General features: G+C 34.0%; 1 protein-coding gene across 2 annotated transcripts; it reads right to left on the reverse strand.

The window, feature by feature from the left end:
* Positions 1–43,976: 43,976 nt before the first annotated feature.
* TMEM182 (transmembrane protein 182) lies at positions 43,977–113,811 on the reverse strand. 2 transcript variants are annotated; one of them, XM_051984321.1, is made up of 5 exons: positions 113,472–113,811; positions 113,131–113,230; positions 109,841–109,939; positions 82,385–82,522; positions 43,977–45,254 (listed from the first exon to the last, which is right to left on the reverse strand). In XM_051984321.1, exons 1-5 carry the CDS (start codon positions 113,601–113,603, stop codon positions 45,034–45,036), a joined length of 690 nt encoding a protein of 229 aa, XP_051840281.1. In that variant the 5' UTR covers positions 113,604–113,811; the 3' UTR covers positions 43,977–45,033. The 2 variants fall into 2 exon arrangements, with proteins under 2 accessions (XP_051840281.1, XP_051840282.1); XM_051984322.1 differs by having other exon boundaries at positions 113,131–113,226; positions 113,468–113,811.
* Between the last annotated feature and the right edge of the window lie 19,995 nt (positions 113,812–133,806).

Genomic DNA, 133,806 nt, shown 5'->3' on the forward strand with positions numbered 1-133,806 from the left:
GTACCTCTACTCAGCACTGTAAACAAATTTAAGAATAAGAACTGTCATATTTGTTTACTTGTCTCCCCTCAAAAATTCTCTGACCAGTGCTAAGTTCATAATCACCCTAATTAATATTTGTTGAATATAATTGTATACCTGCTATAGGTATAACACCATTAATTGTAGCTTCTATGAACATATTCAACAAAACATAAGACATGAACCCTAGTTGTTAAAGATTTTAGGATTATTTGGAGAGTCTTATAAGGATATAGTGAGATAAGAAATAATTTAACAAAACATATGTGCCTAATTATTAATATAGGCAGTAAGGGCAAGGAATTCACAAGAAAATGAAATCACTGTGGCTTACCATGATTAAGAAAGTGGGATATGAGTTGAACTATGATAGATTTAAGTAATCAGAGTGGGAAGGGAAGGATTGAGGGCATGACATTTAAAATAGAAATAGGAATTTTTAAAAAATAGATAGAAGAGATTAATATAATAATAATAATAATACCTAGCATTTACAATATATATATTTTTTTCTCATCTGATCTTTATAACATCCTTGAAAGACATTGTTATCCCCTTTTTAGAGATAAAAATGGAAACTAACAGAGGTTAAATAACCAGCCCAGGGCTACACAATCTGCAAGTTTTTGAGATACATTTGATGTCAAAGCTAATGATTTATCCACCTTTCCACTCAGATGTCCCTGATAGAAAAGGAACAAAATCTTGGAAAATCAAACTCTGGAGAGCCCTGAATGCCAACCTTAATCGATACATTGTAAGGGAGTCCCTGCTTGTTCTTCTGTGTCAAAGGAAGTATGACATAATGAAAGCAATGTTTTGAGATTGATCTTAGGTAAATCTTTATCAAAATTTCTTAAACTATGATGACCCCCCATGGGGTCATGTAACTAAATGTGAGGGTCATGAAAAATTTAGTAATAGTAAAAAGTATCAAATATTCTGCCAAGATCTAATTCTTTATTCAAAAATAATTACACCATCTTGTTAGCATGCAAATTTGCTTTTTTCTTTAATAAATGATAAAATTATACGTATAGCAAAGAAGTGTTTTAAAATAAATTTCTTTATGATTTATTATCAGTAAATGTTTGATATATATACCTATATACTCAGAATAGCACAAATTCTCAGGTGAAAAGGGTCATGTGTGAGAAAAGTTTAACAAACCCTGATCTTGGATTCGAAAGGAAAGTTAGTGGTAAGCAGAGAATATAAGCAGGAGATAATTTAATGATCCAGGTGGTAAGTTATAAGGATCTGATTTATGAGAGTGGCCATGGATATGGATAGAAAAGTATGGTAGAAACACACACAGAGAGAGAAAGAGGGAGATTTTGTGAGAATATTAATAGTATCTGGTACTTAGTTGTATGCAAGGATTGAGATAGAAGGATAAGCTAACAGCATGCTTTACTCAGCTGCCAAAGTTATTTTCCTAAAATGCACCTCTGACCAAGTTAATCCTCTACTCAATAAACTCCAGTGGCTCCTATTACTTCCAGAATCAAAAACAAAAACCGAGTGTGGTATTTAAAGTCCTTCATGACCTTGCCCCTTCCTACTTTATTCCTTTCCATGAACTCTACAATTCTGCTTCACTTGTCTATTTGCTGTTCCTTAGAAAGAACACACTATCTTTCATCTCAGTGTCTGCAATGGCAGTCTCCCAGAACCACAATGTACTCCCTCCTTACTTGCTTATTTCATAATTCAAATAAAATCCCACCTTATTTCAAGAGGCTTTTCCCAAATTCCCATATGTTAATGTCTCTCCCTCTGAGATCACCTTTTATACTCTCTGTATACATTTTGTATGTACTTTGTTATTTACATATTGTCTCAGTTATTAGAATCCGAGCTCCCTGAGGATAGAGATTGTTTTTTTGTTTTAATTTTCTTTGTATCCCTTGTATATAATAAGCATATAATTTTGTTTATTGACATGAGTAAGTAATTCCAAGATTTCAAATATCAGTGATAGGCAGAATAATGGAACCTATCTGAATAAAGATGAGTGCTGCTTTGATCATAGTAACAGAAGTTTTTCCAAATAAAATCAAAATGGTTAAATAAAGATATGATAGAGTCTAGACTATATTTGAGTAATAATTCTAAAATATTTAATCAGCCTTGTGAATCTTTTAAATAGGAAAATATCACTACTGTATTTATTTAATAATCATTCTGTTACTTTGCAATCTAGTGATTTATTATTTGAATTACAATTACTGTCTCTATCTCTAGTTCCTTGCCCAAATCATCAAAAGACAAAGTTAACCTTTAACATTGTTTCTGCCAATACAATATGCATTATACATTCTTGCAATCAGTCTGAGGGAAGGAAGTTCTTAAAATTCATTTATGTCATTGGCTCACATTCTGTCCACAGTTTTGAATCAAAGTCTTTTTATTTGGGGCTCAGCTCACTCATATTCATTGCCCTTTTTTTTTTTCCATTCCATAGTGACACCTGCTGGGAAGAACTGAGATGATCACTGTATATGGTCCCCTGCTGACTAGCTCCATAAGGGGCTAGGGAGAACAAAATGAAGAGTCTAGGGCAATCATGCAGATTGATTCTTCTTCTTTCCTTCCAGACTTAGCAGCTCTCTTGTCATGGGGAAAACGGATCTCTGCCAGCATGATTAATATCCAGAATCTTGTTAAACAAATCTAGTGGCTCAGGAGCCATGCTAATCTTTCAGTCAGAGTCCCCTAGGAAAACTGGCAACTGAAAAGGACAACCCAACATTATGACTTTGAAGTGTTTCTATTCCATTCACAGGTTTGGGGGGGATTGGTTTTTATTGTGTTCGGGGGGTTGGGAGTTGGGAAAGAGGGTCTCTGCCTTCAGCTAGTATTTCATCCCTGAGACCCCAGATCAAATATCACTCTCTTTTTGCCTGGAGTGCCACACTGTTAAGTGCCATAACAAAGTTGAATTGAAAAAAATGCCCTGATATAACTAAGGAAAGGAAGAATTCGAAGGGAAGTGACAAAATGTTTTAGAAATAAACGACAGACAACAGAGTCGCAGTCTATTTCACTAGGCAGGATAGTAATTTATGTAATGTATGTTTAACAGTGAGGAATGATGGGGGAGAACCACTTAAACATAATGTGAATTGAAGATTTGTCAATTATGCAGTTCATATGGTGTCAAAATGAGGAAATGCAGAAACCGAGAAGGGATTGCTAGCAATGAATTTCTAAAATTGGAGCTTTCTCATTTGAGCTATACCTCGTGCACACACCCCCTCCTCAACTTGTAAGAAAATATCCTGCTCTCTAGAGAGACAGAAATCCTTCCAGATTGCTGAGAAAAGGGCTTCAGACATATACTGTTCTCCTATTTCTTTCTGTTTTCTTTCCCCTAGTTTATCCCAGGAGGTACTTTCCCAGGAACCCAGTAAGGACAAAAACCTTCACTTTCTTTGCTCTTTCCTCATTTTATAGAGGGGCAATAGCAGCCTTTCCAATTGTTTATATATCCCTGGCCTGACCTAGATGCTATCTAATGTTTATGTTGATACCCAACCCTTTCCTAGAGGTATTCCCAAATTGATAGACCTCTTGAAACACAATAGTCACATTCACTAGACTTTTAAACTTAATCCTCCATGAATTACATGGGGACTGATTATCTTTAATTCTTTAATATCTCCCTGACCTACATACTAATTGTGTCAGAAGTGAGAAAGTATCAGTCAGGACTTAAGATCACCAGACAAAAATAACAAAAATAAAGATAAAATGCCCTATTTTTTATTAGAGGCTATGAATTTTTATGTATTTTGATTTTTTTTTTTATTTTAGTGACTGCTTTAGACTTTTCTAGAGACTTGGTTAAAGGCCCATTAGATGCCACTCCTGGGGTTTTTCAATGGAAAGGTTTCTTTATAGATAAATGAAGCCCTCTAGTGGCAGCCTGGAAATTTACAAGCTCACTTTTACGACTGAGTAAAATTCTGATTTTTGCTGCTTACCTGATTTACTCCTGATACTGCTTTCCCCCTCTTCAATGAATCCAGGACTTAGCTTCCTCACAAATTATCCATATTTATATGGATATGCATATCTTCTTTGCTTTAAATATTATATCCATACAGCTTATTCTCCGCAGAACTAACAAGAAAAGAATCAGTCTCAAATATTCTAGCCTCATTTACCCCTTTGCACCAGAACTTCTTCCCCTTCTAATTTATATGTCACACAGCAAAAGTAAATAACTAGTATTTCTTCCTAAAGATCTAACATACTGTATTTAGTTTCAATATACATTTGTTTTTTTATCATTTTTTATAAGTCACATTCTGGGTTTTCTAGTAATAAATGAAGTCTAAAAATAGAACAGAGAGAAAAATTCAAAATATAAGCATCATTTTTTTAAGTCTTGACACTGTTATAACTAAACTGGGCTGCTTGACATCCTCATCCATACTCTACTATTTGTTCATGCCCTCACCTATGCATAGAATAACCTTTCTCCCATATTCCAGTAATAATTCTACCCATTCCTCAAAAATTATGTATCATACTTTATAAGAACCTTCCTTGATTCTTGAACCAGAAATTATTTCTTCTTCCTCAGATCTTATAGAGCACTTTGTGTAAAATAAGGGCTAGGTCCTTGGAGGGGCTCAATGTCATCCAGAGTCAGGATAAATCAAAGTCCTTGGTCTTTAGGGGAAGAAGTGAAGAAGGCAGGCAAGCTGTCACACTGCTTGCCAAAGATGTATCCTGGATTCTGGAATCGGGAGTCTCTAGACTATCTCCTCCTCATCCTGCCACCAAATGCCTCTCACTTCTCTCCCTCGGCCCTCCACTTCTTGCCTATGATTATCTTATTACCAAACATTCAGTAAACATCAATGAAAACCATCATCCAAAAATATCCTAATAGAGCCATTGTCTCACATAAAATAGGTAGCCTTAAGTATTTTTTTGTCTGATTCAGAGTTTCAGCCCTCTACATCTCCCACTTTCTCTTGTTTTAGACCACAAATGGTCACACCCTCCCTGACTTCTCAGGAAAGGGGGTGAAAACACTGAAAAGGAGGTGATCATGCCCGCTCTGACTTCTCAGGAAGAGAGATGAACACCAAAGGGAAGTGAAGAGTCAAGCTACATATTGTTAGCAGGTTTCTGGGCTGAAGGGTCTTACTAGAAACAGGAATGCACAAACTCATCAGCATGGTAGATATTACACAAGCACATAGCAATAAAGCACAGGCTAGCAGTGATGACTCTCCCCACAGCCAGTACAGGCTCAATGCGATGTAACAAACATGAATTATACATGCAAGTAGTGATATAACAAACAATATGAATCAACATGGTGTTGTAAAAGATTTCCAGAAGTCCTAGAAGGAGGACAATAACAATAACAATCATACATATACCTCCTTCAGCAGCGAAGAGATAGTCCAAAACCAATCTATTGTCCATTACTTTATGTGTCAGGGAATCCAATGATCCCTGCAAGTTTTTGAAGTCCTGCAACAATCTTATCATGTCTCAGGAAATCCAATAATTCCTGAGGGTTCAAGTCCTACAACAATCTTATGATGTCTTGGGGATTCCAATGATTCCCGAGGGTTTTCAAGTCCTGGAATCAATCTCATTAACAATTTTTGATGTCTATGAGTCAGTCGCCATAACTGCCAGGCTCTTTCAGCAGTGGTCAGCAACGGAACCACCTGATGTTTCTTGGGTCTTCTCCTTCGTTTCAAGAGTCTGCTCCTTGTCTAATGAACAAGGCGAATATGCCTCATTGGCACCAATGTGATTTTTTTCCATCTGTAGAGATACAAGCAAACCCTCTTCCCAAGCAGTTAATCTATCTGGTCCCTTCCATTCACCATTTTCTGGATCTCTTAACATCATCACCTGGAGATTATCTAAAGATAGTGGAGCTGCTTGCACTGGACACTGTCTTTTTGATGGGTCATAAAACCCTGTCTACTGGAGCCAGTGCATCTTTCTCAAAAATCAAGAAGTTATATACTTTAACATATTTAACATGTATTGGTAAACCTGCCATGTGAGGGAAGGGGTGAGGAAAAGGGGAGGAAAAGGAGGGAAAAAGTTGGAACAAAAGGATTTGCAATTGTCAATGCTGAAAAATTACCTATGCATATATTTGTAAATAAAAAACTATAAAAAATTAAAAAATCAAAATCAAAAAGTTAATTGCATAAAGAGCTAGATTTAGAAATTCTCTAGGTTTACCTGTGGCTCCCCCTTTCTTTTGTTTTTGGAGAAGTGTTTTGATGTCTCTGTTTCTCCTCTCTACTATTGTCTGTTCTTAAAGATTAAAGAATGTGCCGGTGGTGTATAAAATCTGATGCTATGCACAAAAGTGTACAAAATGTTTAGAAATGCACGCAGATCCATTATCTGTTTTTATTGCTTGTGGAACATCCATAATTGCAAAAGCTTGTATAAGGAATTCAGTGACCACTCAGGCTGTCTCTTTTGCTGCTGGTACTGCAAAAGTGAATCCTGAAAAGGTGTCTACCACAACATGGATAAAAGACAGATGACCAAAAGATTTACAATGGGTCACATCCATTTGCCAAATTTCATTGGGTCTCAAACCATGAGGGTTCTTCTCTGGAGGGAGTGTAGGAGTGTGGAAAGGAAGGCAAACTATATAGGCTTTTACTATGCTCCAAGCTTCCTCTCTTGTTATCCCAAATTGCAAATGTAAAGCTCAAGCAGCCTGATGATATTTAGAATGAGCTTCTTAGGCTGCCTGAAATAAAGGACTATTGGCCAACATAGTTAGAAGGCTATCTGCCTTTGAATTACCATCAAAAATAGGACCTGGAAGTCTACTATGTAAGTGGACATGCTAGATGTAAATCTTATCTGAATGCTTCTTCACTTGCTCTTGAAGTTCCTTAAAGAGCTGATATATATTGGAAGATACAAATTTTATTTGGGCTGTGGCAATTTTTTATACCACACCTTTGGAATAGGCCAAATCAGATATTATATTTATATCTCCTGGATCGTATGAGCTAGAATATACAATTCATTCTGCTGAGTGGACTGAAAAGGAGTTCTGAATACTCTCTTTATAGTTAAGTCATGAGAGTATATGGCACAAATGTTATGTTTGGATGCATGTGTAAAGATAGTTGGTCCTTTAAGAGGAACTTTAGAAACCTTTTTCTTCAAGACTCCATTGCCAATTATGTAATAGTCTGGTTATTTTTAATGGAGATCCATGTGTAAGATTTGGAGCTGTGGCCAATAAAATTTGCCACTCTGGGATGGTTTCACAGCATACGTTAATTTGTGCATTAGTATAAAAAGTATATATCTTGTCAGGTCTTATCCCAGATAATTGTACTGCTTGCTTAATGTCATTTAATAAAATTTTAGCCACAAGCACTGGGTAAGGAGTAAGGCTTTGTCCTAGTTGTGCTGGGAGGTTCACCCACTCTATAACACTGTCTCCTTGATGAATGACTGCTGTGGATGCCTCTTTTGTAGCAAAAACTGATATTCCCAAGGGTTTTTGAGTGACTTTTTCAACCACATTGGATAAAGCCAGTTCAACTTCTCTCAAAGCCTTTTGTGCTTCTTTTGTAAGCTGGCATGGAGAGTTTAAAGCACTGTCTCCCCTTAAAATGTCATATAATGGTTGCAATTGATAGGTAGTCAAGCCTAACACTGGACATATCCATTGGATAGCTCCTATCAATTTCTGAAAGTCATTTAAGGTATTTAGCGTCTCTGTTCTTAAGGATAGTTTTTGTACTATAAGCACCTTAGGGTATACTTTATATCCTAAATATTGAAAAGGAGCATGTCTTTGAACTTTTTCTGGAGCTATGTGCAATTTGTAGTTTCTTAGTGTTTCTATGGTCTTTTGATTCTAACATTTGTTCCTCAGATGCACATTCCAATATATCATCCATGTAATGTAATAACATTGCTTTTAGAAATGCTTTTTCTTAATGGAGTAAAAACAGCAGCAACATACATTTGGCACATAGTAGGGCTGTTTTTCATTCCCTGTGGCAAAACTTTCCATTCATATCTTCTATAAGACTCAGCTAAGTTAATACTGGGCACTGAAAAGACAAATCTTTTCATATCCTCCTTTTCTAGAAGGATAGAATAGAAACAATCCTTAATGTCTATAACCCAAAGAGGCCATTCTCTAGGCAATTAAGTAGGAGATGGAAGTCCAGGCTGAAGAGTTCCTATAGTTTCAATCTGTTTGTTTACTTTTCTTAAATCAGTCAACATCTTCCATTTTCCAGATTTGTTTCTTACAACAGGGGAATTCCAAAGACTTAGAGAAAGTTGTAAGTGTCCTTGGTCAAGTTGCTGCTGTACTATATCTAATAAGGCCTGAATTTTGTTGCTACCCTTAGGTAGCACTGTTCTATCCACACTAGTGTATCAGGTTTCCATTGAATAGCAACAGGTGAATGTGTTGGCAGGCCTTCAACAGCAGCCCTGCCTTAAAAAACCCGAAGTACTCACTTTTAATCCTAATTGTTGTAAAATGTCTCGCAATCCTTTCGAATAGTATGTATTTATATAGCTAGTGAGCATAGGACAATCAGCTGTTACAATTGCTGTTCAGAATATTCCTGGATTTTGTTGCTTGGAGTCAGAATCTGGGCAACTATCACCAGATTGCCTATTAGGAGTCTGTATCAATAAACCTGATGCTACTACTTCCCCTGGTTGATAAGTCATACATTGTCTACCTGTATTAGTAACTGGGATATTATCTACACATTCCCCAGTTTCCCACATCAGTGTATAGATGAACACTGTTTTGTAAATACTCTCAGGAGGTGACATGATCAAACCTACTGTGCCTGAGGAAAGGGATCCATAGGCTGGAGAGGAACAGATTTCACCTCTCCATGGGGTATCTCAGTAGTCCCAGCTGCAAACAACTCTATTCTCCCCAATTGTAATCCCTTTCTCCCATCAGGTTGTTTCCTGGCTGATTGATTATGTAATCCCTTTCTCCCATCAGATTATTTCTTGGCTCATTGGTCATGTCTGAGTACTGAACTTCTAAAGACTCTCTGGATATAGCATTTGCTGCCATCATGCCCCAAGTATTTTTTGCTTTGGGCCCTGGAGCTGGGCCCCCCATCCTGTTTCCCTGAATCAATCTACATTCTGATGCCCAATGGAAGCCTCTGTTGCATTTTTGACATAGGGTTTTGGGTCTTGTTCTCCCACTCTGTTTTCTCACTCTGTCTCTATGCCAACATTGATCTTTCAAATGTCCTGCTTTACCACACTGAAAGCACTGACAAATCTCTCTGGAAGTCCCTTGCCAAAAGGGACTCTGTCTTCCCATGTTTGGATCTTGGGAAGTCTGCTTCATAGCCTGGGCATAAAAGGTATTTGTGCCCACTGTGGCACAGTGTCTTATGATCTCCTCTAAAGGAGCATCCTTCTAGAAGCTGGAAAACGAATGGATGCCCATCAATTGGAGAATGGTTGAGTAAATTGTGGTATATGAACATTATGGAATATTATTGTTCTGTAAGGAATGACCAGCAGGATGAAAGAGAGGACTGGTGAGACTTACATGAACTGATGCTAAGTGAAATGAGCAGAACCAGGAGGTCATTATATACCTCAACAATGATATTGTTTGAGGATGTATTCTAATGGAAGTGGAGCTCTTCGAAAAAGAGAGTTAATTCAGTTTCAATTGATCAAGGATGGACAGAAGCAGCTACACCCAAAGAAAGAACACTGGGAAATGAATATAAACTGCTTGCATTTTTGTTTTTCTTCCCAGATTATTTACACCTTCTGAATCCAATTCTCCCTGTACAACAAGAAAACTGTTCGGTTCTGCACACATATATTGTATCTAGGATATACTGTAACCTATTCAACATGTAAAGGACTGCTTGCCATCTGGGAGAGGGAGTGGAAGGAGGGAGGGGAAAAATTGGAACAAAAGTGAGTGCTATAAAAAATTACCCTCAATAAAAAGTTATTTAAATAAAAAAATAAATAAATAAATAAAAGAGCATTCTTGTGTAGTCCTAGTATAATTCTTCTACAAACCTCATTAACATTTTCTTTAGCAAGTTGTCTTATCATAATTTCTGTTGCTGCATTTTCACCAATAGTTCATATGACAGCTGTCTGAAGACATCCTACAAAATCAGCAAAAGGTTCATTTGGACCTTGCTCTATTTTCATGAAGCCTTCTCCTCTGCCTTGTTTACCTGGGGAAAAGCCCCATGCTTTGATAGCAGCAGAAGCAATTTGCTCAAATGCTGCTATGGGGTAATTAATCTGTGCTGAAGTGTCTTCATAAGAACCTACACCTGTTAGTTGGTCACAGGTGATTGGTGTATTAACTCAAGTTTGCCTATTTTGTTGGACTTGTATCCTACAGAGTTCACTATATTCAGAAAGCCATAACAAGTTTTGTCCAGGTTCTAAGCATGTCCTTGCTATACATTTCCAGTCACAAGGGGTTAAAATTTCATAAGCCAAATTCTGTAATAACATCTTAACATAAGATGATGTAGCCCCATAAAGAGTGCAAGCCTTTTTCAGGTCTTTGATAATTTCTAGATTGAAAGGAGTGTACCTTCTCTTTTCTTGACCTGAAGAGTTAAACTTTTCAATCACAGGATACATTTCTATCCTCAAATCAACTATATTCTGCCCTTCCTCTTTGTCTTTAAGTAGTGCCTTTTTCAAACAAGTCATGGGGTGGGGGGTGATTGCTAGGGAGGAGTTGCTAGGGGACAGGTGATATAACTGCCCCTCCCACTCCTCCTCCTCCCTCCACCCAGGAAAGTGAAGTTGATGGAGGAGGGTCAAGAATCTGCTCTGGTGTAGGCAGAGTTGAAGCTGGGCTGTGAGAGTGAGCATCATTACATCCTTTAAGTTCACTTAACTCTTTGTGCCTTTTGGCGATATTTTCATTACTCTCTCCCTTCTCTTCCTCTTTCTCCACAAGCTTCCTTGTTTGACTGTTCTCCTTAGGACTTTTCTTTTTCCTAGAACTTGTGGGATTCTTTAAGGCCAATTGTATTAAATTGTAGATATAGAATGTTTCCTTAGAAATTGAATCAAGATCTTTATCATTGTAATATTCACATAGTTGATCTCCAACTAGTTTCTAATTATCTGCCTCCATTTCTTCTTCCTTGAAGTACCAAAGGGACGTGCATTCTAATGTTTCCAAGAATCCATCATTCTGGTCAGAAGTCATAAGCAAACCTTGCATCTTTATTAATCTAAGTATGTTTTCTATAGCGCTCCCTCAGGGTGGGGGTGGGGGGTGAAAGAAATTATTTCCCTAATATCTGTCCAATTTCATCTAAAAAAGGAAAGTTACTAGTTTAGTCCTTAGCAAAATAAGTTCCCTATTTGTCTATTTTAATACTCACCCTATTTCCTGGTTACAGGGACTTCTCCACTGAAATTAGGGTCCTTGGTCCACGTTGGGCACCAAATGTAAAATATGGAGAGTCTCCAACCTCTCTCCTTCTTGCCCTGCTGCCAAGTGCCTCTCACTTCTCTCCTCTGCCCTCCACTCCTTGCCTATGATTATCTTACTACCAAACATTCAGCAAGTAACAATGGTGAGGAGAGCCATCATCCAAATATATGCTAATAGAGCCCTTATCTCACATTGAATAGGTAGTCTTAAGTGCTCTTTTGTCTGATTCAGAGTTTCAGTCCTCTACAAGTTTGTACAATATCTTTCTTATAATATGTTATTTTGTAGTATTATTATCTGCCTATATCAAGGAAATGATGAGTTTCACAAAGACAAATATTAAATTTAATATTAAAGGCAAATATTAAATTGGTGGATATTAAACTAGGCTTTGATGATACAAATATAAAGACAGACAGACAGACAGACAGAAATAGAGGCAGAGAGATAGAGAGAATTTTGTATACATCTCTCTGTATACCTCTCTGTAGGTATACAGAGATTATGAATATATGCATATACAGAAAAATAAAAAGAGAATTAGATAGTTTAGGAGGAAGGGAACTAATAGTTGAGAGGGAAAAGAGAGTCAGAAAAAACTTCATGAATTAGTTGAGATTGGAACTGAGTCTCAAAAAAAAAACAGAGGTTCTAAGAGACAGAAGTAAGAAGAAAATATAGTCCAGACATGGAGGTGACTACAAAAGCACAAAAAAGAAGATGGAAATATCATGAAAAAGGAACAAAGAGAAGGACAGTTTGGCTGGAAAGGTAAAGTAGGCCCAAAATGTGAAGGGCTTGAACACCTCATATTTATATATGCATATACAGAAAAATAAAAAGAGGATTAGATAGTTTAGGAGGAAGGGAACTAATAGTTGAGAGGGAAAAGAGAGTCAGAAAAAGCTTCATGAATTAGTTGAGATTGGAACTGAGTCTCAAAAAAAACCAGAGGTTCTAAGAGACAGAAGTAAGAAGAAAATATAGTCCAGACATGGAGGTGACTACAAAAGCACAAAAAAGAAGATGGAAATATCATGAAAAAGGAACAAAGAGAAGGACAGTTTGGCTGGAAAGGTAAAGTAGGCCCAAAATGTGAAGGGCTTGAACACCTCATATTTATAGGAGTTAGATCTTAGAGGCAGTAGGGAATCATTGGAGTTTAATAAGTAGGTGAATGCCATAGGAAATGACATGACATTCAAGGAAAATTACTTTGGCAACTTGTGAAAGATAGATTGAAGTGGAAAAAGACTTAAAACGGGTAGACTAATTTTAGGAAGCTGTTGCAATAATCATAGTTTGATGTCATAAAAACCTAAAGAGAAGTGATTGAAGATAGATGGTATTTCATAAATAAATACAGCAAAACTTAGCAACTGATCAATTACATAGAATATAGGAGAGTGAAGAGTCAAAAATGTCTAAGATAAACCCATAAATATGAATTACGATTATGAGGATGATTTCTTTTGGCAAATAGCATAGTAGTCTATACACAGTAAGTAATGCATAAGAGCTGTTTGAAATTGTATCTTTTTTAAAAAGTAAAATCTCTAAACAATAATGTAGTGAGAGAATTATTATTAGACATAGATTTGCAAAGAAATGTTTGTAAACTGTTTCTGTTCTTCAACTTCTTTTTCCATACTGGAGAGAGGTTAACAAATTTGTTTGTAAAGTACTTGAATATAATTTGATAATATCTAAGAAGATTGTAATAATAACCATGTAGTGAATCAATAACTGTTTCCTTGATTTTGCACCAATTGTTATTATAGCACATGTTGATTACGTTAGGTTAGGAAAGTTACAATGCAAATAGAACACAGCACTAATCTTCAGATTGCTCCCAGTTGATTACAAGTGTGGGTAGAACAAATGTAAATTTAAAATACATAAGAATACCATTCACAGAAACAAAACATAAGCATGGTTACTTATAGCTATGCAAAGCAATGTTATATTGTATAAATACTTTTTTCATCATCATTCCTATTGCCAAGTTGAATCAACTCAACAATAATGTCCCTACTATTCCACCAAAATAATAATAGAATCTTGGAGTTAAACAACTCTTTCATATTTATTCTCCTAGACAAGGAAGATATTCTACAACACATTAATTTTATAATGCAGAAAAGTGAGAGTCAGAGACTTTTTCAAAGTTCCATAACTAGCAATCACAAAGACTGGAATCTAGGCCTCTTGGTATCTAATTCAACTGTTTGTTTTGTTTTGTTTTGTTTTTTCACTTCTACAAGATAATCTTTTTGAAATACAGAACTTATTCAGTTCTGTAAGCATTTTTACAAAAGCATATAAGCATGTATCTTTGCTTACAAGGTACAAAGTTTATACTCTGTAGATGAATAATAAAAAATGAAAATAATACCTGCCCTCAAAAGTTTACTAGTAAATATAGCATGTACACATATAAGTAAAAACAAGATACTATGAGAAGAAAGAGCACTAAGACTGAGATTGGATCAAGAAAAGTTATAACAATTATTAGATTCAGAGCTAGAGCTAGAAAGAACCTCTTTTATCTGAACCTATGGGCAGGGAAAGTGATTTGTCCAAAACCATGTAAAAACAGAAAGCAGGAAGAGCCAGTATTAAGTTTTACAATTCTAGAAATCGAAATCCAGCATTTATTCTCAGAAAGACAATCATGATTGTCAAATAAACACTTTCCATGCAATAGTGATGCCTTGTCTTTTTTTTTCTTTTTTTTTTTTTTACAAATAGTATATTTCTTATTACACCTACACTATTTTTTTGTTTTTATTAAATAGACTAGAATCAATTCTGCTTGTAAAATTTTACTCTGCTTTGAAAAAAAATTGGAGAATGCAAGAAGAGATAAAAAATCTAGATGGATAAAGCATTCTAAATAAACTATCAGCATCATAAAGCTCTAATAATAACAAAAAATACTCTTCTTCCACTGACTTTTAGACTGTTTTATTTAGCACAAGGCTCCTTAATTTAGGGTCCATATATTAGAATTCTTACAAGGTGCTAAGTCAATGGAATTGATAGAGACAATGATTGTTTAACAGGGTGCTTAACAGTTCTCTAGATGTACTTTGTACTTATTAGAGTTCCACAAGATTCACACCTTTAAAAGAGTATATATATAAGGAGGAGCTCTCAAGCCCACTAGAGAGGAAGCCCACTAAGACACAAGCCCACTTTTGGAGGTGGAGTCAGATTCATTCCAACTTCCACCTTTGTGTTGGCTGGAGACATTCAGGGGAAGAGATGCTGAAGCTGGCAGAGGCAAAGGACTAGTAGCAAAAGCTCTTGGAAACAAGGAAAGAGATAGGCCTCTAAGAAAGCTAACTGGGCCCAAGGAAGGAAAAAATACTTGGAAAGAGAAAATAAGGATTTAGACTTTAACTCCTGGCTACATTTGGGGTAATTATATTGAACTGAAACTAAGGCTGCCTCCAGAAGCCCCCCAAGAAACCTGTCCTCAGAGAACAATATGATTTAGAGAAGAACATTACATCCATGAATGACAGATAGACAGATAGGTAGATAGTTGATAGATAGATAGAAAAACTTTCAACATGATTGATTTCCTTTGTAATTCTATGTATTTTGTTTTAGGCATTAAAAACATTATGAGGAGTCCATATGCTTCCACAAACTGACAAAGAGGATTGTGACACCAAAAGAATAGACTAGAAATACAGTCTCAATCTACTATAAAACCAGTTGGATTACCTGTTCGTACATTTAGAATATTCGTTTTGCCTCCATTCTCAGCATATTGATGAAAATGAGAGGCACTATAATAGAATGCAAGATCGGTCTGGGGCTTAGAAACAGAAGATTTAGGTATTATTCTTAACACTTACTAGCTGTATGTCCTACAGAAAATTCTTATCTTTCTGAGGTTCAGTTCCAGAAAATAGATTTTGAAAATCTTAAAATCATTTGAAAATGTGAGATATTAATGCTAATAAATATATCTTCAATAAAATAGCATATCTAATAATCTGCCTTAAGAAAAAGCTAGTACCTTAGTAGATGGAGTTCTGGGTTTAGAGTCAGGAAGATCTGAGCTCAAATCTGACCTAAAACACAACTACCTGGACAAGTCACTTAATCTCTGTTTGCCTTAATTCACTGAAGAAGGAAATGGCATACTCCAGTATCCAGGAGACTGGAGTTCAAACACAGCCTCAGATACTTAACACTTACTAGCTGTGTGATCTTGGGCAAGTCAATTAAGCCCAATTTCCTCATACACACAAACAAAAAAGAAAACTCTAGGTCATAGGTTCACAAAGAGTTGACACAATTTAACAATAATTTAAAAAAGAGAAAAAACTAATGATTTTATCAATTATCCAATATTCATATATCTAAGAAGCTAACTAAATTTCAAATTTGAGGAGCAAATCCATTAATACTATGCTTCTGCTAATAGTCAATATGGTAGGTGAACTAGAACGTGAACAGTCAAAAATTCTGAATTATAGTCATAGTTCTACAACTAATTAGCTATGTGATCTTGAATAAGAACCTCTATTTCTCCTCTGTCTCAGTTTCTTTGAGTACAGAAAGTTGGCCTAGATGATTTCTTAAGTTTTCTTTAGCTTATTTTTTATGATATGCATGTATATATATAACATTTCCTAACAAAAATCAGCTTTGCACAAGTATTTGTGTTATTGTAGCCTCTAGTGACAGATCTACACAAATGTCATAATTATTACAACTACTTTAAGCATATTTATAGAACTTGGTTCTCCCAAAAGCTTTGCAGCCTTTCATCTTTTTTTTTTTTTTTTTTTTTTGGCACAATAGCCTAGCATGCCACCAATTGATATTATTATACTTAATTTTAAAAGGAGGAAACAAACACAATGGGTTCCTATTTTGCAGTTATAATTTATACACCATTCACTCCTCTGGTGAAATACTGGAAACACAATTTACATCTCAGTGTTAAATTAATAGTGAGCCCCAGGAGTGGTTTGCATGTGAAATAGCAGCCATTACAGATACCAGAGTAATTGAGTTCCAGAGATTTTAGAACAAATTCATAGTAAAGTCACAGTTACATTGTGCTCCATGCTCACAGTGTTTTGTCTTTTGAGCCATCCTATTTATTTGTCTTTGGGATTAAATGTTTTCCTTCTTGAGCATATAAAAGCCACTAAGAACAGCAAAGGGCATTTGTGGGCACAGCTTTTAGGATCTATTGCACCTTTCATTTTCTTTCCTCATTTCTTCTCACTTTAGAAAATCATAAATTATTTGACAAGGAAGATGGGTGATTATAAAGGTAGGCTAATTGAATCTTACAGCTCAGGGACCATACATTTTGTTGTTGGTGGTTGTTGAGTCATATCAAATGTGTCCAACTCTTTGTGACTCCATTTGGAGTTTTCTTGGAAAAGATACTGGAGGAGTTTGCCACTTTCTTCTCTAACTATTCTTTCAGATGAGGAACTGAGGCACACAGTATTGAATGATTACTCAAGGTCAAATACTTATAAGGTAAGGTCTAAGGCTAGATTTGAACTTGGATCTTCCTGACTACAGGGCCAGCCTTCAATCTACTGTATCACCTAGCTGGTTCTTTGTCTATACGAAACTCTGCCAAAATCCCAAATTGCTTTTACCATCTTACAAATGAACATCCAAACTCTGCTTGAATACTTAAAAGGCAAATCTTTTCCAAAAGTAATATTATTACATTACAAATACCCCGTAGTACTTGATGAAGTACTATCTACTGAGGTAGTCCTTTTCATTTTGGAATGATTCTTATTGCTAGGAAAGTTCTTATTTTTGCTGTTGTATGTGTTATTGTTCATTTGCTTGTTTTCAATACTAAGAGAAAATGGTCTTCCTTGTCAGTCAGCCAATCGAAAGCATACAACAGTACCTGCTATGTGCTAAGTGTTCCACTGAGCTAAATTCTGGGGATACAAAGAAAAGGGGGGGGGAAATAATTCCTGCTTTCAAAGATCCCATAGCCTAAGGGAGGTGATATTTAAACAGTTAAAAGCAAACAAGCCACATACAGAATAAATTGGAGATAATTCATCTATTTTTTTTTAATAATTATAACTTTTTATTGACAGAACTCATGCCTGGGTAATTTTTTACAACATTATCTCTTGCACTCACTTCTGTTCTGACTTTTCCCCTTCCTCCCTCCACCCCCTCCTCCAGATGGCAAGCAGTCCTATATATGTTAAATATGTTGCAGTATATCCTAGATAAAATATATGTGTGCAGAACCGAGCAGTTCTCTTGTTGCACAGGGAGAATTGGATTCAGAAGGTAAAAATAACCCAGGAAGAAGAACCGAAATGCAAGCAGTTTACATTCATTTCCCAGTCTTCTTTCTTTGGCTGTAGCTGCTTCTGTACCTTGTTGATCAATTGAAACTGAGTTAGATCTTCTCTTTGTCAAAGAAATCCACTTCCATCAGAATACATCCTCATACAGTATCGTTGTTGAAGTATATAATGATCTCCTGCTTCTGCTCATTTCACTTAGCATCAGTTCATGTAAGTCTCTCCAAGCCTCTCTGTATTCATCCTGCTGGTCATTTCTTACATAACAATAATATTCCATAGCATTCATATACCACAATTTACCCAACCATTCTCCAATTGATGGGCATCCCTTCGTTTTCCAGTTTCTAGCCACTACAAAAAGGGCTGCCACAAACATTTTAGCACATACAGGTCCCTTTCCCTTCTTTAGTAGGAGATAATCATCAATAGGAAGATAGCAGTATTAAGGGGGATAAGGAAAGGCTTCTTGTAGAAGGTGAGATTGTAGCTGAGACTTGAAGGAAGCCAGATATGCTAGAAGCTGGAGATGAAAAGGGAGAGAATTCCAGGAATGGCCCAGATTGTGGCATCCTTTTGTGGGAGGCACTGCATGATATATTCCCTAACATAAGAAGAAACTATTGCAGGACTTCAAAACTTTCAGGAATCATTGGATTTCAGATATATAAAATAATGGACTGGTTTTGGACTATTTCTAGGACTTATGGATGTGTTGACTCATGTTATTTGTTACATCACTACTAGCCTATGTTATATTGCTATGTGCTTATGTAATACCTCCCATCTTGATGGATTTCTGTATACCTGTTTCGAGTGAGACCCTTCAGAAACCTGCTAATCTGGTTTGATTCCCCATTTTCCTTTAGTTTTCATCGCCCTTCCTGAGACATCAGGGAGGGCGTGATCACCTCCTTTTTTTTTTTGGTATTTTCATCCCTTTTTTGAGGAGTCATAGAAGGTGTGATCATCACCTTTTTAGGGTTCTCACCTCCTTGAGAAGTCAGAAAGGGCATGACCACCTATGTTCTAAAACAAAAGAAAATGGGAGATGTTATGGGCCCGAACTCTGAACTTGAAACAAGGATTCTTATAAGATACTAAGTGGAATTGATGGGACAATGGTTATCTAGTTTAGCATGGTGCTTAATAGTTCTCTGTTTAGTATGATTGATTTAATCTTACAACAAATTATAGTTTCCTAGTGATATAATGATTGGTTTATACTCAGTGTAGATCATATAAGCTGGGAGCTTCAGCCAGATTCAGAGCTAGGGAAGACAAGGGGACAGGAGGCTGAAGCACAAGCCCTTGGACTCAGATTCATTCATCCCATCTCATACCCTGTGGTGGCAAGCCTGTCTTCCTGTATTTTCTCCATTGAAACCAAGACTCCAGAAGGCCTTTAAGAAAGCTAATCTGGCCCCAGGAAAGGAGACAAAACTTTGAAAGAAATAATAAAGGATTTGGACTTTAACCCCTAGCTACTCTTGTGGTGATTACTCTGCTGAAAAGAAGGCTCTCCCAAGACCTCCAGAAAAACAAACTAAGAATTTACAGGATTTAACATATATTTTAACATATTTAACATGTATGGGACTACCTGCCATCTAGGGGAGGGGGCAGGGGGAAGGAGGGGATAATTTGGAACAGAAGGCTTTGCAAGGGTCAATGCTGAAAGATTACTCATATATATGTTTTATAAATAAAATAGCTTTAATAAAAATAAATAAATAAAGTGTAGAAGAATTTTTTAAAAAGAAAGAAAGAAAGAATAGTGAGCCACAAGAGTTTATTAAATGGAGGAGTTGAGGGAATATCATGGTCAGACTTGTATTTTAAAATCATTTTAAAGGTGAGTGAAAGACAGTCTGGAATGGAAAGATAGATTAATAAACTGGCTATTGCAATAGTCACAGAATAAAGTCATAAAGATAGCGATGGTGTTGTAGTAGAGAAGGGAATATTTATTAGAAATATTAAGTGGGTAGATAATCAACAGGATTTGTCAACAGAATAAACATGTGAGAGTGAGAGGGAGTAAGGATGATTTTTAGATTATGAACCAAGAGTGACTCGGAACATACTCATACTTTTTGCTATGCTATAATAAAAACACTTAAAAAGAGAAGAGAGAAAAGTACAAAGAAATTTATATGATGACTTTATTATATATTTAAAAAGAATAGGGCTAGCTAGTTGGTGTAGTGGATAGAGCACCAACCCTAAAGTCAGGAGGACCTGAGTTCAAATCTGGCCTCAGATACTTAACACTTCATAACTGTGTGATCCTGGGCAAGTCACTTAACCCCAATTGCCTCAGCAAGAAAAATAATAATAGTAAAATTGTACATAAAGGATTTCCAGTTTCATTTGCAATCATATTTATTACATTATTATGGAAATGTTTGTTTTATTCATAAATTTAAAATACATTTAAAGAAGCTAAAAGGGGAAAAGGACAATGCTATATTATTTTATGAGTCTTTATGGTGATGATCTTCAAATCTACTTATTCAGCAATAAGCTCTCCTTCTAACCTTCAGACTTTCTTGTGCTACCCACTAAATATCTCAAACTGGAAATCCCATAGATATCTTAAACTCAACATCTCTAAAATGGAATTTATTGTCTTTTGCTTTAATATAAAAATTAAATGTGGGAGCTGATGAGATCAACAAATGAAACAAAATAGTGGAAGAAAAGAGCCCAAGACTGCATTCTAGATGAAACCTTACCATTAGCAAGTATGAACTGGATCAAAATCCAACAAGGATCCAAGAAGGAGCAGTCAGACAAGGAGGAGGAAAACCAGGATAGAGTCATATCATATAAAACTAGAAAGAAGAGAGTATCAAGAAGAAGGTGATTCAAAGTGTCAAAACTGCAAAGTGTCAAGAATGATGAAGATTGAGGGGGATAGAAACATTATTTTTGGAATTTAAGTGTCCATTGATAACTTTGAAGAGAGCAGTTTCAATTGAATGATGAGATCAGAGTCTGATTGTAGAGCGTCAAGAGAAAGGATATAGAGGCATCAATTGTAGGAGTTCTTAAAGAGTTTAACTTAAGGAAGTTAGCATGAGAGATATTAGACCACAGATGCTGGGGAAGGAATTATAAAGTTTTTTGATGTTAAAAGAGACATGGCCATGTTTGTAGGCAATAGAAAGATAGCCAGAATATAGAGAGAAATTAAAGATAAATGAGAAAGTAAAGATAGTAGAGAGGGCAAGCTGCTAGATTATTTGAGAAAGTAGAGTTTTTCTGGGCAAAGATCAAACCCTTTATATGAAATAGGGGTGAAGGGCATAGTGGTGGAAGACATCTTAATCATGACATGGCTTTGAATGCACTTACCCGACTAGTTTTCTTTTTACACATCTACTCTGGAAGATGAATGTCCTTCCCTAAAAGTGACATCCAGAAGTGAGCACAATATTCTTTATATGGTCTTATCAAAACAGAATGCAATGGAACTACAACTATCATATTGTAGAGAATATTCTGTTTCAATTTAGGATAAACTAAAACAAGATTATCTTTTTTTTTAGCTAACTCCTTAGTTATGGAATAATAGAACCATAGATACTAATCTCTAAGAGACTTCAGAGGTCAATTAGTCAAACCCTCTTATTTTATAGATGTGAATTAGAGATCTAATGAAGTCAGTAGAATCCTATAATGTGATACAGTGAATAGAGTGTGAAACCTAGGGTCAGTAATACAAATCTTGCCTCAAACTTCTCACTTAATAGTATGTGACCTGGCAAATAATTTGAATTTCTCCCAGCCTCGATTTCCTCATCTCAAAAATGGAGATGATAATACACAGGGTTTTTATGAGAATCAAATGAGGTAACACACTTAAAGCTCTTGCAAATCTTACAATATTATTTAAATTCTAGTTATCATTGATATTAATAAAAATTTACATGTGAAGTTCTTTCTAGACAGATTTACTACTATATAACCACCCATATTTGCACAGTAAATTGAACTCAAGTGTAAGACTTTTCATTTTCTTTGTTAGATTTCATCTTGTTAGCTTAGGTTCACTATTACAACTTATTAAGATTTTTGAATATCCACTTTCTTTTATATTAAACTGAACCCTGCTTCCTTATAATTTCCAGCCATTCCTCCTTCTAATTTCTGAAACCCAAGCAGAATGATTCTAATCCCTTTTCCACATGACAATTCTCCAAATATCTGAAGGTTGCTATCATGTCCCATCTCCACCAAAGTCTTCTTTTCCCCTGGCTAAATCTATGTACACAGTATACAAAATATTTTCAGGACAAAGGCAATTTCTGACCTATGTCTGGACTAGGTGTTTAGTCTTTTACATGGGATTCCAGCACATTTCAAATAATCTGGTAATATGTGTGGTAATGATAAGACATGTAAAAGTGAAGCCCAATTAATCCTAATGAAGTTTTCTTTAGATCGACAACCCATAAGGTTGTTACTTGATGTAAAAAAATTTATTTATTATTAAAGCACTAGCATATTGTTAAAAAATTAAATGAATGCTAACATGATTATTAAGATATTTAGTAAACACCATGTTTCTTTATGTCCTGTTTAAAGTAATACAATGAGTTAAATCTGGTAAGTCTTGATCTAACTCATTTTCATACTATTTTAAATAGATTTTTTCAGTCTTTACAAGAATCATAAGAGCATAAAAAGTTAATCTGACTGGCCTAGCCTAGACATTTCCTCCTTATAAGTATAGTTGTCGGGCAAGTAGCTTGTCATTATGGTCTTGAAGTCTAGGTCCTTGTGACATTGTATATGCATGATTCAGCTGCTATCTGCCTGGATGCAGCCACAAATTTGTTACACTAGTTTGCTGACTAATTCAATTTGTATTGCAATTATAAAACTACTTTTGTTCTCTTGTGGGAATGGAAAATGGCAATATTTTCTTTCTCTATGAACAGGTCCAGAAATATGATTTCTTTTTTTCTAATAAACAGCACATTTCCTTATCCAAAGAGCAAGCATTGCAAAATTCCCTAACTTATATACACTGGAGTTGTTCCTCTTCTTCTGGTAAGCACTGTCTTTGGAAAAGATGTAGAAGGGGAAAGGAGCTGTTTCATTTCTCAAGAGGATGTTATATTTCCCCATTAATGGTCCCCATGATGACTTTGTAAGAAAATAGAAGTGGCTAAATGTGAGGGCATACTGTTCATCCTGTGATAAGTGAAAGAGTTCTTCCATGAAGCCCAAGCAAGGCAAGTTCTCTAAAGAAGCCGATATATGTGTAAAATAATCATTTTATATTGTTCTTCTGACAGATGCCTTTAGGAGTCCAGAATTTCTTTTAAATAGAGTCTACAATCCATAATTAAGCTATGAGATGTGTTTCAGAGAATCATAGACATTAGAGATTTAAAAGACCTAGCAGGTTATCCAGAACATCTACCTGCCAACACAGAATTGCTCTGTACAATTTGGCAGATATGTTATCAGGCTATAAATATTCTAAAATATTCAAAAAACTACCACAATGTATAAATTATGATTAAAAAAAAAGTTTGCTTGATTTCTTGGCACTTCTTGAGAGTCAAAGGGAGAAAAAAATAACTGAATAGCTTTCTAAAAACAATTATAATATATATCCTATTGAGGGGATATATATATATATATATATATATACACATGCATCTCCTAACTGATATGCCGTTTTTGTCTCTCTGAATTTGATCATTTAAAATTTTGCATTGATTCTCACCTTTCCCTTATTTTGGGTTATATATGTATATTTGCAATAGGCCAAATTTTCCCTGCAGAAGATATTATTTTTAAAACTTAATATTTTTATACTTTCCTCTTCTGTTTCCATTATATCTATCTAAGCAACATAATGAACAATCGTAATAGCACTTTAAGGTTTAAAAATGCTTTAAAATATCTTATTTTTTTATTTTCTTTTCTTAATAACTTTTTATTTATGAGTTATATGTATAGGTAATTTTACAGCATTGACAATTGCCAAACCTTTTGTTCCAATGTTTCCTCTCCTTCCCTCCACCCCCTTCCCTAGATGGCAGGGTGACCAGTAGATGTTAAATATATTAAAGTACAAATTAGATACACAATAAGTATACATGACCAAACCGTTATTTTGCAGTACAAAAAGAATAGGACTCTGAAATATTGTACAATTAGCCTGTGAAGGAAATAAAAAATGCAGGCAGGCAAAAATATAGGGATTGGGAATTCAATGTAATGGTTCTTAGTCATCTCCCAGAGTTCTTTCGCTGGGTGTAGCTGGTTCAGTTCATTATTGCTCCATTGGAACTGATTTGGTTCATCTCATTGCTGAAGATGTCCAGGTCCATCAGAATTGGTCATCATATAGTATTGTTGTTGAAGTATATAATGATCTCCTGGCCCTGCTTGTTTCACTCAGCATCAGTTCGTGTAAGTCTCTCCAGGCCTTTCTGAAATTATCCTGTTGGTCATTTCTTACCAAACAATAATATTCCATAATATTCATATACCACAATTTATTCAACCATTCTCAAATTGATGGGCATCTGCTCAGTTTCCAGTTTCTGGCCACTACAAAGAGGGCTGCCACAAACATTTTGGCACATACAGGTTCCTTTCCCTTCTTTATCTCTTTAGGGTATAAGCCCAGTAGAAACACTGCTGGATCAAAGGGTGGCACAGTTTGATAACTTTTTGAGCATAGTTCCAAATTGCTCTCCAGAATGACTGGATGTATTCACAATTCCACCAACAATGTATTAGTGTCCCTGTTTTCCCATAAAACCTCTCCGCATTATCTTTCCCTGTCATTCTAGCTAGTCTGACAGGTGTGTAGTGGTATCTCAGAGTTGTCTTAATTTCCATAAAATATCTTATTTGATCCTCATAATTCTGAGAGGTAGGTGCCATTATATTCCCTGGAAAAGACTTCAGATATAATAGAGTCCCTCATTCTATAGACAAGGAAATTGTGATGAAAGGATTTTAAGTAACTTGCCCCTAAAATGGGATATATCAACGGCATATGTCAAAAACAGAACAAAATAGACTGATAGTTTTACAACTCTCTTAGTACTCTCAACTTATTAAAAGAATTAGAAGAAAGTTATCAGAATTTAAGTGAATAAATTCTTTATTTTTTGTAGAGACACAGAAAACAACTGTACTGTAGGCTGATGGAGCTAAATACTGAAAGAACTAAGATGGGGAGTAAAAAGAAGTAGAACCAAACTTCCCACCTCCAACACTTCCACAAATATCTAAAAAATACATAAGACTGAGTTCTAAACTAAAAATCCAAGGAGAAAAACAAATCAAAGTATATCATTTTTTTCCAGTGCAGGTCAGCCTAACAAAACAAATAGAGAATAAGATGTCAGCAAGGAATAACTTGACCTGACCATATTAACACAAGGACTGGGCATGCACCAAGGCAAGAAGAGTAAACAATCCAATAAATAAAAGTCTAAATTTATACATGAAGCAAGAAGAACATCTGTTATCCATTATCTAATTCCATGTCACTTATCCACTATGCGCTGAGGAGGGGACTGGTGGCATTTAAGAGAGGTGTGATCAAGTCCCCTCAATGAGTATTGAACAAGGACCATCATGAGAACCAATCAGTAGCTGTGGCTCTGACATCAGGAATGAAGCAGGTCAGGGCTCTCTATTACAACTTTCAGCTCAATCTGAAGAAAAGAATCCTCAACCAAAGGAAAACCTGTAGTTCTGTCACTCTGAATCACAAATTTTCACCTGGCTGATAGGCTTTGCATATAGCAACAGTCTACTAGAATTCCAGCAAGGAATAATTCTATTGCTCCTTCCCAAACCCAAGTTGGAAACTTGTAGGATTCAGACAAATAGAGCTACAGTCAAATTTTACTCTAATTCAGATCACTGAGGAGGGAAATAGGAGAGAAAGAAAAAAAAAAAAAAGGAAGAGAGGGCAATTAAGAGGGTGATTTAAGGAAAATATTAGTTCTAAGCAAAATGAACTTTAATTAGGGATGTGCAAAAAATATTTATAGTAATCCTTTTAGCAAATAATTTGAAATTGATGAAATGCCTATAAATGGAAGAATGTCTGAACAGAGTATTGTATATAAATGTGATCAAATAATATTGTGCTGTAAAAAATTGTAAAAGGAATGGTTTCAGAGAAACTTCAGAAGATTTATATGAATTGATGCAAAGCGAAGTGAGTAGAACTACTACAATAGCAATAACAATGATAATAATCATAATAATATTGTAATAATTCTATTGTCTTGCTTACTCTTAATCCCAAACATAGCAGGTAGATATTACAGGTGCAAAGTTAAGCATATATACCAAAAATGATGATATATTTACTGTCTAATGCTGTGACCTCCCTGTAGCTTTTCTCTCAAATCATATCCAAATATAGAAATCCTGGTAAGACTTATCCTGGCCATAGTTTGGGATGGAAATTTAGTAGGGGTAAGGAAATAAAAGAAAGAATTAGAACTGAAGCAAGGATGATGGTCAGAAAGTTGTTTATAGAAAGAGTTTAATTCAGTGCCTAATAATCATCTTCTTACCCAAAAGCAGATGAATCTTCAAAATTATGCCCAGCTCTTCGTGACTCCAAAAAGAGCTGGTCAGTTTTTAATCAGTAAACCGTTGCCTATGGTTTTCTATTTGTTTGTTTTCAAGTTGCCTAGATGATCATGTTTAATATAACAAATCCTATTGAATATAACAGATAAGTGACAGGAACAGGGAAGTGTCTTTACCAAGATTTCCAGAATTGTTTAAATGGAGACTTTAAGAGTAAAAATCAAAATCCCTAGCTCTCTTTAATTTGTTCCTCTCTTTATCGTACACTATCATACATTTCCATAAATATTCATGTTTCCAAATAAGTGTGTCCTATTTAAAGTATTTATGCTTATTTAATGTTTATAATGCTCATGACTCTTCCATACAACCCAAGGGAAAATCTTCCTGAAGATTTCCTGGAATAATGTAAGTATTGGAGGGAAAAAGTGAAGCAAAGGGAGTTCTAAAAGAAGATGGGGTTGAACATGAGGAGAGAATTGGAAAAAATATGAATCAAGCTTATAAGAGTCCATGCACCAGGTGCTTCAGTTTTGCCCTTCAACAGCCAGATCTCGACATGCTTCAGCACAACCGGAACAAACAGGTAGCCACCTACTCTATGGTTGTCTAAGCAAATAGGCAGAACAGGTACTGGTCCCAAACATGCTTCATCATAACTACAGACAAACAGGCAGCCCCCAGAGGCTGAAATGCAATGTGCTTCAGTGTAGTACGGGGGAGAAACAGAAACACCTCCCAAGTCTCAGCAGGTACCAGAAATTAGCAGTAGGACAACAGATGAGCATCTAAAGCTGTCAGACCCCTAAGACTTCCAGAAGTTCCAGCTACCTCCTACCCTAGTCTATGCCCTCTGTGTACTATCAGACTCAAAGGTTTTTCATGTATCTCAGGACAGCATCAATGCAGCATCAGGTAAACATGCAAGACCTGAAGTCACTGGTACAAAAAGCTTGAAATCATGCCCTGGGAAGAGAGCTCAAATTTATAGAAAGTAAAAAGACCAAAGAAGATGAGCAAAAATAACAACAAAAAAAGTCTACCATTTAAAGTTATTATGGTGACAGGGAAGACCAAGATGCAAACTCAGAAAAGGAGAACAATGTTAAAACACCAAATGACAGAATCTCAGAGAAAAATGAAAAGAGGAAGAACTCAAAAAGGAACTTAAAAATTAGATAAGAAATCAAAGAAAATTTGGGGAAAGAGAAGAGAGTCAAGCAAGAGAATTATAAAAAAAAAAAAGAGTCACATCTTGGAAACCTGCTTAAAAAGTAGAAATGGTCAAATGAAAAAGTAGATATAAAAATCCACTGAAGAAAACAACTCCTTAAAAAGAATAGTTCATAAAATGGAAAAGGAAGTACAAAAGCTAACTGTAGAAAACATATCCTTAAAAGTTAGAACTGGGTAAGTGAAAGCTCATGAATCCATAAAACATCAAGAATCAAACAAACAAATTCAAAAAGAATGAAAAAATAGAGGAAATTTTGAAATGCCTCATTGAAAAAATAATTGACCTAGAAAACAGATCTGAAAGACGTCAGAATCATCAGTTAACTTGAAAACAATAATTAAAAAAAGAACTTGGATTGTATTTTTCAGGAAATTTTCAAGGAAAACTATGCTGGTATCTTGGAACCAAAGGGCAAAATAGGTATTGAAAGAATTCACCAATAAACTGTTACATCCCTACAGAGGAAGATAATATCTGTAAGTTGAGAACTGTATCATTGTTAAGGCAGTTAGAAGGGATATAAATAGATAGAGGGTATAGATAGAAGTTGACTTTGATGTGATGATATGAAAAAGTAATCAAGAAGTGGAAAAATGTTTGTATTGGAAGAAGAGGAAAGGAGAGGTAAATGAAGTAAATTACATCAAATGAAGAAGTACAATAGACCTATTTCAGTAGATGGAAAGATGGGAGGAGGATGCATAATCTCATTAGATTTGACTCAAAGAGGGAATAACATATATATACCTTATTAGATATAAAAATGTATCTTACCATATAGTAAGGTAGAAAGGGACAAGGGAAGAAAAAAGAGGAAAAGCTGATAGAAGGAAGGTCAGATTGTGGGGAGGAAAATAATCATTAGTAAAACACTGGTGAGGAGAGAAAGGGTAAAAGGATAGAGAGAAAAGTATAAAAGGGGAAAAATAGAATGGAAGGAAATATTTAGTCATCATAGCTGTGACTGTGAATGGGATGAACTCTTCCCCCATAAAACAGAAGTATATCCTAAAGTGGATTAAAAAATCAGAATTCTACAATATGTTGTTTACCAAAAACATATCTGAAGCAAAGAAATACACATAGAATAAAGGTAAAAGTCTGGAGCAGAACATATGCTTCAAGCTGTAGTAAAAAAGCAGGAGTAGCAAGTCTGATCTCAGACAAAACTAAAACACAAAAAGAGATAAGGAAGGAAACTAAAATCTTGCTAAATGTTATCATAAATAATGAAATAATATCAATATTAAACATATATGTACCAAATGATAGATTATCCAAATTCTTAGAGGAGAAATTTAAATGAGTTATAGAAAAAAATAGACAGCAAAACTACACTAGTGGTGGAATATCAACCTTCCTCTCTTGGAACTGGACAAATTTAACCATTAAAAAAAAAGAAGGAACTAAAGGAGGTGAGTAGAGTTTTAGAAAAGTTAGATGGGTAGACCTCTGGAGAAAACTGAATGGTAATAATAGGAATTATACTTTTTTCCAATAGGAAATGGCAGCTAGAAAAAAATGACCATATATAAGGGCAAATAGACCATACCCAAAAGTAAAAAGGCAGAAATATTAAATGTATCTTTTTCAGATAATGATATAATAAAAATTGCATATAATAAAGGGCCAACCACAGTTAGACCAAAAATTGATTGAAAACTAAAAAATTTAATCCTATAGGATGGGTAGATAAAACAACTAATCAAGGAAACAATCAATAATTTCATCCAAGAAAATTATAATAATGAGATAATACCAAAACTTGTGGGATTTGGTCAAAGAAGTTCTCTGGTGAAATTTTATATCATTAGATGCTTAGATGAATAAAATAGAAAATAAAAGGATATCAAGTCAACTAAAAAAGTTAGAAAAAAACAAATTAAAAACCTCAAATTAAATACCAAATTAGAAATTCTGAAAATCAAAGAAGAGATTAATACAATTGAAAGTAAGAAAATTATTGAAATAATAAATAAAATTAAGAGCTGGTTTTATGAGGGAAAAAAACAATAAAATAGATTAACCTTTGATTAGAAAAAAAGGAAAGAAGGAAATCAAATGACTAGCACCAAAAATGAAAAGGAAATCAAATCAATAATTATTGATTTTGCCCAAACTGTAGATCTGACAATATAATTGAAATGGATTAATATTTACAAATATACAAATTGCCCAGATTAACAGAAGAGGAAATAAAATACTTAATCCTATTTTAGAAGGAAAAAATTAAACAAGCCCACCAATGAACTTCTTAAGAAAAATTCTCCAGAACCAGATGGATTTGCAAGCAAATTCTGCCAAACATGTAATGAATAATAGTATAAAAACTATTTGGAAAAATAGGGAAAGAAGAAGTCCTATCAAATTTCATTCATGACACCAGTATGTCGCACAGTGATACCTACCCAGGAAAGCCAAAACAGAGAACGAAAATTATAGACTAATTTTCATTATAAATATTGATGCAAAAATCTTAAATAAAATATTATCAAAGAGATTATAGCAATTTATCACCATAGTACCTATGACCAAATGGAGTTTATACTAGAAATACAGGGCTCATTCAAGATCAGGAAAACTATCAGCATAATTGATTGTATCAATAACAAAACTAAGAGAAAACATATGACTTATCTCTTTTTTTCTTGTTATTGCATATTTTTAATAGTTTAAAATGTTGTTTTAGTAGTGTTCATTTGCTTCAATTTTACATGCATTTTAAATAATCATGGAAAACATGATAATATATATCCTCAGCTGGAGCAGTATGTCTTTTCCAAAGATTTTGTGATGAAGAGAGCCATCTACACCCAGGGAGAGGACTGTGGGAACTGAGTGTAGGTCACAATAGCATTTTCACTCTTTTTGTTGTTGTTTGCTTGCATTTTGTTTTCTTTCTCATTTTTTTCCAGTTTGATTTGATTTTTCTTGCATAGCATGATAATTGTATAAATATGTATGCATATATTGGATTTAATATATATTTCTACCATGTTTAACATATTGTACTACTGACCATCTAGGGAGGAAGGAGGGGAAGGGAGGAAAATTCGAACACAAGCTTTTGCAAGGGTTAATGTTAAAAAATTATCCATACATATGTTTTGAAAATAAAAAGCTTTACTGTGCATACCCTTTGATCCAGCAGTGTTTCTACTGGGCTTATACCCCAAAGAGATAGTAAAGAAAGGAAAGGGACCTGTGTGTGCCAAAATGTTTGTGGCAGCCCTGTTTGTAGTGGCTAGAAGCTGGAAAATGAAAGGATGTCCATCAATTGGAGAATGGTTGAGTAAATTGTGGTATATGAATGTTATGGAATATTATTGTTCTGTAAGGAACAACCAGCAGGATGAATACAGAGAGGACTGGCGAGACTTACATGAACTGATGCTGAGTGAAATGAGCAGAACCAGGAGATCATTATATACCTCAACAATGATACTGTTTGAGGATGTATTCTGATGGAAGTGGACCTCTTCGATAAAGAAAGCCTTAATTGATCAAAGATGGGCAGAAGCAGCTACATCCAGAGGAAGAACACTGGAAATGAATATAAACTGCTTGCATTTATGTTTTTCCTCCCGGGTTATTTATACCTTCTGAATTCAATTCTCCCTGTGCAACAAGAAAACTGTTCAGTTCTGCACACATATATTGTATCTAGATTATACTGCATTCAACATGTAAAGGACTCTTGCCATCTGAGGGAAGGAGTGGAGGGAGGGAGGGGAAAAATTGGAACAGAAATGAATGCAAGGGATAATGCTGTAAAAAAATTACCCTGGCATGCGTTCTATCAATAAAAAATTATTTAAAAAAAAAAAAGAAAAGAAAAGAAAAAGCTTTAAAAGGAAAAAAAAAAGTATAAAACTGCCACATGTTTCACAACTGATATTTAATGGCTTTTGACCAATCATAACTCAACAATTTGATGTTTTTTATAATTTACAATTAGGCTGAAAAAAAAAAAAAAAACAATAATAACAACAACTAGGCTACGGTTACCATGTAGCATCCAAAAATGTTTATTCTGTACTGCTGGGACCACAAATTTGCTATGATTTAAAATACATGTGCTAATTCTTAGAAATTTCTCATTTTTGCTTTATTTAAAATTCTCTAAAATTAGAACTAAATGACTTGTCCATGCAGTGTCTCTACTGGGCCTATATCCCAAAGAGATCATAAAAGAAGGAAAAAATCCACGTGTAAAAAAATGTTTGTAGCAGCCCTTTTTGTAGTGGCAAAGAACTAGAAATTGAGTGGATGTCCCTGGGGCCATCTGGGGATGGAGAGTGGCTCTATAAGTTATGGTATATGAATATAATGGAATATTATTGTTCTATATAAAATGATGAGAAGGCTGATTTCTCAAAAACCTGGGAAGACTTACATGAATTGATGCTAAGTGAAGTAAACAGAACCAAGAGAACATTGTACACAGTAGCCACAAGATTATGTGATGATCAACTGTGATAACGTACTCCTTTTCAACAATGAGATGATTCAAGGCGATTTTACTAGACTTGTGATGATGTCATCCACATCCAGAGAGAGAATTATGAAGACTAAATGTGGATCAAAACATAGTATTTTGTTGTTGTTGTTTGTTTGCTTATTTTTCCCCTTTCTCATGCTCCTTTTAATCTGATATTTTGTTTAGCATGACAAACATGGAAATATTTTTAGAAGAATTGCACATGTTTAATCTCTATCAGGCTATTTGCTGTCTTGAGGAGGGGGGGAGAGGAAGGAAATGAAGAAAAATTTGGAGAACAAGATTTTACAAAGGTAAATGTTAAAAACCATTTTTGCATGTATTTAAAAAAATAAAATGCTATTAAAAAATTACCTGTTCATGGTCACATAATAATATCTACTGCTTATATAGTGCTTACTCTGTGCCAGGCAGTTGTGCTAAGAATTTTACATTTCACTGGGAAAGACAAAACAGTTTCAAGGAACAAGTTTCAGAAACCTTTACCACTCAAAGTACTTTAGTTAGTGGGAATAAGTAGTAAGGTCAAAAAGGAAAAGGAAAAGAGGCTAGCCTTCAAGATATAGCACTTTTTATTCTCTGGTTTACAAACTCACAAGCAAATGTAAAAGGGAGGAAAAGCTTGTGTTGATGATAATGAAGAATACTAGACTGACAACCTAACACAGTTTCCCCAGTGGTGTTAGCAAAGTACTGTTCCAAAAAAGTTATGATGCAAAAAAGAAAGAGGAGGAGGAGGAATCACAGGGATCATGCCATCAAATTTAATTTTAGAGAATAAAACATGAAGCTGATTTCTGTTTGGATCTGTTATGTACCAGTTGGAATGTGGATGCCTAACAGTGAGACAGAGAAATATGATCTGTGCTTTAAATAGCTGCCAAATAACCATGCTGAGGTTATTTGCATCATAACATGTTGCAATGAAAGTGATCTCTTTCAAAGTAAAGCCACATTCAGAGAGCTGATGAAGAGGGAAAACTGGTTTTCATTGTCTCTGTTTTCCCTTTTTTATATATGTCATTTCTTTATCATAAAAGAATGCTAATTTGATTTGAATACTTTTCTTGGAATGTCTATGTTTTAGAACTCACCCAAGGTATTTCTGAAAGGACTTGTGTTCCTAAGTGGTCTGTTCTTGCTAAAGTGGGCATAAAGAGTATGGTCCTCTGACACTGCCTTTTCTTCAAGGTCTTGAACCATGTAGCAGAAAATGTTTTAACCCTAATCTTTCTAATTGTTCCAGGCCTTCCAATCTGACGGAAATGCTTGAGTAATAATAGTAACTCAAACGTATCTGGTGCCTTATGGTTATATGTTTTCACGTGCCCTATCTCATATAAAGTAAGTCTAATTTTTCAGATAAGGAAATTGAAGCTTACAGGGGTTACTCAACAGAAAAAAGTGACAAAACCAGTAACTAGAATATGAACTCTGTTCTTCAAATTCCAAAAGCAGTTCTTCTAATACACCAAAATTTTACTCTTAATATTCATTTAATTGGTAGAAGGAAAAGCAATATCTTCTGTATTGGCATAGGAGAGGAAATTTTTTTAAAAAATGCTACTAGCAACTCTATCCTCTTGCTTTTAAAAGAAATAAAAGCTAAAAAATCCAAAACAAATTTTTGAAAGATGAAAGAATCATGGTGCTTTTAAGTTATAATCATTTAATTAGATAAGTAGATAGATAGATAGATAGATAGAGATAGAGATATAATGGTTATCACTGAGATGTACATATTATCACCATACACACTGTGGTTTCCAAAAACAAAGAATTAATTTTTAAATTCAAAGTTTCTTGTCTCTAATAAAGAAATAAATCCATTTTCCTCAATTTAGATTATAAAATAAGACAGATAAAGTTGGGAGGTGCTATGTAATCTAAAACCCTATTTTTTTAATTTATTTTTTTTTAACCAATGAAGAAAACAAGTCTCAAGGAGATTCAGTGACTTGACTAGTCATGCAGGTATTGTAAGAGGCAAGTTTTGAACCTAGAAATGCTGACTTGACTTAATTTCTTTTTAACTTGTTCTACAATCTCATGGATGATGATGAAATGAAAGATGAAGAGCCCCTGTTTTATTTGGGATTTACCTTATGAATGCAGAGCTAACCCACATATCAAAGGATGGCTCTCTGCTCCAGTCAAGTTTTTAAGATAATTTTTTTTCTTTCACATGACATTTGGGATTTTTCCACTATGCTTTAAAGGCATCAAAAATATTTTGTTCTCATATCACAGTATAGGTCACTATGGGAATTTAAAAAAAAAAAAAAAACCTCCTTTTCTATAAGCATCAGCTAATGTATCACCATGAAGTCTTTTCTGACTCAAGATGCTAATGTCTCCCCAATAAAAGTTAACTCTTATTCATTTAGAATATGAATTTTATAAAACTGGGGTTGGAAATGCTCCCTCCGCCAAATGAATACAAGTCTTTTTCTCAGTATACTTTGAACATAGCCAGGCACATAGTAGGGATTTTATAAATATTCTAACTGACAGACACTGAAAAATAGGTCATTATTGTCCCTCCCTTTAAAAACTTTCAACAATGACAAAAATAGTCACCTAATTAGTGAAAAATCTGGGAACAGAGTTCATAGTCTTTTGATGGTACACTATATGTTACCACACTGAGCCATGCTATGACGAGAATGAAACACTTGGGAAGAAATGCAGAATATAAAGGCTAGGAAGTTCCTTATAAACTATCCAGTTTAATATTTGTTGATGTCACAAATTTCTTAACCATGAAGCTGATACATTTACAGGTTAATGGATTTGCCAGATGTCATCCTTTCTTTTTAGTTCTGTCACTTCTGGGGATAAAAAGAGACCTTAAAGAATAAAAGCTAAGGTTCTTCATCTGTATATTAAGGCAATCAGAACATATGGTTCACTATGAGCTCTAGGACTTCTCATTCAAAGATCCTATCATTCAAATTGAATATCAAGAAGGTTTGGTAGGCAATTTCATATAATAATAATTATAATAATGGCTTGTATTTGTCCGAAATAATTTATATTTTATAAAGAATTCTCATAATAATCCTGTGAGGTAGTTATTATCATACCTATTTCACAAATGAGTTTACTGTGGTCAAGGAAAGCATATGATAGAATCATGCTATTTAGACTTTAGAAGGAACAAGCAACAAGCTTAAATTGTTGAACTCAGCACAAAAATTTTTAGCAGAACTTTATCCTTATGTCCATAAGAATGAAAACTTTTCAACACAGAAAAAATTACCATAAATTTATCCTCCAGTTACACAAAGGTAAATATTTCCATGCTCTTTAAGGGAAAAAAAATTAACAATAGACAAGATTAATAGATAAATACAATCACTGAATTTCAGGAGTTAGAGAGGAAGGTCAGGTAAGTTGAAATGTTCTGAAAAAGAGATAAAGCATCAATGATAACAGATTATAGCAAGTACTAAGTAATTCTACTGTTCTTAAGAAACTAAAGCTTGCTATAGAAAATCCTGTTCACTTGGCCCTTCAGAATAGAAATATGTAATCTACTCACACTCCCTGAAGCAACGTGAACCTTTTAGAAGTACAATCACAAAAGAGTATACCTGGGATCTAATACTCCTAGAATTCCAATTACATATTCTAAAAGAATTTCTTTGTTTTACAGATGGGAAAGTTGAATATTAGAGAGATGAAATGATTCACACATGTATAGACAATACATTATCATCTTTATTTCAATTCTATTTGATTTGGATTTGAGAAGTAACATCCTGGAAGAAGCATTTGGCAGATAGGTTAATTCTAGACTATGATTTTTATTATCTTTAAATACATTTTATCATATTAAAACATTAAATTAAGTTAATTGGATAGGAAATAAATGCTTCCCTTAAAAGTTTGAAAAGGTTAGATCTACTTAGAGGAGGAAAGATAACTATCTATGAAAAATTATTTACCAGTTTACTTACTACTACTATTACTACTATGTACCCAGTGCTATAGAAATACTAGTAGCCTAGGTAGGTAACTGATGTTTTGCCATGGATTGCCAAATTCAAAGTGGTTGATAGTAAGCATTTGCCTCACAGTGAATCTTAAGTTCCTTCAAGAAACTGGGTTTTTGGGTGTTCTACCTCATCTGAGCTTCCACATTGTAAGGTTTAATATCACCCCTCAAGTTGAATTTGCCTAAAATAGATGATTTAACTTCATCTTTCATGTTTCTTGGCTAGGGTTTTCTGGTATGTACCCCAAGTGCAAAAGTGTTAGTTATAGTTCTTGTTATAGGAATTGATTCCTATTTGATTTGATTTGATCAATTGATCAATAAAAATAGTGTGTCTACTATGTGCAAGTACTGTGCTAAACACTGAGAATAAAAAATGAGGCAAAAGATAGTCCCGTTCAAGGAGCTTATATCTAATGAGGAGTTAGAATTTAACAGAATTATAAGAAAATATCAGATCTAGCTCCTGACTTTTATGAGCTTATATTCTACTAGATATTTTGAATTTTACAACATTTATGCTATGATTTGGCTAATATGATATAATCATTCATGTTCTAAATGTGAGTTCATTTTGTTTTGTCCTTCTAAAAAAGTAGTTTTTCTGATGTGATATAATAATTTGTATTTAACTTAATATAATTTAAATAATTTATTATTAAATAAAATACATTAATTAAAATAATGTAATATAATTATTTCTGATAATAAAAACCCAAAGAATTTGAAAGAGGCTCAGGTTCCAGAATAATCAAAGTTTCATTTTTTAAAAAATTTTCTATAAATTACATTTTATCTTTAATTTATAAGGTTCCTTCTAGCATCAAATCTGGCTTATTAAAAAGATGATTATAAGTTAGGAAATGGAGATTAAATACCCTTCTCGAGAAATCAATAATTACCCATAGTAGAGATGTCAAACATGCTATAGTGACTGGCAACATTTCTAAGTACCCCAAACCAAAATGTGATTGGATAATACTTAACAAAATAAATAAAAATAAAATTGAACATAGATTATACTTTTAAAAAATTTTAAATCTATAAAAATGTATATCTATAAACTAAGAATAATATTGGTATTCAGAATGATACCTATAGTAACAGGTGAGGCACCTCTTTCTTTTTTTGTGGGGGAATAACTAACTTTTAGAAAATTTTTTCTTGCATTCAGCTGAAATCTTCTTCCTGTAGTTTCTATCTTGATGCTGTTCAGTCATTCTTCAGTCATTTATGGATTCTTCATTTGAGAAAACCTCCCATTTGAGGTTTTCTGGCAAAGATATTGAAGTGGTTTGCCATTTCCTTTTCAAGTTTATTTTACAGATGAGGAAACTGAAGCAGAGTTAAGTGACTTGTCTAGGATCATACATCTAATCGTAAGGGTCTCAGGACAGATTTTATCTCAGGAAGATGAGTCTTCCTGCCTCCAGATATGGAACTCTATCCACTGTACCACCTACTTGCCCAGTTTCCATCTACTGGTCTTAATTATTATGAATAATGAAATGTGAATACTCTGAATTATTAAATAACAATAAGATGCTGATACATCTCACCTTACAAAGATATTGATATATGTTATCTCTGGGGATGAACAGAAAAAATTTAATCCTTCTTACATCTGATTGGTAATCTTCCAGATATTTGAAGAAAGTAGTATGGTTTATTTTTAGTATATTCTTCTCCAAAATAAGCATCTGGATGTTTTTTTTTTTTTCAACCTGGTCTCATTTGACATTTCTTTGAATCCCAATAGCACCTGGTCACCTCTTTCTGAATGCATTTTAGCTAATCAATATTCTGCCTAAAATTTGACACCAATAATTAAAAACTCTCCTTTTGTGGTCTGAAACACAACAAAAAGTGGAGCTGTCACTTTCACTGCTCTGTTCAATATATACTTTATTGACTATCCCAACTGCTCATGCCCTTTTCCTCAAACTATATTACATCTGGCAGCTTTGTATATCGTTGCATTTATTAAATTTTATTTTTCATTTATATATATGCATACATAGCACTACAATTAGTTAAATCTGTGTTGTGTGTATGCTCATTGCAAAGCAGGGATTTGTTCATTTTTTGTACTTAGATTTCCAGTACTTAGCACCATTCATAAAATATATTTTTGATTGCTTGATTAATTTATTACTTATTATAAGCCAAGTACCACATTAAGCCTTGAGGATATAAAAGGGTCTTTTCACTCAAGAAATGAGTCTTCTAATGAAGGGAATGACATGTACATATGTAAGTGCAACAGTCTTCCTTAGCCTCCACTGTAGTCAATTACAGCATATTTCATCTTTCTTTAGAGTTCTCTAATACCCTTAAGGGGATTGGGAGATGTCCAGGCACTCTTTCTTTGATTCTAGCTTATCATCTAACTACTTAACAGTGGGATTGTCTTTTATAAAGAAATATTTACCCCAAAGTTATAGCAAGATTATGCAAAGATTCCCCACTTCCCACACTTGGATGCACATTGTTTCCTGTGGAGGATTAGGTTCATACCTTATTTCATTTCTATACAACAAGTCTCAAATTCCAAAATCCAAAGTCCAGCTCTTTGGGCATAAATTCTAAGAATCCTGATAAGTAAATAGGGCATTTCAGGAGAGAGAACAATAATAAATGGAGAGAATCATAAAGGCGTCATTTAGGAGCTGGTACCTGAGCTGAGCCTTAAAGAAAGCTGAGAATTCTAAATGGAAGTAAAGAGTGAGTTGAATCCAACCATGGGAGATACCTGACTGTGGCAAATGTGCAAAGATAGGCAATGTTATGCTGAATCTGAATGCATGGATCTTTGGCTACATAAAAAAGTAGACTGAAAAAAAATTTTCCTTAGATAACCTCCATTGGTAAAGGTTTCTTCAAATAATGAATGTTCTGCATTAGCAGAAACCCATTTTTAGCATTAATGGAAGAAAAGCTAAGAAAAAATGGAATAGGAAGAGTTAAGATGTTAATATATCTTCGGTAAAGGATATCAAAATAAGTATTAGTGAGGATATGTAGAGTATTTTGTGAATTATAAATATATAAACTATATTTAGATGCAAAATATAGTGTTTTTTGCTATAATATCCTTATATTATTCACCATTTTTACAAATATCAATTATTTCAACTGTTCTAATATCAAACAGTAAATTTAGATAATTATTGTTACCTATATAATATATTCAAGTCATCACTTGGAGAATTCATAATCCATATGAGTAATAGGAAAATGTGGACAATTACATACATGAAAATGTGTAAAGTTAGATAAGATAAACTACTGTGTGGTGATTAAAGATAAAATGCAATCTTTTCCAATGAAGAGTCCTTCAAAAATATGTCTTCTGTTTGATTTGTTGTTCAGTTGTTTTCAATCATATTTGACTCTTTGTGACTGAGGTAAATGGGGTTAAATGACTTGTCTAAGGTCACACAGTTTGTAAATCTCTGAGGCTGGATTTTAACTTGGAAGATGAGTTCCACTCATGCTATTTGTTGAGCCACCAGCTGCCTCTCTTTCATGACAGACTCATTGTATTCAAACCAAAATAGAATATGATCTGTTCAAAGACACAGCAGTCCATCTCAATAGTCGCTCAGATTTGTGTCCTCACGTAGTTCCCTTCCCAATGATGCTGAGTCCAAGCTAATTTTAGATGTCCCAAGCAATGGAGCTTCTATTGCCTGTACTACAAGTTCCCTATTTCAGAAACCATAAACTCTTACCAGGATGTTTTTCTTTGTTATTCAAACTAAATGTTCCTCTCCTAGTTTCATCTTGTTATCTTCTGTACTATATACTGTAAATATTTCCTTTCCCTCTTTAGTGCTCAGCATTTTTCACATACTATATTAGTAAGTTTTATCAAGTCTCCTCTCCTCCCTCTCAGAATGATTATCATTCAGACATGCTACTAATATGGTTAGCATCTTTACTCATCCATCTGAAATTAAGTCCTTCATTTCTTCTTCTCTGACCTTTTGATCCCTATGTAGGTTCCCTATATTGTATACAACATTTAAAGTGTCTCATCAAGATCAAGTAACTAGGGTCTCTCTTGTTTCTTCTTTGAAATAAGATTTGGTGGGGTAGGCAGAAGGAACATGTCTATAATCCAATGACTTTAGCTCATTTCATTCCTGGATCACACTCCAAATTTCATATCTAGATTTGGTTTATGACCATTTATTAGTTCTTCTGTCTTCAGTGTTAAACTCAAAAATAGTCTCAAAATCAAGCTTAAGCATCTGGCAAATTTAGTAAATTCAGCAAAAAAAAAAAATAAGAAGAATAAAATAAATCTTGAACCTAATTGCCATTCATTCAGTTAAGCAATTGAATTGGTACCTTATTAAAAAAAAAAAAAAAAAAAAAAGAATTGGTACCTTATGAAGCATCTAGGTGAAGCAGTGGACTATAGCAGTGGTACTAAAGTCAGAAAGACCTGAGTTTATCACCAGTCTCTAATAATTGCTAATTATTAGAGTTTCTAATAATTCTAGAACCCTGCACAAGTCACCTAATCTCTGTCTACCTCATTTTCCTCAACTGTAAAATGAGAATGTCATTGTGAGGCTCAAATAAGACAATATTTGTAAAGCCCTTCCTTACCACAGAACCTGACACACAGGAAGTCTTAAGAAATGCTTTTTTCCCCCCTTGGCTGAGAAGAAAGTCAAAATTTATTTTCTTATAAAATATAGTTTTTTTTTAAATGAATTATGAAGTATTTTTTGAAAATGCTTTCTCCTTAATAAATTAGCATGCATTTTATCTAACATATCACAGAGATAGGCATGTATCAAGAAGTCTATTAATTAATGCACTATAATTATGTCATGTATTATCTTGGCAATATTTCACAATAAACAACTTCAAAAACTGTATCAATTCCAATGTTCCAGGCTGATTTATATATCATAGAATCACAGGATCTGAGAGTTGGAAGGAGCCTCAACAGATACATTGTTCAACTCATTGAACTAAAGGAATCTCCACTCTGGCATATCCAACAAAGAGTTGCCATCCTGGACTTGAAAACTCCAAAGAAGTCTTCAATCCAACACTGCTAGGAGAAGGGCTTTCTAATTTCCATCTAGTTAAAATTTTACTTTTTTGCAACTTCCACCCATTTCTCCTGAATAGGAATAAGTAGATGGGGAACAAACATTTCTTAAACATCTGTTATATTCCAGGCATTGTGCTAAGCACTTTATAAATATTATGTCATAATCATCATAACAACCTGCAAGGGCGCTTAAAGTTTCCATTTTATAGTTGAGTAAATTAAGGCTGAAAGAAGTTAAATGACTTGTCCAGGGTCATATAGTCAGTAAGTATCTGAGATCAGATTTGAACTGAAGTTTGTTTTTTTGTTTTGATGCCAGAACTAGTCCTCTATCCACTGTACTACCTAGCTGACTTCTAAGGTTCAAATAAAAACTCGAATACAGTTTAGTCTTTCTTCTCCAAAATTTTAAAATTTTAATATGTTGGATCTACAAGTTCTGTTACCACTCTGCTTTGATAGGCAGGTTAGGTAGTATAGTGGATAGATTAACCAGGAGTCATGATGGCCAGAGTTTAAATCCAGTCTCAGATATTTAGTAGCTGTTTGAGCCTTGCAAGTCACTTAAATTCTTTTGCCTCAGTTTCCTCAACTGTAAAATGGGGATAACAACAGTATTTACCTCATAGGATTGTTGTGAGGATTAAATGAGATAATACTTGTAAGGTGCTTTGCAAACTTAAAAGTACTATATAAATGCTAGTTAGTAGTAGTAGTAGTAGTAGTAGTAGTAGTAGTAGTAATCCATTGTAACTTTACATTTAATGTCAAGAATTTATTTTTATAGATCACTGATTTTTTTTAATGCCCATTAAGAGCAAAGCCAAAGTTTTAACATATTTTTTCTAACATAATTCTTCCCAATAAGGAAGGCATACTAAATAGAGAGCCAGCCTTGGTGAAAAGAAGACCTGCATTCAAGTCAAAACTCTAACCATAACTGATTTTGTGGCCTTGGACAAGTCACTTGCTGCCTAATACTTTAAGGAAACTCTCTAAGACTATAACTTGTAGAGATCCCAAGCAGCATTGGTAGAGGAGTTTACTCTCCTATAAATTTTTTATCCCAATGAATCACAGGTACTTCCCTCACCTTTCCTACTCCCTTCAATAACTATATACATCAAGCTTTTATTGATGTAGTTGTTTTCCCAATATCTTGCAATCTGCAATTATATAATCTCATGGCCAAATATAACTAAACCAGATTTCATGCAAATATCAGGAGAGACTGAACAAAAGCTTCACCAAAAACTATGAATGGATTTGTTGTACTTTCTTTTATTTTAGTATTGGAAAAAAGATTCTAATTTATTCAACTAAATGTTTCTAGTATAAAAATAACCTACTTTTAAAATTAGGAATTTAAGACACTGGTAACTTTAGTATTCTTCTTAGAGACTGAACTTAGATAATTTCATTGAGTTAGATGAAGGCTATAGTGAAACAGTGCTCCAGCAACAAACTGCAAGGTGAAACCAATTGAAGTTGATAGAACTAGGGGAATATATGGCAGCATTTATTCATTTTTTTTAAACAAAGGTTATTTATCATTGCCCTTTCTGGGCATTGCCATTAGATTAGGAAATGTGTTTGAAATTAATGTGATTGATGCATTACAACTGTAAAATATTTCCAAAGTGTAGGCCTGTGGGAAAGTATCATACATATCAAACGTTCAGCCAATTGCTTTGAAATGAATGTATGGTACCAGTATAACTGTTCTAGAAAGTGAGGATAACCATCTGAAAGTTATAAATATTCAAACCTTTACTAAAAGCAGATTGTAGATGAGATTTAAATGACATACATTACATCAGAGAAAGGCTAGATTCCAAAGTTCTAAAAAAAAAAAAAAAAAAAAAAACTATTTACAGATGACATATCCTAATCAAATGTATCTAGCATCATCTGGAAGACCTAATAGCATACTGTAACTTAATATTACAGTCAATATGTATAGCAGAATCTACAACTAAGTTTCTAATAACCAAATAAAAAGTCAAAAAGGAAATAAAGGAATAAGAAAGTCAAAAGAAAAACCCAGAACTCTTAAAAAAAAAAAATTATCAACATAATTGAAATGACTTGAGAGACCTTTTAAGTTATTTAGATATCTTTGATTGTGGGCATGCCCCTTGCTGTCACTAAAATATTTTCTCGATCCCTTTGCTATCTCCAACTCTTATTATTCTTCCATACCCTTTTCACACTGACCTATAGAAAAAAAAATGGTGCCTTAATGAAAAAGTAAATGAATAGCAGAGAAAACCCTGGTAGTCTTTCAATCACAAAAGTAGTTAGATTAGAAGTAATGGTCAATCTATCATACTGCTTCTAGGTGGTCACTCTTTCCTTGTCTCTTAGAGATGCCTTTAGTAATTATAATAGCTGTGGAATGAAGTTGAACAAAGCCAAAAATAGTCTTTCTCTGTTTTTCCCTCTCTAAAACCAAACTACTTGGTAGCTTTCCATATGCAAATGATACCTATGCATCTCAGATGGATTTGATTTTCATCCAAATTAAGGCCAAATGAAACTAATCTCTTAGATATTAGAAATGCCCAAACTGGGGAAATCACAAAGTGGCTTTCCCTAAGGGGATTTTCCCCTCAGGGTGTCAAAGGTGATTAAAAACATGAAAATGTTAAAAAAAAAAAAAAAAAAAAAAATTTCCCCAACCAAGAAACTGAAGAACCATAATTAAAGAAGCTATATACTCAAAAAGAGTTCAAGGGCAAATAAAGAGAGTAGGAAAAATTTATTTATTACTTTATTTAACAAAACAACTCTAGTCTCACTCACATAGAGTTATTTTGAATGTTTATGGCTTTTGAATATTAAAAACATATTCCCATAAATAAATCTTTCACACTGAAATCATCATAGCAATATACTTTCAAAATGGGAATTTTAAAATATTAAATAGAATTATACCCTAAGTGAAAGTCTTTCATTTCTGTGTAATTTTATAAATCTTTACACATAATATTTTATTGATTTAACTCCATATTTGTTTCTTTTTTATCCATTCAACACTAGGTACATTAATTTTGTCATTTATCTTTACCATCTCTTAATATACATTAAGGTTTATATCAACATGCAAAATTTTAATGAAGATAATGAAATTTACAAAAATTAATAAATATTCTATTCTAAGTAGTATATGTACATATTAGTCTGTCCCCGCTTTCTGTTATATTTTGTTGATGGATTTTTATGGTCTGTACACTAGGAACAACTGGTGTCTATTTTTAAACAGTAAAGAATTTGTTCATCAGTTTCAATTAATGTGTATGCAGATATGAATGTGTCTGGTGGGGGGAAGATGGATTGAGTTACTCTATCAACATTTGTTTGTCATTCTCAAGCTTTCTACAAAGATCTTTTTCTTTTCCAAAGCAAAGGAACTTAATGCTAAGAGGCAGCTTAAAAAAAAAAAAAAAAAAAAAAACTTATTTGACCCATGTGATTTTTGGTTGTTATCAGTTTTCCAGAACTAAGAAATCTAACACTTTATGTGCTATTAAAAAAAAGAGAGAGACTCATGAGAAGAGAGAGTTCCTAAAAGAAATGAAAATTCATAATTACATTTGGATAAAACTAAAAGGTTTTACTTTCTAGAAGGAGCTGAGTGCCTTCTTGTCAGAAGGAAATTAAAAATAAAATGATTCATTTAAAACACCTATAGAGTTACACCAAACAACTCTACAATGGAATAATTGAAACACCATGTAAAGATTACATTCCAGTTAAACATTTCAACAAAATTATGATATCCAATGGTGGCAGAAAGATGATTAAGAGTATCTGTGAATATGCCTCCCCACTAGGAGGAATAGTAATCCAGACAAGAGAGAGAAAAATATCCCAGCAGGGGCCAGCAAAAATGACCAGCCATACATGATGTAGGGTGTGAATTCTAAGCAGTCTTGCCTCTTCATGTTCGTATAGCTTTCCATATCTACCACAGCCTGGACCCAGATGACATATAAAACCACCACCAGAGAGAACAGGATACCTAAAAAAAAAAAAAAAAAAAAAAAAAAAAAGACACTTTAGAGGGCTTTTACACATTTTGGAAGCATAGTAGCACTATACATTTATGGTATGTATACACTATAGCCAGATACTAATACTCCAAAGGTACAAATAAGAGGTTTTTAGAGAAACTATTCCAGAGTTCAAATCTGGATGCAGACACTTCCTAGCTGTGTGACCCTGAGTAAGTCATTTAACCTTATTTGCCTCAATTTTCTCATCTGTAAAATGAGCTGAAGAGAGAAATGTCAAACCATTAAAAACACTAAAGACACAGGTCTTTACTAAGGAAAGATCAAACCAGATAACAAAAAGTCAGGCACAACAAAAACAACTGAACAACATGAGCTAAATACTATAGTAAGTACTAAAGAAACAAAGAAATAGAAAAACATAGACCTTGCACTAAAAGGGTTTGATGAGGGGAGCCCTGAAACGCTCTCATTCTCTTGCGGAGTTTGGGGGAAAAGCTTGGGAAACTCCCTTAGAGTAGTTCTCCCCTGAGAGACCCACCCCAGGGAATCAAGATAAAGTGGTTTCATTCTGATATCTGGGTGGGATTAGCATAGTCCAGGACCACCCCCTACTTAGTCCAAGCTGGAGAACCCACCTCTATTGAGTTGGAGATTAGTCCAGGGACACTCATTCAATTCAAAGATTCTCTATTCTGATTCTGCTCCCAACCTCCTACCAGGAGTTACCCATGTAACAAGCTTCCTTTGTTGTGCCACAATTAGTTCTCTTTTATTGTCCTGATTCAGTTTCCCTATTTGTCCTGACTCAGTTTCCCTAAATTGTTCTGCCTTGGTTTCCCTGAATTGTTCTGCCTCAGTTTCTATTTCTAATTGTTCTGCTCAACCACCCCTCCCTCCTAATTATCAAAATATTTGATAAAGATAAAAGATCTTATATTTTAGAATATCAGAATGCCTCTCCCCATCCCAATCTATCAGAATATCAGTTATTATTTTATCAAGATGCCTCTCCCCATCTCCGGTGCCTCCCCCCATTATGTCATCCCCATTTCCGGTGGCTCATCCCACCCTGTCAGAGTCTTGTTTCCGCTCTCAGCACCCTGACTCTGCTCCCTGAGTCTGAGCCATGGGTATATGTGTCACTGAGAACTCTAATTGTTTGCTGGATTCTTGGAGACAATAGTCTCATTCAGCCCTGGGACCAAACCATGGATCCATTTGGTCCCAATAAATCTCTCCATTTCAGATAAAAATATTAAACACTCTCTAATCTCTATCTTGCCTCAGTTTCTCCAGCATCATACCTTCAGCTCAATTCCTTGCAGAAGACCCAAAAGCAGGAATCATGCCAAGGAACCTCTCTCTCTCTCTCTCTCTCTCTCTCTCCTTGGCGTAGCTGCAACCCTCTGCCCACTGAAAAGGTATTCTCTTTTCAGCTACTCCCTCTTTATCTCTCTCACTTATTCCCCTAACAGGACCCTATCCCTCTTTACCTCTCTTAGGGATTTCTCTGCTAGAAACTTTCAACCTGCTGACTTCTCAATACTAATAATATACTTCTTTTGCCAGTTTAACTTTTCAGGTTTGTAAATTCAGTTACAAAGGACCTGTGCCAACCAGAAGGGGCACAATTCCCTGCTCTGCACTCATCATTTTTGGCTCCCTGACAGGGAATTGAGGGGAGCCGAACCTCATCAAGCTCACATTGTAATGAGGGATGCTACATCCAAATAACCATGTTCATAAAAATATATATATATAGTATAAATGGGAAATAATCCCAGAGATAAAGGGCTCAAAGTGAGAAACTTGGAAAATCCTTTTGTAGAAGGAGATAGAATTAATGCTGATTTTGATGGGAACCAGGAAAGCCAAGAATCAGAGGTGAGAAGAGAGGGAAAAACTATAGTCAAGAGATGGAGTATCCTTTTCTAGGAACAGCAATGCAGCTAGGTCATTGAATACATGGAGGGGAACAAAGTCTAAGAAGATTGAAAAGCTAGGAAGAGACCATGTTGTGAAGGGCTTCAAATGCCAAACAGAATCTTATGTTTGATTCTAGAGCTAATAGGAAGCCACTGGAATTTATTATAGAATTAGACCTGCTTTGGGGGGAAATTGCTTTGGCAGCTGCATAAAAGATGGACTGCACTAGAGAAAGTTGTAAGGTTAGAGCAACATGATCCATGACTCCAAATTGACTAGTACATACACATATGCCAAAGATAAAAGGAGAAAAAAAATATTAAAACATGTGTGCCAATTTTTCAATTAAAACTGCTTCTTTATTTCAAACACCAATGAGTTTATCCCCTATATAGATTAATTCCAATCACTCTTACTACATGATCTTTCCCACCACCATGTATAGGTTAACAACAACAACAACAACAAAAGGTTCCTCATTATCTAGCTTTCCTAAAAGCCTAGTGTCAATGTAAACAGACACCTATACTATAGTCTATACTATTTGTGGCAACCCAGCTATAAAGGAGCATAATAGGGGAACCCCAGGCTAACGATGCAAGTATAATCTGGACCCTCTCCCATGACCCTGCCAAAAATCATACTATCACAGAATAATTGTCCCACTTACATCCCCACTCCTTCTCTGGAAGTTTCCTTTAGTGCTTCACCATTTGACTCTCTCTTTAATCTTCTTTCTAAGGCCTTTTTCTTCCTTGTCCTTTTCTTGGAAAGCTGAGAAACTAGATCACAATCTGATTTTTCTTTTGCCTTTTTCCTACCCTCAGAGGGTATATAAATTATTCTTGCACCTTTGCTCTCCACTTTTCCTTAATTTCACCAACTGAAATATAAACCTAAAATTAAAGGCCTTATCTACCCAAATTACCCAAACATTTTCCTTACCACCATCACCCATAAAAAGGCTTCATATTCAATAAGTTAATTGGTCAACAAATATTAATAAAGTATTCACTCTATGCCAAACACTATAATGGTGGGAAGACAGAGCTAAAAGTGACAAGTCTTCTCTGAAGGAGCTTACAATCTAACTTTATTTATTTATTTATTTATTTTTTTGGTAATGAGGAGCTATTGGTCAGTTTTTCCTCCTACTTGGGAACTTTATCTTGGTCCCTTATACCAACAGTTACAACTTTTCTCTGGTAACTATGAAATTGAACTTTTGTTGCTCTGCTATAGTGGGATTATGGAAAAGATCTCAGACACACATCTTCTGTGTGTAGTGTGTGTGTGTGTGTGTGTGTGTGTGTGTGTGTGTGTGTGTCTTTTCTTTCTTTCTTTCTTTCTTCTCTCCTACCTCTCAGGAAGGAGGGAAGGAAGAAAGGAAGGAAGGAAGAAAGGAAGGAAGGAAGGAAGGAAGGAAGGAAGGAAGGAAGGAAGGAAGGAAGGAAGGAAGGAAGGAAGGAAGGAAGGAAGAAAGAAGGAAGGAAGGAAGGAAGGAAGAAAGAAGGAAGGAAGGAAGGAAGGAAGGAAGGAAGGAAGGAGGGAAGGAAGGAGGGAAGGAAGGAAGGAAGGAAGGAAGGAAGGAAGGAAGGAAGACTTTCCAAAGGTTTACTCCTGGATCTCTCTTAATCTTTCCCTCTAAAAATATCAGCCTTAGTTTTTACTTTTCCACAGTCAGTATTCAATTTTGGTTATTCTCAGAGTTCTCATTTCACATATCCAGTTTTACCTAAATTATCGCGTATCCCTGAATTATCTGCTTCAGTTTCCCCTGGTGGCCACCCCTTTCTTGCCTCCTTGGGACTGAGAGAATTGAGGTCTCGATGCTCTGGTCACTCTAACATTCTAGCCATCTAGTCATAAAACTCCAAGTGGCTTATCTCAAATGCCTGGTTATCTCCTGCCTCAGATTTCTGTCTCCAGCCCAATCTCCTTATCTGTCAGGACTAAATTAATGTCCTTTCCTGGAATTTCCATTCACCCAGTGCTCTGCACCCCCTGGATTGCTGTAGCCCTATAAAAGTCTCTGGAATTACTTGTTGGTTTGAGACAATAGTCCCATTCAGCCAGCTGGCTTTGCTAGCTCAAATTCTCCACTATTACCTAATCTCTATCTTGCCTCAATTTCTCTGGCATTACAGAACTTAGATTTAGAGATGGAAGGGATATCAGAAATGATCAAATTCAGCCCATTTATATTACAGATTTGAAAACTGAGTTGAATGACTTGTTTAAGATGACACAGGTAATAAGAATCAGAGGTAGAAAACACACACACGTGTGTGTGTGTTTATGTTGTGCATGTATATGTATATATGTGCATATGTGCATATATACATATATATTTCAAGCTCAGTCTAAAATCATTTTTTTATTTTAGCTCAAAATATACTACTTTTACTTTCATTGCTACTGTTAGCTATTAGTGTCCCATACTTAAAACTATTATGTCATCTTTGACACTTTTCTCTTCCTGTACCTCATATACCCAGTCTAGTAGTCAAAGTTTGCTGATTTCATCGAACCAATATTTTTTGCACTCTCTATTCCAATCGCTATTACTCATGTAGAAATCTTGACTAGCACTCAATTGAATTCTTGCAATAGCCTCCTAACATTTTCCCCTTCTCTCTTCCCTTTTCCCTCAAAAGAATCTTTCACATTAAAATAAACTAATCTTTCTCATTCATGGAAGTAATCACATTATCCTTCCAGCAGTTTCCTCCTGATATCAAATTGCTACTTATTATCACCACTATAATCACTGAACTTTCCCAGTACCTTGCACACAGTAGGTACTTTAAGAATTTTTGTTAATTGAATTGCCTTTTCAAAAATTACTACTTTGTTTAATGCCATATTCTATTTTAAGCTTTGTCCTTTCTTTCCTTTTGTCTTTTGAATCTCTTCCAACCTTTTACAGCCTCTATAGCTTTCCTTGATCTCTCTGATGTAAACTGAGATTTTTTGGGGGGGAAATGATGTAATCTTGGGGGGGAAGGGGGACAGATGTAAACTGTGTCCTTTTTGGGGAGACTCCCAAACTCTGGGAAAAGGGCTTTCCAGACAAGCCCTTCACAAGTTAAGTGGTTTCATTCAATTGGAGATCTTGGTTAAATCACTCTCCATTGAAACTGAGATCTTTTTTTTTTTGGGGGGGGGGGGGCCTAGATCCCCTTCAGGGAGTTCCCAGACCCTGGGAAAAGCCTTCAAACTCCTGGTTATTCAATTGGAAATCTCTGTCTGATGATCCTCAATTGATTAGACCAGACAACTCCAAGCTCCAGGCCAATACTTATCCCATATAATCATGATTTGTCAATCAATCTCTGCCAAATTCCTAATGAGGAGTTTTGCCCACTAAGAAAGCTTCCTTCTCAGTGAACAACAACATTCCCTTTTTGCCACAGAATTTTGGGTTTATGAATTCTTTCACATTGGACCTACCTCTCCAAGCAGAGAGGATCTCTCCTCCTATTCCCATACCTCATCACCTCCATATGGATATCCCTAGAGCTTAGAGCTCATTTGGCATTTTATTTCTACAATTTATCACAAATTATCATATATGTGTTTATATTATAGTTATACCCTTTATATATCATGTGGTTTAAGGGTGCAGAGCCCTCACAATTTGGGAAATCTTTAAAAATTTTGACCCTCCTTTTGTACCACAGAAAAAGTCTGAATTTTTTTTTTTCTTTTTTATGGGATGTTTACAGTATCTTGCTGTAAAATTCAGATTAAGTATTTGGTCATAGTCTCGGTGTTGTATGCTGGCCTTCACATTTCATCTGCAGTTTTTGCAAAACTTTTCAAAAACTCCCATTCAGTTTCTTATATCAACCCATAATATTTCAAAACTGCAATGGGGAAAGTCATGATGTGGAAATGATAACTGTATAATTATTTATGTATAACAGTATCCTATTGTATTTTGAAATCTATATGGGCATATAGGGATAAATCTTTGAATTTCCCCTAACACCCAGTAAAATATAGATGGATATTGAAACTAGCAAATAAACATATCAGAAAGAAAAAAAACACCATTAATTATACACCACTGATAAAACATTTCTTTGTGGAGGACTCTGAATTCTTCCCAATTTGAAGAAGAGATACCATGCTCTCTCACTTATTGCATGAATTTCCTGATAAACAGAAAAGAGAAATAGAAAATAAACATGGGCATGAGTAACATTCTGCCCTTCCTAAGCTGATCAAACTCTACTAGTACTTATAACCAAGACTAAGAGGCAAGATAGAATAAATGCAGCAGTTTCACTAATAACTGTGGCCCCCTTACTCCTCCATTTCATGTAAATGCAAATTGTCATTTCAGCAGCCTATAACTAGTACTCAAAAGAGAACAATGCAAATCAGTGATCTACAGCTCTACCACAAGAAATAGAAAAGTCATAGCTGGGGAATAAACCTTTCACAAAGTCTCATACTTCAGAGGATAACAATAACACAGCAATGTCAGGTATTGTACAGCAGAACTATGCATTTAAATGTATGTGGCAAATATATGTGGCAGTGTTGCTCTGATAATATAAAGGCCATAATTAACAATTTGCATATTACCATTTACCTTATGAAAATACTTTTCAAAGTCTTTGCTATCCTTTGTTGATAATGGTTTTTATCTTATTTGCTTTAAAAAAAAAAAAAAGAGTTCTTTCAGATTGAAAATTGTCTTTGTAAATAATCAAGACATATATAACTTTCAGATTATTTATGACAAAAGAAAATTGTCTTTGTAAATAATCAAGGCTTATGTATCACTTTTTTTTCAAAATTTACAAAAAAAAATTACTCTGTTTATAATGTGTTCAAAATAAGGATTAGAGTTTATCATGTTGGTACAGGCAGGCCTATAAATTATCTTCCCAACTGATTTCTTAATACCATGGTAACATGTAACATAATCTGTAATAAAATAATCTCTGATGTAAATATTAACAATGTAAAGAGGAATCATTTCCTGAGAGTACTCCGTTGGGAATATGCTTTCCATCCCTATGACTATACTAAACTTGTTTATGAATTGGGAATTTAATTGCTCAGCAGTATTGGGTTTAGAGTACTAGAACAGGAGTCAAAAGGTCTGGGTATGTATTCTAAGTCTACCACTTACTAGTGAGTGATATAACCATCAAGTCATTGTTTTGTGCTTCAGAAATTTCTCAGGTATAAAATGAAGATGTTAATATAAGTGATTTCTATTTCAATCTACTTTTCATCTCTAAATCTCGTGATACTATGATCACTGGGATCCCTTCCCGCTCTAACATTCAAAGATTCATCACTGGAAGATACCAAGATGATATTACCTTGTCTACACTTACCTGAAGCTTATATGACATTCCTAATAAGTGATCCATCTTCTGCTTGAAAATTTTTTGGTATAATGTTTTCCAAATGGGGTGTGTAGCCTGCCCCTAAGGATATTGATAACCCATTTGAAGGATTAGAAGATGAGTTAAATACTCCCAACGATATTTGGTTTTAACATAGCCACACAGCCTTATTCTACAAAATTCCTCCCTTGCTCTACAAATTTATAATCTCCTAAACTAAGCCACAGGCCCATTAAGGCAATTATAATCTAAACATTACCAGGGAATCCATAGCAACAATTGGACAGGTAACAATGGGAAAACTTTGTCCCTTTAGCAATGAGCATTGAGTCCAAATCACTACCTGCCTATGGTAGATGTCCCATAGAGTCTGAGCTCCAGGTCAGTTACTATTTATAAAAACCCCACGTCTTTTTTTTTTTGTTTTAGTGGATCAGAGTGAGTTTCATAAGATAAACAGATATGAATGAGTTGCAATTTGCTTTATAAATTGCATTACATTTTTTCTCCTCAAAAGAAATCCTTTTCCAGAATCCCTAATTATTGTTTAGGATACCACCATTTTATCACTTACCCAGGTTCACAATCCTGGTGTTATCATAGACTCCTTATTTTCATTTATCTCACATTTCCAATCAATACCCTTTCTCTCTCTCCTCACTCTAGTTGTCACAATCCTAGTTTTTAAGATCCCCTTATCATCTCTTAGCTGGACTATTGCAATAGCGTCCAAATTTGTCTCCATGCTTTGAGTTTCCCCAATTTATCTCTCACATAGCAGTCAAAGTGACTTTTCTAAAGCTGGTTCTCATCTGGAAAATAAGGAGATCGGACCATATGCCTTCAGATATCCTTCCCAAGTATAATATTTGGATCTCATAATCCTCAAAACTTCAGAAGTTTTCCTTTCTATCGAATTTCCAGCAAAGTGGCTATCTAGTCCCTACTTAAAGAATCATGATATTATATAAAGAAAGTATCTTGGAGATACTGAAATAAGAGTAGTTCTGGTCAACCAATCACATACTGAAGAGAAGATCTTTTTGATTGACTAGAAAAGCATTCAAAAAGGCTTGTCAACTCCAAGGATAGTCTCTACCTCATTGCCAGGATCTGGGTGATAACTTTGAACATGATACTGGGTAAAGAGAATATTGTCTCCAGAGTTGGGAATTTCAAAAGATTAAAAGAGCAGCTAAGAGTTGGATTTATTCTAGGTTTCTCATTGAACACAACACTGATGCCTCAGAAAATAAGGAATAATCCTTAAGTGCTTCAGTTCTTAAGGATTCCAATCCTGTGGGATTCATCCTGTTATCATGGCACATCTGGACATGATCTTGGTGGGACCAATGTAATGTAGGAATCGAGCTAAGTTTGAGTTGAATATTATACCTCCATGCCCACAAAGATGAAAGTTGAATAGTGGGGATTATGAATTTAAAGAGGTTTTTTTAAGTCTTTTATTTTCAAAAAATATGCATGGATAATTTTTCAACACTGACTCTTACATAGCCTTGTATTCCAAATTTTCCCCTCTTTCCTTCCCACCCTCTCTCCTAGATGGCAAGCAATCCAATATATATGTTATATATATTAAAATATATGTTAAATCCAATATATGTAAACATATTTATACAATTATCTTGCTACACAAGAAAGACCAGATCAAAAAGGAAAGAAAATGAATAAGAAAACAAAATGCAAATGACCAACAACAAAAAGAATGAAAATGTTCTGTTACAATTCACACTCTGTTCCTGCAGTTCTCTCTCTGGGTGTATATGGCTCTCTTCATCATTAGATCATTGAAACTGGCCTCAACCATCTCATTGTTGGAAAGAGTCACATCTATCAGAATTTGATCGTCATATAATATTGTTGTTGCAATGTACAATGATCTCCTGGTTCTGCTCATTTTACTTAGCATCAGTTCATGTAAGTCTCCCCAGGCCTCTCTGAAATCATCTTGCTGATTTTTTCTTATAGAACAATAATATTCCATAACATTCATATATCAGAACTTTTTTTTTTTGCTAAGGCAATTGAGATTAAGTGACTTGCCAAGGGTCACACAGCCAAGCAGTACTAAATGACTGAGGTCAGATTTGAACTCAGGTTCTCCTGACTTCAGGACTGGTGCTCTATCCACTGCACCACCTAGCTGTCCCTATATACCATGACTTATTCAGCTATTCTCATGGCCATTCAGTTTTTTGCCACTACAAAGAGGGCTGTCACAAACATTTTTGTACATGTGGGTCCCTTTCCCTCCTCTAAGATCTCTTTGGTACATAGGCCCTATAGAAACACTGCTGACTCAAAGATTATGCACAGTTTGATAATGAAAGACCACAATAAGATATCATGGAAGAGTTGCTTAAAATCCCCTAGTCCTCAACTATCGTCTGGAAAAGAAATTCAGAGTAGTTCTGCTATCCCTAAAGGTCAAAACTAGAATTTAGGCAACAGTTACCAAAACACAAATTTAGGTTTTTATATTCGGAAAAACTTATTGACCATTAGAGATAATCTGAGTATAACAAGTTATTTCAGGAGATAACAAATTCCCCTTTTTAGTGATTTTCTAGCAAAAAGTGGATGACTCTTTGGCAAAGTGATTATTATAAAAGAGATTCATATCCCAATAGGGGTTGAACAAATTGTTAATTAAAGTTACAAGCATGAGATTTTAAAACTCATCAAAAATAAACTGAAAATGGATAACTTAAAATACAATCAAAACAAGGCTCAGAATCCCTGATATTTTGTGTGATTTTCATCAGACTTTGAAGTCCCTTCCAACTCTGAGATTTTATGATTCTGTGAGTTGTGTTTTATAATTATTTCTAAAATTAATATGGTCCACATTGTTCTGAAGATTTATTTATGAATTAAAAGATGCTTTATTTTGTTACTATTTACTCCAGGAGCAGAAAGTTTATAATCTCCCTTATAGAAGAAGCACAATGTATTTATTTTGTATGTTTTATGTATAAACAAGTTTGTTATTTCTTCTCTATAAAAATAAGTTCCTTGAGGGTAAGAATTATTTCATTTTTATTTTTGTATGCTTGGCACTCAAGTTCCTGGGCCATACCAGATACTTAATAAATCCTAGATGGTTAATTTATTAATTAAAGTTGGAAATATTAGATTTTGCACTCATTAAAAATAAGCTACAAGTGAATAAACCAAGATATAATCAAAACAAAAATCCCTGAGATTTTGTATGATTTCAATCAGACTGAATATAAAACGGTGGAGTATTAAAATGTGTTTTGGGACTTTTCCAAACTTAAAATCTTATAAGTGCTTGGTATTACCACATATTCCCTACCCTGAACTCCAACTAGTTCAAATTCAAATCGAGATTATTTTCCCTGAAGCAAATACCACATAAAGTGTTGTTTGTATTTAGTCACAAAATTTCATTAGGCAGTCAATTATTAATGACATTGAGGCAACAGCAAACAAAAAGATCATCTTAGGGGCAGAAGAACAGACTGAGAAATAAAATTGCATTCCCTCTATAATCAACTAAAATGAAAAGGAAAGATAGTCTTTAAAAAAACTAAAAGTAACCTTCTTTAGTGTTGGGAGAAAAACTGGATTAAAACTTTTCTGGAACAAACATTTGTCTCAGAAATGAAAACCGTTCCTCAAAAGTTAACTTGAATTTAAATAGCCTAGCTGAGGAAAATAGTAAAACATTAAAACAAAAGGCACATGTAAATCCTGAAACACATTTACAGTAAGCTGTTGGCTTCTGTCACAATAAACTAAGGAAGACTTCTTCAAGCATCAGATTATTTAAAGGAATTACATCCAACTCATCTTTTAAACCAACTTCTTTGACCATTCTTGGATATATAGAAAAATCACAGCTGTATGTTCAGAGAGAAGTAGCTAGATCAAAGTGAAAATGAAATATGAATTGTATATTCCTTAGAAATTTAGATGTTTTTGTTTTGCCCCCTATTGGAGTCATAAACTATGGCCATTTTAGTTACTCTTTTATTTATTCCAAATTGTTTTCCAAAGTGGTTAAATCAGTTGACAACTCTGCTGACAAGGCATTAATACTGATATATTTTTAAGTAATAAAGTCTTTGGAGAGAGGAAGTTGTACTGTTACATAAAAAGTGCTGTCATGACAAGGGGAGAGACTTAGGTACAGAGAGAAAGGACCCAAGGGAACTTCTTTCCTCAGAAATTTAGGTGCTAAATATCATCTTTGAAAAAGATTCATACACATCTCGAGAACTTAGTTTAAGTTAAGAATCTAATGGATAAGGTAGTTCAAAGAAAATTCTTAAGAGATTTTGACTGCCATCCTGAAAAACCTAGATCGTGGGATTATTTTTCCAGAGATGAATACTGTAATTAGTGGCAGTGATTGAAAATTTTTTCACCATGAATCAATGATTAAATAGTTGAATATTTCTTTTTTAATATATGTTATGCTGGTAATGAATTATAAATATGGTAATGATCTAAGAACATGAGAATAAGAGACTTGAGAAAGAAAAGAAAGTTTTCAGGAAAAGAAGTTTTTCAAATTTATTCTAAAGACTAGGATGTAGCCTCAGAGTTAAATGTTCACTTAATGGGACAAAAGATATGTCCCTTTTAGTTCATAAGAAATAAAGGAAATATCCCTTGAATGTCTTAGAATTTGAGATAAGAATTAATAAGGAAATAAGCAAATAGCTATTGAAGAGATGACCACTTCACTCAGGGTATTCTTAGAATCAATTCATTCTGATATCTCATCATATGTTCAAAATAATCTTTTGATGGGAGAAGACAGGTCTAATATAAATGTCAATTTATTACTAATAAGTCATAAGATTGCAAAATTATAGGTATAGAGTTGGAAGAGACCTTAGAGAATACTGATTCTGACTCCCTCATTTTATAGTTGAAGGAAATGAGGTTGATATAAATGAAATAACATTTATAGGACAATATGTTAGAGAAAGGGAGTCAGAAAGGGAGTCAGGAAGGGGCAGGATTGTGACAGAATTTGAACTCTGATCTTTCTGATTTCAAATTCAGCTCTTCTTGTGTCATCTATCTGCTCATCCCACCTCTCATTCCCCTCACCCAAGGCACTTTTGCAAAACACAGTTCATCTTTCCATTACCTCGCTGAAAAAATGTTGCCAATATTCAGTTTTAGAAATTCCTAAATTCACAGTTAAAATAATAATTACCAACAATTTCTCCTAATTTTCTACTGAATAAAGTAAAGTTTAATATCCCAAACCCTCCACAACCTAGTTTCAATTTACCTTTCAGTCTTCTGTTATATGATATATATATATATATATATATATATATATATATATATATATATATATTATATATATATATATTATTATAATTTTTACTAAAATTGGGCTATTCACTTTTCCATACTCTTATCTTGCCTTCTCTTAACCTCTAGGAATTTGTATTTCATCCCTCATTTTTCAAACAGATCCATCTGTTGTATCCTTTCACTGAAGTTTGTCCTAGATTGCTTCCTTCATCTTCCATCTGATCCCTCCAAACTTGAATCTCTAAGGGCCCATCTTTGACTTATCATTATCTCATGGGATTTATAAATTAAATCCAAATAACTTCTTTTATGTCTGGGGAACTTGAGGACCTTGGAGGTAAGATTTGTCTAAAGTCAAACTTGATGTCACAAAGGCACCCAAGGGGCATCTAGATGGCAATGCATAGAGAACCAGTCTTGAAGTCAGGATGATCTGAGTTCAATTCTGATCTCAGACACTTAATACTTCCTTGCTGTGTGACACTAGGCAAATCACTTAACTCCAATTACCTCAGCAAAAACAAAGGCACCACAATTCTTTGATTTGATATCTGGAATTTTTTCTACTATCCCATGCTATATATTCAATCGTTTTCTAATTTATTATAATTACTTCTGTACCTCTCTATTCTTTCCAAAAAAAAATTTTAAATCTTTCAAATCAAAACTGTATTATTTTTCTTCATTGTAACACTAACACCTGGAATAATACTTTGCATATGATATCACTAAAACTATACTATTTGAATTCAATATTCCTAGAACTCTAAAACCTAGCTTTGGTTATTAAAGTGAACTTAATGAAGAAACTGAAAATTCACCACGGTATAATAACCTCAATATAAAATTGTTCATAATTGTAAATTCATGCTCCACTTTGGATCAACTGTTTCAACAGAATTATGTTATACTTAGACATTCTCAATTACAAATAGCAATGTCAAATGAACATGACAAAGATCAGGGGAGGAACAGGTATTGGTTTGTGTAATCTCGTATAAGTCACAAAACCTTACTGACCTACAATATTTCCTAAACTAATCTATTTATTTAGTGCTATACCAATCAAATTCCCAAGAAACTATTTTACTGACCTAGAAAAAAATTAAAAACAAAATTCATCTAGAAGAACAAAAGATCAAGAATTTAAAGGGAATTTATGAAGAAAAAAAGCAAATGAAAGTAGCCTAGTTGTACCAGATCTAAAACTCTATTATAAAGCAGCAGTCATCAAAACCATTTGGTTACTGGCTAAGAAATAGACTAATTGATCAGTGGAATATGTTATGTTCATAGGATAAAATAGTCAATAACTACAGCAATCTAGTGTTTGACAAACCGAAAGACCCCAGACTTTGGGATAAGAATTTACTATTTGACCAAAAATGCTGGGAAAATTGGAAACTGGTATGACAGAAACTAGGCATTAACCCACACATAACATAATATATACCAAGATAAGGTCAAAATGAGTTCATGATTTAGACATAAAGAATGATATTATGAATAAATTAGAAGAACATAGGATATTTTATCATTATTGATCATAAAATAGATAATTTTGATTATATTAAGTTAAAAAGTTTTTGTACAAACAAAACTAATGCAGACAAGATTAGAAGGGAAACAAAAACATTTTTACATTCAAAGGTTCTGATAAAGGCCTCATTTCTAAAATATATAAAGAATTGACTCAAATTTATAAGAATTCAAGATATTCTCTAACTCATAAATAATCAAAGGATATGAACAGACAATTTTCAGATGAAGAAATTGAAATTATTTCTAATCATATGAAAAGGTACTCCAAATCACTATTGATCAGAGAAATGTCAATTAAGACTACTCTGAGATATCACTACATACCTCTCAGATTGGCTAAGTTGACAGGAAAAGATAATAACGAATGTTGGAGGGGATATGGGAATACTGGGACACTGATACATTGTTGGTGGAACTGTGAACGAGTCCAATCATTCTGGAGAGCAATTTGGAAGTACGCTCAAAAAGTTATCAAACTGTGCATACCCTTTGATCCAGCAGTGTTACTACTGGACTTATATCCCAAAGAGATCTTAAAGAAGGGAAAGAGACCTGTGTGTACAAAAATGTTTGTGGCAGCCCTCTTTGTAGTGGACAGAAACTGGAAACTGAATGGATGCCCATCAATTGGAAAATGGCTGAATAAATTATGTTATATAAATGTCATGGAATATTATTTTTCTGTAAGAAATGACCAGCAGGATGATTTCAAAGAAGCCTGGAGAGACTTATATGAACAAATGCTAAGTGAAATGAGCAGAACCAGGAGATCATTATAAATGGCAAAAACAAGACGATGATCAGTTCTGATAGATGTGGCTCTTTTCAACAATGAGATGATTCAAATCAGTTCCAATTATTCAGTGATGAAGAGAACCATCTACATCCAGAGAAAGGACTGTGGGAACTGAGTATGGATCACAATATAGCATTTTCATTCTTTCTATTGTTGTTTGCTTGCATTTTGTTTTATTTCTCAGGTTTTTTTTTTTTTTTCTTCTTGATCTGATTTTTCTTGTGCAGCAAGATAACTATATATATATATATATAATTTGGGATTTAACATATTTATTTATGTATTTATTTAATATGTATTGTATTGCCATCTAGGGGAGGGAGTGGGGGGGGGGCGGGGAATGAGGGAAATTTTGGAACAGAAGGTTTTGCAAAGGTCAATATTGAAAAAAAAGGCCTTACTGACTCATGGAAGTTGTTCTAGATAATGTGCATAAAAAGTCAACTATCCTTTTTGTCATTTAAGTTACCTGAATCTAAGCAAAATTTAAAAGGGAAAAAAAAAAAATCAAGCCAGCCTCAAATTTTATACCACATAGATTTTCCTTTACCTCTTTGAACAATTGTCATGCTTTCCTTGCTACTGTGACACTAACAGCTTTGAAAAAGCAGGATCTTCCATAGAAAAGGATCCCTGGAATGAATTAATAAATGAATTATTATGCCATTTCTGTTCTTCCCCTTGACTTTTGTAAAGTGAATTTACTTGCTAATTGCCCATCCACTCATCCCCAAACTGGAATATTGATCTTTCTCAAACTCCAGATCCAATAAAATTATAAGTAATAATAAAATTTACTATAATTTAGTTGCAAGTAGACTTAGACCTTATAGTAACTATTACCATCATTTTAATATTTCTCTCTCTTTTTAAACCAGTGCCAACTAAGTCTTATAGAGAATGTTTGCTATAAAATATCTCTAACTTTTTTTAATGTGAGTTAATGGAAAAGTAATATTTGACTTACAGCCAATTTTTCTTAAACACAATTATTCAGTTCAACAATCATTTTATTAATTGTCTATTTTTAAAAAGGATCTTACTAGTCTATAGAAATATATGAAGATGATATATAATAGTCTCTGCTCTTTAAAATATGATAGTCTAATAGGGAAATAATGCATTTACACAAATAGCACTGGCACTGATTTAGGAGATGATTAATGATAAATGCATGAAAAAGAAAATGCATAATTCATGATAAACTATATTCAACTTCTCTCTGTTCCTCAGTTTCCTTATCAATACAAAGAGGATCTTTCCTGGACATCTGAGATCTCTTCCTACTATGTAACTTTTAGGTTTATAATCCTATTAAAGAGTTTATTGGACATGTAATATCCAAATTTTGCTTTGAATACTAGCATTTCTAACAGATTTTAGTAGTAGTATTTTGCTAATAAATATTGGCTATAAATTTGCAAAATTCATATTTTAGTTAATGTTTCAATAGGGATTTTTAAAAAGATTAATGGAACTTCTGCTTGGTGCCTCTTAGATAGTTATAAAGACCCAGTGTATAAAGATAAAAACTCAGATCTTGATTTTTCTGAGAAACTGGAAGAAAAGAAGTTACAACTCAACATGGGCTTATATCTTTGAGAGGGAGAAAGAGGTGAGGATGAAAATGGAGTTGGCTTTATTTCATTGTTCAAAGACAACAAGAAATATTATTTCTTTGGACCCTTGGGTATCATGCAGCATGCAGTACATTTCATAAGTATATACATAACAGTGGGGGGGAAACAGTTTTTTTCATCAATGTCCTTTGGAAAAGATAAATAAACAACCTACAAAGACTTTTCAAGTTGAATCAACATATACTTTAATACTTCAATGCCAAGGTGAAGGGAAGATAGGGGGGAAGAGGAAAAAAAATTTATATATATATATATATACACATATACATATACATATATATATATGGAGAGAGAGAGAGAGAGAGAGAGAAGAGAGAGAGAGAGAGAGAGAAAGCGCGCTCAGGAGTAAGAAACAAGAAAAGTGAAAGACTAATAAGTTATATATATCATGAATACTTTCTTTAAAAAAAACTAATTTTAAACAAAAATTGTTTGCTACTTAAGCTATTAATGCCAAAAACATGAGGACAAAAGAAAAAAAATTAAAACAAATTATCATTTTCTTTATTATAAATTACCAGAATGAGCATTAGTCTAAAAAACACCTTTACCAGAAAATATTCTATTTTGTCAACAAATAAAAGATAGCTAAAGATAACATCAATTTATAATATAACTTTATTTGCAAAATCATGCAAAAGAGGAATGTGAAAGATTAAATACAGTATTATATCTAAGATCTATATCTATCTATACCTAGATATAGATATAAAGATCAAAGAGCAGTGAAAATGAAATCAAAGATAACTTGTTAGCCACCAGACTAAGTGCATTAAAAGATAAATTGGAAGGATAATCAACAAATGAAAAAAAAAAACTATAAACATATCTATAACAAACACTTTCCTCTATCAATGACAATAGAAGCATGTCATTTATATTCTAACCCTTTATAGTCCATGTGTAAGTAAAAATGTCACTCAAGAAAACAAAAATAAAATTTGAAAAATTGAAAAAATGGAAGGACATCTGGTTGAGACAAGGTATACACAGAAGAGTTCTGTCCTGGTAGCAGCACAATTTTTGAAAATGTCAATAATTTTTTTGTAAGATAAAAGGTACCCAAAATTGAAAGTTACCAAAAATAGAAGACCAAGAAATATGAATAAGTACCAATTCATGTACTTATACATCTACAAAATTGATCATCTCTACAGAATATTTTTGAGAAAAATTTATACATACATAAAGACATGATAATTCCATCTTCTTTTGTCTTGCCTTTCTATATATTTTATGCTCCTTAGTTATTTTCAAAGACTATCTCAGATATCCTTTCTTTTATAAATCTTTTCTTGATCCTCCTAGGTGTTTATGCCCTTCTCCCCTCCACCAGCAAAAAAATTTGTATTTATTTTTTATATTATATATAATATATGTAAGTATATATATACACACACATAAACACACACACATATATATATATATGTTATTTTGTAAATACTAATTTGTACAGCCTTCTCTCATTTAAATCCAATTCACTTGCATAAAGTTATATGGATGGACAGTTGACCATGAAAGTTGAGGTCAAATACTGTTCTGCCAGAGGAAAAAGAAGAGAAAGACCCCAAATTGCACTGTTAGAAGGAATATTATATAAGTTAATTATAAATATTCATATTTTTATGAAGATGTGTGTATATATAACTTATATAATTTTAAATATATAATATAATATTCAATAGTGTAATATTATAGCTTTCTAAGCCAATGAAATCACAGTCATAAGAATAGTACCTATCCTTATTACATGTCTGCAATGACAACTACCAAATTGATCTCAAAGACTACCACCACTAGTAACAGAGTCCTCCAGAATGTACACTGCACAAAAGCCATTTTTCTTTTGATTACACTCTCTTGGAAGAATAGCTCTTTGCTCATATTCTGTACCTTCTTCCTCTGTTTTATTCACTGAATTTTCTTGTGTGAAGTATATTCTGTCCATGGTAGACATTTTCATGCCTAAACTTAAAACTCAACTGCAGAACATTCTTCCCCTAAGGCTGAATTGAATTATGAAATTAAATAGGGTGTGAAATTTCTGTCCTATAGATGTCTATTGAAAATGCTGCATCTTGACCACTTTCCCAATTTCTAGTAATGGCTCAGACATTGAAAAGAATGTTGCTAATGCTTTATCATTTTCTTAGGATTGGTTTTGCAAACAGAATTTCAGTTAAAAGATATACCTCACTGAACATATATGGAGAAGTGCTTTTCTACCCTAAGGTAGTTTTTTGAGACAAATTGGCAGAGACTCAGTAAAATAGAATTTTTTTAATACCTTATTTTTCTCACCAAGAAGGCTTGGTCATGACCAAGAAGTTTTTTTGAGACAAATTGGCAGAGACTCAGTCAAGTAGAATTTTTTTTATACCTTATTTTTCTTACCAAGAAGGCTTGGTCATGACCAAGAAGGAACTTATGCCATTTAGTGGCATAAGTTTCCTAGAAAGTTCCTACTGTAATAAAGGTACAAAGGATGATTAGGTGGCAGAACACAACAGGATAATGTTATTCTCCAACTTTTCAGATTCAATGCATATCATTTGCAACCAGGGTGGCTAAGGTTTCAAAATCCTTTCTTATTGTAATATAAAACACCACCACCACAATCCTCCTTATATTTCTTTAAGGAAAAGGAAGAATTTTCTACTCCCTTATTTTCCAGACAATAATACTTTATACTTCTATATCTACAACTTTATTCTTAAATTTTTTTATATCTGTTATCTCATTTTGTTTTTTGATATAAAATACTTCTCTCAGATGATAGATATGTAGGGAGTTCTTAAGAAAAACATTCTAAATCTCACTGTTTATTTAAAAATCCCATTCATTCCTAACTACATTAGCAAGTTATTATTTCTCCTTTCAAGAAAATTCCAGGTTCCACTTATTTTATATAATATACTTCAGTAAGTGTTATCTGTAAAAATATAATCTTCAACATAATTATTCTTAACTTGACTCCATGTTTCACTCCATGTTTTCTCCTACAGAGTTTTTCTTCATTCTCTAAATTTCTCTACCTTTTCCTCGTTGAGGTACCTCCCACCTTCTCCTTTAAAGTTCTCTTTTATATTTTGTCTTCCTCCAGTAGAATTTAAGCTCCTTAAAGGCAGGAACTATCTTTCTTTTTTGCTTGTAAATCTTTTATAAATGCTGTTGACTTGATTTTTTTCTTCCATTCTTCTTAGGAATTTTTTCTTTTCTTTTCCCTAATATTCTTATTTCCACAATTGATTATAAAACATTTGTAAAATAGTTTATTAATTATATCTTATTTCATATATTCACTCTTACACATGTATCAGATTACTTTAATTCCTAAAACATTCATTACTTGTCTCCCTTTTTCCCTCAATTTTACTTAATCCTCATACTATTCTTTATACATAAACTCTTCATCTTTATATCAAGGACTCTTAACCTAGGGTCTATAAGCCACTAAGGAGGTCTACAAACCTTGGATAAGAAAAAAAAATCATTATTTCAAAGTTATTTCTTTTGCAATTTTATGAATTTTATTAATTTCATGCATTTAAAAAAACATTAGTCTGAGGCAGGATCTGTAAGCTTTACCTAACTTCTAAAGGGATCCCTGACACATACAAAAAGGTCGGAAGCCCCATTTATTTTGCCTGTGTCTTTCATTGATTGAGCATCCAAAATTTTTACTTTCTTATATTTTGTATTTCTGTTCCCAATCCTAAAATTTGCATTTTATACAATATAGTGATCAGGCATTTGCCATCTCTACTGAAAGGAAAAGTTATTATGGTTTCAGTCTAAAGAATGATGACTTAGATTAGGTATAATTTTTATTTTTGAGAGTAATAATTCCTAAGTAGAATGGGTGCCAGATAGGGGTTAGTCTCTAAAGTTTTCTGAAGTCATATAGACTCTCATGTCTTCAGTGTTGTCAGAGTAGTTCTATTAGAAAGTCAGAGGGAAAGAATAGCTGATTTTTCAACATCATTTCTAGTTCTAAAACTCTATGAAAGAAATTGGTTTTAGGGTTATAAATTCTGCAGGTGGTTTGGCATTTTTAAGTTTGTTTAATGTATGATTTCCAATGAGTTTTTATTGGTGCCATCCACAAGGTGGCATCAGCAATCTTATATTTCCACTATTAAACATTTAGGAAGGGATCAAATCAAGAATCCTTTAATTTGCCACATCATTACAATTAAAGATATTTTCACATTTTAATATTTTGCCCAAATTATACTGATATGGAAAAGCTATAAGAAATGTAGATTGTGTGTAATGTTCTATTTATCTTATGCAAATGAGTCATTTTAATACAATTTCTATGCTTTTTTTTCTTTTTTAAAAAACTTATTTTTAATACATGTAGCTTCATGTTGGGAAAGAAAAATCAGAGCAAAAGGTAAAAAACCATGGGAGAGATTAAAAAGAAAACAGAAAAAAGAAGCATACATTGATTTACATTTAATCTCAAGTTCTTTTTCAGGATGCAGGTGACATTTTCTGTCCAAAGTCTATTGGGATTGCTGCAGGTCACTGAACCACTGAGAAGAATCAAGTCTGTTGATCATTCCACCTTCTTGCTGTTATTGTGTACAATATTGTGTATTCCTGGTTCTCCTTGTTTCACTCAGCATCAGTTCATATAAATCTTTTTAGGTCTTTCTAAAATCAACTTGTTCATCATTTGTTATAGTACAATAATATTCCATTATTCATATACCACAACTTGTTCATTTTTCCCCAATTGATGGGCACCTACTTCCAATTCTTTGCTATTACAAAAAGATATATATATATTTATATAGAAATGCACAGTTTTATAGTCCTTTGGGTATAGTTACAAATTTTTCTCCAGAGTGGTTAGATCATTTCACAACTCCATCAACAATTATGCTTTTCTTTCAATGCAAACTCACACACACACACACACACACACACACACACACAAAATCACAATTATACAATCTGTATTTGAACAAGTATACCCCTCAACATCATAACCAATAAGGGACAATTTGCCTATCCTTGAAGTTGTCCATGAAAAAGGAACATATTGCTTCCTGAAGCAGTTATATACTTACGGAGAGTTCCAACTATGAGGAACTTTTTCCATACAGCAAATCAAAGTCTACCTCTTTGGAACTTTTAATTATTTCTCCTATCTCTTCTCTCTGATTCCAAGCATTGGAACCTAGTGAGGTTGGTGACTTTGAAGAGTGCTCTCTCACTTAAACCCAACTCACTTGAATGTCATTGCATCACCTCCCTGAAGTTATGATCATCTTCAAGAATAAAGGGCAGTTAGATGGCATAGTGGAGAGAGCACTGGTTCTAGAGTTAGGAAGACCTGTCTTCCACAACTTAAAAAGGCAGAAGAAATCTCTTCAAGCTATTTAATTGTTACTGCCTCTTTGCAGAGTTCTAACCAAATCTCAGTCACAAAAAACAAAGCCTAGGAGAGTTCACAAAATCAATGATTTTAGAAAACACAAGACTGACTAGATCTTGTATTGCCTCTTAGAGTGTGAGTTACATGTGTCATAGATATTTTAGGGAACCGAATAGGGAGAGGAGAAACTACTCTGCCATATATCACAAAAGGTAAAGACCTAATTTTGCAGTATGAAATTTTTCTGGCTATTAGTAAAAAATATTCTTATTATTCTCTACTTTATTCCTTTCTCCCTGCCCCTCAAGAACCTCAGTCTGCTGCAGGGCCCTGTGCAGAGTGATAAGATATATATTTTCCTCAGATCACTCTCTTCTGCATTGAGCAATTATTCTTTTGAATTTCTCTCAAATTCCAGCCTCTTGAATATTGAAAAAAGAATATAGGACCAGTAAAAAATTCTTGTGAATTCATGAAACAGTCTACAATCCTTTCAAGTCATATTCTTCCAAGGTTGCAATGCCTTTCACTTGTCAATTCTGGATAGCTGTTTATTGCCTGGATCTTTTACCATACAGACATGAAGACAACAGGTGCAGAAGAGTGATGTGAGCCTTGTGTGGGTGTATGGTTGTATGCATGTGGCCTGTAAGTTTAGAATGCCTAAGCTTGGAACTAGTAAGTGTTTAATAAATGCTTGTTTCTTTCCTTTCTTTTTTCACCTCCTTTACTTATTTCATATAGTCTCTTTGTACTTTCACTACCCTCAGAGATTATTTTATCTGGAAGAGAATTTAGAAAGTGACAGAATTTGAGAAGTGCTTCTCCTTGACAAAGAAAAGCAATTGTCAGATGTGTCCTTTAGTTCTCACAATACTTTTTTTCTAGTTTTAATGCAACAAACTCAGCCTGTGTAAAATCATCCTTCTTATACCTAAATCTCCATGGAAAGAAATCATGTGTTGTTAATCTACTTATAAGATCATCTCAAGAAACAAACTCAATTTGCCCTACTCTTACTTCTTCAAGAAAAAGGATATGAAAAATCACTACTGAAATCCTTTTTATTCCTAAATCATGTATTTATTACTTTATAATTATGTGGATTTTTATAGCACCTTTATATTATTTTTCCTTTGCTCTTACAGAAAAGTGGGTTAGAATATATTATCCTTCAATTGCTGGTGCATCTTCAGTGAAGCACTGTCATAGGAGGATTTTTTCCCTAGAAGTTGTATGGAATAGAGAAAGATAAGGTGAAGAACTTACAGGAATGTATGAATTCTTTTTCTGTATTTTATTTTCATTATTTCTGTGTTTCCCCTATGACCTGTATAATATGTGCAGGCTCATATTTATTTGAGCCTTGGCCAGTTAGAAACATATTTACTTAACCTGAGCTGATGACATTTATTAGTATTTGACATTTATCGATATTTAGTCTATTAGCTGGACCACTGTCTGCTTGATTAAGTCTGAAGGCCTGATTTTCTGTTTCCTAGAAATCACGAGATTTCAGGGAAACAGAAACCTTCCATTCCAATCTACCCAAATAGCAACAACCAATTAGATGCCTCCCCTCCCCTTTTCAATGCTCTCTTACTTGTGATGTAATTTCTTGTATAAAAACTGTGTATCTTTACTACTTCTTTAGCCCTCCTACCACAAGCTTTCTCTTTCTTATCTCGCAATGGGACAACTTATCCTCTGGAGGTTTTCAATAAACCACTTTTCTGCCTTCTACTGAGTGATCTCTGAGTAAGGGTAAGGGTCTTCGCTCATTTTGGGTAAGGGTCTTCCTCATCCCTCACAGGTAGGGGCTCGTCTGGGATGGGGTCTTTGGGGGAGATGGCCATGTGCACCCCAGACAGGGACAGGCGCCCACGGAGTAGTTTTCTCCATGGTCTCTGGCTCTGGGTGAGCAGCTTCCCTCCCCTCTTAGACAACAACCTGAAGCAGGGATACTCAGTGGAACATAGAATTGAAGATTGAAGGAAGTAGAGTCCTGTTGGCCAGCATTTGCAGTCTGAAAGAAACATGTGTTTTCAAGGTAATGCTCTTGGGAAGTCTGGGGGTTTATTGGCTGGGTCGAGGGAGACCCCAAGGGATTAGCCCTCTTAAATTTATTTTTGGTGTGGACTACTGTTGACCCCAACAATAAAGGACTTTTCCTAAGGAGGCTCTCAGGTGGCTGTAGGGGCAAGTGCAAAGAGAAATGAAAACATAGCACACTACATCAACTGAATATTTACAAGGTACTTTTAGAATTGTTAACAACAGAAGATACATTTCAGGTGCCAGTTCACTGGGGAAAATGACTATAAACATAACAGTTTATGTTATATATACAAATGTAATTCTGAGTTCACTTTCAAAAAAAAGTTGATTTCAGTAAGAATGTTTTTATACCCAATTATACTGATGAAATCATCACTTATATTGTCAGGATTTAAGTACTTGCTTATGAGTATAGAATACAGCTAAGTGGTACAGTGGATAGAGCACCAGATCTGGAGTCAGGAAGACTGAATCTTCCTGAGTTCAAATGTGACCTTGATGTAAATTGTGTCCCCTTTAATCTTTGTGGGGGGCCCTGATATAAACTGTGCCCCCTTTTGGGGGGAGGGTTCAGAAAGGAACCTTTGGGGGAAGGGTTCTCCTGAGTCTCAAACCCACCCAGCCTCTGGGAGGGGCACACTGTTCCCAAACAACTCCCAGATAAATAATCTCATTCAATTGGGGCATAGTCAACATCTTCTATTGAGTTGCTCAAACCGCTCCCCAGCTCTAGGCCAAGACTAACCCGATATAACTAAAGGTTTGTCAATCCATCTTTGCTAAATTCCTAATCAGGAGTTTATCTGCTAAAACAGCTGTTTTCTTAGAATACTGTTTTCTTAGTGTAAATAAATCCTCTTTTGCCACAAACTTTGGGTTTGCAAATTCTTTCATAAAGAATCTATGACATCGACCAGAGAGGATCTCTTGCCCTCAATTCTCATACCTCATCAATCTCAGACACTTAGCAGCTGTGTGACCCTGGACAGATTCCTCATTAGAGATGAGCTGGAAAGTTCATTAGAGATGAGCTCATTTAGAGATGAGCTGGAGAGGAAAATAACAAGCCACTCCAGTATTTTTTGCCCCCCCAAAAAAAAAAAAAAAAAATGTGGTTTTTTTTCACCCTGCAATTTTCACCCAATGATCCAAGTTCTGATCTCACAGGCCAAACATAACAAGTATAATTTTTCTATATGCCATTCCCTTGAGTCTTCTCTTCTCCAGGTACATCTCTAGTTCTTTCAATCAGTCTTTATATTTAATCAGCTGGAGGTTTTCCACCACCTTTATTGCCTCTGAATGTCCTTTGGACATCCTATGACTTAACAAAATCTCTCAAAATAGGGTGCTCTGGGGCAGATAAATGGATAAAGCACCATTGTATAGCCTGAGCAAATAATAATAATAATAATTTTGCCCTGATTAAATGCTTCATAGATAATATTCTAATAAAGACAATATAGAGAACTATCACCTCTCTAGTTCTAGAAATTTCTTAATGCAGTCTTAAATGAGATTTACTATATGGCTGCCATACTATACTGTTAGCTGTTTACATTTGGCTCAGTCTCCTAGCCTGTTGAGATCTATTTGGATCCTGATTCTATCCATTTGGCATTTAAACCTCATCATAAGATGGCACCAACCTCTTTACAGATTTATTTTACATTCTTTTTCTTCTTCTAGCCAAACTGGCCTTCTTGTTGTTTCCTTTGCATGACAGTCTGTCTCCCACATCTTTGACTTAACACAAGCTGTGTGTCTCCTATGCCTAAAATGTTTTTCATTCTCACCTTCCTCTTGAAATCCCTAGTTCCACTCAAGGCTGAGTTCAACTCTTGGATGATGATATTCCTACCCTCCTTTGTAATAATGGCAATTGCTACAGATGATGATGGTGGTAGTGGTGGCATTTCTATAGAGCCTGCTATAGAATATTATTACAACGTGCTTTACAAATATTGCAAGTGTTACCTTATTTGATTCAATTACTTGTATTTCCTCCCAAAAGCAACTATTTTTTCTTTTATATATACATATTTACTTATCCATAAAGTTTTGTCTTTGTATATTCCTAACACTAGCATTATTTATGGCACATAGTAAAAACTTTGGAAATGTTTGCTCAATCAAACTGAATTCAATGTATAAACTATCCCTTCTGGTTTTGTATCATTTGTAATTCAAAGAAGTACAATATCTAAGGTTTTTTTCATTGACAAATAACAAGAAGACCAGACAGATTCCCAGGGCATTCCATTAGAGATCTCTTTCCCAGAAAATCTTGTCATGACTACTTTTTTGCATCTAGCTATCCATCTGGTTGTAAAATCACCCCACTTCGCTATTGTTATATTTAAATCTGCATCATACTCAAAAAGACAGCATGAAAGAGAAGCAAATGCTTTGCTGAAATCTAGATTAACAGCATCTTTAATATCTCCCTGTTCTACTTGTTTAGTTGGTAGCTACCAAAAAAGAAAAATAATATTAAAAATGACTTCTTGTTGAAGTCATATTAGTTCTTTATGATCGCTACTTCCTTTCCTAGATATTCTCTAACAATAACTTTAACAATATAGAATTTTCTCCAGCATCAAAGTCAATTTCACTGACCTTTAATTTTCTTATCTCACATTTTTTTTTATCTTTTTTGAATATCTAAAAAGTTGTCTTTCTCCAGTTGTGTGGTATGTCTCTACTCTTCTTGTTCCTTCAAAGATGATTGGTGGTAGTTTGACAATCACAACTGTTGGTTCTTTACAGGATTTGGGATTTAATTAATTTGGGTCTAAAGTCTTGAAATCATTAAAGGTATCCAGATTTTCTTTACTATCTCCTTCCTTGTCTTGAATTTCAGTGTCCCAATTAGACATTTTAATTCAGCTCCTTTCAGGACCAAGATCTTTCTCTTTGGCAAAGAAAATAGAAATAGAATGAAAGTTAAGTCACTCTGCCTTTGTTCTGTTGCCTATTATTATTATTACATCTTTGACAAAATCTAACAGTATTTATACCTTCTTTGCTTATCCTTTAATCTTCAAAGCTAATGTTTAGGAATGTCCTTAGCATTCCTCACCAACACCAGATATTCCAAACTTTGCCCCTCTTCCCACTATTCTTATAAAACTGTTACAATTTTCTACCATCTTTCATCACTTGCTTTTGCTTCCATTTTCTATATAACTTATTATAAAATATAAGTTGTTGGATGAGTTCCTGGAGTATCCATGTCAGTTTCTGGAAGCAACTCATCCTTTTTCTACTCATTGTCATTTATGTTTTGTTTCTTCAGAATTTCATTTTTGAAAGCCTCTTCTTCCTGGGTTGACTTCCTCTGTAGAATTTCAGATAATGGGCTAGTACCAATTTTTTTCTCTGAACTTTATAAATTTTACTTCCCAGAAATCAAGGGTACCCTTTAAACTGGAACTGATTTTCTATTCTTCTACTTTATCATGAATTCTAAAATGGAATTGAACAAGATGAGGTGAGATCTCTCAAGACAGTTGTGAAAATCGAGTAGTTTCATCTGCTTCAGAGTTGGAGTAGGCCTGAAGATCCTTGAGCATTGACTCAAGGGCATACCTAAATTCCCTTCCTGCTATCTTCCCATCACATCATTTTCTCCCTACTTCGATCAAATATGGGTAACTATGTACTTATTGGTCAAGTTCAAGTTCTTGGGTAGTTTCTGCATTTAGAATGTAAGACCCTCAGCCAATGAAGACAATCAGTGGTGGGAGGGGTATTTGTATTAGGGACTATTTAAAATGTAAAACCTGTCCTAAAAAGTATCTCCTCCTTTTCATTGCTTGCTTGATGGGAGGGACGGTGGATTATCCCAAGAACATATAAATTTTTGCTTTGCTCCAAGAGATATCTCCAGCTTTTTATTAAATGGTGACAACTCACCAATTTGAGCCACATAGAATGGTAACTTCCCTCTAAGATGCCTCCAAGGCAATAACATTTTCTCCTAATGGATCAGAAACAAGCCCAGAAAATTTGTTCCATTCACTGTTTTCTCCATCTTTTGAATGATAAAGCCATCATTAAGGAAAGCCAAAAAAAATTATTAGCTGTTCTGCTTTTGGAAGGAAAAAAAATTATTGAAAATTCATTGATCTTTTGTGAGGTGGGCCTGGGTTGGAAAAACCCTAAATCTCAATTCTTCCTAGTTCTGGAAAACTACCTGGTTCCCATGGGAAATTCCCACCTCCAATTGATCTGAGAATCACTTTGGTCTGGGAAACAATCACCACCCTTATTGATTTGATTTGATTGATTTGAAAATTAGCTCCAAATCGTTCCCTAGTATCAAACCATAGAAGGCTAAATAAAATGCAAAACTCTGTATCCCAAGTTTCTCTATCTTCCTAATCAGGAAGTGGCCCACTGAGAGAAAGAGTTTCTCAGTGAAAATACACCTATTTTGCCAAAAACCTTGCTTGCAGACTGGGACTGAATTCTTTTGCAAAACCTGTGGGGGCCTGGGGACCCCCATCACTGTTACAGAATCTCACCTCTCAACAAAATGTCTTATCTATTTTCTTTTCTTTTTTTGTCTAGATAGTCTTTAGTCCATTCTGTTGACAATGTCCCATCTACTTCTGTCTCTCTTTATCTTTATCCAAATATTCTCTACCCTGTTTTCCCACTTTAGATCTTGTATTCACTAACATAAAGTTATCTTCTTAATGTACAATGCTAATCTCTATCCATTTTTTAACACCTTCTTCTCTACCACTCCCCACCATTTCCCTTTTACTTAAGTTCATTTTCAGGTATAAATCTCCAGAGCTATCATTTTCTAGCAAATAGAAAAACATGATTGAAGCTAGGTTCAAGTTTGGCCTCTGACACTAGACAAGTCAACTGACTTCTCAAGATGCAGAGAAATCAAAATGTATTGGTAATGAGAGTTTTCTTATCTGAGAATTTCCTGTAGTAATAAAATCTAAAGTCAAATATATATCTCTATTCTCTTCCAGAACCATATTTCAATTATAGGTCATGTCCATCAAGTTATGATGTTTTCTATGAGGTAAAACTTTACTTCTTTCATTAAAATCTCTGGATCACCTTGCTTGCTGTTTATATTTTATACACTTTCGTATAGAGATCTGATGTCATAGGTATATTTATTTTTAATTATTTTTATTTATTTCTTTAAATATTTCTCAATTATATGCAAAGTTGAACAAAATTTTTTTTAACTTTTAAATTTCAAATTCTATCTTCCCATTCCTCTTTGGGAGACTTGTTTCAGAAGGCAAGCACTTTGTTTTCAATTATACATGTGAGGTTATATAAAACATATTTCCTTATAAGCCACATCGCAAAAAAAAAAAAAAAAAACACACACACAAATACAATAAAGTAATAAAAATGAAGAAAAAAAAATTTTTAATTATGCTTCACTCTGCATTCAGAATTCATCAGTTTTATCTTTGGAGATAGATACCATTTTTCATCACAGGTCCTCTGGAATTATGTTAAATCATTGTCTTGATCAGAGCAGCTAAATCACTCACATTGGGCCATCTTTCCAATATTGTTGTTATTATATGCAATGTTCCCCTAATTCTGGTCACTTAACTTTGCATAAGTTCATCAAAATCTTCCCAGGTTTTTTTCTGAAACCATCCTGACTTACCATTTTTATAGCACAATAGTATTTCATCACAATCTTATAATACAACTTATTCACAGTTCCCAATTGACAGTACTCCCCTCAATTTTAAATTCTTTGCTACTAGAAAAAAAAAAAGAGTTGTTTTAAGAGTTGCTGGTGTTTTGTCATTTTTCAGTTGTATATGAATTTTTGTGACCTTAATTTGTGGTTTTCTTGACACTTGTGGTCTGTCATTTCTTTCTCTAAATCCTTTTACATATGAAGAAATTGAAGCAAACAAAGTGACTTGCCTAGGGTCACACAGTCATTAAGTGTCTAAGGCTATATTTGAAGTCAGGGAAATGAGTCTTCCTGACTCCAGGTCCAGTACTACATTCACTAGGTTTTGCATATGGACCCAGCAAAGGAGTACCTATTCTTTGAAGTTCAACCTCACTAAGCTTAGAGAGCTTCATCACTTTAAAAATTGGCCACCAGGTAATAAATATTTGAGGGCCGAACAAATCATGTAAACTATCCACAGAGGTATAGAAAGATTATAACCAGATTGGTTGAGAGAATATGTACACTGATAAAATTATGGAATTCATAAACTATTAAAGTATCTTAATGGCCTAACTGACCTTATTGCCAGAGTTAGACTTCTCTAGGGAACACTTAGACATTCTTCCATTAAGCTTGAATTATAGGCAGAACGGAACAAAAATGATACTGGCTCCATCCTTTTTTTCAGGACACACAGGAAGACATCAGTATATCTCTGCTAAGGGGAGAATGTCAGATACCACTTTCTGCTGACTACTTAGTGTTGATATTCTCATGTACCAATGAAGAGCCAACTTCTGCCCTTTTCTAGTTTAGTATAATCTCAGGAAAGAGGCTAATTGAACTCTGCATACAGAATTAGTAAGGCAGAAATGGACTACATTAAGTTTCAGCAGTTATCTGCCTCAAGGGATTATTCTGGATTGGTTTATGGCAGAAAAGAGTCTGGATGAGTGAAAAGCCATAGATTCCTACACAGCATAATAATAATAGTTATGTTCATATATCATTTGAAGGTAAGTAATAAAAGCATTATCCTAATTTTACAGATGAGAAAACTGAGATTTAGAAAAATTAAGAATTCAACCTCAACCCTTTCTCCAAAATCACACACTTAACTTCCAAGTCAAGAATAAAACCAAAGTCATCACTGATTTAGACTTGGAAAGATGCTTTGACAATATTTGTAATGCATCCTGCCAGTATGGTTGTCAGCGTATATACTAGGAATTATGCTATAGCATTAAATTTGGAAAGAGATAACTGGTAATGAAAAAAAAGGACAAGTGACTCCAGGGTAGATGATACTCTAAAGTTGGACTTACCTACCATAAGATCATGATTTTGAAAATCTCAGACCTCAAAGCATCCTTCCAGGTTTAAATTTGGATAGCACGATTTTCTTCAAAATTGTCCTTGTATCCAACTGAAATATGGATCTTCATATTCCCATCCTTTAGTCACAGATACACAGAATTTCAGACACTGAAGGAACTTCAAAAACAATGTAGTCCAACACATACCGGGCCAAGAATTTCCATAATTACAATTTTAACAAGTAATCATAAGCCTTTGATTCTAAATCTATTGAGATCGATTTCATTTTTAAATAACTAGTTGCTGAAGATTTTTCCTTTAATCTAGTCTAATTCTTCATCAGTAACTTTGACCCACTACTTCTATTTCTTCCCAAGAGAAAATAGAACAAGTCTAATCAGTTTTTTCCTTTAAATAATTGAAAGCTTATTATGTTTCCCCTAAGTTTTTGCTTCTCCAGGTTAAATAAACCTAGCTTCTTCAGTTTAATCTTTATGTGACATAATGCTTTATAGTTAAAAAAAATAATAATTACTGTGTAATCATCTATTTACAGAACCTTCACTCAGAACTAACCCTCTTAAAAAAATGAAACTGGAAGTTTTCTCCCTATGCCCTCTGACTTAGCTTCTTAGCACTCTGCTTTTCTTTCAGTTTTCCCCTCTCTTCCACACCCTGGTTGAATTGTATGATGGAAAGTCAAGCGATTCATTTAATAGCATGAACATGCTGTTTAAGAAAAAACTGATATGGAATATTATTGTTCTATAAAAAATGATCAGTGGGATAATTTCAGAGAGACCTGGAGAGACTTACATGAATTGATGCTGAGTGAAATGAGTAGAACCAGGAGGTCATTATACATGGCAACAGCAAGATTATAAAATGATCAGTTCTGATGGATGTGACTATTTTCAGCAGTGAGATGATTCAGATCAGTTCCAATGGTCTTGTGATGAAGAGAGCCATCTGCACCCAGAGGGAGGACTGTGGAAACTGAATATGGATCACGACATAATATTTTCACTCTTTTTGTTGTTTGCTTGCATTTTGTTTTCTTTCTCATTTTTTTTCCTTTTTGATATGATTTTTCCTGTGTAGCATTATATTTATGGAAATATGTATAGAAGAATTGCACATATTTAACATATTGGATTATTTGCTGACAAGAGGAGGGGATGAAGGGAAGAAAGGGAAAAAAATCTGGAACATGAGGTTTTGCAAGGGTGAATGTTGAAAATTATCCATGCATATATTTTGAAAATAAAAAGCTTTCAATAAAAAAATTCATAGTTGCTGTGAAATCAAATAAAATGGATGTAAACCTTAAAGAAAAATGAACAATTAATATCTGAAACATTATTCAGCAAATATGATTTTATAGTATTTAAAAAAAAAGAAAGAAAAAACTGAACAGACACTTGTCGAGAATATTTCAGAGGAGAATCTGATTCATAAATGGCATAGACTAGATCTCTTCTATGGACACTCTCCTCTTTTTGCTGTTGTTCATGTTATGTCTAATACTTTCTGACCACATCTAGGGTTTTCTTGGCAAAGATACTGAAGTAGTTTGCTATTTCCTTTTCCAGCTTAGTTTACAGATGGGAAAACTGAGGCAAATGAAGTGTGTGTGTGTGGGGGGGTGTTTTTCTTTTACTGATTTCCCCAGAGTCACACAACTACTAAGTGTTTAAGGCCAGATTTGAGCTCAGGAAGAGTCTTTCTGACTCTTAGACTGATGTTTTATCAATTATGCCACCCATTCTATCATTAGGATTATATTATTTGCTAAGAAGAAAATTGAAAGTAAGAAAGGATATATTAACCCAGTAAATGACATCCTACCTTGAAGACATGCTTATCCTGAAGAAAACTGCTTTACTCCTCAATTATTCTAATTTTTCCTCAAAATAAAGATAGCAGTAACTAGTATCTAATTACCTCAAAAGGCAGACCATTTCTAAAAACCCTCTGAAAAACTTATATGGGATATTATACATTGCTAACTTTTTAAGATTAATTACCAAAAAGGAAACAGAAATCCATTTTTAAGCTAAAAGGAAACTTAAAAAGCATCTGCTATGAATTTTATTCAACAAGAGGATGGAGAAACCAATGCCTTCTGAAGTTCCTATCAAGCAAAAGTACAGAGTTCATAATGGTCACCCCTGTAGTACCATCTGCCAGATCTTTTCCTTGCCCTTCTGCTGTTCTTCAAAACCCTGAGCTTTCTTATCCTCAATGCCCTGCCATATGCCTTCTATAATCCTCAGGATTGTAATCTGTCCTGCTTTAGAACCCTAAGAATGGAGCACTTGCCATTAACCTTGAAACTATATCTTTTCATATATGTTGTTTTTCTCTATTACAACAGAAGCTTCTTGAAAGCAGAACAGTATGATTTTTATATATATAACCTCAGCAGTTATCACAGTAATTGGCAGAGACTAAATGTTTAATCATTTTTTAATTTACTCATAGGATCACAGATTCTGTACTGGGTGAGAACTTAAGAGACCAGTAAGCCTAGCATCCTCAATTTATAGATGAAGAAACTGAAACACAGAGGATACAACTTGCTTAAGGTCACATAGCTAACAAATGCCAAAGATAGGTGCAGTTTTTCTTTACTCCATTCTTATGGCCTATACCATCCATTTCATTCATTCATCTATCCAATCTGGGAAGTGCCTTCTTATTTCATTTAAGAACAATGTTGTTTTTTTTTTAATTATGTAATTCCATAAATTCTTATCTCTAACTTTTTTATAGATGCAGTTTGCATATATTATACTATGCCAACGGTGGGAATATAATAATACTGGGAAATTTGGAGGCATGCCTCCATTTCAGGATATCCAGGGCCCAACTTTAAGTTCCTCTCCACACATTTGTTTCTGTCCCATAAGTATTCCTGGGGCTCAGTTAGTACATGATTCTTAACAAAAAGCACTGACCACCTGTCAATGGCATGTGAATTGGTAACAGCTGTTTCATTTACCCACAGAGTGCTCAGCCAAAATATATAATCCACAGTAAGACTCCAATTTAAAAAGGTAAAGAATGTGTTTTCAGTTTGAGGATTTTTTAGAGACTTTTTTTTAACACCCTTCCCTCTCTCCCCGAAGCAATGCCTTATGTATGAATTATGTATGAGTAGAAAAGACAAAAGATCTCCTTTTAAAGAAAAATTCAATATCAGTGAATAGCCAGGATAATTTCTGAGTTTAAAAATATGGTCTATCTGCAGTAATGTTTAATTACTGAAGAGTTTTGTTACATTCCCCCATTCTGTGTAAATATTAAAGAAAAGATAGGAAAAAGCAGAGTAGGGGAATGAGAAGAATCCTGTTATTTACAGTGTATATTAACTATAAAACTCCTCTAACATATTAACTTGAACTCAGATATTGATAAGAGCCAGAAGGGAATCTCAGAGATGATTTCAGAGAATCTCCTGACATCCAGAGAGATTAACCAAGCTTGTCTAAGTTCACATAAGAAGTTAGCAGCAAAACTGGATAATGACACATGCCTTCATGACTCTAAAGACAGTATCTTCTCCTTAACAGTCTGAGTCAATGCCTTAAAAAGTTAGTAATTTAAAAATGTTATATAAAAGAAATATTAATTAGGTATGAGCACTTGTATTTTTTGTTATTTCTCTAGAGGTACATGAACAGTGGATAACATGAAAATCTTTCCAAAGACACTGACTTTTCAATTTAAATCAATTCAACAGATATGTAATGGTTGTGCTTAGTGCAGTGGATAGAATAGTATGTCCCTTCTGTTGCACCCAGACAATTTAGTAATTTATCCCAGCTGAGCTTGGTGCATTTATGTAATTAATTCTATAATCCCAAACTCACTCTGGGATAATTGGGAAGTTCAAATATTTGATGCTACACCCATGCTACTTCATGATCTCTTAGTTAATTCCTGTGCCCCAGGAAGAAGGAAAATAAAAGGAAAAACAAGGCATTGTTTAACACCAAAATAATAAATAAATAAAATATTACACTGCCCTGAAGCTACACAAAAATTAGCCCTTCTGTTCTATATGTCTCAACTCTTATTTTTGAGTCATTTAGACACCCCATGACCCCATTTTGTGGTTTTCTTGACAAATAAACTGGAGTGCTTTGTCATGTTTTTTCTCCAATTCATTTTATAGATGAAGAAACTAAGGCTAACAAAATGACTTGCTTTGGGTCACATAGTTGCTAAGTATCTGAGTCAAATTTGAACTCAGGTCCTCTTAACTCTAGACCATTACTCTATGTACTGCACCACTTATCTGCTCTACCTCAGCATTAGTGGAAAGTGATTCTAGAAGTCTGAAGAGGCAGTTCAATATTACTGGCCTGACATTATCATTACCTAGGCTACAATGGTTAAAATCCTGGGCACGGAGGCAAGAAAACCAGAGTTCAAATTCAGCCACTGACACTATCTATGTGACCCTCAGCAAATTGCTAAACCTTTGTTTGCCCCAGTTTCTTCAATAGTAATATGAGAATAAAAATAGCACCTATATCATAGGGTCAAATGCGATAGTAACTTGTAAAATTCTTACTTAGCATAGTGCTTGACACACTGTAGAAATGTACAAGCATTTCTATAACATAGTAAAATTAAAAGATGGTTACACATGAAACTACATATCTATCATATACAACTTGTTATTCCCTCCAAATATTCCCCCCAAATAAAATTATAATGTAAATTTCTTTTTTTCCTTTTTTTCTTTACTCCCTCTCTACCCTAAAAATGGCTACCATTAGATACAAATACAAGTCTTCCAAACTCTCTATCCCCTCTGCTAGAGTGCTTCTATTTGTAAATTTCGCATATAAATTGAATATCTATCAATTTATTAAATTATATTTATTTATCATATATCACTTATAAATGATATACATATATGAGTTTGTTGTTAAGTTCATGTCCAACTCTTTATGATCCCATTTGAGGTTTTCTTGGCAAAGAATCTGGAGTAGTTTTTCATTTTCATTTCATTCTCCAGTTCATTTTACAGATGAGAAAACTGGGGCAAACAGTCAAGTGACTTGCCCATGATCACATAATCCAAAGCCTGAATCTTCCTTACTCCAGACCCAACACTGTGTCACCTAAATTTCTGAGTACATGTATATAAATAGATTTATATCTATAAGTACACATGCCATACACGTGCCAGTAACGTACTGTTTCTGCTCATATGTCATCATTCAGAAGGATGAACAATATCACCCAATCCCCCAGCCAATAATATTACATACAATATAATCATGACATAAATATTTATGTGAAGCAAGATGAATTCTTAAGAGAAACTGTCTTGGAAAAATCAGTAGAATTTTGACAATAAAAGTTAAGAATGATTCAAAGATAATTCCAAGGAATCCAGCTTTGAAGATTAAGATTTCTCAATTGATTCCATAAATAGCAAGATAATAACAAAAATGAGTAAAATGTTTTTCTGAAATATAACTTAATGTGACATGATCTGGTATGTAAAACTACTATTATTCTAATATGGTAAAAGGAAGATAGATGTAAGACAGAGACAGACAGACATACAGAGACACACACACAAAGAGAGAAAACTCTAGGTTCACATCTATTCTTCTTGGGAGAAGGAAAAAGGGGAAAAAAGAAAATATGATATAAATCCTGATTATAAAGGTAAATAATTCATCTGTACTTATTGTTGTCCCTTCCCTGTTATAACAGTACCAAATAGGATACATAGCCCAACTCATTCACAGGCAATATATATCACGATATTTTAGTTTGGGCTAATTTTATCCTGCTTTTCAGAAGCCATAAGAAAGTCCACAGTTACACAAAAACCACCAAATTTATGGAGTTGTGACTTCCCACAATCCAACAGATGGGAAAATTCTTATAGATGCTTAAACAAGCATCTATAATTTATAGATGCTTGTCCAAGGCCATATAGAAAGTCAGAGGCTGAGCTAGGAGTCAAGTCTAGAACTCCCAAAAACAGAAATTAAAAAAAAATATGGAAAAAACATGGACTTAAATCTATGCACAGTGTACTACTGTACCTACCAGCAGTGATAAAGGCACCTCCTGCTGCTTTAAACAGAATATGGCTGGCAAAGGGAGCAGCGCAGATGATGAAGAAGGTAGCGATTATTGCTGCCATAACACCAAGGAAAAGGAACACTGCCCAGAAACCACGATAAACTGGAAACCCCGAGGAAAGAGAGAATAAAAGAGAAAAGGAAAAGAAAAACATATTTAGAACTTAAACCAGTAGTAAATGAAGTTTCTTTTTTTTTTTTTCATTTTTCTAACTGTAAAAACAGCAACCCTTCTGTTATTGATCCTAGGACATAGTATGCATCATGTGTATTGAATTAGGCTAGAACCTCAGATTTTATCCAACAGCTATGGAATAAATGATAGTAGACTACAATCAAACCTGGATTCTTGGTATTTGCACTACACACATACTTAATATAATTAGGGAGTTAATTTTCCCCAATCAGATTTCATATTTTGAAACTTGGAGTACCAAAAGCTGCAGGCAGTATTCTTTTGAATGACTGCCCAGCTGGATCAGATATGTATTCTACCACAAATGTAGACAAACATAAAAAGACATTGAAATTCTTAGCACTAAATCTAAAAAAATCTCATATACAAACCCCAGCCCAACCCTGATAGAACGATTTCTTTTCTTTCTGTCTTAGAAAAAAGCAATCACTTGAAAACGGGTAATATTCACCAACTGCAATCCTACTGCATGGATTGCCAATCTTTTTTCTTTTTTTTTTTTAATATATTGTAAAGCAACAAAAATGGTAATAAAAACTCAAAACAATGTTTTCCAAGCTTTAAAATAAGATATATTCAGGCAAAAAACTCTGTCCTAATATTTGTATTTTGTTAAATTCAAATGTGAAGTTTAAGAAGGCTCTTAGTCAAGGACAAGTAATACTGAATTAATGGATGCAGCTGGTGATAAATGGACTGAGGATTTGGAGATATATAGTAGCCAAATAAAAAAGGGTTTCTAATGATCATTTTTGAGCTGGTTAATTGCACATCTATTAAACAAATTCATCATTTTTCAATGGCTAAAACACTGAAATAAATTCTTCTTGTAAATTTAACTCGAAAGCCCTCAATGGAACCTATTAGTCAAATTATGAGTTCTTATCGGCTGTGTTGCAGAATAGGAAAACAGAAACTACAGAGAGAAAGGAAGCAAAAATCTTTTTAAAAGGTCCACCTGGCAATGCTGAAATATGTCAATCAAGTGGAATCTTATAAAGTGAGAAAGGTAATGGGGAGTATATAGGGGGAACAGATAGGAGCTAAGAAGTGACATTGCTGACATCATTGAAGCTAAAGTAATCAGTCAACCAATCATTAAAAATAGCAGAGAATAAATATATATTGAAATGCTTAAGACTTTAAAATCTTGGCCTGAATTACTTAGCTTACCTCTCCTGTCCCTGAAATCTTGGAACAACTAGTCAGCTCTATGTATCATTTAAAATTGACATAGAATTGATTGAGTCTAATGCTTCCAAAAAAAAAGCAGTTAGGTGGCACAGTGGATAGAGTGATGGGCCTAAAGTCAGGTTATCTTCCTGTGTTCATATTTATATCTCAGACACTTCCTAATTGTGTGACCCTGGGTAGATCACTTCACTATTTTGTCTCTGTTTCCTCATCTATAAAATGAGATGGAGAAGAAAATGGCAAATCACTCCAAGAAAACCCCAAATGGACTTATAAAGAGTCAGATGTGATTGGATCAACTAAACAACAACAAATGCTTTAAAAAAAGATTTCAATAGACTACTTATTTTAATATTACTGAATAACAATCAGCCTGGCATAGGGATAAACAACTAAACTTGATATCGAGAAGATATTCAAGTTCAAGTCTTACTTTGGAAGTGGAGTCTTAATCAGGTCAGCTAACCTCTAAATGGACATTTTATAGAAAACTTGCACAAGGCAAGCACTCACATCATGGTCAGAAGAATTGGTATACGGACATTTTCAAGTTTTTTTCTGAAGAACTTTAGTATTAATTATGAGACATGAGAGGTCCTGGCACAGGACCAACCAACATAACATGCCTGCATCAAAGGTGTTATGCTCTATGAGTAAAACAGAATCACAGTAGCACAAGGGAAATGAGCTATATAAATCAAAAGACATCTTCATTCCAAATGTTTTAATGGACTATTTGTGCCTGACCTAAGCTCCCTGAGCTTGTATAGGACTGATATAGTAGAGTTAAGACAAATATGTTGAAGCGAAGGGAGATTTCTGGTATAAGAAGAAAAAATAGGAAAAATGGCAGCTGCACTGGTACCTACTAACTATGAAAAGAACTAAAGTCCTCCAGCTCATTGAGTATAACCTCCATAAAGGCTCTTTGTTCTACTTAATTCAATTTAGCAATTACATATTAAGCACCTACTATTTGACAGGCCAGTGTGCCTGGTGCAATGATTACAGAGACAAAAAAGGAAACAGTCCCTTATTGAGCTTATATTGAAAATATATTTGGGAGAGTGAAATAGGGTAAGGGAAGTGGTTCTATTTAATGATTCACATACCCTGTCCAATGATGGTCTAAAGAGTTTGTACTAAAAATCCTTTATGGTGCCTATAAAGAATATTTTGAGCAGTATATAAAATTAGCCTGAAGGTTCATAACACTTTTTTGTTATTGAAAAGGGATAGTGGAACAAAATTCTTTGGAAACCACTGGGTTTGGGTAACAACACAAATGTAATATTTGTTTAAAAATAAGTTAGCACAAAGTAATACATCATAATCATAAGAGGTAGAAAGCACTAAAAAGGGAGTGATTAGGAATAGATTCCTATAAGAGGTAGCAAGTAAGCTGCACTTTGCAAGAAATTCTGGGTTTTAAAAGAAGAAGGACTTGCACAAGAGTTATCCATAATAAAAAAAAAAAAAAGAAGGAATGGATAGTCTGGGATCTCTATCAATGACATGCTAGTATTAATTTGACCATAGATGCAGGAAATAATGAGATTTTGACTAAGCAAAACAATGAGTAATGTTTAGGTTCTTAAAGAGAAACTGTTTCTCATATGTTTTTTCACATGTGTGAGTATAACAACATTTATATAACAGTTTAAGATTCACAGCAAAGAAACAATTATATATGTGTTATATATAATATACATGTATGTGTATTTAAAGCCTTTGTATTTTTTTTTCTTTTTTCTCCAGATGTAATTAGATTTTAAGCATGTATCCTCCGATTGCTGGTTTTCAAACTCCTTGAGAAAACTGTTTATAATCATTGCCTCCTCTTACTCTATTTTAATCCTTCTATAATCTGGTTTCAGACCTTATCATTCACTGATACTACTCTTTCAAAAATCACTGATGAACTTCTGTAATCACTTACTGACTTTCTCTAAATCCTCATACTTTCTTACTTCTCTATAACCTTTGACACTGTTGGTCACCTCTTGTCTGATATATATGTCCTAATTTCTCTCCTGAACTCTAGTTTTACATTACCAGTTGCCTTATGGATATTTCAAGTCGGATGTCTCACATTCATCTTAAACTCAATATGTCCAAAACATTATTACCTTTTGCCCCCAAATCTCACTACCTTCCAAACTTCTCTACTACTACTGAGTGCACTCGTCATCTTCCTAATCAAACAGGTTTGCAATCTCCAAATCATACTCAAAATATCCAATCTCTTGACAAGTCTTTTATGTATGTCCTGTTGGAGACAGGAAACAAAGAGCCAAGAAGAACGTGACTCTGATACGGTTAGCTAAAGCCTTATTGTGAACAAACAATACATCCTAAATTCCTGAGACAAGATAATGTGTGTCCCAGGAAATTGGCCATATCCGCCCAGGAACTAGATAACGAGTATGCCCCAGGATGTCAGCCACACCTGTGGTCTGACATTCTTCTCTTTACATTGCAACCCCCCACCCAGAAAATGCAGGCAGTCAAACCATATATAACTAAGCACCTTCTTTCAATAAATGAGACTCTTTCCCACCGCAATGTAGTCTCCCTCCTCCTTCTCGCCCGTTTCTCTTACAGGTCTTAGTCGTTTCCTCGACACCCCACTAATGACGAGGTCCTGCTGGTTAGGACATGTCCCTTCTCTCCATTACCTTGCCAGCAATGGATTACTTCACTAAAAAACTTTCAAGTTGGTCACGTCTTTCTCTATATAATCCATCATCTACTTAGCTATGAAAGTGATATTCTTAAAGGACAAGTCTGATTGTCACATATCTCTCCCAATAAATTGCACTGGTTCCCTATCACTTCTCCAAGAGCTAACAAAAAAAAAAAAAAATTATTTGGCATTTAATGACCCTCATAATCTAATCTCTTTCTAACTTTCTTACATCTTTCTCTTCTTCATGTATTTTATGATCCAACAGCAATTACCTTCTTGTTTTTTATTATACACAACACTCTGACTCCAATCTCAATGCGTTTGCATTTTGCTTTCCTCATGCCTGGAATGCCTTTTCATAATAACTTGGTATTCTGGCTTCCCTGGCTTTCTTCAAGATTCATTTTTAATTCCTACTTTCTTCAAAAGGCTTTTCATAGTCGCCCCCTGCTCCAGGACTAATTCACATAATTAGTGTCTTCCCTCTGATATTATTTTCAATCTACTCAATATATATCTTGTATGTACATAGTTTGACATGTTGCCTTCTCCATTAAAATTTAAGTTCCTTGAGGATAGGAACTGACTTTTTTTAACTTTTTAAAAAATATTCTCATCTTTATACAGTATCTGGAAAATATAAGAGCTTAATAAGTATGTGTTGATTGATTGACCTATACACCCTCTTTATCCCCAGGATAAAAGAATCACATAGAAGAATATCAATAAAGATCTCTTTGTGAGAATGAAACAGAGTCTAGAAAAGAAAAGTTTAGAAACTGAGAATCCTATAGAGTGAAATAAAAGTTTTTAATTTAGAACATTAGGAAGTTTTTTTTTTTTTACTCAAGCTTGCAAATTCAATTGAATCATTCTATCTTTAACTTTTATTGTTTTAACCACTGCAGAAAATTAGTTCTCATGACCACTCCACATAGGCTTTTCAGTTAGGTTAAATATCTTCCTTTCTTCATAGTTTCTTGGCAAAAATGCATATATCTATATAAGTAGCAATTCTAAGTGGGATACAGAGCAATTCTGAAGTGAATTTAGTACAAATATGGTATAGATATCTAGGTTTTATTGTAACATTATCCAAGTCATCTAGCTTTTCTGGGCCTTAGTTCCTCATCTGTAACAAGATATAATATTTCTGCTGTCTAAATCAAATGATGGTTTAAGATTTCCAGAATCACTAAAATCCATCATTTGATTTTTTTCAACATAGGGCTTTTTAACCTAGGACATGGGCTCATAAATAGATTGTATGAGGCCCATGAACTTGGATGGAAAAATGATTACATTTTCATTTCAACTAACCTATAAATGAAATTTAGTATCTCCTTCAATTTAAAAGAATATTCCAGGGAATTGAGTAGGGAGAGATCCATATGCTTTTCTAGACTGCCAAGGGAGTTTATGATACCAAAATCCCTACTCTAGTACTCTAAAATAATATATTCTCACATTTCATAATATTATTCTTGACAGTTGACTATACATTGCATAGCATCATACTAAATGCAAATATATTATTAAAATAAGCTTTATGACTTCATATAATAAACTAAAAGTTGCACTTCTATGAATAAAGCATGAAGCAAGGTTTACAACATGGTTCATTAGAATATATATAAATTTACAATATAGCTTAAGTAAACTTCACAAATTAATATTAGTTGAGCGAAAAGGACATGAATTTTTAAAATATTTAACATGATATTTTCAAAGAAATGTGATTTTAAAAATATTTTCAGGTATATTCAATAACATGAAGGTATGCAGACATATCATAGTTTGTATATAAATGGTTTAATTCTTCTGAACTACTTGGGAAAACATGCTTAACAAGCCTCTTTTCAATTTTCCTTATATGATTAACTTACCTTTACAGGACCTTTTCTCATGTAAAGTTGACAATTTAACTTAAGCTCAAATCCTGTTTATTCAATTAAAAATTCTGAATTTAAGAAGACAGAACATGTAAAGTTTTGTTGAATTACCTTATGTAACTCTCCTGTTTTCATTTTCTATCTTATGCATTTGCTAATTCTAATAGAATATTGATAATGGAAAATTTTCTGATTCCATTTTTCCCAGTTTTATTTACTAGAAAGTGCCTGATATCAAGATTATACAAATAGGATGTTCAGATTCAAACACAAATAAAATGCAAAATCGTTGGTATTTTTTTTTTAAAGAGGTCAACCTCCAAAGTAATTTTTTAAGGATTTTCCAGGCAAATAAACTGCAAAACTGTCAGTTAATGCTGCATCAAAGGTGTAAAAACAAGAAAAAGAAAAAAAAAAAAAACACAAGACAAAGATATGACAAAAGTAGGTAAAGCAAAATAAGTATAGTCCCCTCAACCCCTGAAAATACTTTCTATTTTTCTAAGTACATGGTGTTCCCTGTTCTCCCTATCAATAGATTATAATCTCTATTAGAGGAGGGGTTTTGTTTTTGCTTTTCTTTATCCATCATCTAACATAGTGCCTGCCCCTTGATGACATGTTTGTTGAATGATAGAAGAAAAATTTATATGCTAACTCCGGCTCTGCTGTGTGATCATTTTCAAAAGAACACTGGGTTGGACATTAGAAGATAGAAATTCACAATGTTAATGTTTGACAACTATTTCCTAAATTTGGCTATCCATACTGACCAGTCTAGATGCTCAAGTCTCTTCAAAATTGCTATTCTTTTCTGAACTCCCTAAAAGAGATGGGAGAAAACATTTGGGAGAATTAGCAATAATGTGGTATAAGGATAAAAAACCATTCTCTGAATCCAGAAGACCTGGGTTCTAATACCACTTGTTATTTATATTAGCTATAACATAATTATGTTATATTAGAATATAATAACATATGATATCAATATAACAATTATATTATATTAGTGTCCATGGACATATCATTTAACCTCTTAAAGTCCCTGTGTAACTCTATTCAGAGAAATAGCAAAATAGTTGCTCATCTACATTGTTAAAGGGAATTTTTTCTCCTGATGTTCTATATATATAATATCATAAATCAAGGCCTTACCTTTCCCCCCACTTAAAAAAATGTACTAAGCTTGGGGATATGAAAAGAGAATGGTTCTTACCCTAAAGGAGCATTATCTATGGGACCTTGTGTGGTTCCCTTCCTATTTCTAAGTCTTAACTATAAAAATTAGAGATCTAGACTAGTGTAACATCAAAGGAGGACTTGGCTCTATTAGAACCTGAATTCCAATTCTACTTTTGTCAACTAATATCTGTATCATCCTGAGCAAATCATTTGGGTCTCCATTGGAATTTAGATTAGATGACCTCTACAGTTTCTTCAGTGATCTCTTAGAACTCCAGATCCTACATGCATTTAAGTCACAGCGTTTCCCAATTTCAGGTCCTCATTGTAAAATGGAGAAAATGATATTTGCAATTCCTATTTTATAGAGTTGTTCTGAGGAAAAGTGTTCTGTAAACCTTAAATTTCTGTATAAAACAGTAGAGTTTCTAGTACTGGGTGCTTAATAAATAGTTGTCATATTAAATTGAATTTTGATTGATATATCATTGAATGAGTAAATTAATTTAGGAAGTATTGCCATTTTCTCACTTACATACTGGCTAATCCTACTAATGAGCCATTAATATTTTCCCAATTATTAAGTTCTGTCTTTTTTTTTTTTAGGTAAACAGTTGTTTGTAATTGTATTTATATTTGTTGATACAACAATTTTTCAGTGGCGTTCAACATTGTCATCCCTTTTTGAGTTTTCTTATTAGAATGGTTTGCTATTTTCTTCTTCAGTTCATTATACACATAAGGAAACTGAGGCAAACAAGGTTAAATGGGTTGCCCAGAATAACGAATCTAGGAGGTACTTAAGGCCAGATTTTTACTCAGGAAGAGAACAGTCTTTCTGACTCCAGGCCTCATGTTCTATTCACTTCACCACGTCACTGCCTTCTGTATTCATTTTTTATTATGTATATTTTGGCAGGTAGTATCCTGAGCATGTTATACTTTCTGTGGTATTTTAAATGGAATTTCTCTTTTTCTTTCTACTGAGTTTTATTGGAATTATGTAGAAATGCTGATATCATGTGAATTTATTTCATACCCTGGCTAAAATTATTAAACTGTTTTTGTAGTTGACTATTTAGGATTCTCTAAATACTTCTTCTTTATACTATTTGGGGGGAAAATGATGATTTTTTTTTCTTATTTACTTTTCAATTTGTTTTCATGTTTTTATGGCTATAAATGAACATTTCTAAGATTGTGTGACAATAGACATCTTTTATCACTCATAAACTTAATGGAAAGGATACTAGTCTATCACAATTGCATTATAATGATAGATCTTAGTTTTAGATTCTAATTCTTCATTTATTCCTGTTTTCTGGTGTTTTTCTATTTAAGGGTTATTAAATTATTTAAGGTGTGTTATATTTTGTCAAAAGCATTTTTCTTCATTGATTATTTTAATCATATGATTTTTGTTGATTTTGTTAACAATGTAATTAATTAGGTTTCAAAGTTTTAGTTATATAAATCAATCATGCATTCTTGATATAACTCCAACCTGGTCATAGTGTATAATCTTTGTAAAATATTGTTATACATATTTAACATAGATGGGACTACTTGTCATAGTATGGCCATAGATGGCAATCTAGGGGAGAAGGTGGAGGGAAGGAGGGGAAAAGTTGAAACAGAAGTTTTTACAAGGGTCAATGTTGAAAAATTACCCATGCATATGTTTTGTATATAAAAAGCTATAATAAAAAACAAAACAAAAAAAAAAAAAAACATTGTTATAACCTCCTGGTTAATATTTAAATTACTTAAATTTTTGCATCTAAAATTTCATTTAGGATATTTCAATTTCATTAAGGATATTAGTTTACAATTTTCTTTTTTTTTTTTCTTTTAACTCTTCCTGACTTAGAAATCAAAAATCTGTCTTTGTCATAGAAAGAATTTGGTAGAATCTCTTCTTTTGCTACTTTTGCTAACTATGTTATATTGAAATGAATTGTTCTTTAAAAGTTTGATAGAATTAATCTGTAAATCCACCTGATTCTGGATTTCTTTTTTTTTCCTTTTAGGAAATTCATTTATTCCTTATTTATTTTCTTTTTCTTGAAATTTTGTTGTTTAAATTCTCTATTTCCAGTTATATTGAGTATTTTTCTATTTGTGTGAAATTTATGTATTTCATTTAAATTGCTGGTTTATTGTCTGTTATATTGCTAGGCAAAAATTGTTTCTATTAATACACTTATTTTTTTCTTAATTTTTTTAAGAATTCCCCTTTATTTTTTATATTGGTAATTTGATTTTCCTCTCATTATTCAATTTAGCTAATGTTTATCTATCTTATTGTTTTGTTTTCTTTTGGGGGGAAGATTCTAATTTTTATTCCAATGTATTTTCAAAGTTTGTTAATTTCATCTTTTATTTTCAGAATTTCTATTTTATTGTTTAACAAAATTTTAAACATTTGTTTTCTACTGTTTTTAATTGCATTTTCAATTTATTAATCATTTTCTTGCCCTTTTTGTCAATAAGTGTTTCTCATTATTTATTAATTATTAAATAAAATTGAACTATAAACACACTGATAAGAATATGGAAGCTGCTTTACACCTACATAAATGTCTTTATTTTCACTCCTACTATTGGTGCTACTTTTGTTGTAGACTTATACAAACAGTATGCTAATATAGGAAATTAGCTTTCTTCTGAACTCCAGTTTAGAGAAGAAAAAAACACAATAACATTACAATATTACAATATCACAACATTACAATAACACTGTAATTAGTACATTAATGGTCTACCAGCAACTAGAGCTGGTAAAGGTTTCAAAAATAGTTTAATCCCTTAGGAAGGTCAAATAGTTCTCTTCTAGTTCATCTGTACAATTCACATACTTTCATAAATAGCAGAGAGGTAAAGGACAATCCCAATAAGAATAGGTTGCAAATGAATTTGGTAAAAATTTTAAAAATTTTGTTATATATGAGAAAATTAATTTGAGAAAATATTTTATTCATAATTGAATGCAAAAACAAATATAAAGGTTATCTATTGACTTTTTTTACTCTAAATTGCTTTAGACAATTCCCAAGATAGTTCAGAAATCTAAATCTATGTTTCAACACATTCCTAAGCACGTTGAGTGTGAAATACGCTATAAAAGTCCTAAATTGAGCCAAAACAAAACAACCCCTCCCCCAAACACAGCTATCAGCATATGTTGCAATCGCTTTAAACAGAACATGTCTGTTATGCAGGCCAGTGAGCTTTTCTTTCATCTCAGTATACCACTTGTCTTGGCAATGTCATGAGAACCTAAAAATACAGTAATGCCTGGATCAAAACAGAAGGACAAGCTGTACAGTATGTCAGCTTCTGAATTCTACAGTTATTCAAAGAATGAGCCAAATTCTCCTTGGTGTTATAGTCACTCTCTGGTGATCACTTAAGTGCTTATGGACTTCAATAAACTTTTTTTTTCAGGTCAAGAAATGAACATTTTATGATCCAAAAAGCAACTGTATTTCCTTAAAATAAGTAACCTTTTGAGACACAGTTTTAGAGTTGGTCAAAACCTTAGGGGTCATCAAGAGGAGAAAAACTGAAGATGAGAAAGATTAAATAGTTTTCCCAGGGTCACATATTTATTAAACGCCTGAGATGTGATTAGAGCTCAGATCTTCTGGACTCTAAACCATGTGTGTGTGTGTGTGTGTGTGTGTGTGTGTGTGTGTATACATACATATATATGTATATAACTGGTATACCTCTTAGCCTTGCCATTTTCTAGCTATCTGAGCCTTGTTTTACTTATCTGTAACATGAAGATAATAATAATTCTCTACTGAGAAAATAATCTGTAAATCACAAAATGCTATATAAATATGAGTTGCTGTTACTATTATGAGTGAGTGCTACTGCTATTTGCTGTTCCTGTTACTAGATATTGATGAGAATAATGATAAAATTATTCTGCTTAACCACTATTAATAGATCAGGTCTGTCCTTTGACTTTTTTTTTCATTAGTCATTATGTGTTAAAATAATTCACCTATGTTTTTACCATTAAGTTATCCTGTATACATTTGTAAGACAGTTTGGGGTGAAATTAAATATTCAACACAGTGAAGTTATGTGACTCCTGCAGGAATTGAATCCACAACTTAAACTTAGGAAACTTTTTTTCCCTGACCTACCCTAAATTAGCTATCTCTTTTCAGCTTTTACTTAATGTTTCTAATTTTGTCCTCTAAAGCCAAACACAAGAACTTTACTCTTCAAAATTATATCCCTTCAAATACTTTGGAGAATATAATAATAGAGGAAATAAGTCAACTATTCTTTGGAATATTAGTACTTGAGAATTACAGATTTCTTCTGAATTTTATCATATTCTTTACCATTCTACCTGAATATCCATAAAAATGAATTAAAACTTATACACATAAAAATGAAACTACAGTAAAAACCAGAGTTCACAGAATCTAGAGGATTGTTATTTGTCTCATTCTCTTCTGCAATAATTGAGATTGTTTAAGGTATACTTTTTCACACATATCTCTTCATCTTATTTCATCTAATTTACATACTTTTTCTATGAAGAGAAATAATGAATAGAAAGTACTTTGTAAATCTTCACATTCTATATAAATTTCTGCTATTCTCATGATTATTTTAGCACTGTCCTTCTCAATGAAACAAAAATGATATTGTTTTTTATGTATTATTGTTTATACAAGAAATCTGTCCCTTTATAATTTTCTCTAACCCAGAAAATGGAATGCAACTTCAGTAAATATTTTCCTTAACTGATTGTGTCTACATCTTTAGGATTTTATTTACATATCCCTTCAAGCAAAGTTCCACAATACTTCTTTTCTTTTCTAAAAAAACTATATATATATAATATGTATATGAGTATGTATGTATATCCTCTATGATTTGTACTTGCCTTTTTTATGTTCTATTTCCTCCCTAGATTAATTTATTTTCCTTTTAGGAAAGTAAAAAATCAAAATACCTTTCAATCCTTTCGGTATCCGAATTTGAAAAGGAATAAGAAAGGAAGGTACATATTTTGATTATAAAGAATGCAACAAAGCAAGTGATAGATAATGAAAAATTCCACTTTCTAAAACTATGATGGGAGTTTTAGGGTAAGGTTTAACAGATATTTACTAAAACAGAAGGAAACAAGGAAGGAAGGAAGAAGAAAGAAAGAAAGAAAGAAAGAAAGAAAGAAAGAAAGAAAGAAAGAAAGAAAGAAAGAAAGAAAGAAAGAAAGAAAGAAAGAGAGGAGAGAGAGAGAGAGAGAGAGAGAGAGAGAGAGAGAGAGAGAGAGAGAGAGAGAGAGAGAGAGAGAGAGAGAGATATTCTGGAATCCAAGTTTCCAGTCAAGTCTGAAGCATACTTGAGACCCTAGTAAACAGTGAAGTTAATATTTTCTAGAAAACACTTATGTGCTGGCATGAATAGTACAATTGTTTTGAGTGCTTTGTTCAGCTTTTTAAGACAGTGATACACATGTGGATACAGATTCTCTTTGGGACCAACTTCAGGGAAGGGAAAAAAAATCAATCTCTTTAAGATGTAGTAGAAGTCAGCTCATATCCAAGATTGCCTCCCTATAGATTTCAGGTGATACTATCTGGTCCTTTCTCCTGGTTGACTGGAAATCTCATCTCACGCTTATCTAAACTGTCATTTTCCCTTATATATTTTCTAATATATTTAATATATAGAATTTCTCTGATTTTAGTTTTCTATTTGCTTTGATAAATATGTTTGAATGCCATTCACATCAATTATATTCCTAGACCTTGAGGGGAGCAGGAAAAGGAGACATGGGGCTAGTAGTTCTCCTCTGAGAGAGTGCTACTGAACTAGAATTATATCAATGTATCTTCCTAAATATTGCTAGTCCAGGAATATAATTAATTCAGGACAAAAAGATGCTTGCTTGGTCATTATTTCTTAAGCTTATATTCATTTGCTTGGCTCCTTCCTACCAAATGCTAATTAAACAAAAGTTTTTTACAAATAGTGAATGGCAATCAAACCTCTTACACAAAAAATTAGTGTTTCCATAGGCAGCAACATCTCATAATTACATTAGAGGAGAGATACCATAATGTCGAGGGGAGCCTGATACTGTTTCTCTTTCTCTCTCTCTCTCTGACTTTGGGAATGAGCCATGAGGTAGAGCACTTGAGAAGTTCCTTGAAGGAGAAATTCTCCTTGAACCTGCCTCTGTGAGATCCGCCCCAGGGAATCAAGAAAAAAGTGGTTTATTTAGGTGGGGCTAGTTGAGTCAGGAGCTGGAAAATTCCAATCCTATTGGTTTTAATTCTATTCATTTTCAGCTCAAGCCCACCCAGCCCCAATCAAGAGCAAACCCCAGCTTGTAGCCAAGACTTCTATTATAAAAAGAGCCAATTTTAAACTCATTTCCTTGCGGAAGACCTAATATGCCATCCCTGGCATAGCAGCAACCTCTGCCTGCTGAAATGATATTCTCTTTCAGCATTACCCTCTCTTAACTCTCTCATCTATTTCCCTAACAAGATTGTACCTCTCTGCCAGGATTTCTCTACTAGAAACTGTACTTCTCTGTCAGACCTTGCCACTAAGGAATTCAGTCTTTCTATTCATGCATAGCAAAGACTGACTTCCCAATACCAATAATAAACTTCCTTTTACCAGTCTAGTTTTTTAGATTGGTAAATTCCTTTACAAAGGACCTCTTATTCCAGAAGGGGGTTCCCACAACTCCCTATCTTGTGCTGAATCTTAAGGGGATTTAGGGGAGCCAAACCTCTTCATTTGGTTCCCTGAAGTCCAAACCTGCCACTAACATCATCATTTAACTCCCTGACCACCAGGAACACTAATCTCATCAATAATACCTAGGAAACATTCTCTGAATTAGATGCCCTATTTGTATTTGAATTCCAGTGAATACCCTTCCGAGATGTATAATCATGGACAAGTCATTTCTTTGATCATCTGTTTCTTTGTCTACATAAGAATAATGATATCAATGATGGCTGCCTCCAGGGAGGTTCTGAAGGATTATGAAGGTGCTTTGTAAATTTTATTGTGTTATTCCTCAAACAAACTAAAATTTGTACTATTGTGGAAAACAATGTAACAGGAAGGATGTCTTTTAAATTATCATAGGACCACAAGATTTAGAAGTTAGATGAGCCTTTTGAAGTCATCTGGCCCAGGTTCTTCATCCTATAATTAACCAAACTGAGGATCAACAAGGAAAACAAAGTAACTCACCCAAGTTCACAAAGCTATTAAGTGGCAGAACTAGGATGTAAACTCACACTCTTCCCTAAATACATCTTTGAGATAGAGAAATAAACTAGAAGATCATAATTTGATTCTGAAGTCTCTCCTGAGTAATAAGTATAGTCCAACAAAGATTGAAAGCATCCATTAGATTGTGTAGAGGATTTGTGGATGTATGTCTGTGAGCAATGTGTGTGTGTATGTGTGTGTACATGCAAGTATATTTCTGTGTATTCACACTGTGAAGGCCAAGGAGTAGATGTGATTTGAGAAATACTTTGCCAGTTGGGAATCTAAGACCTGTGCAATTTAGGATCCACACCATGTGCAAAAGTAACTCAGATGCTATAAAATGAATATCTCTCAGGGATAGGTAAGATAACTGAAGACGTAGTAAATTCTGATGAGGCAAGCATTCCTCCTCCCACTGTAAAATAGCTCTAGACATTTTCCTTGTCTGTGAAGAGACATTAAAAGACTTTTCTTAAAGACCTCTACTCTTGCACAATTCACAACTTTTCACAACTTTTCATTTCACATTTCCATAGCTCTAATTGTTAAAAGGTTTTTCTTTATATAAAATTTAAATATATCTGAAATTTCTCTTAAAAATTTATTCTGTATAAAATCACAGTATATTGGGAACACTGAAGAATCATCTTACATGTTTCTCATGTAGGATATAACATCCCTGGATTTAAAAACTCATGAAAACTTGGGGATCAAAGTGCCATAATAAAGTGCCAAATTCCACCCATTGCTGGCAGTTAACATTTCCCAACTCCAAATCTTTGCATGAGAAAAAATATAATATATCCATAGTTGATACATTCCTTCATTTCATGTATTTTGTAAGGAGAGGGTGCAGAGTTGGAAGATTTCCCTTTACTAGATACATGCAAGCTGTTGTGTGTAAATATGTCTCTGTATTACATAACAACAGCTGTTGCTCTAGAAATAAATTAACTCCATATTTTCCAAAGTAAAATTGCATTTCTCTTATAGACTAGACTTCATATAACTTATAAATTCTTTTGATTTCTCTTATCTCATTTTTTCCTCATGACATCCCAGGGAAATAAGTGCTATTATTATCCCCATTTTGTAATTGAGAAAGCTGAGGCAGATAATGCTTAAATGACTTGCCTAGAGTCACACAGCTAATAGGTGTTTTAAATTGGTTTTGAACTCAGGACTTCCTGATCTAATTTTAGCATTCTTTCCTCTGCATCACCTGACTAAACTTGTTAAAATGTCTTGAGAATTTAAAATTATCTCTCCTAATGCCAGATGTTAATAAAACAAAGGGAAATAAAGAGGTAAGAAATTATGTAAATATTCAGATCAAATGATTTCTTTTTTGTTTGTTTCCCATGTGTAATCAAACCTAATCTGAAAAATTTACAAATAAGAGGTTTTCTAAAAGTTGAATGTTAAAGTCAGCCTTCAAAGTTATCTAATCCAATCCTTTCATGTTACAAATGAAGGAAGTGAAAGACCAAGGAAAGTTAAATGATCTACCTAGATCATATAGACAATAACCTCAGAGATGAGAATGATGAGAATTATTCCAAATTCATGCTTTGTACTATACTACACTTTCTCCCATTTACAAGTGGTTATTTGGATCTCATAACTCAGAACTTGGTTATAAAAGGTGGTTGTGTTTCCAAGCTAATCATCAATAATATAGCTGAAACTCTGGTATTTTACATTAAACCAGCAACAAAAAATACAAGTAAAATTACTAGACATTTTTAAAAGATTGAAAACTAATGAAAAAATAATGGTTGATTTAGGATTTAAATCAATTCCTGACTCTGGACTTCTTCAGCTCCATGCCAGAAGCCTTCTCATACTGGAGATATCTCACCTCTTGTGGTGTCTTGCTTTGATTGGTGAGTCTCTATTTACTACCTTTCTTTCAGAAAGTACCCTACATCAATCTTGCTAATTTCTTAGCTGGTTGACTTCTTGATTCTCTGGACTATTTTTCCACATAGCCTTCTTCATACAACTCCCTTGTCAACTCTTATGTGAACAATCTTTACCCATTAGAAAGTAAATTCCTTGAAAGCAGGAGTTACCTTTCTAATTTTATCTGTATTCCTAACATTTAGGTGAGGACCTATTACATAGTAAAACTTAACAAATGTTTTATCTAATTTAATTTGTCTTAATGCCCATATTTTAATTAGGAGAAAATGAGAAGGAAGATGAAATCTTATGTAGAGCTACTTGGAGGGATTGTGTTTGGAGCATTTTCAAGGATTTTAAAAATAGAGATAAGAACTGTTATCATGTCTGTTTTCTGATTACCTTTCCTTTTCCTTCTTTTAGTATGCTTATCAGAGAGGCCTAGCATCCTTTTGGAGGCTCACAGATTTAAAAAATGAAATTTAACTCTCTTCTTTCCTTCCCCTCTCCTTTCTCATTCCTGGCTAGTTTTTTTCAAGAAAATGTTCCTCTGTCCCTGTCTCTGTCACTCTGTCTCTGTCTCTGTCTATCTCCATCTCTTTTTCTCCCTCCTCTCATCAACAACCTTATGAGACATATGGTGAAAATATCAATAGTTTTAGAATTGGAGGACATGGATTCAAATCCCATTTCTTATACTTGTGACTTTGGGCAAGTCATTTAAATTTTCTTCAATTAACTCAGTTACCTTATCATTAAAATAATAGAGGTGGGGAGGAGTGGGTTAAATAGCTTCTGAGGTCCCTTCCAGTTCTAGATCCATGGAATTATATTTTACAGATATTGAAATCAAAGCAGAGATCAAGTGACTTGGTCAGGGTCATACAGTTTACACTGATACAAACTTCAAACTAAAATCATAGGACCACTAATCTAAAGCTAAAAAGAATCTCAGTGACAATTTAATCCAAATCCTTCATTTTAGAAATGAGGAATTTTAGATCAAGTAGATTTAGTGGCTTGTCCAAGATCATACCAGTTGTCTTATAACTCTAAGAGCAGCTCTGTACATTGAGTTTTTGGTTTTTGTTTTCTGTTGGGTTTGGTTTTTTTTTTTTTTTTTTTTGAGCCCATACAGCTTCTCAAAATCATATTCTAAGACTTCACATTTCTTGTGAAGGAATTCAATTAATAAATGAACGTTGATTAGGTATGAACTATGAGTTAGGCAATTTGTTAAGTGCTAAGGATACAAAAAGAGACAAAAGATGATTTTTGATCTCAAGAAGCTTATAAGAAACTTGAGACAAGGGAGGTGACACGCAAACAATTATATTATAAAACAAGCCATATACAGTTTAAATAGAACATGAGGGCTTTTAAAAAATTTTATGAGGCAATTGGAGTTAACTGGCTTGCCCAGGGTCACATAGCTAAGAAATATTAAATGTCTGAGGCTGAATTTGAACTCAGGTCCTCCTGACTCAAGTGTCAGTGCTCTATCCACTATATCAAGAACATGATTACAGAAGGAAGGCATTGGAATTAACAGAGATTGAGGAAGGCTTCCCAGAGATGGCAAAATTTTAGCTGGGGCTCAAAGGATACAAGAAAGGTTAGTGTTCAAAGTGGAAAAGGGAGAACATTGTGGACATGAGGACAGACAAGAATAATGCCCAGAACTGAGAGATGAAGTATCTTGCTTGTGAACTAGTCAAGTAGTTATTGTCACTAGATCAAAAAAAAAAAAAAAAATGCACCAGGAACATTTAAAGGATATTTTAGCCCAAAGTAACATAATAAGTAGTCTACAAATGGTGTAAAATAGTGTAAATGGTGCAAATGCTGCTCAAAAAGAAGAGTGGGGAATGAATGCCATAAGAATATAGGGTTCCTATTTCTGCATGGAAAGGTGCACAATTTCTGATTTTTTAGTCACTGATTGTTTTTTAATCACCAATACTTTCATTTTCCACTGGCTGTGATACTGATTTGTGGTACTAGGGATCTTCCTTTCCTCTTTCAAAGTTTTTATTTATTGTTCAGTCTTTTCAATCATGTCTGTCTCTTCCTGACCCCATATGGGATTTTCTTAGCAAAGATACTTAGCAAAGTGAAATTACCATTTCTTCCTCAAGCTCAGGTTTACAGATGAAGAATTAAGGTTAAGTGACTTGCCCAGGATCACACAATTAGTAAGTATCTGAGGTCAGGTTTTAAGTCAGGAAGATGAATCTTCCTGATTTCAGGCCTAGCACTACACCACCTAGCTGCCTTCATAATTCTCAAAATCTTCTATACATAGAGAAATTTTTTGTGAAGCCAGTGAGAAGAGTCTCTTTCATGGTAAGAATTTGCCTATCATTAGCAGACACTGTTATTGTAAACTGCCAATCAATCCTTAGAGGCACATGGTGCTTTCAAGAATGAACGTGCAAAGAACGTAAAATAACAGCAACTGTAAAAAAAGATTTTTTAAAATTACAGTTTTGAAGCTGCAACCTATAACTGTAAAAAGTTGATCATGCCAGCATGAGTGATGATGTGAGAAAACTTAGAATGCCACCCTATGAGTGACACAGAAAATTGAACAGTGAAATTAAGCCCAGGCTAGAAACACACATAACGAGGCAGTGAACAACTAAGAACTGATACTGCTGTTGTATAAGCCTGTGAATATGACAACATCTATATAATGCCAAACATCTGGATAAACAGCAAACATTTCAGTCAATTATCCAGATGTTTTTAACCGCCCTGATATTTGATGTTCTATAAACAAAACATCTGGATGACTGACTGAATTTTTCACTTTCTATCTGAGCATTTCAGTGTTGTATATACACAATTTGTTTCTACAGTCAAAGCATAACAAAAGGTTACTGAAATATCTTGTGAATTTAAGGAATGTACATACTGAGTTCAATACACATCCACATATAATCTTCATAAATAAAAACCAGCTTTTTCTAAAGTTATCTGTTTTGCCCAGGAAGACAGTTTCAAGTTCATCAACCCTCTGGTGCAATCTTATTCAACTCTTTGATGTGTCCCTTTCTTTTTGGATTGAATCTATGGTTTAAATTTGTAGCATAAGTTCCCTCTGTAAATACAGCTCAGTAGCTCTTAGTCTTTTTTTTTAAATAGTATTTTATTTTTCCAAATACATACAAAGATAGTTTTCAACATTCATTTTTGCAGAACCTTGTGTTAGCTTTTAGTCTTAGAGAATTGCCTGAAGCACTTAAAAAATTAAATAACTCAACCAGAGTCATATAAGAAATATTCCTGATTGATAGAGTAGGTCAATTTTTTATCCACTAATCCACAGATAATTATATGACTCACTTGAATGATTAAAATGCATTATGTTTGAAATAAAATTTTATTTTTGTTTGCTTAAAACTGTCATATCCATTAGTGTTTTTCTTCACATGTAACATTTTGCTTGAATTTCTTTAATTAGTAGATACAAATTGTTTCTTGAGTAACTCTTTTACTTAGTGAATACAGACTCACAAAATTAGAAGAGACTTTAGGGCTCACCTAGTCTAATCCAAACCTAAAGCATAAATCCTTTCTACAGAGGTCAGCGACTATTTAAATGCTGCAGAAATCACTATTTCTAAAACAACCCACTCAACTTTAGGATATTTTTGATTGCCAAGTAGCCACTCTTTATATATTGAACAATTCCTCTCTGTATTTTCTATTAGTCCAATATTATAATATTGATAATTAACCATAATAATAACAATATAAATAGCACTTTATAGCATTTATATAGCACTTATTAGATGCTAGGTACTATATTAAGCTTTTTACAAATATCCTTTTTTAATCTTTACAACAATTTTGTGAGGTAGGTGTTATTAACATCCCCATTTTATAAGCTGAGGAAACTGAGGCAAATGAAGGTTAATTTATTTGTCCAAGATTTTAAATGTTTGAGACTGAATTTCAACTCAAGTCTTCCTTACTCTGTCTACTTTGCCATCTAACTAAAAAGCTGCTAAATAACTTACCTATAATTAAAGAGGGCAGAGCGATGTACGGAAACCGTGTCCTTTGGCATGAAATCCAGTACTCTTTCTGTTATATCTTATGGAGTCACATTATTCCCAACTTGTATTTATAATCAATTTACAAGCATTATTAAGCTCTTACTAAGTGCCATGTACTACATATAAGAAGAAAGATAAAAAATAGTCCCTACCCTCAAGAAGCATATATTCTAATGTAACAACACACAAATAGGTATAGATAAGTGGAGATGGGGAGAGACAGAGACAAAGACATGCAGAGATAGAGAGAGAGACAGAGAGACAGAGACAGACAGACAGAAAATTTGATATAGCAAAAACAAAAAAGGAAAAAAGAAGACTTGGTTTCTAGCATCTTTGTCACTAATCAACTGTTACAGTGAGTGTATTTAATTTTCTGTGCCTCAGTGTCCTCCTCTGTAAAATGAGGAATTGGACTAGATCTCTAAGATACCTTCCAGCTCCAAAATGCTATGATTCGTTCCAAAATAATTGTTTCAGAATAGAGTAGGCTGTTATTTTTAGCCTATTTCAATACTAGCAAACTGAAGCATATTATTTTCACAAACTAAGTAGGACACAAATAATTTGCCATACTTATGTACTCTCATTTTTGCAAATGATCCTTTTGCTTTGCCAATGATAAGTCAACCCATACATAATATTCTCTAAAGAGAACATAAAGCTTACAAAATGAATCTGTAGCTAAGTAATACAGCACAAGATTATTCATGTTATTTAAGAATAAAAGGAATCACTTTAATTCCAATTAAACAGTACAGTTTTGGAATGGTATGTATATGTTCACAGCTAAAGTGAAAAACAAATTGCACACAACCAAGCATAAGGTCAGATGTCTGAGTATGCAGTGTCAAAAAAGAATAAAGTCAACTTAAACAATTATTTCTCAGGTAGAGTTCTATTATCATAACAAAATATTCTTTACTATTGCCATCATTCCTGAAAGTTTTGAATATGGATTTGATGAAGTTGCCATAAATGATGAAGGAGTTACTTACATGTATGCCAGAGATGGGTCTGATTATAAAAAATGTGGAATATTGTTTTGTCATTAGATCCAAAAAATGACATAGTAATTATATGTGGAGCTACCTAATAATTCTAAGTATAATTGCTGTGCAATTTCTTCTGACATGTACACTATCTACACTATAATTATTATGCATGGATTATATTACCTTGTTTTTCATGCTCTCCACTATTTCTTTTAGGTAAAGACTTCCCCCCCCCCAATATTGAAACTTCTATTCTAACTGAAAACTCCATACATTATCTCTACTTGTGGAAAACAAACTATTAATTATTATATTAATAATTATAATAAAAATAATAATGGCATGCATAGTCAACTCTCTAGGGCTGCAACCCTTCATTACTTTAGAGTTTGCTTATAAAAGGAAGATTGGCAAGTGAATGGTGTCTTTTTCTTTTAATAATAGGAAAGCATTTGTCCTATTCTTCCCCAAGACATTCTTCCTCTCATTAGTAAGAGAGTTTACACCATATCCACATTCATGAAAGTAGGCTCTAATTAGACTATGTAAGAAAATTTCTTGTGTTCTCACAATAGGGTGAGAAATCAACCTCCATGTATTTGAAGGACATGAAAATATATAACTTGGGTATACCAAGGCCACAGTGGCATGAAAAGGGAAAAAAAAAAAAAAAAACAGAATTCTGTAATGAGGCAGATAAACAGAGCTCCCACACTTATAAAACACTTTCAACCTCCTTTTAGTCCATTCCTAATTTTCTCCTTTTTAGTCTCTTCTGTGATTTCATTGGGCAGTGAAGTGACAGTGAATAGAGTGCTAAGCCTGGAGTCAGGAAGACCTGAGTTCAAATTCAGTCACAGACACTTACTAGTTGTATGATCTTAGACAAGGCACTTAACTGTTTAATTTAGTTTCCTCATGTATAAATTGGTCAAGGGAAGGAAATGGCAAGCCACAATCAGAAATGATTGAAAAATAACTGAACAATAACATCAAAAACCTTATCTCCCAATACTAGGAACTATCACTAGCATATTACTAGAGTAATAGTCCTATGAGTTCAGAAAACATGTCTTATTTATCTGTGTATAATGGTGAAAAGATCAGTGACTTTTGATGTGAAAAATCTGGATTCAAAGTGTTGCTCTGGCAGATGAAAAGAGAAGATGAAAACAATCATCTAGTAAATAAAAGATGATGTCTAGATTTGTAATTTTCTTTGCAATTTCAGGTTTTCAGATTAGATATCTTTGATTTGAAAGGAGAAAAGGACTAGGATGTTAGACTACCTTCTGTAGCACAAGGTCACTTCTGATATTTCCTATACAGAGTATAATAGAATCAACAAATTAAATTTCCAGATCAGAAAAAGTAGGAAAGAATTAGAGTTGATGAGAGGAGCTAAGGGATAAGTAAATGGAGATTAAAAGTGTTGTCATTGAATCATCTCAAACATGTCTGTCTCTTTGTGACCTCATTTAGGGTTTTCTTGCCACAGATACTGGAATGTTTGCTTTTTCTTTCTGTAACTCATTTTACAATCAAGGAAACTCTATTTGGCAAATAGGGTTAAGCAATTTGGCCAGGGTGTCACACAGCTAATAAGTGTTTGAGGTTGGATTTAAACTCAGGTTTTCTGACTCCACAGTTGACATTCTGTCCATTACAGAATGGACAGACAAATTGTCTCTCCCCCTCCATCTCACCTAGAGTTAGACAGCTAACCCTAGGTTAATTTAACCCTTTGTCTTTTTTATCAAAATTAAACTACATTCAATTTAGAGAAATTTTCTTACACAGTAAGATTGCTTGAAAGTGGAGAAAATAAAGATTCTGTAGCAAGAACATATTCTTCTTTGTTTGTGAAAATATGCAGAGATAAGACTAGAACGAGATAAGGCTATTGGGATTTAGAGTCAGAAATCCTGGAGGGTAAGCATGGAAAAAGGGCTGTTATGAAAGAATTGGGCTAAGGCAAGAGAGAGATTCAAGTTTTCTGAGTTGAAGCTTGGGATGTAGTTAGAGCTAACAAGAGCATAGTTGGGTCAGGAAAAGCATAATTCAGGATCCTTTGTTTTTAAGTCAAATAGTCTGAAAAAATTATCAGTCTATATAATTGTGTTAATATGGTGATATAAAAATAGACTTATTTGGGAATTAAATTTTTCCATCCCATATGAAGAACAGCTAATATAGCAGGGAGATAGCTGGGTAGTATAAAAAGCACTTAAAAAATAAATGAATAGAAGAAGGAAAGAAAGAAGAATGGGAGGAAGGAAAGGGAGAAAGGGAGGGAAAGAGAAAAAGAGGGGAGACAGGGAGGGAGGAAAGAAGAGAGGAAGGAAGGAAGGAAGGAAGAAGGGAGAGAGGGAGGGAAGGAGGGAGGAAGGAAGAAAGGAAGGAAGGAAAAGAAGAAAGGAAGGAAGGAAGGAAGGAAGGAAGGAAGGAAGGAAGGAAGGAAGGACGGAAGGAAGGAAGAAGGGAGGAAGGAAGGAAGGAGGGAGGGAAGGAGGGAGGTCATAAGGAAAAAAAGAGTGAGAGAGAGAGAAAGTGGAAAAACTGCTAAATGTTGGAATTAGTAATTATGTGACATCTGGCAAATTATTTAATTTATCTGAGCCACAGTACCCTCAACTGTGAAACAAGATCTCCTGACTATCTCACAAGAATTGCTGTGGCAACTGAATGAGATCATGTATATGGTTTCATATACATGATCTCATTGTGGTAGGGGAACTATGAGACATCTTTACTATACGTTGTTCAATTGTCTTCAGTTGTGTTCAACTTCAGGACCCCATTTAAGGTGTTTTTGGCAGATACTGAAATGGTTTGTCATTTCCCACTCCAACTTATTTTACAAATGAAGAAACCAAGGAAAACAGGATTAAATAACTTGCTTTGATTCAAGGGAAAGTGCAATGAATTTGAAGTCAAAGGGCCTGGGTTCAAATCTTGTCACCAAAACTTATTTTTTTAACTTTTATATTTCTACCTTCATAACATTTCTCATATGTTTCCCCTTCTCTATATACACAGCAACTACTCTCCTTCAAGATCTGGCCACCTCTAGCCTATACTATTAAAACAAAATATAATTGATCTCCTTTCTTCAAGTCTTCCCCACTGCAATTTATCCTCCACTCAGCATGCAGCAGAACTACTATTACTCTTCCTCATTTAATAACCTCTTTATTACCTCTAAAATCAATTTTTAAAATTCTATTTGACATTTAAAATTCTTCATAACTTGACCCTTTTCAACTTTTATAGCTTTTTTCTACTTTACTCCCAACTACAAACTCTTATAGTCTAACTATACAGACATAGTTGTTATTTTTTACATTCTCCATACTCTGTCCCCTGCCTTTGTACTGACAGGTCTTCATTATTAGCATAGCTGGACTTTCTTCAAATATTAGATGAAATCTGCCCTTGTGCAAGAAACTTTTCCCTTTTTATTATAGTGAGTTTCTCTTTAATAATCCCTTCAATCTACTACGTGTACATATATATGTATATATACATATATATGTACACATTTATTTAATTATTAAAATTTTTCTCTTCTGCATTATAACATGAACTATTTGAAGGCAGGGACTGCTGCCTTTTCTTCTTCCAGAATTTACTTAGTACTGTCCTATCACACAGTAAACACTTGATAAATGATTGTTGACTGACTGTATGGCTAGGACCTAGAGTCTGGGCCTCTGTTTCCTCATGTATAAAGTAAGGAATCTATATAGATGACCTCCTGGTCTCTTCCACCTCCCAGGCCTCCACTAATTATAGTCACCTAATTTATAAATGATTTATAAATATATTATTCAGTTAAGTGGTGAAATGTATAAAGTACAGAGCATGAAGACCCACCTTCCCAAGTTGAAATCTAGCTTCAGATACTTCCTAACTATGTGACCCTGAGCAAATCACTAAATCCTGTTTGACTTAGTTTCCTCATATGTAAATTGAGCTGGAGAAAAGAATGGCTAATCATTTTAGTGTCTTTGCCAAGAAAACCCCAAATAATGTCCCAAAGAGTCAGAAACAACTAAACAACAAATACTATTTTGGAAAGCATGGAGCAGTGTGATGTCTAGAGGGTCTAGTCAGGATCAGTCAAAGACCTTGGGCTTTAAGAGGAGAAGTGAAGGAGGCAGGCAAGCTGCCATGTGACTCATCAAAGATGCATCCTGGACTCTGGAGTCTGGAGCCTGAAGTCTTCCCTGCTGAGCTTGCTTCAGCAGACAGAAGAATTCTCTCCCTCTACCCTCCAATCCTTCCCTATGATTACCTCACCACACCACATTCAGCAGGTGCCAATAGTGAGGAAAGCCATCACATCACCATATCATCTAAGTATATGCTTATAGAACCATTATCTCACATTGAGTAGGTACTTAGCCTTAAGTACTCTGCTGTTCTGGATTCAAGTACACCTTTTCAGAGTTCCAGCCCACTACAGAGCAGGCCATTTATTCAAAGGTAAATATAGTAATACTGAGAAAAGAAAAAGGAAAGATGGAAATCTAAATGTTAAAAAAAAAAAAAAAAATTCCCCTGGTTTCCATAACAAACTTGCCAGCTCCATCAGACCATATTTTCTATTGATTACATTAACTTTATAATTCATGATTACTTTATAGAAACCTTATTGTTCTTCCTTAATTAGACAAAGCACTGAGCTGACTAGGATTGCAAATCCTTATGAAGGAATGTTGTAAAATATACCACATAGTGTGGAGCTAAGGGTACTTTCTGATGATATACTAGATGCTCTGGGATACACAAGTCTTTTAGACCAGGAAAAGTATTAGTTTTATATTGAGACAGGAAGAGGCATCTGGACAAATTATTCATGTATTATGCTTAGTGTAGCATGACAAACAAATGGGACTTTAATAAATTCTTCCATGTCGACTTACTTAGACAATGTGACTTCTAAATATAGTGACCTTGGAGTGGTATATCTTCTAAGTGTCTTACTTTCTGCTTAGTATCCTACACAATTATTCAAGTGATTCAGACTCAAAATCCTATTTAGATGAGTAACTATTGATACTTTGGCCTATCTAGAGATTAATTTATGCCAAGGGTAGATAGCTAGGATTCTTTAGAACTTTGAGTGGCAGTGTTTGAAGCAAGTATGAGGGGAAAAAAAGAAAAAATTGACATTAAGTATAGTATTGATGCTATCATTAAATGTAGAATTACATCTTTAGAAGACCTAAAGTGATATAATAATGTGGAGACAAAACCAATTTTACATACAAATGAATAAATGGATGGATAATATAAACATTTGTTGAGTCTGTTGCAGTATAAAAAATGAATTAGGCATTAAAATTTAGAAAATATAAATATTGTGGCCTTCATTGATGACATTGATGAATTCTGGCTCCTACACTTGGTCAGGCTAATCAGCCTTGATTTATGCAATGATTAAATAAGAGTGACAGTATATGAGACCTAGAAAATTTCTATACTTTTTCTAAAACTCACCAAATGAAATTATGTAGGCACAAAGGAAGCTACATAAGTATATCTTCTAGTTAATCATTCTGAGAATCAAGTTGGATAAGTTATGCCACTTGTATTAGTCTTAAAGACAGAAAAATCTCATTTTTAGGAGTAGCCAAATAATCAATGGTAAAATAAATTCAAAAACTTGACATTTTATTAAACTTAGAGATCATCTATTTTAACCTCCCTATTTTACTTGTGAGGAAACTGAGACTATCAAGGTAAAGAATTTTATTCAAGGTCAGTCAAGTAGTAACTGGCAAAACTAGGATTTGAGCCAAGGTTTTCTGACTTCATATTTTAAAATCCTCTCATAGTAGTATAAGAAGACCCAAGTATCATTCTATAGACATATCTCTAAATTTATGATTTATTTATGGGAAGAAAAAATGCTTAACTTCAGCTCACTAAATGATTTTTAAAAAATGAACCCCAATCTTTTTGATCAAACATTAACTCAGGTAATCTTTAAAGTGTAAATTCCAAGAAATGGAAGTACTTACTGACTGCAGAGTCATAGGAAGTTGAATTGTGCTCATCTCTCAGGAAGGGATATGGGGAGAGGTAAGCATGTGTACAATTCTTAGATGGTGACTGATTTGCTAGAAATGAATCAAAATTTAAAAAAAGAAAATCTTTGTTATTGGGATGTTGATATGTTCTTGTTTATAACAAAGGGGACATAAGAATTGGGATTACACAAAATAGAGTATTTAAAACATTATCCAGAAAATCCTACAAACGCGCGCGCACACACATACACACACACACACACACACACACACACACACACACACACACACACAGATCTACTGTTATTTGGTATTTGGAAGGGCAAAGGGGAGCTTGGAAGTGTTTCATCTAGATTCAGCATTGTTTGCTCAGAAATATCTGCTCCTATAAACATTTTAAATTAAACACATTTAAAACTGAATCTTTTTCCTCAAACCCTTACTTTTTCTTGATTTGTTTTTTGGGGGAAGCAATTGAGGTTAAGTGACTTGTTCTGAAACAGCTTAGTAAGTAACTGAGGCTGAATTTGAACTCAGGTTCTCCTGACTCTAAGTGACTTGCTCTGACATAGCTTAGTAAGTAACTGAGGCTGAATTTGAACTCAGGTTCTCCTGACTCTAAGTGACTTGCTCTGACATAGCTTAGTAAGTAACTGAGGCTGAATTTGAACTCAGGTTCTCCTGACTCTAAGTGACTTGCTCTGACATAGCTTAGTAAGTAACTGAGGCTGAATTTGAACTCAGGTTCTCCTGACTCCAAAGTCAGTGTTCTATCCCCTATGCCACTTGATTGTCTCCTTTGCTTCTTTCTAACTTTCCTATTACCATCAAGAGTACCACTATCCTCTTAGTCAAACCTCAGCTTCTCACACTTTCTCTCCACCACTACCCCAAGTCCTTTCACTTTTCTTAGACAATTCTTTCTCTCTTCTGACACTGCTATCACCCTAGATCTGACCCTCACCACTTCATGCCCTACTACTTAAGTTCCCTACCTGCAGCCTTTCCCTATCTGCAATCTATCCCTATCCTAATCTATCCCCCACTAAACTGTTAAATTGATTTACCTAAAATGCAGGTCTGAACAAGTCACTCCATTCCTCCTCTTCATTCAATAAACTGTAGTTTATTGAAGATAAGCTTTTGGAATCTGTAATTCCTCCTATTAAGTTCAGGACTAAATGTAAAATCATCTGTTTGGTTTTCAAAGCCTTTCATTACCTGGCTCTTTTCTTCTTTTCTACCTGTCCAGTTTTCTTTTATCCTACTCCCTTAAAGGAACACTGACTTTCTTGTTGTTCCTCCTATACAATACTCTATTCCCTGGCTCTAAGAATTTGCCCTGCCATTCCTAACTAGAATAAAGACCCTCTTTATCTCAGCTTCTTTGGCTTCCTTCAAGTCTCAATTAAAATGTCATCTTCAAGAAACCTTTCCCAATCTTCTTTAATCTTAATGACTTCTCTCTGAAATTACCCTCAATGTATCCTGTATATATCTTGTTTGTACATAGTTGTTTGGATTTCTTTCTTTTCTTTCTTCATATTCTCAAACATTCGCACAGATCTGGCACATAATAACCATGCTAGATGAATCACTATTTCAATAAATGCTAGATCAATTACAATTTCAATAAATTAGGAAACTGTTCCACTAGACAGAGTTTTCAAAATGAAGACATGCCTTTCTATTACCATCAACAGTAGAATAAAATCTGCACTATCCAGAAATCAGTAATAAGAATATTCCCTTTACATGTCTTTTTTTGATTTCTATTTGTAGAGAAAATATAATATTGGAAAGAAAATTAGTTCCCTTAAATGTTATTATTTATTTGTTTAGAGAGATAACTCTAAAAGATCTGGAAACCTAAAGATTTCACTATATATTCTTTCTAAAAATATAGAAAAATGTTGCCAACATTTACTACTGAGGGAAATGTCAATGTCTAAGTGTCATTCCCCATATTATCAATATAAAATATAATTTGATTTTTGTCTTTAAATATAAGACAGCATAACTCTACTCAAATTCTACTCAACATTGTCAAAGACCTTTTAGAAGTCTAAATGTAGCATACTAACTGATTTATCTTTATCTTTATTATTTCTTCAAAGGATACCTTTAAGGGACAGTCAGTAGCACAGCAGATAGAGGGCAAAATATGGAGGCAGGAAAATACTTCTTCCTGAGTTAAAATCTGGCATCACATACACTTACTAGCTGTGTGACTTTAAATAAGTGAGATAACTCTGTATGCCTCAGTTTCCTCATCTGTAAAATGAACTGGAGAAAGAATTGTCAAACCTCTCCAGGATTTCTGTCAAGAAAACTCCAAGTTTTGCACTTGGTTACAATCAGATAGGACTAAAAAAAATGATTAAATATAAAAGTCTTTTAAAATCAACTTTATTCTTACCTTTCCCCCAGTAAATTAGGCTGCTAAAATGTTCAATGATTCTATCCTTAATTATAGATTCCATAAGTTTTCCTGGCATGGAAGTAATTTTCCTTGCTATTTCTCATAAGGTTTATTATTATAGACTTTATAATAGACATTATAAACAGCAAGAATGAAGTTCTCAATCATTATCAGAAAAAAATGAACATTCTTTAAGAGACCAAAATGCAAGTTTTGTTTTTCAAACAAATCAGTTTCTGAGCTTATATAAATCACATGAAATATATTTGGGGGAAAAGGGTCATAGTAGTCTGTCTTAAATAGAGCCACTAAAATATTTTATGTACATTTCAAAACTATGTTTATATAAAACAAAATCTGTCAATACATCATGCAATAGTTCAAATAGATTTCGTGTCTCTACTACTATTTCTTATAAGATTTTGCTGTATATTCTTGCACAAAAAATTTAAAGGTAAACCATGTCTTCTAGAATTTCTGAAGTTATAAGGTTTTAAAGGGTTATAATCAAAAGAAGTTTGATTTCAAGATAATGTTAATAACAAATACTTGGGGATGGTGGTAGGGAGTGAAAGCTAAATTGCCTTTAGCTGGATGGGAACTGTAAGATATAAGATATTAAGTGTCACATTAACTACTACTAGTCACCTTTTACACACACACACACACACACACACACACACACACACACACACACACACATTATTTCCATTCAACTATTAGCCAAAGATATTATTCCCTAAAAATGCTGGAAATGCAACTATTTCAGATGCTATAATAACTCAATGAAATATTTACTAACTTAATATTAAAGTTATTTTTTAACAAAATGGGAAAAATGAAGTTAAATTTCACTTACTGTACCAGAATTTCCAAATGTTGACTGTGTTTTCCTCAGCAACACCACTAAACCAACATCTCCAAAAGAAACCTTCATGATGGAAAGTGACATTTTCTACCTGCCCAAAATATAAAAGCCATATTATAGGATAGAGAGCAACCAACCTAATCACATTTAGTCATTAAAAAAAAAGAAAAATATTTCTAATGTTGACTGTTATTGGATATCATTACATCTCTTGAATATAAAAATACAAGCATTAAACTCATGATTTCTATGGATTCATCTCCCATGTGAGGAAGGGAAACATATACTAGAAACAACAGAAAAAAATCATTATTCTGAAGAAGAAAACGCACATTATGTTCACCTGAACATGTCCCAACTTCAGTCACAAGCAGCCAATAATCTGACCCAAAAGCCACCAAGAAGAGCAGAACTCCTAGGGCACCAAAAAGAGCTCCAAAAAAGACTGCAACGTTCCGTTTCATAGTTAAGCTACTGTTTTTGTTTTCAAAAAACAAAGCAAAAAAGTTTTTAAAAATCTTTTGTGAAACTCGATGTTCAATAAAACAGGAGCAATATACTGATGTAGAAGAAAGGAATCTTTTTCTTCCCAAGGAAACACAATCTGAGGAGTGTCTCTTTTCTTGTCTTCAGTCACTTTTCTCCTATACTTTTATCAGTTGATGTTTTCCTTTCCCCTGGGCAGAAGTTAGTCTGGCAGCTGAGGATGACCTGCTATTTTAAGATATTAATTGAGAAGCTTCTCAGGAGAGGAGGGGGGACAGTGAGGATCAAGATCGTAGTGATCAAAAATAGTTGACCTTCCCATGACTAACTAGTGTCAGGCACTGTCTCAGATTATCATTATTGAAGTTGATTCATCCATAAAACATGGAAAGAAGATGAAATGGTACCAAAGCAATAGGTGTGACTATCTTTAAAAAAAAAAAAGTCTTGCCTCAACAAGTATTTCTTATTTTTAAATAGTCACCATGAGCTGAATGGTATCCCAGAAAATATTTGAGAAGCTCATAGAAGATGTACAAATCACAGTTACAAGTTGCAAAGACCTCTTGTGATATGCATGATCTACACTTAAATATAGCTTATAATTAATTTCTTATTTAATTGCCTACATTTTTTGTATGAAAAGTATTTATGCAGCAGATGGTTCTAAAACAGATATCACTGGTAACTCTGTAGATATTTAGATATGTTAAATATATGTTCAGATATGTATTTTAAAAGTAAAAACTCAGCAAAGTAGCAGAGCTTTCTGGTTTTAAAAGGAGAGAGGGGAAGCTGTTTTTATACAATTTATAAGCAGCTAGGTATACAAAGCACCAGAAATTGAAGTTGGCATCTGAAGTTCTTGTCCTTTCAGGGTAAAGAGAAAGTCCTAGAAAACATGCAGTGATCTAAGGAAACAGATCATATCTCCTCTTTAATTCAGCAAATTCATCAATCAGTAAATATTTATTAAGTGCCTAGCATGTGCCAGGACCTGGGCTAAGAACTGAAGAAAAAAAGGGGAGGAGGGGGCAGGGAAGTACAAAAGACAATACCTTTCCTCAAGGAGTTTATTATATTCTAATCGGGAGATTACATGCAAACAAATATATACAAAGCAATCTGTATACAGGATAAATAGGAAAAATTTCACAGAGGAAAGACACTGACTTTAAGAGGGATTGGGGAAGGTTCATTGAACCTATAAAGATCCATATTGGTTTTTTATGAGAACCAGAATTTGGCCTCTTCACACTATAGAGCAAAAAGACAAATATAAGAATGCTCCTTCCCATTCTTGTTTTCTGCTGGTTTGGTTCATCACACCTGCAAGGTATTTTCTAAAATAAGATCAGTCATTTTTCTCTGTAATTACTGACCCTAGAAAGTCCCCTTAAATTCATTCCCATCATTATATATATGCTGTTATTGTTTTCATTCTCACTACTGTATACATCCCAAGAGGTTCGTTCATTGTTTATTGGAAAAAGAACTGCAATAGTAGAGAAAGGATAGACACAGATTCAAGGTGCCAGTCACACAACATTCTGTGGCCTAGATTTCTCAATCATGAGGTATGCAAGGAATCGCCATCAACTGAGAAGTATAGACCATCACTTGGGGTGGAAATAAAAAGACCATATTGTTGTGCCAAAGTTCCCTTTTATTGTCCTGACTCAGTTTCCCTGAATTGTTCTGCTTCAGTTCCTAATTGTTCTGCTCAATCCTACAATACTACTTCTCCCTCTTAATCATTACGTTTGATAAGGATAAAGATCTTCTATCTTAGACATCATCACAATGTCCAGTGCCTCTCCCCATCCCAACGTATCAGAACGTCGGGGTTCTCTCCCAATCCTGTCAGAACTAGATTGGTAGTCCATTCCCGCTCTCAGCACTCTGACTCTGTTCCTGCCTTGGTCTACCCCTGTAGCTGAGGCACATGTGTATATATACTTCATGGGAAGCACACATCAGTTGCTGGATGCTTTGGACATCAGCCCTGGTGGCAGCATATCCCCAGCACAATTTCTCCCTTTCAAAAAAAATATTAAAAACTCTCTAATATCTATCTTGCCTCAGTTTCTCCAGCATTACAATATCAATGGCTTTTACTTGACTCATGATGTATAATCAGTTCTGTTGGCTACATATGTGACTGTCAGAACTACATTATTAAACCATCATTAGATATTTAATTTTTGGAATGTATGGAAGTAAAGGGCAGATTCATCTTCCTGAGTTCAGATCCAGCCTCAGACACTTATTAGCTCTGTGACCCTGAGCAAGTCACTGTTTGCTTTAGTTCCCTCATTATATAAAATTGACTATAAAATAGCTAACCATTCTAGTATCTTTGCCTAGAAAACTCCAAATGGGATCATGGAGACTTGGATACAACTAAACAACAACAACAACAACATGCAAGTTGTTCACTGTTCTTTAACTTGATATTGTTTTCAATGATGGTGAAAATGAAGCCATAGGACATGACTTAACCCTTTTGAGTAATTCTTTAAATTATAAAACATTCTATGAGAACCATTATATAGGGATTCAGTAATCAACTTCCTGCAGGTGATACTCCTATCACAATCTCTTCAAATTTTTAATTGTTTGCTGGATATCTCTACTCAGGGATATTATTTTCTCAATTCAAATTCAACATGTACAAAGTAGAGCTCATAATCTTAACCTTAAAACTGCTCCTTCTTCAAATTTTCCTCTTTTTTATTTTTTGAACCACAGATTCACTATCATCACCCAGGCCTGAAATCTAAGAGTCATCTTTGGTTTTTGCTTCTCTCTCTGCATCTAACCAATAATCAAGTCCTATCAATTCCTCCTATTTAGTAATTACTTATCTAACAATTCTCATCCACATTGACTGTCACTGCCTGGTTCAAATTCTTATCATCAGCACTCTTTAAAAAGTTTCCTTACTAGTCTCACCACCTAGTCTCTCTCTTCTCCAATCCGTCATTGACAGTTACATAAAAAAATTCCATGTTATCATCTGCTTTTAAAACCTCAGTGGTTCCTGATTGTCTTTAGTTGAAACAATCTTTAGCAGAGTATTTAAGGCTTCAAGAATTTCATTTCAATCTTATCTCCTGTTCAATTTCATATTGGTTTTTTCCATATACTATTCTATTGGAACTAGACAAAAGCTACTCCTTTATCATATCAGGCAATCTCTCAATTCTGTGCGTACATATAAGTTGTCTCCATCTTTGTCTGGTCTTTTTGATTCCAAATCCAACACATTATCCCAGGAAATCTTTCTTTACCGCCTCCAATTATAGTTGTCTGAACATATATTTCATGTTGTCTTCTTCATTAAACTGTGAAATCCTGAAGATCAGATACAACTTTTTACTTTCCATTATATTCCCAGCACTTAGCACTTAAATACCTGACTACTTAATAAGTATTTAATGATTGACCATCTGAAACCTCACAATGTCTCTCTATATCAATTTGTTGTTGCTTAGACAGTTTGGGATTTTCTTAGCAAAAATACTAGAGTGATTTATATTTCCTTCTCCAATTGATTTCATAGATGGGAAAACTGAGACAGAGTTAAATGACTTGTTCAGGGTCACACAACTAGAAAATGTTTGAGGACAGATTTGAACTCAGGTCTTTCTGACTCCAGGCCAATGTTCTATTCACTGTGCCACTCCGCTTCCCTCTGCATACCAAAGAGATATATAAAGAGAAGGTAAATAGACCATCCACGAGAGATGGAAGATGAGTTTCCCAAATGCAACATAAAGATGGCTGATACAATTTTTAAAAAATAAAGCAAAGGAAAACCTCCAGTATGTTGGGCAGAGATTCTCTGCAAAGGATTTATGCAAGTTAACAGATGACTATCACATGGATTGTAAAGACAGAAATTGGGATCTTCCTCAAAGAAAGGGATACCCAGATCTTAGAGATTAGTGATCTAATGCATAAAGTTAACTAATATGTAGGAATCAAAATTAAGCAGTCAGAGGATGTGACATAGATCATTTTGTTTTACTCTGCATGTAGTAGATATGCATTTAATCACTGAGCAAATTCTCCATTTCACAGATATAGCTGTGTGACTATGGACAAATCATTTAACCCTGTTTGCCTCAGTTTCCTCATCCATATAATGAGTTGAAAAAGAAAACAGCAACTATTCTGGGATCTTTGCCAAGAAAACCCCAAATGGAGTCAGACATAACTGAAATAATTCAACAACAAAAGCTGAAACTTTGCACAAGCCTTAAAAATCTTAGTTTATGATTATAGAGCCAAAATAAGATGATCAAAAGTAACTTAAGGTCATTTGAAGGAAGATACTATCTGCATCTAGTGAAAGAATTGATCAATAGTTCTATGTATCTATATCTATTTATGTCTAATGGTAGTCATCTTGAGGGAAGAGCAGGGATAAAAAAAGGGGAAAAAGAAAGTTACATGAAAATTTTATTATACATGTAAAAGGAATAACAAGTTGCATAATAAATTTCTAATTTCATATTAAAATAATCTTTTTCTATTCTACTATGTAATGAAAATGCTTGTTTTATTTCTTAAATTCAGAGTACCATACAGTTGAAAAGAATTTTGGTTTTGATAATTCCTATAGTATAACTAAATATCTTATACTATGGCATGCAGTTTTCAGGACAAAGTTGATCTTATTTTATGTTTATTGGAAAAGTATATGTGTCTCCATCTCCATCTAGTCTCTTTAGAGGAAGAAAGAAGGAAGAACTAGGAATGAAACACATGTACTACAGAGTCACAACTTTGAAAAAGTTGGAAATCACAGTGTAGTGAAAAAGAATATGCAGGATCTCTGATTAGAAACCTGGGCTCAAGCTGCAGTTCTGTTACTTTTGACTATGAAGTTCTCAAAAATCTAAATTTTGCCTTCTGTAAAATAAAAACTTACTACCTTAATTCATAATATTGTTATGAGAAAACTGTTTTGTAAACTATAAAAATCTAAATAAACGTGACATTATTGACTCTTCAAAACCCTCACTTCAAAACCCTAACTTTTCTACAGTGAATATTTCTTAATCGGTGTAATAAAGATGTTAATGGAGAAGGGGTGATGTTGGAAGACCTAGAAAATCCCTACAACTAATCTAGAACTATTTTGCCTAGACATAAAGCTAGCCTTTAAGTGATAGCACTGTACTATGCTCTTGAGTAGGTGCTTGAGAAAGAAATGAAAAAACGAGAAAAGTTTCCTCAAAATGCCTTTAACTAAGATTCTTAGCCTTTTTTTTTTGTTTGTTTGTTTAATCATGGATACATTTGACAATCTGGTAAAGGTTATGGAGTACTTTTTAGAATATCTTTAAAAAGTACAAAATAGAATTTATAGTATTATAAAGGAAATTAATCATATTGAAATGGAAATGTAATTTTCCCCCATCCAAATTTGTGGTCTTTTGAAAACGTACCTATAGACCTCCCGACTTTAAAAGCTGTCATCCAAATAGAAGAAATGCTCTCCATAACAGTGACATCTGGTGGCCATAGGCAGGATTTAAAAGTATTTTTATCTTGGGCCTTATTTTTTAAAAGTAAAAGTACAATAGAAGTTCTACATTTTGAAGCATTTAATGTTAAATAGCTATAAATGGGATTACTTTGTTTAAATGAATGACTTTACATTCAAAGTAGCTAGACACCAGGTGAATTTAAATATATATATATATATATTTATAAATATATATATATACACATACATACACACATACACATATAAACTAGGCTCTAAATGAAACTGAATAAATAAATGTATATGTGCATATATTATTTTTTGTTGTTTAGTCATTTCAGTCACACTGATTCTTTGTGTCCCCATTTGGGGTTTTCTTGGCAGAAATACTGGATATTTTGCCATTTCCTTCTCTAGCCCATTTTACAGATGAAGAAATGAAGGCCAACAGGGCTAAGTGACTTGTCAAGGATCACATAGCTAGTAAGAGTCTGAGGCCAGACTTGAACTCAATTATTTCTGATTCTAAACCTAGCAGTCTATCTACTGCACTACCTGGATGCCATATAAATTCCTTACACTAACCTTATTAGAGTGTTACAGTAATTTTTAGGCTTAAAAATAAATATTATTTATCTAAGAGATTTGAAAATGTTGATGTGAGCTATAGTGATTTGTTGCGTAACAAAAAAATTTTACATTACCACAAAAAGCATTAAGAATTCAGATTTAGAACTGAAAGGGACCTTAAATTCCATCAATATAGATGGAACAGTTCAGGAAGGCTCAGGGTCACATAGCTAGTGTCTAAAGTGAATTTTGAACTTGATTTGAGCTACAAGTCTAGCACCAGGATCCAGCAGCATGCTAGAACTGATTGCTAAGTTTTCAGTATAGACATTTATATCTTGAAAATCAGCAATATATAAATCAGGGCTTCATTTACTGTTAGGATGTTTTCTTATACTTAAGAAAGTGAAGAAAAAATTGTTAAAAAAAAATGGAGATGAAACTTAAAAATGTTTCACATATTTCAGAGTCAATTGTTAAACATTTACCAAACAACCCTGCCAGGATCTGATGTAAACTACCCATGATTCCACTGTTTATACAGTAAAGATAAATTTAAAATAAAAACCCTCAAATTTAAAGACTTCTGTCACTTCCAGTAAAGACAAGCAAAAGATAAAGCATTGCAGAGTGTGATAATTTGATTTAGGAAATATGAAACTACATGGTGAGTCACTTTTAACAGTGTAGCTATTGAATTAAGGGAAGGAACCTTATAAACACATTATAAATGGTTGAAGTTTTTTTTTTTTTTTTTAACTTTTAAGTTTCCACATAATACAAGGAAGTGTTTAGCCTAAATGGATCAACAAGAGTTCCTTCCTGATTCATGTTTAAAAATTGATAAATAAAAAGATTCTGTACATAAGCTTCCAAGTCAGAAATAAGTTTATTTTTTTTTTAATGTGGCCTGAATGCAATTTAAACTATTTATTTTTCTAACAATAAGCAGCTTCATTATTGGATCCTTCTGCATCTGGGTTGAAAATTTATGTTCTCTATATTATGATCATCTCTTCCTTCCCTTATCCCCTAATCACCTCTGGCCTATTCTGATTCAATCCATTCCTATCCAATTCAATTCATCTTATGCATCTGTTCAACAGAAGCATTATATATTAAGCTTCCCTATAAGAAAGACAAATCAGTGTGTTTATTAGAACCATAGATTAGGAAGTAGAAAGGAATTTAAAAGTCTATCTAACTCAACTATTGCATTTTACAGATAATGAAAGTGTAATAGGTATTCAAAGAAGAATTTTAATATTTCTCAGACTTTCCAAGAAGGTCACCTGTTCAATTAAAATGCTTTTGTTTAAAAATTGTTGTAGTTGTTCAGTCATTTTTCAGTTGTGTCTGACTCTTCCTGAAACCATATGGAGTATTTTTCACAAAGATACTAGTGTGGTTTGAATTTCTTTCTGCAATTCATTTAATAGATGAAGAATTGAGTAAGTTACATGCCCTTGGCCATATAGCTAGTATGTGTGAATTACACAAAAAGAGAGGCAATATGGCACCTTTCAGTGGATAGAGTGCTGGAGTTAACAGTCAGGAAAACTTAGATATGAAAGTCAAATAAGACAAATATCTCTCCAACACGGGGTCCATCACTTCAATTTTTCTGAGCTTCAATATTCTCATCTGTAGGAAAGAGTTGGGTCAAGGACCTAAAATTCCCTTCTTTCTCTAAATCTATAAAAATATGAACTCAAGTCTTCTGATTTTAAAGCCAGTGTTCTTTCTATAGTTACCACAAATAAATGAGGCCTGTATGAAAAAAAAAAAAAATAAGTGTGCTCCTTTCCATCTGAGATTGTACCCAACTGTTCCACTGTGGAGGAACCATTCACCACACAGATGCTGAATTAACCAGTCACTGTAGCTTGACAGGCAATCCCTTCAGTTCTGCTCTAGTTTGTTAGTCACATTCCCTGCAGGTCTACTTAAGTTTAAGTATATACCTGAAGGATTAACCCTATAAAAATTAGAGCACTTATTAATGAAGCCTGACAACAATCAACCTGCCAAGGGTATGTGAGAACAGGTTGCAATGAAAACTTCCTCCTCCTCTCACACCAGAATCTTCATAAACCCAATGGCATTCATAGATTTCCTCAATCAACAGACAATCCTCAAGAAACAGGAAGAGGCTACATAGATTCCTATCACACACACACACACACACACACACACACACTGATTCAAAACAACATTAGGACAGATAAATCATTTAAAACAGGGTAAGAAGGCTTTAAAGATTATTTGAACATATCAGTGCAAGGAGAAAAAAGTAACCTATCTGTAAAATGACCAGCTAAGATTTGCCAAGGCCCAGTGTTGAGGAAGTATAGGACTCAGTACAGAGTGAGATAAATTTTTTTGGACATAGCCATTGTCAAAATTTGTTTTGGTCAATTATGTTTAAGTTTGTTGTAGTTGTTGTTGATGTTGTTGTTGTTCTCTTTTGGGAACTGGGAGAGTTTAAAAAAATGGATTTTTACTAATTAAAACAAAACATTAAAAACAAATAAGTGTGATATATGTATTCCAAGAACATTTCTCTTACCTTCTGAGTAAAATCATATGGTCAGGGAAAACTTCCTTGTCAAATCAACAAACATTATTAAGGGCTTATTAAATTCTAAGTTCTTTGCTAAGAGTTGAGATTACAAATGCAAGCAAAAAGACAGTATTGTCCTAAGGAAGCATGAATTAAATTCAGGAAGATCTGAGTTCAAATCCAACCTCAGAGATTTACTCTATCTAATTCTAGCTGTGTAAATCTAGATTAATCACTTGCCCCTGCTTTCTCAATTTCCTTATCTACAAAATAAGCTGGAAAAGGAAATGGAAAACTACTAGAGTATCTTTGCCAAGAAAACCCTAATAAGGTCACAAAGGTCAGACAATGCTGAAAAGATTGAATAACAAAGAACAGTGAGGGATAGGAGGAGAAGTACTTTCAAATGGCATGGAGACAAAATCTTAAGAGAATGAAAGATGATCAGGTTGGATCCTTTCTTAAAATGTCAGTTCTAGGAAGAACTCACTAATGGGAGACTTACAAGAAAGAAGCAGTATATAGCCATACTTCATTTTATTGTGTTTTGTTTTGTGTTTTGTGATATTGTAGTTTTTGATACATTCAAAGTTAGTGGCAATTCCACATCGGGTATATGCTCTATATCACCTTTTGGTGATTCTCACAATTTTTCAAACTTTTTCATTATTATTATCTGTTTTAGGGATTTGTAATTAGTGATCTTTGATTTACTTTTTCAATGTATTTGTTTTTAATACACATTACTTTATAAATCATGTTGGAAGAGGAAAATCAGAGCAAAACCAGGGGAGAGATTAAAAAAAAAAACAGAAAAAAAGAAGTGAACATATCATGTGCTGATTTACATTTAGTCTTTTAGTTCTTTTTCTGTATGCAGATGGCATTTTCAATCCAAAGTCTATTGTTGGGATTGTTTTGAATCACTGAACCACTGAGAAGAACCAAGTCTTTCATAGTTGATCATTGCACATTCTTGCTGTTATTGGGTACAATGTATTCCTGATGTAAATTGTGTCCCTTTTAACCTTTGGGAGAGTCCTGATATAAATTATGTTCCCTGTGGGGGCAGGAAGTGTGTTCCTGAGTCTCAACCCTGGGAGGGGAACACCTTTCCCAGACAACTAATCTCATTTAATTGGAGATCTTGGCCAGGGGCATAATTACCACCCTTCTATTGAATTAGAGATTAGTCTCTCAAACTTCTCCCAGCTCCAAACCCTGAAGAAGACTATGAATGCCAAATCTTTGCTAATTCCTAATCAGGAAGGCCTGCCTTTCTGGACTTTGCCCACTGATGAAGATATTTTATTCTCAGTGTCAACCCACCTTTGCAAAATTATCTTAACAGGATTCTTTGCACACTAAGAAAGCTGTCTTCTTAGCAAGCTGTCTTCTTAGTGTAAATAAATCCCCTTTTGCCACAATCTTCATGCCTATATTTACTGAAGTTTGCAAATTCTTTCACAAAACTTGCACAACTGGCCAAAGGGATCCATTGTTGTTAGGGGATCTCTTACCCTCAGTTTTCACACCTCATCCTTCCTGATTCTGCTTGTTTTGCTCAGTATCAGTTCATGTAAATCTTTCCAGGCCTTTCCAAAACCAGCTTGTTCATCATTTTGTATAGAACAATAATATACCTTAATATATCTTCATATACCACAAGTTGTTTAGTCATTTCTCAATTGATAGAAATCTACTCATTTTCCTATTCTTTGCTATCACAAAAAAGCTAGCTTTAAACATTTTTTGCATACATGAGTTCTTTTTCCCTCCTTTATGACTTCCTTGGAATATAGATCCAGTAATGGCACTGCTGGGTCAAAAGGTATACACAGTTTTATAACCTTTTGGGCATAGTTCCAAATTGCTTTGGATCATTTAACAACTCCACCAACAATGCATGAGTATCCCAGTTTTGCCACATCCCCTCCAACATTTATCATTAATTTTTCCTGTCATCTCGTTGTGCCACAGTTCTCTTTTATTGTCCTAACTCAGTTTCCCTAATTGGTTCTGCTTCAGTTTCCCTAAATTGTTCTGCCTCAGTTTCCTTAACTGTTCTGCCTTAATCCCCTTAGTTGCAAACCCCCCTCCCCCCAAACTGAAAGCCACTGCTCTAAGGTTATAAATTGTTAATGTAAGACTCAAGATATGGGGGAGTTCAGACTTCCTGGCTCCTAACTCTGTCCTCAAGAATTTATGGCACTACCCCCTCTAAATATTCCAAAAGATAAGACTATCTGGGATACCTCATTGACATCTTTACTTCTGTTTATTCAGACTCTGGTTTCCTAGTTTTCCCCTCTGTCAGAGTCAGATTAATAGTCTGTTCCCATTTTCAATGTTCTGATTCTGCCCCTGCTTTGATCTACCCCTGTAGCTGAGCCATGTGTGTATATATGTCATTGAGAACTCCCATTCACCATTGGATACTTTGAGACGAGAGTCCTGTCCAGTCAATCATACTCTCCAATTAATAAAATATTAAAAACGCTTTAATTTCTATCTTGCCTCAGTTTCTCTGGCATTACAATTTTATCCAATCTGAGAGGTATGAGGTGGTACCTCAGAGATGTTTTAATTTGCATTTCTCTAAATTAATAGTGATTTAGAGCATTTTTTCCCTATGGCTATAGATGTGTTTAATTTTATCATCTGAAAATTGTCTGTTTGTATCCTTTGACCATTTAAAAATTGGGGAATGACATATTCTTATAAACGACGCAGTCTTTATATATTTTAAAAATGAGATCTTTATCAGAAACACTAGCTGTAAAGATTTTTTTCCCCGCTTTATACTTCCCTTTTAACCTTGTTTCTGTTGGTTTTGTTTGTGCAAATACTTTTTAATTTAATGTAATCAAAATTGCCCATTTTGCCTTTCAAAATGTTCATTAGTTCTTCCATGATTATAAATTTCTCCCTTCTCCAAAGATCTGATAGGTAAATCATTGCTTGCACTCCCAATTTGTTTATGGTATCATCCTTTATGCTCAAATCATGTACCCATTTTGATGTTATTTTGATGCTACTGTTATAATTATTTTGGGTCACTATAAACTGCACTCATAGAAGAAGGCAAATTTTAATTGATAAATGTTGCATGTGTTCTGACTGCTCCACCAACTGGGCAGGGAGTTTCCAAGTCTCTCTCCCTTTTCTCTGGCTTCCCTATTCCCTGAAACACAACAATATTGAAATTAGGCAAATTAATAAACTTACCAATGATGTCCAAATGTTTAAACAAAAGGAAGAGTCAGTACAGCATACTTCATTATTGTCTTATTTTTTACAATTGCCACAGCCATCCCAGTCTTCAGCAACCATATATATCAAGGCAAGACCCTCCACCAACAAAAGGATTGTAACTTGCTGAAAGTTTAAGTGGCACCTTTTTAATCCACAATATGTACATTTTTTTTTAGACATAATACTATTACATATGTAATAGACTATACTACAGTATAAACATAGCTTTTATATGCAATGGGAAGCCAAAAAATTCATGTCACTTGCTTTATTGTGATATTCACTTTATTACAATAATCACTTTATTGCAGTGCTCTGGAATCAAACTTGCAGTCTCTTTGAGGTATACTTGTATTGAGTGTTAGACTTGAAATAAGAAAGAGTTGTGTTCAATACTGCCTCTGACACATACTAGATAAGACGTTTTAAGGCAAATCATTGTCCCCCAGGCAACATCCTAAACCAAACCATCAACAAGAGGTGATTGTTGATCTACATCTACACAGGAAGTATTAATTTATGCTTAAGAAATCACAGGTGGAAATGAGAATAGGGAAAGGGAAAGAAAGAAAGAAGAGCAAAAGGGAATAGGATGAAGGCCCCAAATGAAACTATAGTAGATAAATATCAAATGTTCTGCTCATCTTTGTGGGCAAAGTATTATATTAGTAAAGTCTTGCTGTTATAATTATTTAAAATTAGAATTTAATGAGCAAGAATGCAGCAGTGGGCTTATTCTTCTGCTAGTATATTTTTTGCTGGCATTTTCTTATTCTTTACTAGTATATTTAGCTTTTATACTCATCATAATGTTACTGGTTCCTTGTAACTTTTTAGAAATAAGGATAAAATTTTGAAAATGAATCCATTGTCAGGAGAGGATATAAATCCAACAGCAACAGATAAGTTATAGGAATTATAACATGATAGAGTTTTACAAATTGTTTAAGGTTTAAACAGAGTTCCAGCTTTTCATTCTATTGGTCTTAAATTGTAAATCAAAATGAAAAAAAAAAAAATCAGAGTAAAATTCAGAATAATTATTTAGTTTTAGGGATCTGAAATTTCCCCTTTGAAATGCAGAAACCAAAGACTTCCATTTACTGTGATAAATTTCAGTAATTGTCTGAGATCTACTGTAAAATATATTGAAAATTTATATTGTTTAAAATCCTTTTATCATTGTTAAAAGCCCTAAGTGTTTCAGGGCACAAGTCTGGTAACTGAGGAGGTACTTTAAGATTCATTTAAATAAAAGAGTTAAAATTCTAAAATTAAAAAGAGCTAAATTAGCTAAAAAGCTAATCTCTTGGGGATTAACCTATAATAAAAGTGTAAAGTGAGAAGTGAACTTTACTTAAATTAGTTGTAGTCATGGGAGTAAAAAAGGACAAAAAGAAACAGAAAGCAAATAGGTAAAAGCAATTTTTATATTAGTAAATTCTGCATCTAGAAAGCCCAATGCATTTACAAGACTCACCTTTTATACAGTTATTTTGTAAAGATTATGTTCTATTGATACTATTCATACCTTTCTGTCCTCTTCACTCTAAGAAAGTGAAATAGTATTTGAATAAAATAAAAATATGAATAAATAATATTTGAACAATTCATTCCAATTTCCTCATATTTTATAGGATTTAGAGAAAAATTGGTGTTCTTTGAGGGGGGAAATATGGTGATATTTGTAGTCTTAGGCAAAGTTGATATTGGTGACTAAATTGTTTTGGAATCATACTGGAAATAGTTTTACACTCTGTCATGAGTTTGAGGGATAATAACAAAGGATTAGAAAGGTAAGAATCCTAATCTGTCAGTGGATCACTAGAATACATCCATAAAATCGGGAATATTTGAAGTATTGAGTGGCAAAGATGTACTTAGAAAGAGGATTTGGTTGAATTTGAGATTGACACCTGGTGCCACCTGCTGGAAAATGAATAGGCCTGCAGGAACCAGCATGGGAAATAACCTCCGAAGCTGGAACTGCTGAAAGATTGTCCAAAGCTCTATCCTATTGACTAAGGAAAGAAAGAACTTTGGGATCGCACTATTTATGGAATGATCTCGTTTCTTTTTCTCAGGGTTCTGTTATAGGTGCTATTGTTTTCTTGAACCTTTCAATAAATCTATCCTTTTCTTAATATCACTATGTTTTCAAAAGGAGTAGTCTCCATATGTCAGGGGTGAGACATTAATAGGGCTTCCCAGTAGGGAGTATAAACCAAGAAAATAAGGAAATACACCTTGATCCTTTTTGTCATGAGTCTCTGATACAAGGATTATGCATTTAATTTTTAATCACCATTTCCTAGAGAAACATATGAAGAACAAAGGGATCACTGAAACAAGGAGTCTTCTTGAAATCAGCATGTCATAAGCATTTATTAAACCCATACTATGTGGCAGGTACAGTGCTAAGTGCTACAAATACAATAGAATCAAAAAGACAGTCTCTACTTTCAAACAGCTGCTTTTTAATTGGGAAAGATAATAAATAAAAGGGAAAAGAAAGAGAGGGGGATAATAGATATCCACTGAATATAGGATGTAGTGGCAAAGTCCTTCAAGACAGAAACATAGCTGAAAAGAGAATGAAGCATAACTGACTTAATACCTTCTCTAAAACTGAAGTCTCTAAAAGGAACTCACTAATTGGAGAAGGGGACCAATATAGCAAAGAGATATTACAAGATGAGAAGGGCCACAGCCTCAGAGGGAATTTCCAGAGTGAGATGTCTGTTAATCACAGTAACAAAGCCCATAAAGTCAGAAGCACAGCCAGGAGGGGAATGAATCATGGCTTTCCTGATTCTGTCAGCAAAACAGAGATTTTGAAAGGAACTCACCCATGGGAGGAAAGAATGGTTATTGAAGGATAAGAGGACTACAGATACCCAGGACCAGTCGAATAAGGTGATAAAATCACCTTAACAAAATCATATCAACAAAAACTGGTAAAAAGGTAAGGGAATATTTAGAAACAGTTATTAATTTTAAATTAGGAAGATATGATTGATGAGTTGCTTTGGATGATCTTTAGAATATTTTAGAAAGCAGGAAAGATAATGTGGGAATTACAGAAGGACAAATGTTATAAATGTCCTGATTTTGAAAAAAAAAATAGAAAATCATTCTAAAATTGAAAGTGAATATGACTTTGATTCTTTAGAATAAATTTGCTTATTAAAAAGATGAGTTGTAAGAATTTAGTAAAAAAAAAAAAAAAAAAAGGCATGGTCACTAAAATCAGCATGGTTTCATCAAGAAGAGTGGATAGTAAATGGCAAAGAGCAGATAGATCTTTGCCTGAGCTCTTTCTGGCTTCTCTCAAAATCAACACCAGATTAAGCCTCTGAACGGGTTTTGGAGTGAAAGAACCCACAAATATTTGGAGTAACAAATTTACAGCAGAAAATGTTTTGGAAGAACTTTAGAAAAAGTCTATCTCAATTAGGTTGGGGGAAGTAGGGTTCTAGCACAGTTTCAGAGCAGGGAGGTCTAGGGCCAAGAGGCATCCAAGCCCCAGGGGAATCTACTGAGAGGCTCTTCACCAAAATGTAATCATTTTGACTATTCTATCCTGGTTCTGTTCTGACACTGGTGACCAGTGTCCTGGACACTAACAGAAGTCAGTGACTCATCGGACTAACTGTGAGACCTACAACAACATAGAAGGTAAATAAATAGTGAGCCCTGAACCCCAGCATAACAAACAGGAATTAGCCACGCCCATCCAGCACTGAAGGAAGCCAGCAGGCCCACCCCAGGGCGGTATGAAGCCCCTATCATTCTACAGATGATGTTTGGGACAAGTTTTCCTTTGCCTTAAAAGCATATAAAATGAACAAAAAAACAAAAAGAGCTCTGACTATAGCTATTATGGAGATGGGGAAGAACAGACTTCAAATCTTGAAGACACAGAAGACAAAACATCTCCAGGTAAAGCCTCAAAGTTTCCAACTCAAAAAGCTCTCTTGGAAGAATACAAAAAGGGTCTTAAAGGAGAGTTAGAAGAAAAATAGGGAAAGGAAATGAGAGCTTTAGGAAAAGAAACAGAAATTGTGTGAAGAAAATTATGCCTTAAAAATATATTTGGTGAAATGGAAAAAGAGAACAATTCCCTAAAAAACTAGAATTGGTGAAATGGAGGAAAAAAGTACAATAAACAAAATAACTCTTTAAAAGATCATTTGAGGGAAGATTCTGGGAAGATGGCAAAGTAGGTAGGTAAATTTCAAGCTCTTCCAATTTCTTCAACAAATAGAACAAAATTTCTGCCTCAGGATAAATATAGACTGATGAAAAATCAAGACTTGGTGCAGAACAAGAGTCCTAATACAAGTGGAGAAGATCTGAAGAAAGAATCCAGAATTAACTCATGTGAAGTGTAAACAATTCCACTGAAACACTAAAAGGGAAGCCCTGAAGCTAGTTGGGTATGGCTGGAGCCTCAGGAGGAACCACAAAAACTTTCACTTCCCAGACCATTTGTGGAGTTGGGGTTTGAGTCCAGGAAAAATGAATGAATCTTAGCTGATTAGGAATGCCAGGCTCAGCTGTGCTATTGAGACACAGCCCTGGACAAAAAGAAACCAGCACACCCAGTGAGTGCAAAAGCATCAGGTAAGGAATGCTGCTGACTATGGATGCTTGAAGGAGTGTTGAACTCTTGGTTTAGGGTTCCTGATCAGAAAGGGGAACTGAAAAAAAGTGTGAGGTACTATCCTCACCCCATGAATAGAGATGCTTACACTAATACCTCTTTAAAAAAAAAAAATGAACCAGCAAAGAAAAACCACCACAATACTTAGTTTGGGGACAGGGAAGACAGATTCATCTCCTTCAGAGGAGGACATTGAAGTAAAAAATGCTTCTACCCCAAGAGCAACATGAAATGAACCCCTGCCTAGAGAGAATTTATAGAACTCAAAAAAGAATTTAAAACTCAAATGAGAGACATTGAGGAAAAATTAGAAAGATAAAATAAAAACCATCCAAGAAAAACAAGAAGATTATGGGGGAAAAAAATGTTAACCAATAGAAAAAGAGACAAAGAAAAAAAAAAGTTAACCAACTAGAAAAGGAGATACAGAGCTCAAAGATGAAAATAATTCTTTGAAAATTAGAATTAGGCAAGGGGAAGCCAGTGAAACTATGAGATACCAAGAAATAACAAAACAGAGTATAAAGAATGAGAAAATAGAACAGAATGCAAAACATCTTATAAGAAAAACAACAGATCTGGAGAACAGCGAAAGAAGAGAAAGTATAAGAACAATTGAACTTCCTGAAAGTTGAGACCAGAAGAAGGACTTTTTCACAATAATTCAAGAAATAATCCAAGAAAATTTTACTGGAATGATAGAACATGGGAGGAAAATAAAAACAAAAAAAAATTCACTGATCACCACCTCAATAAAATCCTTTGTGGAAAATACATAGGAACATTATTGTCAAGTTTCAAAACCCCCAGATCAAAGAGAAAATTTTGCAAAAAACAAGAAAAAAGCAATCCAAATACCTGGAGCTACAATGAAAATTGTACAGAATTTATCAGTAGCCACAATAAAAGATCACAGATCCTAGAATCATATCTACCAACAATTAAAAGAACTAAGTTTGCAACCAAAAAATATCATATGCAGCAAAATTATCTATAAATTGAAAGAAAAAAAAAAGAACATTCAATGAATATGCAGATTTTCAGGATTTTCTATCACAAATGGAAGTGAATTAGTCAATGAGAGAGCAAGAATCAGTCAAATGAAATTTTAAAAATGAAAAAATACAAGAAAATGTAAAATACTTCATCAGAAGAAGAGTGGATAGCAGACTAGCTTCTTTGTTTTGAAAGTATAAATTTTTTGGGGGGGAGGGGAGACAGAGGCAAGATCAAGGAGAGAAGCCAGGAAGTTGCCCGAACTCTCTCCAGTTTCCCTCAGATACAATACCTCTAAACAGATTCTGGAGAAACAGAACCTAAAAAAAAAAAAAACTCAGATTGAAACAATTTTCCAGCTTCAGATACCTTAGAAGGACTTCAGGAAAGGTCTGTCTCCCTTGAATAAAAGGGTGCACAGCCCAGTGAAAGTGCAAGAAAGTGCAAGATCTCTCCTTTTAAACTCAGTACAGATCAGTACCCAAGGCCCATAGTTCCTGGTCCAGAGGGCCAGTGGCTCAGCCCACCAATTGAGAGGTTCTACCCCTGCAAAGAAAGCAAATTGTAAACTCTTTATACCCCATCAGAACAGAATAGACCAATCTAGCACAGTGGGAAAGTTGCCAGCACCTAGGGTCATAGCATTGAAAGCTAGTGACAAGGATTCTGTATACCCAGAAAAAAAGTTTGGGGCAATGTCCCCTGTGCCCTAGTTGCAGAGTTCAACTTAAAAAAAAAAAAAGAGCAAAAAACCAAAAAGAGCCCTGCTCAGAGGGGGCTACTATGGCAAGAAGGAAGATTAAAAACATACACTCAGAGAAGAAAACAGCAATGACAAAATTCCTATATATTAAGCTTCAAAGATGAATATGAATTGGTATCAAGCTCAAAAAGTTCTTTTGGAAGAGCCCAAAAAAGATTGTAAAAATCAAGTAAGAGAGGTAGAAGAAAAATTGGGTGAAGAAATGAGAGCTATGCAGGAGAATTATGGGGGAAAAAAGGAAGCAGCACAAAAAATGACTGAAAAAAAAATCCTTAAAAAACAGATTTGGCAAAATGGGAAAAAATGCACAGAAGAAACCAAATCCATAAAAAATAGAATTGGTGAAATAGAGAGGAAAAATCCACTGACAAACATCATTTCTTTAGAAACAGAACTGGCCAAATACAAAAGCTACTTGAAGAAAATAATTCATTATAAAATTAGAATTGGACAAATGGAACAAAATAAATCAATGAGACATCAAGAATAGTCAAGATTTTTTTTTTAATGAAAAAATAGAAGAAAATTTTAGAATACCTTATTGGAAAAACAATTGACCTGGAAAATAGTTCAACAGAGATAATTTATGAATTATTGTATTATCTGAAAGTTATTATCAAAAAAGAACTTGGATACATCTTTCAAAAAATCATCTGTTTCTGATATCCTAGAAACAGAAGGTGAAAGAGTCATTGAAAGAATTCACTAATCACCTCCTGAAAGATACTCTGAAATGAAAACTCCAAGGAATATGTAACTAAATTCCAGAATTTTCGGGACAAGAAGAAAATGCTGCAAACTGCCAGAAAGAAACAATTCAAATATCGAGGAATCACCATCAGGATTACCCAGGACCTAGGATTTTCACCAAAAAAGAAAAAAAAAAGGATCAGTCTGCCTGGAATATAATATTCTGGAAGGCAAAGAAGTTGGACTACAACCAATAACTCAGCAAAATTGAACACAATCTTTCAGGGGAAAAATGGATATTCAATAAAATAGAGGTTTTAAAATCATTTATGATAAAAAGATTATAGCTGAACAGAAAATATGATCTTCAAATACAAGATTCAAAAGTATAAGGGGAAAACTAGGTAGTGCAGTGGATAGAGCACCAGCCCTGAAGTCAGCCTTGAAGTTCAAATCTGTTCTCAGACACCACTTCCTAGCTAGGAGATCCTGGGCAAGTCACTTAACTCCAGTTGCCCCAGCACACACACACACACACACACACACAACACACACACACAGAGGCATAAAAAAGTTAATAGGAAAGAAAAAAAAAAGGTATTACATTCCTATACAGGAAGATGATACTTGCGAATCTTGAGAACTCTATCTTTGTTAGGGCAGTTAGAAGAGTATACAGATAGAGGGTGTAAGTATGAATTAACTTTGATGTGATGATATATAAAAGGGAGTGGGAAAGACTTTGTACTGGGAGAGGATGAAAGAGGAGGTAAAATGGAATAAATTATATGAAGAGGCACAAAAGATTTTTTTTTAGCAATAGAGGGAATGAAAGGAAGGGAATGAACATTGTTTAAATCTTAATCTCATTGAATTTGACTCAAAGAGAGAATGACATATGCAGCTAGTTCTGTATAGAAATGTACTTTATCTTATAGAGAAGTAAAAGGGGAAAGGGGAAAGAAAAGGGAAGAAGGAAAGCTTATAGAATGAAGGGCAGAATTATAAAGGGGAAGGAGCAAGAACAGAGGAAATGATAGAAGGGAGAATACATTGAAGGAGATGGGGGGTGAGAAGGGGAAGGATGAGGAGGGAAAGAGTGAAAGAAGAGAGAAAATTATAAATGGGGAAAATAGAATCAGATATTGCAATTATAACTGTGAATGTAAATGAGATGA

Source organism: Antechinus flavipes, chromosome 3, assembly GCF_016432865.1.
Source record: "Antechinus flavipes isolate AdamAnt ecotype Samford, QLD, Australia chromosome 3, AdamAnt_v2, whole genome shotgun sequence".
Taxonomy (NCBI): domain Eukaryota; kingdom Metazoa; phylum Chordata; class Mammalia; order Dasyuromorphia; family Dasyuridae; genus Antechinus; species Antechinus flavipes.

What these genes read in the sequence shown, in the direction of transcription:
- TMEM182 (XM_051984321.1), bottom strand. Translation starts at nt 113,603, where the DNA reads ATGAAACGGAACGTTGCAGTCTTTTTTGGAGCTCTTTTTGGTGCCCTA. An exon ending in TTCCTATGACTCTGCAGTCA is followed by an intron (nt 82,523 to 109,840) that starts GTAAGTACTTCC and finishes CGGGGTTTCCAG; the next exon opens with TTTATCGTGGTTTCTGGGCA. An exon ending in AGGTGCCTTTATCACTGCTG is followed by an intron (nt 45,255 to 82,384) that starts GTAGGTACAGTA and finishes TTTTTTTTTTAG; the next exon opens with GTATCCTGTTCTCTCTGGTG.